At 39.9% G+C, this 144179-nt stretch overlaps 2 protein-coding genes and 4 pseudogenes across 2 annotated transcripts; 5 read left to right on the forward strand and 1 right to left on the reverse strand.

Moving 5' to 3' along the window:
* Window positions 1-37343: 37343 nt before the first annotated feature.
* LOC148027945 (uncharacterized) lies at window positions 37344-39001 on the forward strand (annotated as a pseudogene).
* A 4127-nt stretch (window positions 39002-43128) lies between these two features.
* Window positions 43129-44953, forward strand: LOC148027946 (uncharacterized; annotated as a pseudogene).
* Window positions 44954-45524: 571 nt separating this feature from the next.
* On the reverse strand, window positions 45525-46260 carry LOC148027947 (uncharacterized; annotated as a pseudogene).
* Window positions 46261-75686: 29426 nt separating this feature from the next.
* On the forward strand, window positions 75687-76788 carry LOC148027948 (uncharacterized). The gene has a single exon (XM_087689895.1). It carries the CDS (start codon window positions 75706-75708, stop codon window positions 76786-76788), a length of 1083 nt encoding a protein of 360 aa, XP_087546021.1. The 5' UTR covers window positions 75687-75705.
* Window positions 76789-77840: 1052 nt separating this feature from the next.
* Window positions 77841-78380, forward strand: LOC148027949 (uncharacterized; annotated as a pseudogene).
* A 747-nt stretch (window positions 78381-79127) lies between these two features.
* Window positions 79128-82398, forward strand: LOC148027950 (receptor-like protein kinase THESEUS 1). The gene has a single exon (XM_087689638.1). The coding sequence runs from the start codon at window positions 79295-79297 to the stop codon at window positions 81908-81910; it is 2616 nt and encodes an 871-aa protein (XP_087545764.1). The 5' UTR covers window positions 79128-79294; the 3' UTR covers window positions 81911-82398.
* Window positions 82399-144179: the final 61781 nt, after the last annotated feature.

Here is a 144179-nt window from a genome sequence, read left to right on the forward strand (position 1 = left end):
TAGGCAGGCTAAAAAGGCGTCCAAGCAAGAGGCTAAAAGGAGAAGAAGAGAAGAGCAGGAGGAAAAAGAAAAACTAGAGGAAGAATACAAAAAAGCCGAAGAGGAAAGGAAAAGAAGAGTCGCGGAGGAGGAAGAGGAGTTAAGAAGAAAAGAGGAGGAGGACCTGGCCGAAGCTACATGCCGGTCCATCGAACAACAGTGCAACGCGGATGACCCAGAAGCCTGGAATCAGCCAAGGGAAGAGAGGCCTAGCTCCAGCATGCAGGCACCAGAACCCGTGCCCCCTGCAGTTCCAGAAGGAAAAGGCAAAGCGCCCCTGCATTCTATCCCCACCCTCATGGCACCCCTCGTTGAACCCATTACTCTCACCCCTAGCATCCCCACCAGCTTGGAAGTGTCCAACCTGGTGGCTTGGATGCAATACTTCATCAGCAAGGAAATGGCCCAAGGGAAAAGCACGAAAACTATGACCACGGGACCAAAAAGGCCAGCTGCAGATGCAAAATCGAGGCAGGACCAAAAGCGTTCGCGTATGGAGGCCTCAACCACCCCCACCCACACAACAATGATGCCACCAGCCAGTTATGACGAATACGTCGCTGAGCTGCTCTCCCAATTGGAGAGAGCGAAGGAGGAAAAAAGAATGGCGGTTGGCCGAGTTGGTGACAGAAAAAGAGTCAGTGGCGGCTTTCCAACTGGAGAAGACCTGCATCATCGCCATGCAGCAATGCTAAATATTTGAACTCAAGCAGGAATTGAAAGCAAAAGAGGACAAGGAAGAAAGCTACAGATAGTGGCTGGAGGATGAGAATCAAGAACTTGTGCAGATGCAGCGAGAGTACAAGCTCCTCCTGATGCAATCTAAGGAACTAGAGTCAAAAACCGCCACCATTGGGCAGATGATGGAGGAGCTGAATGCCAAAGAAGAGGAGAGAAGACAAGAGAGGGAGCAACAAAAAAAGGAGATCGAGTCCATGACTGGATCAGCTACGCCTCAGGAAGAAAGAGGAAGACAACATGAGCAAAGAGCTCAGGGCCCAGGAGCAGAAGCTCATAACCCTAGCTCAAAAGCAAGGGGAGAGCATGGAGGGAATGAGCAAAAGGGCCAAGGAATGGGCTACGCAGAACGAGACACGGGTAAAGGCACTGGCGCAGCGCCTCGCCTTAGTGGAGAAGGAAAAAATCTTGGCAGAAAGCAAAGCGGACGCTGCCCAGGCAGCTTTCACCGCCCAGCAACAGGCCTTCCTCAATACACTACTGGATACAACTCAACCAGAGGGAAAGGAGCCGTTGGAGGTGGTGAAGAAGAAATTAAGCATCGCACGCAGAGCCCTGCATGCGGGGCTGCAGATGCCACTGCAACCCGCAGAGGTTAGGCTGGCAGTTACAGTACAGAGATAGAGCAGAGATAGAGCAGAGACAGAGTAGAGATAGAGTAGAGATAGAGGCTCTACAGAAGATCTACAAAAGGTTATCAGAACCTCATAACTCATACTCAAACTATTCCAAACTCTCAAAAACTATTCAATAAGCTTTCAAAAGATCTCAATCTTCATCAATCATCAATCCATGCTTCATACAGAAGACAATCAGAACAAAATAGAAGCTATACAGAAGGTATATAGAATCAATCAGAACCTATCAGAACATCACAGAACCTCATATTTCCACTAAGAATCATCATGAACTTCTAAAACATAATCAATATCATCCAAAAAACTCTCAAATACTTCCCTTACAAATCATACATCACTCTAAATCCATCAAAAATCAATCATTCAGTCCTCAAAAACAACAAAAATCAGTCATCAAAATTTCAGTCTTTTTCCACTCTCAACATATCCCCACACTTAGAAAGGAAGTGTCCTCGCGACCTAAGGAAAAGAAGAATATAAGTTCACTAATAAAGAGCTAAATTTTTATCTTCTATCAGATATTCAATAATCTTGCTAAAACACGACCCCAACTTATCACCTGTATCTGATAGAAAAAACTACTAAAGGAAAGCTTCCATTATTCAATAACTCATCTGATTATTCATTTAAAGCCATAACAAAATTTTAAAGGATATAAGAGATTCTCTTAAGCTTTCCACCATAGGCTTTCCATCCACCAGTAATCTTTTGAAAAGAGCTCTTGAATAAGTATTCGCAATCAACACGAACTCATCACATACAATTAAGACAACACATACACAAACACTAACACAACCATCTGAATGATACCTCCAAAAAGAGATATATCATTGAGAATCTTCCAAAATACATTGTAAAGGCATCAATGAAGATGATCCCTTTTAAAGGCTTGGTGGTTTCAGAAGCGATCCATGGAGAAGGATTCATTAACAAATGTCTTGGGAGGATTTTGAAAAAACTGCAAGTAGCACATCCTTTCTAGCAAGATAAGGTATCTGCTAGGGAGACATAAGGCATGAAAGTACAGGACATCCAACTGGTGGGAGTCAATGTTCACATTGACATTCATACAAAGTTTTGGAATGGCCTTTTGATCATTATGAGAATGCCTATGCATATATGCTAGATACAAAGCAAAATGAGCTGACAATCTCACCGAAGGATCCAGAGATTGTGAATATTGGTGAGCAAAATGAATATAATTCTGGTATGCTTGACTGGCAATTGTCCAATCTCCTGGAATTATTGACCAGTTTATCTGAGGTCCTATAAAATAATCACTCGAGCTCCATCCTTGTCTTCTTGGAATCTGCTAATCAAACCCTTCAAATCCACTAACCAACTGAGGGGGTTGAGAGATAGAAGTGGCAGGAGATGGAAGTGGAATAAGTAAAAGTGGATGAAGAGATGGGTCGGCAAAATCATAAAAGGAAGAATAGGTTAAAGAAGGAGTGGCTGAAAATTTTAGGAAATCAGTTAGAAAGGGTGTTAATTGATAAATAGGAAAGGTAGAAGGTACATGGATAGAGGGAGAAGGGAATGGTGGAGAAGGGGAAAATACTCTATCTTCAATAAAAGAGCAGTATATAAAGATGGGAATTTGAGGAAAAGTTTGAGCTTTTCATGTAAAAGGCCAACTTCTGTAATTGATAGTGGACAAATAAAGAATGGTCCAGAGGAACATATTCCTGGAATTGCTCAAATGTAGGCTATAGCAGATCCATCATGGACTGCAATCTTTCCACTTTATCTTGGAAGAGAGGACACAAGGTAGCCTGTCTTTGAAGAACTGCCAAGTCCTATTGTGAGAGAGAAGGGATCAAGGGAACATTAGGGCTTGGAGGAACAGATCGTGACTGTGCCAGCTGGTCTTGCAACTGCTTGATTTGGGAAGTTTGTGATTTCACTGTGTCATTAGCAGTCTATAAGGCTGAAAGTTTTACATCTAAGAGAGTTTGAAACTCTTACGCTTCTTTGGACATCCTCTCCTTCTCCTCTGAGATTCGAGTAACCTCTGATTGAGCCTCTGTTAAACTGAAACTTCAAAGAAGATATCTCATCTCGTTGGGTTTCAATCAGTTGGGTTTGTTGCTCCATCTGCTTAAACAGATCTACCAGGGTATCTTTAGCAGAGGCTAACTCGGATGTTGCCTTATGCAATTGGTCTTTAGATTGCATTAGTTCTTTATAAAAGGAAGCATACAGCTGTTGAACACAGGCTGCTCTCACTGATAGTTCAATGGAACTCTGAATGTCTTTACATAGGAAAGGAATGGCATCTCCCGATACTAGACTGTGTAGTGAGGGGACTGATATGTCCAAGGAACCTTCTCTATGTGCTCTGAACAGGTTGTTACATGTGAGATAAGCAAGGAGATCACTACCAGAGGTAGCAGGAATTGTCACTGAAGGAAGAACTGAAGGAGCTTTATCTGCTACCCGCTTCAAGCGTTTACGCTGTATGACCAGGGGAGGAGGATAATCCATATCCTCTATATCAATTGGTTCTGACTCATCTGAAGGTGGAGGAGGAGGTACTGGATCAGATGGAGGAGGCGGAGGTACACTCTTCTGTAAACCTGAGTAGGTCAAGAAGGCAGACAAGTAGGATCCATAGGTGACATTGGTAACATTGCCCCTGGTTACTTTAACGAAATGTTGATCCATCTTAGTGAGTAGGTAAGTGCTCCAATCAATAGCTACTCCTTTTAACACCATCCTTGAAGCTGTAAAGAGCTCTTTTGACAAGTAATGGGATGACGTTTTTGTAGGCATAAACTTGTCTTGGAGAAACTGACAGACCAACTTCCACACAGGTTCAATGATCATGGAAAAGGAAACTCCTGAAGTGTTGATCACCTTCTTGACATCCAAAATTTCATTGGTCTATTTTTGTAATAGCTTCAAAATCTCCTCGTTAGAGAAGAGCTGGCGAGTTGTAACAAAGGGTTCACCTTTGTAGGGAAGAGACATAGCCTTCCCTAACCCTCGAGGTGTCAAAGTCATGGAAGTACCCTGGACGAGTCCCGACTTCTTGCTGTATGAGGCCAGGAACTCATCACACATGGATGGATCTTCTGGAAGCAAGGGAAAGGAGGCAGCCACGAAAGTCGCAAGTCCCGCCTTCGTGAGAGGCTCAAAAGTGAGTAGGGAAGAGTAATCCCTACTGACCAGTGGGACATACTGGATAGGGGGAGGAGCGTGAGGCGCCATTCAGATGGTAAACACACACACCACAAACACAGACAGCCACAAAGAATGCTTGCAAAACAACCAAAGGGCTATAAAAAAAGAATCAATCCAAAAAGAAGGACACTCATACAAACATAGACGTAACTAACCCAAGGACCACCCCAGACAATACACAGCCTAGAAAAATTTCGGCATGACCTCTACACATATGCGACCGAAAGCTTCATGCGATGCAACATGCAAGCACCCAAATCTCCATATCAGGCAATAAAGGAAAAAACTACACATCGTACCCGTAATCGTAACACATGGACAAATCAGACTACCATAAAAATGATCATGAAGACGTGACCATAACTTGTCCATCAGTGTCAGCTAATAGACTTTTACGCACCCATCCCACGAAGTGAGTTTATTAAAAAGGGGGAAAAAAGTACAGTTAAGGGGAATTACGTTAATGAAGGGTTCATTTTAATAAATTATTAACAATGGGTGACATTGTATTAGCTTATAAACCTTAATAAGAAAACAACGGCTCCTTTTGAAAAGTTTAATTACAAATTATTAAGTTGAAACGGTGCTTTAGTGCAACCCGGACTACGATGCCCAGACTGGGTCTCTAAATGCAAATTCCTTAATTAAAAATTAAGAGTGATGTGGAGCGCTTTTTTGCCAGCGCGTGCTTTTGTGACGGCTGGTTCATTTTTATTACAAATTAAAGTGCCTCTTAAGCGCACATAGCGCATGCAAAGTGAACGGTTGGTTGAGTTTTATTATTATGAAATTGTGTGTTTAGCACGAATGCACGTGGAAAATGTGGGTGAATAAATAGTTTATTTTAGCAATTAATTTGTGATTAGGGGAGAAATGAAAATAAAGAAAGCAAATAAAATAAATACCTGGAAGGGGTGTGTATACAATGACCTGAAGGTGCACGGAAGAGTCTCCCAAAAGCAATGAATCCAGTAAAAGAAAAGTAAAGACCACTGACGGAACAACAAAGACAACACCTTAGTGGATGTGGCGATTATTATTATTATTTACTTTATTATGATTTATTAGTATTTTTTGAATTTTATATGTTATTGGGTGGGTATTTTAGGGGGTATTATGTGTGGGGGTTGGAGTTATGTGTGTTTTTTTGGATTTGATTTTTAAGAAATTGTATGTGGTTGTTTGTTTTTTTTTTGAAAAGGAAGAATAATGAAATATGGATATATGATGAAGGAAAAATAAAATGGCAGCCAGTTAGGAAATATCCACAATTTATGGTATGAAAATAAGATTTGGATTTTTATGTGTAATCTGTTATGTTTGTTTGTGGTTTGTTTATTTAGTAATTTTTGTTTGTTGTTTTTTTATTTTTGTTTTTTTTTTAAAATATGGGGGCCGTATATGAAAATATTTTAAACTGAAAAATGAATAGAAAAAGGTCAGGGGGTGGGTGGAATTGTTTAGATTTTTTTTTGTATTTTTTACTAATTTTAAATGAAATTTTTGTATTTTTGTAGATAATTTTGAATAAATTAGCAAATATTTAATTTTTTGTAAATTTGGGGGTGGAAATTTCCACCGAAAAAATTTCCAAAAATTGGTAGAAATCGAAGGGAATTTTTAAAAAATTTTCTGAGTGGAAATAAATTTATAAATTAATTAAATCAGGAAAAACAGCTTAGTTTGGTAAGTAGGGTCAAATCAAGTCAGATAAGTCCGGTTAGTCTAGATAAGTCATGTAAGTCAGACTAAGTCAAATCAGGTTAGTCAAAGGGAACTAAGGTTGTTTGGGTTAGTCAAAGTCAGGTAAGTAGGCTAAGTCAAGGCAGGTCAAGTTAGTCTAAGTTAGGTAGGTAGGCTAAGTCAAGTCTGTGGGGACTAACCTAAGGGGGGTTAGTTTAACTAGGCTAAAGTTAGTTTAACTACGGTAGGGTTAGTGTAACTGAACTAGGGTTAGTTTAACTAGGGTAGGGGTAAGTAACCTAAGTAGGGTTAGGTGAACCTAATTAGGGTTAGTTTAACCTAATTAGGGTTAGTTTAACCTAAGGAGGGTTAACCTAACTATGGAGGGGTTAGTTAACCTAGGGGGGATTAATGTAACTATAGGGGGGGGGGGGTTTTAGACTAACTAGGGGGGTTAGTGTAACTGGGGGGGGGTTAGTGTAACTAGGGGGATTAGACTAACTTAAGTAAGGTTAATTAAACTGAAGTAAAGTTAGTTAATTTAATTGTGGTTAGGTAAGTTAGGTGTGGTTAGGTGACTAATGTGTGGTTAGTGGGCTGACCTGTAGAGTTACAGGGAGGAGGAGGAGGAGGAGGAGGAGGAGATGGCGGCCGGTGGCGCAGGAGGGCAAGGTTGCAGAGCCGGGCGCGGGCAGAGCCGGCGGTGGGAGGCTGCAGACGGAGGGGAGAGGGCAGAAACGCCAAGCAAGGGAGGCGAAGTCGAGGCGGGCGGCGCTGAGCCGGGGCGTGTGGAGTTTGATGGCGGCGGCGGCTGGCACTGCACACGGCGACGGCTGGTCGTCAACGGCGGCGGGGGTCGTCAATGGCGGCGGGGGTGCCGCTAAGGGGCGCGCGGCCGGCGGCAAGGAGGGGAGGGAGGCTCTGTGGGCACGCGGGCGGCGGCAAGGAGGGGAGGGAGTGGGAGGAGGAGACGTCGAGGGGTGCCGCTGAGGGGCGCGTGGCCGGCGGTAAGGAGGGGAGGGAGGGGGAGGAGGGTGGAGGGAGGAGGGGAAGGAGGGAGGCAGAGGGGAAGGGAGGGGTAGGAAGAAGAGAGGGAGGGGAAGGGAGGGGCAGGAGAAGCAGAAGGTGGAGGAGATGGTGGGGGAGGGTCGGGGAGAGAGAAAGAGGGGAAGGAGAGAGAAAGAAGAAATAAGAAGAAGAAAGAGAGGGAGTTGGTTGGGACGAGGGGGGGTGCCCGTTGGGTGGTTTATTTAAAAATAAAAAAAATTATGAATTAATAAAAAAATGAATTAAGGGAGAAAGAAAAAAGAGGGAAAGGGGCCATGCGCCCGTCCCGCGTGTGTGCACGGGGCAGGGGTAAAAAAATTTGCATTGGGGGGACCCAATGGGGCGGGGACGTCGATACGCAAGTTGCGGATGAGAGGGAGCATCTCGAGACACGAAAAAACGAAAACGCATGCGTTCACGCGCAAGGCGAGGCACGCGAGAACACGAAAAAACAAAGCAAAATTAATAACTCATAACCCGTTCGTCGAAATGAAAATCCGTCAAAAGGAAAAAGGGGATGAGAGAGGAGGGGAAAATGATGGAAAAGTAAGACGGGGTGTCCGGAGGAAAATGAGGGCGTCACATGGGAAAAAAGCAAAAAAACAGGCCCGAAAACACATACGGGGATTAATATCGGAAAATCTGCTCGCCAGAATGCAGGGCGGAAAGAAGAAAAAAGTTGTAGAAGAATGTGACCAACAACCCTATCTCGTCAAAACACAGTTTTGACCGAGATAGGACGCGTTCACATGGGAAAAATGGAAAAATAGCACATGAAAACGAGGTCAGAAATTAATAACAAAAAATCGATTCACTAGAACAGAGGGTAGAAAAAAAGAAAAATGTGCGAGGGAAGGGGGGCACAAGGTTGTCACACCAAAACTGAGTTTCAGGGGATTAGGAGGGGTTCACAGGCAAAAAACACAAAAAATGCATTAAAAAACACTTGGAAAAATTAATAACTAAAACTTTGGCAGTCAGAAAAGGGGGGAGGAAAAAGGAAAAAGTGGGCGGAAGGCTGGTAGGACACGACTGCCAAATCAAACTGGAATTTCGGTGAAAATAGGGCAGGTTCACATGGAAAATTGTGAAAAATAAGCACGAAAAAGACGCGAAAACTCGCAAAAATTAATAACAGATGAACCGTATATCGAAATGACACAGAGTAAAAAGAAAAAATGTCAGGGAGAAGGTGTAGGTCAGGCCTAACTCAGCAGATCAGGGTTCCAAAGCAAGTAAGATGCATTCACATGGAAAACTGTCCAATTTACGTAAAATACTTCAAAAATTAATAACTTGAGAATCATTTGTCGGAACAGGGGTTGGTAAAAAGGAAAAATGGTCTATTCAAAGGGATGAATATGGCTATAAGTTTGGAGTGGAATTTTGGGTAATGTAGGATACGTTCACATGGAAGGACAACAAAATCAGGAAATGAAGGAAAACTACAAGGGAACGGCCCCAAGGGTGGGTTAAAAATGAACGGGTGGGTGGGGAAGGGACCCCATCAGGGTAAAAGCAGGGCAAGCATAGATGCATTATCAGGTTAAGACAAATGCAGAGGGGTATGCAATGTAGAAGCGTAGGGACGCGTCTCCACACTTAAAACCTTAACGGATAGGGTTGACCGAGCAACATGGACCTAGTACCACACAACAGACCAACCGCTAACGTCCCCACAATAGACCAACCGCTAACGTCCCCACACTTAAAACATGACTGTGACAACAGAAGGTATAGGGTTAGAAAAACTTGGCCCATATTGCCGAGAAGGAATGTCGACTATCGAGGTTGCATCTGGAGGCGTCGTTGGCTGTAGGAGGTAACAAGGTATCCTCACAGCACACATTCTTCGGCCTTCGTGGCAGGGATCACGCAGCAGCACCCAGGGAGGTAGCTGGTTGAAGGAATCGCAGGAAATTCGTCGATGGCGAGGGATACTGTGCTCAACTCACGGTCACTCATATGGAATGAAAGAGCAGGCACTCGCCCCATGACTAATATCACGCGAGGAAATGATGAGGAAACCCAGAGCTCACACTCGGTTTAGGACTCGACAAAAGAATTGTGCAGAGGGAGTATGCCAGGGTGCACAATTGATGGTGTATCAGTGCGTCCAACCCGTCTGGCATAGGTGCAATGAGAAAGGCCAGAGATCCTTGTAGTGCAGTGTATAGAATAGAATTATGTGTCATGTGTTGATGGCAGAAACCCAGTCCATGGGTGCATAGGGAAACTGGAACGTACCTGACTCCAAGGGTCGTAACATCCCTCAATCCTCACCTCTCGGTAATTGATTGAAGAAACTCCAGTCACACTCAGCCCACCCTCTGTCTCACGCTCTGTTGAAAGATACACAGGGCAGCCATGTCTTGAAACCCATTGATGTAATCCTCACAATCACTTGTGCAAAGGTTGTATGCCTTGTGCGCATTTGATGGTGCAACTGTGCATCCCGCCTAGTGCCGGCATACAGTGCAAGAAGGAAGGCCAGGGAGCCTTATAGTGTAGTGCACAAGAACAAATCGTGCTTTGTGCATTGAGAGGTCCTTCCCATACGTTTGCAACACTCCGTTCACACTTCTCACCTCTCATTTGATTTAAAGGGAAAGACTGGTCACTCACCCCACCCTCTGTTTCACGCTGTGTTAGATTCAGAGGGCAGCCCATACTCACATCCCCATCCTGTTAGGATGAAAGCTCACATCACTCAAGGGGTTGGTGATGAAGATCATGTCGACGGTTGGTGTCATCAGGATCTTGAAGCCGAGGCGTACCCACGGAGGCAGCCTACAAATCCCGTACTTCAATGATTGGTAAGAAGAGTCGTCTGTTAAGAAGGGCAGACGGACTGATATTGTAGAGATAGCGCACCAAGGGAGGTGGCTTCAAATTGATTGCTGAAGAGGTTCTGCTGGTGAGTCAGCTATCCTGAACTGCGGGGTGTTACCACCTTTTCCACAGTCAGCTTCTCGCCCAAGGGTGTTTCCACCTTTTCTTGGAACGAGGCCTGTTATGACAGGGAATTTCTTCCTTTTCTCCCATAACAGTTTCGTTTGTTTTTTTTTCTTTTGCTTTTTCTTTTCTCATTTTTTTTCTTTAAAAAAAACTTTTTTTTCCTCTTTTTTTTCTTTTTTATTTCTTAATAAAGGGCATGGTAGAAATACCATATATCAGGACCAACCCCGACACTGTTGTTGGATCAGATGAGAAGGGGTGAGATGGTTTTGCGAGAGGGTAGCAGAATGAGACCGCCTCATGAGGAGAATCATAAGGGCTATCAGAAGCACGACAAAAAAGACAGTGCGATGCCCAAAAGGAAAGGGGTAGGTTGACTGTGATTGTTAAGATCCCCAGGGAGGGAAATACTTCTTTAGGCGATATCCATTGATGAGGAAAGGATCATCAGAGGCATCAACGGTCTGCACCTGAATAGAGCCGTTAGAATTGATGGCTAGTACCTGGTACGGGCCCATCCACCGTTTTTGGAGCTTGCCAGAAAACTTGCTAAATCTCGAATCATAGGCTAGAATAAGATTACCTTCTTTGAACTCCTTGTGCTTGATGAAACTGTCATGATAGGCCTTGCGTCGTGCTTGAGTGGTTTCCATGCACTGTAGGGCCATCCGCCGTATTTCGTCCAAGCATTCCAAGTGTAGGAGACGACATTGCAGTGACTCACTATCTCCCAAGCGTTCTTTAACTGCCACTCGCAAGGAGGGCAATTCCAGCTCAACAGGGAAGACGGCTTCTGTACCATACACTATCTGGAAAGGGGTCTGTCCTGTAGCTGCCTTATGGGAGGTTCTGTATGCCCAGAGGGCCTCTGTAAGTCGATCGTCAAGGTCATGACGATGTGCGGCAATCGTTCTTGTCAAAATCGAGCAAAGGATGCGATTGGTGACTTCAACTTGGCCATTGGCTCTGGGGTAATAGGGAGTGGACTTACGATGGTGGTAGATCTTATACAGTTCCATCAGCTCCTCCATGATTTTGTTAAGGAAATGAGTCCCTTTATCACTTACCAGCTCGAGGGGACTACCAAAACGGGTGATAATATTCTCGTACATGAACAGTGCGACACTATTACCATCGTCCCGCTTTAGGGCTTTAGCTTCATACCACTTTGTGACATAATCCTTACATACTAGGATGTATCTGTTCTGCTTCCGTCTGGTGGGTGGATCAATGGGACCCACAAAATCAATCCCCCACTTCTCAAATGGCTTTAGGGGGAGAATGGGTTGCAGTGGCATGTCACTTGTTTTGGTGGGTTTTCCCATTCGCGCTGACAAGCATCATATCTCTTACAATAATCATATGCATCCTTGTGGAGGGTCGGCCACACCAGTATCCTGCTAATAGAGCTTTCCTGGCTGTCGCTTCTCCTGCGAAGTATCCACCACATGGTTCATCATGGCATGCTTTCAATACTATGCCGATTTCATCCCCTGCAACACATCTTCGCAGCACTTCATCTTTGCCTCTTTTGTACAGTGCATCGCCTAGCAAAGTGTAGGGGGCTGATTCTAAGAGAAGCTTCTGCCTCTCACGACTTGAGATGCCAGGAGGATACTATTGAGTTGCTAAGAGGTTGGCTATGTCTACATACCAGGGAGTAACTGTTTCCACTAGAAACAAAGAAGCATCAGGAAGGTCCGGATCATCTTGTTCCTCTTCTTCTGTTTGAGGGATCCATGATAGATGATCGGCTAGGACATGGGAATGGCCAAGCTTAGTGACTACTTCAAAATCAAAATCTTGGAATAGGAGCAACCATCTCATAAGTCATCCTTTAACATCTTCTTTGTTCATTAAGAAGGACAAGGCTTCATGATCCACACAGAACTTGAAATGTGTGGACAATAGATAGTGTCGAAACTTCTCCAGTGCAAACACCGTTGCCAAGCACTCAAGCTCTCCACTGTGTAGTTTCGTTCCCTATCAGTGACCTTTTGGCTTGCATAATATATCAGTTGATCTAATTTAGAAGGGCCCTTTTGACATAGGACAGCGCCTAGCCCTTCAATTGATGCATCTGTGTGCACATGGAACTCCTTCATCCAGTCAGGTGACTGTAAAATAGGTGCTTGGATCAAGCACTGTTTTAGGGTATTAAAGGCCTCTTCACAGTCATCCATCCAAAGGAAATCGGCTTCTTTTCTTAGGAGCTTGTGCAGAGGGGCTACCTTAGTTGCAAAATGTGCAATAAATCTTCTGTAATAGCTCACATGGCCAAGAAATCCTCTCAATTGCTTGAGGTTTGTTGGTGCTGTTAAGACGGCAATCTTTTCAATCTTTGTCGAGTCTGTTGCAATTCCTTGTGCAAAGACAATATGGCCCAAAAGCACTCCCGAAGAGATGCCAAAGACACATTTGTCGGGGTTGAGAGAGATCCCATACTCTTGGCATATGTCAAAACATTGCTCTAGGTGTCCCCAGTGCTCACGGATCAAACTATGGACACAGAAGTCATCAAGATACACCTCAATGAAATCATGGAGATGATTCTGGAAGGCAGCCATCATTACTCGTTGGAAGGTGGTAGGAGCATTACAGAGTCCGAATGGCATCACTCTGTAGGCATAGGTCCCCCATTCTATGGTGAAGGTTGTTTTAGATTGGTCCTCTTCTGCTATTTGGACCTGGATATATCCACTGAATCCATCCAAGAGGGAATACAGCTCATGGCTTGCCACTGTGTCTAACAGTTGGTTTGTAAAAGGGATTGGAAATGATCCTTCTTCGTCTTCGAATTGAGCTTTCGAAAGTCAACACATATTTGAAGTATCCCGTTCTTCTTGGGTACTACCACAATGGGCGAAACCCATTCACTGTTAGCCACGGGATAGATGAACTCTGCTTCAAGAAGTTTCAATAATTCGGCCTTCACCAGAGCAGAGTAATTAGGATTCATTCGTCTTTGTCTTTGCCTTACAAGTTTTGCATCAGGCTCTAGGTCAATGTGATGTTGGCATACTGTGGGATCAATCCCCTTTAGGTCTTTATATGACCAAGCAAACACATCTAAGTTCTCCTTGAGTAGATCTCGCAAGACCACTAGTTCTTTTTCTGGAAGATTGAGACCCACTTTTAGCTGATGTTCAGTACCCTCAGTATCCAGGAACGTTACTTGTCTTTCACCTTCCACTTTGTGGATAAATGTCCCACGGATTGCTTCTAGGTAGAGGTCTGACTCTTTCAAGAGAGTCGGATCCTCGTCTGATGTCCCACTAGAACTAGTGTCCTCCTTCTGAACAGATGACTCATTTGTCTGTTTAAGTTGTTGGAAGGTTATCAGAGCTTTGTTTGCTTTTGTGTAAGTGGTGATCTCTTCAGGACTCAAGGCTTCATCTTCAGAGGATGCGTCCATGAATGTCATATAGCACGGACCTGCTAGAGGCCTTGACTTTGAGGGCTTGGGATTCTATTGGCAGGGGGCATAATCATCATCTTTTCTTTGGACTGAACAGTCAGGACGACAGGAGCCACTGGTGAACTTAATTTTTATGCTTTTAATCCATTGCTTATACAAATTCTATATACTTTGTGGTCCATTGATCAACCCAAACAGAACCATGATCATTCCATCCAGTACCTTGATATATTCGGCCTCTGAGGTCTATGTAGGGGCATCAACAAGATCATCCTCTATCAGAGGAAATTCATCATCTGTACTTTCATAACTGCTTCATTTTCTTCCTCATCAATTTCATCCTCATCCTCTGGAGGCTCTGTCTCTGCTTCTGTAGAGGCTCTGTAAGAGAAGAACAGATCTTCTGCCTCTGCATCTGCTTCTGCTTTTGTCACCAGTTCTGACTCTGCTTCTGCCTTTGACTCTGGCTTTGTATCTGTTACTGTCTCTGTATCCGCTCTGTCTCTGTTCTGTAGCTGCTCTGTATCTGCTTTGTCTCTGTACTGACTCTATTCTGTAACTATACTGTCTCTGTACTGACTCTGCTCTGTCTCTACGACTGTCATGTAACAGGGGAAACAGTAAATCCATGTTTCTATTTCACTGTTAGAGGTGATTTCAGAAGTTAATTCTAGTTGAGGCAGGAGGTATTCTCCCATGGACAAGGATTTTACTTCCCTTGGCAGTTGGCTTACAGTGCCCACTATTAGGGACCGTGCCTCTGTTTTCTTAGGAAAGATTTGCTTAACAGCTTCTTCATCTCCTAATGTACCATTTGTTGCCTCATTAGAGGAGTCAGTTATGACTTCAATGGATGTGGATCCATTGCCTTTTTGCGATCCATACAGCTTTAACACCGCTTTGTTGGGTCCTCTGCCTAGGGTTAGGGTTCCTTTGAACCAGTCCGTCCTGGCTCTTGCTTCAAAAAGCTAAGGTCTTCCCAATAGCAGAGGGTATGAAGTCCCATAATTTCAGACAAATCACCCTGCATATTGATCTCTTCAGTAATCATGAGAGAGATCAGCTCATCAAAATCTAGAAATGGCTTCCGTACATATACTAAAGTAACAAATGATTTCCATGCCTTCTCACTGTTAAGGCCACTCAGAGTGGATGAAACCAAATCATCATCATTCGGCATTGCATCAATCGCTGCTAAAGCATCTGCAATGCTCCTCACCTTCAACACATACTCATTGACAGACATTTTCCCTTTTTTCAAGGCATTCAACTCTTGCTTGAGTTGAATCTTTCGTGCATTTGTATTTACTGAAAACATACTCTCAAAAATTGTCCAAGCTAAATGTGAAGTTTCTGCATTCTTGATGATATGTCCCAACATAGTATTATCAATGACTGCAGATAGCCAGTACATCACCTTTTTGTCTTTCGCATTCCACTCTTTCCATGCTTTTAACTCATCTGCAGTCGCAGGGATACCCAGCTATGGCTCCTTTTCTTCACCTGAAACAAATTCATAAAGGCCGTTTCCACTGAGGAAGTTCTTCACACGGAACTTCCACGAAGGGTAGTTGTTCTTGTCGAGCTTCTCAATAATGGGATTACCACTGTTCTCTGCCATTATCACAAACAAGGATATAACATAGCAAGCTAGTCTTCTGCAACCTTTCACAACATGTGCACAACACTACACGAAGCAACCTTTTTCACTGATTGCTCAATAGTACATGTAATCTGCAACTTGTTTGCAAACAAACCTTCTGTTTGCTTCCTACAAATACCTCAAAAATTACAGATTCAAAATCTGTAACCTGTGCACCCACTTTCGGTCAATACAACTGAAATCACAGTGTACCCTAAAACTGTTATCCGCAACCTTGCGGCTCTAAAACGTGACCTAAAATGGCCTCAAACGCCCAAAATAATTGTGGGCAAGCCCTAAAGGGTTTATTTGTAGAACATACAGTGATATGCTCGCACACCAAATCTCACAGCAATCTGAGATTTTTGCTCGACCCTGCTTCTAGTGCCTCCACAGGCACTATCCAAGAGAGAGAGTGGAAGAATGGGAGAGTTTCTTACCCGTTGCTTGCTTGCTCGAACCTTGCTTCTTCTCCTTCACTTCAGCCTTCAAAATCAGCCTCTCTCAGTGGCGCGGCTCTGATACCATGTCAAGAATCGCGTGATGGGAGAATTTGCTTGAGCTGCTGCGCCAAACACACAGTGTATACACAAGAGGAAGCTCACTCAAGAACACACGAAGAGAGATGGAAGCCAAAAATTTTTCTTGCTAGTTTTTTCTTCTTCTTTCACACACTATACAATGTACACAAAGTATAGATAAGATACAACGTAAAGGAAAGTCGCCTACTAAGTCACACAATGCATAACCGACTACACTAATTGACTGACGCTATGTCTTTGCGAGCTGTAGGTAGGTGTAACAAACTAAATATAATAAGTGATAAGTCAGTGGCCATGTGAGTATCATAATGACCACCAACGTGCTAAGTGTAGACGTGTGGACCCATCTAGCTAGGCGGTCTGTCATCAATGTCCGCACATGTTGAGCTTGCCATCTCAACAAAAATACCCAATGAGGAGATAAGTCACCTTTTCTAATGCTAAAATTTTCAAACATATATACATGAATTTTTAAACTCAAGGTAAGACAAATATGCCCAAAAACCCATTAGGGGAGGGGGATAAAAGCACCTCCCCTCCAAAATTAGTAGATAGACTACTTGTGTGTTCCTTCACTTTGCAAGCAGTGATTTTTTTGAATATGTATACATGGATTTTTTTTAAAATGTGGTATATATACATGCATGCTCATGTGCGAGAGAGAGAGAGAGAGAGAGAGAGAGAGAGAGAGAGAGAGAGAGAGAGAGAGAGAGAGAGAGAGAGAGAGAGAGAGAGAGAGAGAGAGAGAGAGAGAGAGAGAGAGAGGAGGCTCCATCCAAAAAGTAGCTAATACAGTGGAGGCAAGTGTCATAATGGTACATTTATGTTCATATTTTAAATTTATAAGTATGTTAAATTAAAAGATTAATTAATATCATGTGTGAATAGTTCCTCTATAGTTTAAAAGTTAGGGTTTAAAAGATAGAGCTAAACTCCATATTCGGGATTTTGGGAATTTCCCATCAATATGGGAAAACCAAATCAAAATGGATTTCATGAATTTTGGGAATTTCATTAATTTGGAACTTCGTGCAATTAAACATATTACTACTTATGGTTGTTTCCAAGAGATTGGAAAAAACTCAAAAAGGTGGTGTTAATAAACACCTTAGTTTTAATATCCTTGAAATATTCAAGGAAAATCTTCAATCGATGGATTTATGTAGACTTTCTTTAGCCTTCAATACAACCTTTGGGGGAATTTTGATTTTTTTGGGAGATTTTGTACCTTTCTTCATCCAAGAGAAGACAATCCTATCTATTGTTTCCCATCGTTCAGGATCTTTTTTGTTGCACATCCAATATTTATCCCAACAATTAAAATACACCTCTGCATCTGTAGCATTTTGATGACTACAAACTGGTGCCCAATATTGTATACGTACCTTGTTGAAGTTTTTGGAATGTCTATTTGTATCGACCTCAGTTTGTGCAACACCAAGCCATATTGGATATATTGGATCTGAAGGTCTAACAAGCACAAAGTCATCTTTCTTAACATCAAGCATTGGTTCAAATGCATGTTTGGGTCGTTTGCTCAGAGGACCACAATAGTGATCATTCAACTCTTCCAATCCAATGAAGTCATTTGCATTATCTACATCTATATTGGTTACATCACTTTGTGTTCTTGGCCAAAAATCTATGAAAAATAAATCTTCTTGGACATTTGGAGTTTGAAGAGCGTACATCATATGTTTCCAATAATCAATCACTGGTGTTATAAACTTTGTGAACTCTGCTTCAGGTCCTTGTACATTTGACCATCTTTCCCAATACTTCAAATAATATTTAACTCCACTTACTACTTCTTGATGATCCTTAACGTACTCAAACATGGGCAGCAACATTGGAACACCCTTTGGAAGAGTAGGCTTTCCTACAAGGTCTCTCTTCCATAATTCAATGCCATCTTCTCTTGGTAACCAGTCTGGGGACTTTGGATGCATCTTGTATTGCATGATAGGTGTATCTCCTTGTATATAAAACCGAAATTGAAGAGGTTTTGAGTGACCAACAAGTGTATCTTTCGAATCACACAAGTATCCCTCAATGTATCTCTTAAAGTCAGGCACATGTGTCAATAAGAAAGGTGTAGGACTAGTCATCTGGCATGATTGAAAATGTTGCATAAGATGAGGAAAAGTGAAGGTCATGATCGTCCTTAGCTTCTCTGAAAATTTGCTGAACATTGCATCGATGTCTTCATGTGTATGACCCACCATGAGAAACCCAAACTGGATCATCTTGAATGTTCCTCGTGCAACAAGCAATGATAGATATGCAAAGAGATAGCGATTTTTGTTTTCTGACCCACAATTATCAAGTTGTAGAAGTAAGTTCTCTGGCAATCGTTTGAAATGATGATGGTCATCTTGTGGTGTATTATCTTCCATGCATGATTTATTTTGTGCAACACCTTGATGGTGGTCTAGTGCTTTTTTGGAGTTGAGGGCATTTAGTAGCACAGAGGTTGATCTTGGCATTCCATCTACTTGTAGATCACCATTTGCATGCCTATGTAGTCGCTCCAAGTTCCTAAAGCATAATGACAATGATGCAATTGTGAAGTTAGGATCATGAGGCCATAGATCAAGTGAGAAATGTCCATATCTACCTTCTCCATGTCCATGTGTAATCATGCCTGTTAAAGAAACTGGTAGTTGAGTAGATCTTTCAGTCTCTTTTGATCGAAGCCTTAACCTAGGGATAGCTGTCTTTTGCTGGTCCATTTTATCATGTATGATGCACAAGTTTTTATCTGGATCTAATGCTGAGGCCAAGCGCCAACTGTAGTATATGTTCCGACAACTTTGTTGTTGTAGCATGTGACATTGATGCTTCTTTAGAAGCACATTTCACTCTTGAAGACACTTTGTTGCTGCAAGTTGCTCTTTGATCTCTGAGCAAATACTACATTTGGAGAACTCACTTGTCTTTGCTAAGGTTACATGCTTGAACTCTGTGTTCCAAATACGATTGAAGGTGGACAAGGACATTTGCTTACATCCAATACCACTCAATGTTGTATTTACTTCTGCCCATATATCTACCTGCTTATAAACATCTGGGATGACCAATTGTGTCTCCCTTGATCCATCTTGCATTATTCTACTCTTGTGTGGCATTTGCTCTGCATTCTTCTTAACAAAGTCTCTAAGGATGGCTCTTCCCATCTCTGTGTGATCCCAAGCTGCTCTTATTACCCCCTTGTTTCCATGCATTGCCCTCCTCACGCCATGCTCAAATTGTGTTTTGTACCTGTAAAAAGATGTCTTTGGGATTCCATGAATCTCATACCATGCCCTTCCACATACCACTTGTCCATTGAAGATAAAGCTGTACTTCCTTGTTCCCAAGTAATCAATCCTGCATGATGATTCAAACTTGTCATAAACATAGTTTGTGCGGTCTTCAAATTGCAATCCCCAAAAGTATTTACGTAATTGTTGCATTGCTTCTCTATCAGCAAACTGACAACACTTTTCTTGGCAACAATCAATCATGGAAACCTGTGAAATGGAGTCCATAGAAGTCCTCAAGTTTGCACCTTTAGGGGCAATAATTCGAGGCTTTCTATTGACCATACAATATGATCTCTTCTGAACAAAAATTGATTTTTTTGCAGAAACATAATCTTCATTGGTATCTTCCATGTTTTTGGCACAAGCATTTGTAGAGACAAATTTCATGTATGATTGTTGTTGTAGCAGTGATGTTCCATCATCAAAGGTGACTTGTTTAATAGGCCATCTTTCCAAAGTGACACAGTGGAGGTTGTCATCTATGTATGTTCCTGTGGTTTGATCAAGGGCTTTATCTACCACCACACCAACATCCTCTTCTCGTAGCAATTCAAAGTTTATCACATCATATGGAAAAGCCAATAATATAACCCCTGTCCCAACACACACAGTGTTGCCTTCTGTCCATAGCATCACTCTACGTTCTCTCCAACTTTCACGAATGCTAAGCACATCAATATCCTCAGAAGGTAGGACATGGTCCGATTCGTAATCATCTCCTCTGTCATGAATTGTTATTGAGTTTGAAACAACCACCACATCTTTCTTTCCCCATTTTGCAAAACCACCTACAGCTTCATGAACCTTCGTTGCATCAATTGTTGGGAATGGCAAATACGCTGCTACATTTGAACATTTATCAATAGCCACTGAAATATATCCATCTTCAAGTGTTTCTCCATGGCATGTCTCATTTGGATGTATTGCATGCACTCTACCAAGTGCAACAATCTCATGATCAACTAGCAAATTCACAGTTTCTCCAAAATAAAATTCGTTATTCATGATACCTGTACAAGTGAGAAAATGGAGTTTTTATCATTTGTATGTTTTCACCTCTCAGAAAGAAGAAAACAGTGATGAAATTGCTAAATACAATGAAGTATCAAATTTCATTGAAACAAAAAAAGTACTTAAACATTAGATAGAATGAGTCCAACTTCCATAATAGAAAGTATTAATGGAAACATCGTACAGAAAGAAGGGGATAGATTTGACCATATGGCCAAAAACAAACTTTCTCATGAACTGTGCCGCCCTAAAGTAAATAAGAAAAGTTTCTTCTATTATTTTTAGTTGCCTTGATTTTACTTTATTTTAGTAGCTACTCTTTGAGTAAGCAAAAACTTCATTGTGTGTTCTCATTGGGAAAAGATATAGCAGATGTTCAAAACTTGTACTATATCTATTCAACACGAGAACAATGATTAAAATTATTTATAATGTGTATAGGAAAAGATTTAGCCACGTGGTCAAAAATCTATTGTATGTATTCCATACCATAGCAAATATAAAAATTATTTGTGATCCCCATAGGGGAAAACATAGTCAAATGATTAAAACCTTTGTTGTATGTATTTCACATGACAAAAAGGATAAAAGCTCATTGTGGTTTCCATAGAAAAATATTTAGCCAAATGGTCAAAACTCAAGCCAAATACATATAACAAGGATAAAAGTTCATTGTGATCTTTATGGAAAAGGATTTAGCCAGATGGTCAAAACCTCTATTGCAACTATTTTACACAAGACTTAGGATTAAAATTCTTTGTGATATTCACAAGAAAAGATTTAGCCATATGGTCAAAACATGTATTTAACCTAGATGATAGCAAGAATAATAATTTTTTGTGATGCCCATAGAACAAGATTTAGCCAAATGTTCAAATCCTTTATTGTATGTCAACAAGAATAAATAATTTCTATGATCTCCATTGGAAAATATTTGATAAAATGATCAAAACCTTTATTTCATGTATTCCACATGACAACAAGGAAAAAGATATTTTTGAGAAACTTTGACCTTGTGCTTAAATGTTGAAACCACAATGACCTCTAAAGAATAGGAGATTTCATTTACTATGACACAAAGTTATAAATATTGAGAAAATTTTAGCATCAATTAGAAGCTATTTGAGAAGGAAAGATAATTTTTATCATGGTTAAATATTTATAAATCTTATACTACCTACTTGTTGATAATAGTAAAATGTATCATATGACATTTTATTTTTAAGTTATACTATTAGTCTAAATTGTGTTATATTAGTATATCGTACTATGTGCATATTATGGAATATATTATCAAAATATAATTTAAAAATATATATTAAATTAATTTATTAATAATTAATATATATAATTTAAATATATTAAATCATATTTTGTAAGATTATGTATATTATATGTATCTAATATGTAATGTGTAATATCATTGAGGATTTTGAACCCACCTTAGTGATAGTTCGAGAGTAGAATCTCTAGTAGGGTAGGATAGAGAGTATGTATGAAAAATCTCTAGCTGTGGAAATAGGGGCAATATCACAATGGTGGGTTCTTAAGGAGGGGCGAGGGGGAAAGAGCTGGTCTAGGAGAAATGCCCCTAGTAAGAGTTTGAGGGCAATGTCTTCCTCAGTGGAGGTTTGGGAGCAATGCCCCTAGTTGGGGTTTCAAGATAGCACTCGTTGTAGGGATTTGGGGGCAAAGCTCCCAATGGGGGATTTAAGTCGTAGGGCCCTTGGTGGGGGTATGCGGGCAACACCCCTAGTAGGGGTTGGGGGTAGTGTCCTTGATGGGGGTTTGGGGGCAACGCCCCTAGCGGGGGTCCGAGGGTAGTGCCCCTGGTGTGGGGGTTTGGGGGCAATGTCCTTGATGGGGGTTTGGGGGCAACGCCCCTAGCGGGGGTCCGAGGGTAGTGCCCCTGGTGTGGGGGTTTAGGGGCAATGTCCCCAACGAGGGGTCTAGGGGGCAGCGCCCCCTTGTGGGGGTCTGGGGGCAACGCCCCCAGCGGGGGTTTGGGGGCAGCGCCCCCGGTGGGGGTTTGGGGGAAGTGCTCCCCTGTGGGGGTCTGGGGGCAACGCCCCCAGCGGGGGTTCGGGGGCAGCACCCCTGGTGGGGGTTTGGGGGTGCCCCTAACGGGGGGTCCGGGGGGCAGCGCCCCCCTGTGGGGGTCTGGGGGCAATGCCCCCAGCGGGGGTTCGGGGGCAGCGCCCCCGGTGGGGGTTTGGGGGCAACGCCCCCAACGGCGGGGTCCGGGGGCTGTCGGTAGACCCCGGCGGCCTACGGTATAGCCATTACGTGATTTTTGAAAAAATCGCGACTTGAAATCTTTAATAAAATTAAAAAATAGACACAAAAATAAGATCTAAATCTACTCGTATTCCGTAACAAGTTATGGTTATTCGAATAGCGTGATACATTAAATGATTCGTTTCATGAGTCGGTCTTTACAACTAATCATGACGTTTTTCAAAATGAGTTTCTCTTCCCCTCCCTCTCTCTTGCACGTAACTCTCTAACCTGAGCGTTTTCTCTGTTGTGTTTTTACAGTTGCAGGTTTCGCATCTCTGATCCTCTGCGTTTTTATCTCTGCTCCCTGTCACCCCTCTCTTACTACAGGTGTTGCAACCCTAATCTTTGGCGGTTCTATCCCCCTCCTCTTCTTTGATTACTCTCCACTGTTTCATTTTCTCAAACTGAAACAGATTGTGCAGTGCAATTTCTGGTTTGAATCAGGGTATTTCTTTGACTACTCTCCACTGTTTCATTTTCTCAAACTGAAATAGATTGTGCAATTCAATTTCAGGTTTGAATCAGGATATTTCTTTGACTACTCTTCACTGTTTCATTTTCTCAAACTGAAACAGATTGTGCAGTGCAATTTCTGGTTTGAATCAGGGTATTATGACCAAAAGTACGTGCGTCTTCAAATAAAAAATCTTGCTCCAAGGCTTCAGCAATTCAACAAGCTAGTGAATGATCGCTAGTCCACACCGTGCCTGCTCCTACTTCACGCGTGATTTCTGTTACGTTGGCACACATTACTGACCTACTAAATACAACAGGTTTTCAACTTTTCCCTACTTCATTTCTAATTTTGAGTTAAACTACATTGATTATGACCATTTCAATCCATACAATTACTACAAATCACACTAGTACTCTTTTGTATGATTAGTATTGAATAATATTAAGATCAAACACCAAAAGCATTTTCTAAATAAGAATCATGTATGAAAACTAAATGTAATATGTATTTCTGTAGCAATGAGATTAGGCACTCACTCTTGAGAATTCAATGTCTTCTTCTTCTTCTCGATTGCTTGATTGATCTCCTGGAGTGCTTGTGTTTTTTGTTGTCCAACCACTACCTTGCAACTGATAGCTTCACTCTATGTCAATATTGAAAACATGACTTCTTGCACTGTTGAAAATACTCTTTTTGTTGTGAATATGAAGTATATGATTTGTGTAATGTTGAAAAAAGTCTCTTAGATGTGAATATGGAATAAATGGTTTGTGCAATGCTTTTATCAATGATGAGTGCTTTCAAAATACTAGCCTTTCTTTCTATTCTGTGATGCTATATACCTCAAGATTTTGCCTCAAGGCTAAACCTAGCCTTATATTTGTTGTATCATTCTGTAATATTAGAGCATTTTATCAAGTTCTTATACATTGTATTATACTTTACTATATAGAACTTTCTATTATACTGTATTTTCATAGTAAAAGCATTACCATCAGATTTTATGGTTACACTTTTTATAATTTTACAATAAGCATATGGCTATACAATACTTACAAATACTCAATATGATTTTGCCATAGGATGTAATTTGATTTTCTAACACATATCATGATCTTTCATCAATTTATAGATTAGACCATATGGTCAAAAAATTTCTTGCAATATAAGAAGTACTTTTTGTTATTTTATTCAATACAATCTGAGATTTGGCCATGAGGTCAAATCTTTTCTTATAATATAAGAAGTAATTTATGTTCTTTTTTCCAATATACTATGAGATTTTGCCATGTGGCCAAATCTTCTCCTTAAGCTATCTCTTGGCCAAAATAAGGACTCCTGTAGTATCACAATATCTTGCAACCAATCAAGCACTTTGTTCATTTTACTACAAGAATGACATTTTGCCATTTGGTCAAATGCTTTCTTATATTATCAACCCTTGCTTACTTCCAAAAGGAAAGGCTAGTTTCTACTTAGAATTCCTTACTTTCTATAATTTGGCCATGTGGTAAAATCTTGTCTTGCAACAAACGAACTACTTTTTTGGAATTTGATCCTAAAAAATTAAGACTAAATCTATGGTGGGTTCAATCACACAAATTTTGGGTATGCTAGATTTGGTTGTATGGAAAAATGTTCTAAGAAAAACATCTTCTATATTATCTCCAAAAAAGAAAGACCATGTTCTACTTGGAACTCCTTGATTATCTACTATATTTATCGGAAGTCTCGCCATGTGGTCAAAACTTGTTGTGCAACAAAAAAACCACTTTGTTTCCATTAACCATTTCTTTCATTTCAATTTTTCATTACTTCCTATAAATATCATATCATTTTGCCACAAATTAGCCACTTTTTCCATTCCACTACAAAATAAAAATTGGCCATATGGTCAAATCTTTCATTTTGTTATCAATGCTAGCATCCAAGAATCCCCCATTCTTGTTTTGTTCAGCCATATGATCAAATCTAATCTCATAAATCTTGCAAACCATGACACTACTTTTTCATTCCATTATAAAACAATATTTGGCTATATAGTCAAATCCAATTTCATAGCATGTTACAACAAATGAATCACTTTCTTCATATGGTTATGAAACTAGATTTGGCCATATAGTTAAAACTAGTTTATAGAAATCGTATTGTCTTGTAGGTTTTGCCATGAGGTCAAATCTCCACCTTTCAAGTGTTTTTTGCTTTATCTTATATTGATATCTATGGGATTTGCTACATAGCTATATTTGTTTATATGTGAATCTCATATCACAATAAACTGCATCCTCCCTTTAACTAGCCTTTAAGAACCCTATGGTAAAAAACCATGGCAAAGTTTCTAATTTGATAGATAAGTCTTATGACTAAATAGGATTTGACCACATGGCTAAAACCAATGACAATGTTTCTACAATATAGCTCATTTCAGGGGAAACTTACATGTGCAGTAATTAAAATGTTAACTTTGGGCGAAATGGAATTGTGAGATTGCTACATAACCACATTGATATATAGGTGGATCTCATATTGGACTAAATCTCATTCTTTGATTAAATAGGATTTGACCACATGGCCAAAAATCTTAGCAAAGTTTCTAGAGTATGATCCTTGCATAGGAAACTTACATGGAGAAGAAATCCAATATTAACTTAGGGACAAAATCATCCATGACATTTTCTACATAACCACAATGATTTTTCACTATATCTCATACCGCACTCACACTCAACATTTCATTATCACTTGACCATTTAGTTAAGCCCATGGTCAAGTCTCACTATTAATAGAATTTGATCTTCTCACCGAAGTCCATGGCAAAGTTTTTACTATATGATTCTTGCAAGAGAAACATAATTAATGCTAACTTAGGGCCAGGATAATCCATGAGATTTGATACATAAGCACACATATTTATGGTTGGATCTCATACCACACTTAATCTCAAATTTCAATATTTCATTTTATGGAAGAGTCCCTTTAGAGTACATTTGTCTTGTATTTCGTAAAATCTTGTGTTGTTGTATTTTCAATTTTCAACTTAGAAATCTTATACATTTATTTGGGTTTTGTGAATTTTGAATATTTCTAAATCCACTTTTGTCTAACAACTTTTTCTCTTTGTAGAACTATTCAATGGCAAAGAAAGATAGCACATCCAAAAAGGAGACCCAAACCATTGATGGAGTTAGTGGTGGTTTTGTGTATCCATGGTATGTGGATGTTTATGATAGTCAAGGAAAAAGAGCTGACAATGTTCTCTTATTCACTTTGAAGAGTGATATTGCATTTTTTCAACAAGATGGTGTCATAGAGAAGATAATAGATGGATGTGCTGGGAAAGAGGGAATACCATGTAATCTTGTTAAGATCAAGGGGAAAAATGTAGTATACAAACTTGATCCTTTGTCATTTCACTTTGCCAGTATTAAAGAGGATGAAGAATACTCTTTGAAAACAATGGGATGGACCTTATTTGAGGAGGTAAAGGGCACAGAAGACATTATATTAGCATTCCAAGCTGTTCAAAATAGTGAGCTACTTTCCCTATCAAGAAAAGGTGATCGCCCCAACAAAAGAATGAAGCTCCAAGATAAACAAATAGACTTGAGATCTTCATCTTCTCCTCAAGAAGAAAATAATTCATGGAATCCCACAAGCTCAAAGTCAAAATCACCTCAACAAAGTTCCTTGTCACAAGCTCTTGTTGTTAGTATGGGTGCTAACACTACTAAGAATGATACCACTTTACCTTCCATGTTAGAAGTTACACCTGCAAAGCCAATAATTTCTCTTGAGGTCAAGGGAGTAGAAAGAACATTTGATTTTCCTGAAATAGTTAAGAAGAAGGGAAAGAAGGAAGAATCAGGATTTCACATGTTTGAAAAATTCTTTCCATTTGGGCCAACAACACAATTTCCTATTCTCGTTGATAGGTGTTATGAGGCACCTCCTTTGTATGCTTATAGGTCACTATGTTGGGATTATGTAGAGAAGCTAACCACGTCTTTCATAAAGACTCCCATGAACCCAGCAACAGCAGCATATCTTATGCCTTTTGTACAAGACAACAATGAGAAGAGACCCATGCATCGTGATGAGGTGGATGCTAATAAGTTGGACACTTATAATTATTGGATTATATCAGGGCTTCACTCAATTCATGCAACAAAGATATATATTCAGAGTAATACTACACGTTGTCTAGCAACCAAGCATTTATACACCACAAGAAATGCTAGAATATTAGTTGATTGTCCTGCGAAAATGTGCATTGAGCTTTCACGAATGACAAATATGGAATCACATAATGTTATGAAGAATGCACCTTATGTTGAGCAACTTCAACAATTAAGAGATCAGTGGCTAGCATTTGGTTCTCCACCAAAACCCCAACAAGGGCTTTCTAAGACAAGCTCTCAAAGAGTACCATGGCAGGTAATCATATATAAGCTTACCTTCTTTTTTTGTGAAGATTAGTGTGATGCTCTTTCTTTTGTTCTATGCTCACTATTTTGATCTTTTTTTTTGCAGAGATTTGTGGCATACATTGGAGAAAATTGTGCATCTAGAGATTGCCATATGATTGTTAGCTCCCAAGAAATATTTGATAGTTGGATCAAAATCATGAAGAGATACTCTAGAGGTGAACTTATATCCCAAGAGGAGAGTTCGAGAAAAAAGGGAAGGCAACCTTCTCCTGCTGCATTTCGTTGCCTTATGGGTTTAAAGGATGGAGACATTCTTACACTACAAGAGGAGATCAATGAAGGTCATATCCTTTTTCTTAGAAACAAATGGGATAAGGAAGATATGATTGACATGGAAACAAGGGCTAAGCAAATCAAGCAAGATAGGGTCCTAAAGGAGGAATTAGTCACTCTTTTCAATGCTTCAGTTCCAGAAAGTAGCGCTGTGATGAAGATTTGGGAAGAGCTTGTTGATGATTATGATATCAATGATGAAGTCTACACAAAGATTTTAGGCATTTGCAATGATTGGGTATCAAAGAAGCTCACACGTGGAGCTGATGCAGGGTCCCTACCAAATGGAGCAAAAGATATTGTGAACTTCCTAATTGGAAAAAAGCAAAATCCTCTTCAATCCTCCACTACTTCCCCTTGGCGTGTATATGTTGTCGGATGCAATCTAGAAACCTTTGATCTTATACATAATGTTTACAGAGATCCAATTACCATTGGGGTCGTTGTTCTAGATGCAGCACATGGGGTTGAGGGAATGAAATGGGACTCTATAAAGTTTGGAAAGGGTGTATCCACTCTACTACAAATGACATGTGAACCTAAACAATTCATGTTGTTATCATTTCTTGATCGAAAGCAAATGGCAGCTTTGGAAAATGCTCTTGAAAGCATTTCTTGCAAGTATCGCATGCTAGTTGGTAGTGTTGATTTCCTACCAATGGATAGAACGTTTGCTTTTGGATCTATAGATTCTTTTGTGGTTTTGACATTAGTGACCATGGAGAAAAGCTTCATCAAATTTGAGCGATATATAAACAATGTCAACAAGCCTTCCATTTTGGACTTTGAAGGCTTGGACAAGGAGTGCAATGATGAAGATCTTGAAGAAGAACAAAGGATTGCAAAGGCCGTTTTGAGAAAGAAAATGAAAGTTATGGAAACTACAATCAAAGCATTCAATGATGCTCATGAGGTTGTATTTGATGTATATGCAAGTGGACTTGCATCTAAGGTGGCATTGATAAATCATATGAAGACTATTGCAGTGGTTTGCAACATTCAAGAGCAAAGAGAGGTTGAAGCACAATTGTGGAGGGTCCATGAGAGTGCCAAAAAAATTTCAAACTCCCAAGAGGTTCCTCCTACTGAAGTTCAAGTTCTTGAAGTACCACCCGAGGGCATAGAAGAATCAAGCCAAGATATAGCAAGTCTAATTATGAAAGAGAAATTAATGGCTACTTCAGGTGTTTAAACTCCGTTCCTTCTCCTTTCATCAAGGAAGACACATTGATGTAATTTTGATTTTTTTCTTGAGAAGTTACTTCCATTAGCATTTGCAATATTTTCTTTCTTTGATGATATTAATTAAAGAAACTATGTCTTTGGTTTTTTAATTTTTTATAAAAGGTACCAAGCATGTTTGGTTTAAAAATTTTATTTAAGTAAATATTTTACCAAATCGGTATTAAAGAGCTCATTAATATTGATCATCCTTTGTAAGGATAACTATTTAATTGTAATCTAGTGTGTAAGAATACTTATCATAATGAAAAGTTTGAGCTATCTATGCAAAATTTACTTAAGTCTATTTTAGATCTTATTTCAATTAAACTCTTATATGTGTTGTGTTATGATCTTGTCATGTTAGTTTTGGTTAGATTTGTCCACATGGTCAAATCTCTTATCTCTTATAGCCTCTTTTACTACAATCACTAGTGTATGTCTATGCATGTACCTTAGGATAAGAAAGCTAACAATATATTGCACACCCCAAAAAAGATTCATTGCACCTCCCAAATGAGTTTTACCTCAGTTATAAATATTGCAACAAAAATTTCTCTCCAATGTATCTTTTGAGATGTGTATATGGAATATTAAGGTAAAATCCTTGTTACAATTCGTGAGTTTAAATATTTATGGGATATAACTAGTTCAAAAATAGAATGGTTAGTCCTTAAGAAGAAACTATGAAAACTTATTCAAATAAAGTATAACTTATCTCAATTAAATTGTCATGTGTCACTTATATGTGACATAGTTTTGGTCACATGGTCAAAAGTATCATGTTTAAATTTTCTTTTAATAATTAGGACTAATAAACATCTTCTTTGTACATGCCATTTTGAAGGTCTTTTTAAAAATTGAGTATGTTAAATATTATAATGATAATATAATTTGTGCAACTAATTACAAGAATCTATTGTTAGTATCTCAAGTATACTTATAACTAGCAATAAAAAGTAGATATGGAAAAATGACTTTATTAGAATAGATTTTACTTCAAAAAATTTATCATATATATTTTTTTCACCTCATGATATTACTTTTGATTAGATTTGACCACATGGTCAACTGTCTCTTTTCTTAAGACATCATTTTTTAAGTAGTACCTATTTATGTATTTATCAATGTGAAGTTAAATTGCTTTAGTGTTCTATGCCAGTTTATAGCTCAAAAATTAGGTAGAATGATGAGGAAGTAAATGAATCTAATGTGCTTCTTTTTCTTCTTTGTAACTTCAACTAAGACATCTATGGTTGGATATCTAGCAGATTCAACAACAGTAGAGCACGATGATGTGATTGATGTTTCCTTGATAAGAAATGCAACACAATTATGTGTAATACTTGATCTCAATGGTCTTCTTTTACAACGATGCTTTGCTAAGTCTAAAAGGTTTCAAAGCTTTCAAATGGGAAAGCAATGGCTTGTTCTTCGACTAGGATGTATGGAGTTTCTTGAAGCCTTATTTGCAAGATTCCAAGTGGGAGTTTGGTCAACAGCTTTACATAAGAATGTCATGGCAGTTATTAAGTGCTTGGAGATCCATGCAAAAAGGAAGTATCCTTTCTTCACGATTTGGGGCCAAGAACAATGTCATAGACATCGACTCAAAATCATATATAGGCCAGATAAGATGGGAGTAGAAGCAATGTTCAAGCCTTTGAAGTATGTATGGGATCAATATGGAGATGTTTATCAGCATACCAAGACTATTCTCATAGATGATAGTCCTTACAAAGGATGTCCAAATCCTATTGAGAATTGCATTTATCCAAAAACATTTGATATTTATTGTGAAGACTCTATCTTGATCAAAGAACTTCTACCATACTTGACTCGCTTAAGCAAATACCATGATGCACGTGAAGTCATCAAGTTTGATCGATATGGACAGGATCCAGTTCAATATGGACATGAATTGTATGCTCAATTCAAGGTTGTCATTGATGAATGGACTAGAGCAGAGAATGATGGTATTTCATCTTCATCATCAGCACCGCACGAGACCATGATTGATAAAGATGGTATATATGTTCAATCTTCAATTACTTCTTGCTTCAAGAGACCATCTATTATACAAACATCCTCAACAAATGCTTCACGTTATCCGTCTCTTACATTGAACAGCTCACAATTATCCATGTTACTCCTTTAGTCTCTACTTTGAAAGATACGGAAGCAATGCAACTTGCTCATGAGTTAGGATATCACAAACATTTCATAAATGGTAGTGCAGCTAAACGTTTTATACAAAATCTACAAAATTTGTATTTTTCCAATATACATGATGTAACAAGAAGGCACTGACTCTATATGGATTAATTTTGACTTTCATAATAGATATATCCCTTACATTAAGGGCTTTTGCATGGCTATGAAATATATGCTTGTTAGAAATTTAAAGTGTTTTATGTAATTACCTTGGTGTTTCTAAACACCACAATATCAATGAGAGAATCTACTTGATGTTTCTTATTGTTTCAATAACATTAGTTAATTGTATTGAAATTTCTTATAAAGTGGTTTAAATCCTATTTTGTACTTTATGATAGTCTACTATACAAACATACTCAACAAATGCCTCGCATCTTCTATCACTTACATTGAACAACTCACAATTATCCATGTTGAAGCAAACTCCTTTAGTCTCTACTTTGAAAGATATGGAAGCAATGCAACTTGCTCATGAGTTAGGATATTACAAACATTTCATAAATGGTAGTGTAGCTAAATGTTTTATACAAAATCTACAAAATTTGTATTTTTCCAATATACATGATTAACAAGAAGGCCCTGACTCTATATGGACTAATTTTGACTTTCATAATAAATATATCCCTTACATTAAAGTATTTTATATGGCTATGAAATATATGCTTGTTAGAAATTTAAAGTGTTTTATGGACTTACCTTTGTGTTTCTAAACACCATCAATATCAATGAGAGAATCTACTTGATGTTTTTTATTCTTTCAATAACATTAGTTAATTGTGTTGAAATTTTTTATAAAGTGGTTTAAATCCTATTTTGTACTTTATAACCATCTACTATACAAGCATACTCAACAAATGCCTCACATCTTCTATCACTTACATTGAACAACTCACAATTATCCATGTTGAAGTAGACTCCTTTAGTCTCTACTTTGAAAGATATGGAAGCAATGCAACTTGCTCATGAGTTAAGATATCACAAACATTTCATAAATGGTAGTGCAGCTATCTACAAAAGTTGTATTTTTCCAATATACATGATGCAACAAGACAGTGACTCTATATGGACTAATTTTGACTTCCATAGTAAATATATCCCTTACATTAAGGGCTTTTGCATGGCTATAAAATATATGCTTGTTAAAAATTTAAAGTGTTTTGTGTAGCTACCTTAGTGTTTTTAAACGCCACTAATATCAATGAGGAGAATCTACTTAATGTTTTTTATTCTTTCAATAACATTAGTTAATTGTGTTGAAATTTCTTATAAAGTGGTTTAAGTCCAATTTTGTACTTTATGTCTTAGCTAACAAATAAATCTTGATTGATTATAAAATTTATGTCTATTTCTTTGGAAACACAAACCATTGGTCAAAGGTTAAATCTTTAGTCTTAGAAAAATCATAAACTTCTAGCTTGGTATATAAATCTTTATTTTATGATATGAAAATTCATTTAGCTAGTCAAAGTGTGAAACTCGTTAATTTTGGCCAAAGTCAATATCCATCTTGTCCATATATTGTCAAGATAGATAGAAATTTTGAATAAAAGATATTTATATATCATGCATATACATACAAAAAATGTAAATGGAGTGAGCAATTATTTGATATACTTGTGTCTATTGGTTTACACAAAAAAAGAACCATCACATCATAGGTTATCCAAACTTATTACGATATGGTATTAGATCAAGTTATTAGACCACACCTAGTTAGTGGTGACTCTTTTAAGGTCCTAGTTCATGAAACTTATACATGTCACTTTAAATGATGCTATATCTAAAAGAAAAAACTCGTATTATAATATCTTCAAATCCATAACATTATAAATTTTGGCCATGATAATATATTTTCATACAATGTTTAAGGCTCTTGTATTCTAAATTCTCTCTCTACTCCATCAAACCCTTGTATTCTTACATTAAACTTGGAAATTTCCTAGGTATATACTAGTTAAGCCTCCTTGATGTTTCCACCACCATACAACATCATATTTTGTTAGTATACTAGAAAAGATAGAGGTGAAATCCAAATCTCGTAACAGCCACATAGCTTACATTCATCATTTAAGCTCTCAAGATGTCTGATCTCATATTTGTAACATACAAAGTGCCCTTTAAAGATAAACATAAACATAGTGCTCTCTTTCATTCCCAAAAGTAAGACATTCATTCAAAGTGGGACTTGGGAAATTCCCAAAATCTCTAATATGGTGTTGCTAGTTTACTTTTTGTTTCATTGTTTCATTTTGCAAGTTCTCTCTTCATCTCTTCACATCTAATACATCCCTCCTCCTTACTATACTGGATGCTTGTGCACACTTTGACAAAGTGGATCCACAACATGTAATTTGATATTTGTCAATATAAAGAGATCTTTGAGGTAATCTCGAAGGTCTTCAATCTAAAACATGTTCTCTTAGTACTAGATCTTGATCTTCAAGTCATGGAAGACTTCATTAGAATCGTCACCACTCATTCATACTCCATCAATGGATTTGAAATATCTTGGGTGCCTTCAAACGTGAGCTGATGGGCATGCAACTTAGGAAGAGCTAGAAAAAAGTGGGCAATAGATGCTTGGTCATCGTGACTCCATGGCACATAGCATACACTATACCTATGAGCAATACACTAAGTACGACACTCTTTGAGCTTCAAGAGCATGACACTACCTTAACCATCTACCTATTTGCGAGCTATTTGCATTGGATGTACCCATAGAGGAGAAGATTAATGAATATGTGAGTTCAATGGCTTCTATTTTCATTGGGAAGAAGAGCCTATCGACCTTGGAAATGAGTATTGGATGGTGATAGAGAAAGGGTTGGTTTTGACAGTACCATCATCTTCAAAAGAGTCCAAACCCAATCACCTCCTTAACACGTATAGAGATAGAGGGAATACAATACATAGTATTACTCGATGTGCTAGAATGCTTAGAGATGGAGGAAGAGCTCTTCTCAAATCATCTCATTAGAGATTCAATATGGCTAATATTCTTGACTAGATTACATGGACATGTATCCAATAGTGGTAGAGTTTGGATGGTATGAGGGCATAAGCTTGGACATGGTGAGTGCAATCATAGTTACCTAGGAGGAAATTGTTGCATTTGAGGCAGAAATGCATTTTAAGTTTTGAGAAAAGATGCATGCATCAAAATACCCAGTGTAGGGAGACAAGACAACTTTGCAACATACATACATGCATTTTTAAATCCAGGTAAGACACAGACACCCAAACATCCACTAGGCAAGGGGGAGAAAAGCTCCTCCCTTCCAAAATCAGTTGATAGACTACTTGTGTATTCTTTCACTTTGTAATGAATTTTTTGAACATGCATGCTTATGTGCTAAGAGGGGATAGAGAGAGGGGGAGGCTCCATAAAAAAATTAGCCGATACAGTGTGGAGGCAAGTGTCACAATGGTACATTTATATTTGTTGTCAAGCGTTTTTATGAAAACTGAAAACCCCTAGTCAAACTGTAGTTAGGTTTGATTTCTGCTAGCTTAGTTGTCTGCGTGACAATTTGTTTTGACGTTTCGTAATTGGATTTCTTGTGATTGTCTAGCTTAGATTTGTTTTTGTCATTTTGTTTGATTTGTTAAGTGTGAAACTTGATAGCCTTGGTCAAGCTTGGTATTTTTTTGGATAGCTTGAAGCTGGAGTTTGCTAGTAGTTGCCGAACATTGTGGAATAGGTTTGTTTTCTTGATGAGATTCTTGCACATCACGAGGATTATAGGTTCACGAGCACTTCACGTTGCACTTGTTGATACACTACACTTGGGGGTTAAACTCCTGCATTTTTTAAATACTTCCATGCTATGGGTTGGGTTTATGCACATTTTTCACCATCGTTGAGCACTTGCACAGCATGAGGCCTGTTGCAGTTATATGTAGTAAATCTTAGTTGCATGCGTACACGAGAGAGCACATGTCATTGAGCACTCACATTTCCTGCATGCACAATATTTGGTATATTCCTCACAAAGTTAGGAACCTCCGGTTGAGTGTGTAAGGTGGTTGGGAGAGTCAAAGAGTCGTGAAGGATGCCGTCAATTGCGAGATGGGTTGTTCTTATTTGGTTAACATCTTGAGGACCATTTCCAGAGAGATTGTGAGATTTTGGATGGGTGGAGTGGAGCATGACATATTTTCTTGCTAAGAGTTGAGAGGTGAGGTTAAGGATTTAAATAATCAAGGAATTTTGTCTGCATTATGCATGACGCACAAGCACATTTAGATAGGCTAGGCACATTTTCTTCAATGCATACATTAGTGTGTAGCATCGATTGATTGGTTGCGTACCACGATCCAAAAGTGCATATTTTTTCAAATCATGAATGATTGGGCACAGAGTTCATTTCAAAAAACCATATTTTGCTAGGGCATATTGCATAAAAACAGGTTCATATCTAGAGAATGTTTATTTTGAAGACTCAAGGATCGAAGGAAAAAGTCGTAAGTTTTACATCGTCAATGAGTATTTCTTGAAGAAAAAGAGGACATGTGTGCTGAAAGTGTGTGTAATTACAAGAACAATAGGCCAAGGAAGGGAATAAGATCTCCAAGATAATAGATGGAGAAAAATGATGCGATTTACGAAAATCAATATTTTTGCCCATTTTTGATGGATTTTCATAATTCTACCTACGTTGACTTGACCAGCTATATTCCGATTGTTTTGAGTACCCAAACGACTATATTCGGAATTCACGTGATGAAGTTATGATCCAAACAAGTTGCAAACATGCATAGGGCAGAAAAAATGAAAATAGTGAAAAGTAGTAGAAAAGCAAAAGCCAAAAGCTGAAAGTAAAAATCCTAATGTATGTGAGAGAATTTGCGAAAACTATATAAGGATGAGGAAGAGAAGAGCAAGGGGCCTTCCCCCTCAAATACAATTGTATCATGTGAGAGGAGAGTGGAGGGTCGCATGATGTGGGAGTGTGAACTCTTGTCGTGTAAGTTGTGAAGTTAGAGAATTTGGATGTCGAAGCACTGAGTGTTGGCCCAAGGTTATCAAGGTATGAAATTTCTGTGATGTTGGATTTTTCTTCAAAGTTTGTTTTTGACCTCTTGTGCAAAATGTTGGTGTTTTTGAAATTGTTGACATATTGTGTGATGCTCTACCCGATGTTTTTTGAAGTTCGTGGGTGATTGAGTGTGATGCTCTACTCGAATTTGGGTTTTAGTTGTTTGAGTTACAAGAGGCATTGTTTGGCGTTTGGTATCGTGTTTGGTTTGTGTGGTGGTTGTTGAAACATTGATTTTTTTTGTGTTGTGTTGTACATTCGACAAAGTCAATTTCCCCAAATGGCACTCCTTAACGTCTCATTATCGGGTTGTGAGTGAGACTTGTTCTTGATCAGTGCTCGCATAACATTGTATTCTAAATTTTTTAAAGATAACTTAAAACATAAACTAATATCATATGTGAATAGTTTCTTGATGGTTTAAAAGTTAGAGTTAGTTTACTTTTTGTTTTATTGTTTCATTTCACAAACTCTATCTTCTTCACATCCAACACATCCCTCCTCCTTACTACAATGGATGCTCATGCACACTTCGATAGAGGGGATCCGCAACATGTAATTTGCTAGTAGTCAATGTAAAGAGATCTTTGAGGTATTCTTGAAGGTATTCAACCTAAAACATGTTCTCTTAGTACTAGATCTTGATCTTCAAATCATGGAAGACTTTCTTAGAACCATCTCCACTCATTCATACTCCATCAATGGATTTGACAAGTCTTGGGTGCCTTTAGACTAGCTAATGGGCATGCAACTTGGAAAGAGCTAGTAAAAGGTGGCCAATAGGTGCTTGGCCTATGTGACCCCATGGCACATAGTATACACTATACCTATATGCAATACACCAATTATGTCACTCTTTGAGCTTGTGAAGCATGACACTACCTTAACCATCTACCTATTTACATTGGACATACCCATAGAGGATAAGATTAATGAATATGTGACTTTAGTGGCTCCTATTGTCACTAATAAGGAGGAAGAGCCTATCAAAGAGCATATTGACCTTGAGAAGGAGTATTGGATGGTGATAGAGTGAGGGTTGGTCCTCACAGTGCCATCACGTTCAAAAGAGCCAATCAACCCAAGTAGGTCCTTAATTCCTATGGAGATAGAGGGCATACAATATATAGTAATAGTGATACTCACAAGTGGATCTGGCATGCCAGTAAGTGTCCCCTACAAAGTGCGGTAGCTGTAGTATGTGGTGTATTCCATCTCCTATGCCATAGGTGCACGACCATAGTCTTTGGTCTGTATCAAGACAAAACCAAACACTTATTGATTCCTTCATTCAATAATATTACCTTTGAAAGTTAAAATTTGAACGGTCTATACTCACAAATGTGGCCACAAATCCATCCTGTCCCATCTGGCCTAGTTTAGAGTGTGACCAGTTATCATTCTCTTTCATGCTGCCTTCTATGTAAATTTGATTTAAAAAAATAACATAGATTAGAGAATAGTTATAATCAATCTAGAAAAGTTCATATTAATTCTAATATATGTCAGAAAAGGCACACACATTTTGTAGAGGAAAACTGATGCATAGGCATCTCTCCTTGCGGAAGTATTTCCATGTCTCCATGCACATATTAGCCCTCCTCTTGTTTGTCTCCACCATACAGTAGCGTTTGTTTATTTTTCATATTACAATAAGCGTTAGAATATACCAAAATACTTGTTAGATTTCAATGTTTTGTTACTTTTATTGATTTTTTAACTTTGATCATTTGATAAATGTATCATGCTTTTATGGTACTTGAAAATCAAATTCAGACCAATCAGAGGGTACACCGCCACCTCCTATTGGTGGTGGTTGGGGTGCACAGAGTTCCAATATTGCACATGAACCCATTTACGATGATTTCTACTACGACGAGTCTATTATATGTTGGTGCGCTCGTTGTCGTGGCACATATCCGAGGCCACGACGGGAGTGCTTTTCACATGAGATGACTCATGGTACTTTTGAACGAGCACCACCACCTTAGGAGGTGAAATTGACCTATAATATGTGATTGTTCTCCCTTAGTTTTATTATTGGTTATTTTATAAATCAAAGGCTTATATATAATGCAACCATATTATATATGTAGGTATATTCACTTGATGATGAGGATGACTTCACCATCGGTGGTGCACATGTCCCTTGCACATGGCACAGATAGGTCATTTGTTAGTTGTTTGCAGCATGAGGTTTCTTGACATCCTCTACCTCTTGCTTTGGAGGTTAAGACGAGTGGAGATCATCCATTTCCTACTCGTTTGCATTCTCTAGTACAAACATATGATCGAAGACAATATGGAGGATGGCAGAGAAGATCAGTCCCTTTAGATGGAGTGGTTTTTAGCTTCTGGGGCAATTCGTCTACCATCAATGGAGCAGAACGAGGCCTCTTTATTGCACAGGATTTGCATGTGCCCCCTTATTCAGAGGCCACCGTTGTGTCTTTTTGTGGACCTATATATAGATGGGGTCCATGGCATCAACTAACTTGCTACATTTAGAGCATGAGTACATATGGTTTATGTCTCAATGCAGCCTCTCTTTTTGATAGAGGGATTACACATGTAGAAGGACAAAGACTCTATGTTGATGGAAGACCTTACTCTTAAGGAAACATAGCAAGTTTAATCAATAGTAGTCAAGGGATGAGTGCAAGAACCAATTGCACATTTGTGGAGTGTGAGAATAGCCATGAACCAGGGCATATGAGCAGGGATGTACAAAGATACATAGTTGTCAATGCTATTAGATCATTACGTGTTGGTGACGAATTGCTAGTCAATTATGGATGGCGTAGACCTCCATGTTAATAGATGAGGTTTGAGAGCTTCATTGTATACAATTCCTAATGTTATTTTGGCCTCTTGTACCCTAATTCTACACTTTAATTTGCACCACATTCTCTACTGTCTCTAATTTAATTTGATAATCATATTTTATTGTCTCTAAATGGTTTGTATCTGTGATAATTATTGAATCCCATGCACATCTCTCTTTCCTTTTATATAGAAGCATGTTATTGATACAATCTTCTTTACCTTCAAATATGTAGATTCTAGATTATGACATCGATAATGTCACAATTCAACATTCACATGATGTATCTCAGATGTTAATAGAGTGCATGAGGATCCTACGTAGGAGTGATCCTAATGCGTATGTAAGACTAAAGAAACAATATTCTAAGGACTTTAATGGGTGTGATGATATCTTTGATAACGATGATGGCATGTCTGATTTTATTGAGGATTGGTATCAAAATGATAGTGCGAGCGATATTCCTAACCACAACGAGAAGTATATTCGAGAAGAAGCTCTAAAGCGTATCTACGCAGGAAGCCGATTGACACGACTAAGTGCAATCTTACTTATTCTTAATCTTCAAAACTGTTTTGGATGGAGTAATCTATCCATTTCAGCACTTTTGAAGGCGTCGGCTCCGACCTAAAGGATACCCTTGTTAGGCGTGATGTCACATGTGACACCCAAAGTGCCAGTGCACATGCGCATTGGTACTACTAGTGGGGGCACTGGTGGTGTCTCGCCAAGGGCTGGTGGCGTGCTACTTTGCCGTTGACACCCACATGCAATACAAACATACCATATATTGAGATGCGAGTTCTTAAAAACTACTTGATATTTAATCCGTAGTCTCCATAAAAGATATACCTACGGGATTGACGGAGCCTGTGAACCTACGCATGAAGCCGATTGACACGACTAAGTGCAATCTTACTTATTCTTAATCTTCAAAACTGTTTTGGATGGAGTAATCTATCCATTTCAGCACTTTTGAAGTATGTAATAGTCTAACATATTTTATTGTTACATTCTAAACATGTTTGCTTGTTATTAATCATATTTTCAATGAATTTGCACGCAACTCTCTCAAAAGTTCTTGTCAACAAGCAATTCCCTTCCTGCATCACATGATGAGGTGAAGAAGATGATAAGTAGTCTTGGACTTGACTATTCTTCTATACATGCATGTCCCAATGATCGTTTTTTATATAGACGTCAATATGAGGACAATGTGATGTGTCCAAAATGTCAAATGCCTTGTTATAAAGAGGAGAAAGGTAAGGTCCCTAGAAAGGTATTGAAACAATTTCCCCTGGCTCCACGTATAAAACATATGTTCCAAAGTCCCGAATTAGCTAAGCTTATGACATGGGGAGCAGAGCACAAGAGCAAAGATGGAGTAATGTGAATTCCATTAGATAGTCCTACATTTGAGCATATTGATTTGCGATGGCCAAATTTTGCAAAAGAACTACACAATTTAAAGATGGGTGTAGCATTAGATGGTGTGAATCCATCTTCAATGAAATCAAGTAAATGGTCTACATGGCCAGTGGTAGTTATTAACTATAATCTACCCCCATATCTCAACATTAAGAAAGAGCATTTAATGCTCTCACTCTTAATTTTGAGAAAATGACAAGTTAAAGACCTGAATCTTTATTTGGCCCTTCTCATCAACGATCTTCAAGATTTGTGGAGAGGGATTGATGTCATGGATATGTCCAGAAGCATCACTCAAAGATAGTTCATTGTTTGTGGAATTTTAGAATGGACTATCCATTTCCAGAATATGGTTTTTGCTCAGGTAAATGGTTTATAATATATATAGTCTCATACATTTGTACAATGTTCATTGCGCTAATCACCTTTGTTATATTTTCCATGCAACAGGGATATGTACCAAGGGTTATAAAGCTCGTCCAATTTGTGGTGATTGGTTGAGATCTCGACTTATAGCAAAAACGTCAACAAAAATATATATCTTCAACATAGACAATTTTTATTTGAAGATCATTATCTATGAGACAAAATGCAAGACATACATTTTAATGGAAAGGTAGAAGAAGGGAGATGTCCAATACCAATGACACCGAAGGATTGGTATCTGAAGTGGACTGTTGGACCCACTATTGATCCAATGTTAGAGATCATAAGTGGTGATGATGATGACACTGTGAAGAAGCGAGTGAGAGGAAAATGTGCTCTAGCTCAAAGTCCTTTGATATGGTATACTTTGGAATATTGGAAGGATTTGAAGATATGCCATCTTCTTGATCCTATGCATATATTCAAGAATGTTGGTCATTCATTATGGCAACACCTCGTTGGCTTGAAAGACACAGCGGCAGCAAGAAATGACTTAAAGGATTGAAACTCAAAGCCCAATCTATGGCCACTTTATGATGAAACTCAATGTGAGATAACCTATGAGCTTGCCCCATGGGTGCTCACGATAGAAGAGCTAGAGACTATCAATAGGAAGGTTTAGTTGATTTGTACACCTACACGATATGGAGCATCTAGTTGCAACATGCTCGCTCTAGATGACAAGAGCTTGTCTCGTTTAAAAACACATGATTGGCACAATTTTGTGAAGGTAAATCTATCTAAATCTTTGTAAGTATTTATTTTCTTGCATGTTTTGTTGATCCAATTAATCATGTATGCAGCATGTTCTACCCCTTGTTATTGATGGATGTACTACAAGAGGAGTTCGTGATGTAATATATCGCCTTGGATCACTTGTAATATATTTATTGCTCGTTAACTTTTAGTATAAAATTTTATTTGATATCATCTTAATTCAAAAACATCTCTAGTATCTTCTTTCTTTCACTGATAGATGGATTACATCTAAAGAGATTGCCAAAGGGTCAATTCCACAAAAGAAGCGTGAATGTATAGAGCTTCTTTGTTTAATGGAAAAGGAACTTCCAACCTCCTTTTTTGATATCTAGCTTCATCTTCTAATCCATCTAGTGGACAAGATAGAGCTCGCTGGTGTTGTGAGCACTCAATGGATGTTTTGGGTCGAGAGATTTATGGGAGTATTGAAAGGTTATGTACGTCAAAAAGCAAGACTAGAGGGTTCTATGTCGGAGGGATGGATGCTTGAAGAATGCATGTATAACATTTGTGAATACCTTGAGAAAACCAATTTTGAAGCTCCATGTGGATGGACAAATGAGTCGACTTCTACCATGTCAAACGAGGTATTGTTCGGTAAAAGGGAGTCCCTTTTTTACTTAAGGTCCAAGATAAATTGGATATTTCTACTTTCATTGTCTATAATGACAAATGCATGCAACAATTGATTGATGAGTACGAGGAGGAACTTGCAAACAAACGAGTTGGCAGACGTAAAAAGAAGAGATCCAAACGTCAAACCAATGTAAATAATGACGGGGACGTACCTACTTTCATGGATTGGTACACTTATATGCAATGGGCGGTTAGTGATCATGAGCCAATCTCAACAAAACAGAGAGAGTTTATGATCGGGTGTGAAAGACATGTAACTTGTTGGGTTTTGAAAACTCTAAACTAAACAAGCGAATTTCATTTTTTTAAATAGTTTATTTATTGGTCTAGGCTCGAATGTATGCCAACATGTGGGCTTATGGACAACATCTTTGGATAAAAGCTATCGATGTCTAACTCAAGATTCTTGCATTGTTGCCTCTTTCAAGCAATTATCACGTGCAAGTTCAAGAGACACAAATCTTGTCGACAGTGAACTTGGTTATGTGGGAACCATAGTCGGCATTTATGAAGTATCGTATTGTATCTTTAAGTAGGTAAATGAAATCTCTCTTCATGCAACAATGACATGTAGATTTCTTGAAGCTATACATAATTCTAAAGTTTTTATTCGTGTATTTTGATAGGTGGATTAGTTTCATGCCGAGTATAAGGGCAATAATGCCACAATGAAAAGACAATCGTCTAGACCATTGACTCCTCGAAGTTATTGCGTACAACAAAAGAGCCTTACATTCTGCCAACTCATGTTGAACAAGCTTTCTTTTACAAGAATATAGATGCTCATCCATGGTGGCAAGTTGTGCATGTCCACCAACCTAGAGGTCGACACTTGTTTGATAGTGTTGACCTTGAGGAAGCGGATTTAACGATGGTGGAGGAAATGAACGCCAACACAGATTTAACGATTGTGGAGGAGTTCAAAGAAGTCAACAAGGATAATAAAGATGAAATTTTATTCCTGATTAATCTTAGAGATGACGATGAGGACTATTAGTCTTATGCGTCAACTCATGGATCTCGGTAAGATTTAATCTCAAAATAATTCATTGTGAAGTCATGATTTTTATTCTTTTGAAAACTTACTAACAAGGGTGGATGGTGGGGAGTCTCGTGGTGATAGCCTCATATGGCTAGTGTCGGCCAGGGTTCGATTCCCTTAAGACTCGTTTTTCTTTCTCTAGTTGTGTACAAGGTAATCTTAGGTTTGAGTTCACTAAAAGAAAGTTCGTATCAGGGTTCGATTCCCCTCCTCTACCAAGGCTTCTATATCGTGTTTCAACCCCATCATTAGCATCTCAACCTTCAGTACTACCCACAATTAAGCATTGTTTCCTAGATCGACTTGGCCTAGCAGTAGACCATCGAAGCCAACATTTTTCTATCGTTTCTTGGCAGCAGTTCTAGCAGCGCCCTCATGTGAGTACCCGGAGTACCCTTAGCCATAGTAGCCCCCCACGGTGCCCATTTGTTGCTCCTCTCCGTCTCTCTCTCTCTATGACACTATGGTCACCCCAGCTTTGATGTATGCGACAACAAACCCATGCTTGTCAATTGCCTCATAGATGCAGATTGAGAGACCACAAATATGTATGATTGTTCCGTAGTAAACCATCAGTATCGCTGTTTTACCTGACATTGGTGTTAGAGCTCTTTGGTCATAAATTTTTGGTCTCATAGGTCATTTTGGCCTTTTGAAGACATAAATATAGCATTTCGTTTTGTTTCATTTATCTCTTTCTCTCTCTCTCTCTATTTACCATGCATTATCGCATCGACGACTCATGAGTTTGCACATTTTCTTGAGCAACCACTTCTGACTCCATCTTGCCCCAAAATCAGTCTCCAATGTGTTGATGACATATTTCTTGTCATCCTCAAGCTGATCGCTGCATTGTGATTGTTCTCCCTTAGTTTTATTATTGGTTATTTTATAAATCAAAGGCTTATATATAATGCAGCCATATTATATATGTAGGTATATTCACTTGATGATGAGGATGACTTCACCATCGGTGGTGCACATGTCCCTTGCACATGGCACAGATAGGTCATTTGTTAGTTGTTTGCAGCATGAGGTTTCTTGACATCCTCTACCTCTTGCTTTGGAGGCTAAGACGAGTGGAGATCATCCATTTCCTACTCGTTTGCATTCTCTAGTACAAACATATGATCGAAGACAATATGGAGGATGGTAGAGAGGATCACTCCCTTTAGATGGAGTGGTTTTTAGCTTCTGGGGCAATTCGTCTACCATCAATGGAGCAGAACGAGGCCTCTTTATTGCACAGGATTTGCATGTGCCCCCTCATTCAAAGGCCACCCTTGTGTCTTTTTGTGGACCTATATATAGATGGGGTCCATGGCATCAACTAACTTGCTACATTTAGAGCATGAGTACATATGGTTTATGTCTCAATGCAGCCTCTCTTTTTGATAGAGGGATTACACATGTAGAAGGACAAAGACTCTATGTTGATGGAAGACCTTACTCTCAAGGAAACATAGCAAGTTTAATCAATAGTAGTCAAGGGATGAGTGCAAGAACCAATTGCACGTTTGTGTGTGAGAATAGCCATGAACCAGGGCATATGAGCAGGGATGTACAAAGATACATAGTTGTCAATGCTATTAGATCATTACGTGTTGGTGACGAATTGCTAGTCAATTATGGATGGCGTAGACCTCCATGTTAATAGATGAGGTTTGAGAGCTTCATTGTATACAATTCCTAATGTTATTTTGGCCTCTTGTACCCTAATTCTACACTTTAATTTGCACCACATTCTCTACTGTCTCTAATTTAATTTGATAATCATATTTTATTGTCTCTAAATGGTTTGTATCTGTGATAATTATTGAATCCCATGCACATCTCTCTTTCCTTTTATATAGAAGCATGTTATTGATACAATCTTCTTTACCTTCAAATATGTAGATTCTAGATTATGTCATCGATAATGTCACAATTCAACATTCACATGATGTATCTCAGATGTTAATAGAGTGCATGAGGATCCTACGTAGGAGTGATCCTAATGCGTATGTAAGACTAAAGAAACAATATTCTAAGGACTTTAATGGGTGTGATGATATCTTTGATAACGATGATGGCATGTTTGATTTTATTGAGGATTGGTATCAAAATGATAGTGCGAGCGATATTCCTAACCACAACGAGAAGTATATTCGAGAAGAAGCTCTAAAGCGTATCTACGCAAGAAGCCGATTGACACGACTAAGTGCAATCTTACTTATTCTTAATCTTCAAAACTGTTTTGGATGGAGTAATCTATCCATTTCAACACTTTTGAAGGCGTCGGCTCCGACCTAAAGGATACCCTTGTTAGGCATGATGTCATATGTGACACCCAAAGTGCCAGTGCACATGCGCATTGGTACTACTAGTGGGGGCATTGGTGGTGTCTCGCCAAGGGCTGGTGGTGTGCTACTTTGCCGTTGACACCCACATGCAATACAAACATACGATATATTGAGATGCGAGTTCTTAAAAACTACTTGATATTTAATCCGTAATCTCCATAAAAGATATACCTACGGGATTGACGGAGCCTGTGAATCAGGTGTCACCTGAGTAGGAGGAGGTACATCAGGAGTAAGCCCATTAACTCTTGTGATGTGATGTACTTGGGATAGGAGTCCTAAGCAAACAAATACATCAAAAGTATATATATAGTAAGAATTCTATATGTAAAAAAAGGATGACATTATTATTTTATCAATTGAGAAGCTTACTGATGTGCTGTAGTATGTGCATGAGAAAAAGTCTTCACTCCTGCATGTGGCTGGGAGTATGTACCCTCTCCAAGGTGTACGTGCATACTAAATCTCCCAAGAATCTCAATGGCACTGTCTAAACCGGCATCATCCATCTCCACATAATCTTCCATGGCCTTTGATAATGTATGTCCAGAAAGTCCGGTGCCTCTCGTAGCAAAGTCTTGATGATCGCCAACTTCGCTTTACGGGCGTGGTCACTCATCGTATCTATATATTTAAGACAACTATATGTCAAACTAGAGATACATTGTTAGAGGAGAGCTCAATCTATCTAATCAGAAACGTTGACGAAATAACTCCAAGAACACCATATTGGGGAATATGGGAATTTCCCATAAGTTTGGGACACGTGGTCAAATCTTTAGATTTGTCATAACTTGAACAATATGACTCCAAATCGAGCACTCTATAGCGCAATAGATTCCATTTTTCAAGCGCTTTCCAATGATAGGTCACATCATATGGTTTTGAGAAACTTATGGGCATGTTATCCGGGTGTCACCTTTTTAGTATTCAAAAAATGGGAATTGGGAGATTCCCAAACTCACTAATATTGTGTTCAAGTAAGATGCATCCACATCTCCAAGCTGCTTTTAGCAAACGTAAAGCTTTGTATTTCGACTGAGTATTCCATAACAATTCCATTGCTTGTGACATGAAGGTAGAGATGGCCATATCAATGGAAAATAAAATTGTATGTAGGAAATCAATCAGTTGGGAGTGGAAAGCAAATTGCAAAGAATAAAGATTTTGTTCACATCATAGCAACAGTCTATGGGTTACCCACTACGTTTTTTGGCAAAGGAAGTCTTCTTAGTGGTGCAGTAGTGTCTCTTGGACATTCTATCCATGCTACAGGAGTTTGTATCATTACCAATCTCATCACATGTCTTGCCTTGAAGGACAGGAGGATTGGCATTGTTGCGATATGTAATGATGATGGGAAAGGCTCTTCATGCTAGAAAATATGAATTTTGGAATGAATATCAAAATTGTGGAAAAAGTGTATTTGATTATTTCCATGCAAGAAGAAATAGAAGATGCGTTTGGTGCTTGGGATTAGCAAATTGGGAAGTGGGTGTCTCTTGCTGTGGTACAGAGTTAGAAGGAATTATGTCCCAAGGGAGCAGGGGTGAGCGTGCATGCAAGAAAATGAGAAAACTCACATTGTCGAGAGCATTTCCGAAGGCAAACGAATTTCAAAAGGAACTCCCTTGATTACCCTTGATTAACCTTCCTAATTTAATATTCCTATCAATCGCACCCATTCACGACATAACATAGACCAATCATGAGGATGACATTCCACACCATGATAGCAACTTATACGTCCTTATTTGATTTAAATTATTTGCATGCACCCCATATGGGATGTCTTAACAGTACAGATTTTCTTTCCTAGTTGCAAGACATTCTTGTTTCGATATGGGCATGGCACGCCTTGATCCCATAGAGGATGATTGTAAGCCATACTGTGCTCAACAGGAAGCCAATCATATTTTCCTCTACCTCGAGAACAAAAGTTGCAGATGTTGCAGTTTTACTGAGGCTACATATCCTGATCGCCATGTGGCGGGATATTTTAACTACTTTCCAATTTGCAGCCAATCTCTCATCTCACTTCCATAACAATCATTCTTATTACAATCATCGCATCCACTACACATCATCTCTCTCGATCGATCATCCTATTAATACATTTACTATTCTTTCCACCATAATATCGCTTCCATAATACATTTACGATTCTTTCCACTGTAACATTTTTGTCGTTGTTTTGTCTAAAAAATACTGACCTTTTATATCACCTAGATCAGGTTTGTTGTAATTCTGACGATACTTTTATGATCATCTAGTCCTGTCAAGAGCTGGGTTGCGCAAGGTGTTCTAGAGTTAATGTGAGGATTTCCACGATACTTCGGATCGCTCGTTGGGGTGAGGGAGCAGGAATCCCAAGGCAATAACAAAATGAGAAAGAGAGAGAGAGAGAGAATTGTGGATGCTGACCTGCTTGTTTGCATAGTTGGAAAAAGAAGCAACTCCCTCATCATCGTATAAGCGACACTTGAATATTTTAACCCCCTTGCATAGCCCCCTAATGGCTAGTAATGGTTGAAAGTCTCAGGGGCCATAGTGATGCACTTTGCATATACACATAATATAGAGCATGCAACCTCTTATGTCTAGTTCATATTACTTTTGCATGCAAAGAAGGCAGCACTAATACAAATATTTCAACACCCCCTTTGGTGCCTTATTCGACTATTCCAAGGTAGTTAGGTGGCTACATTTATTAATTGTCTTCCCCTCACTAGGTGCATTCTATAGCTATTGCTAGTGGGTGAACATGATCTTTGTCTTAAAGCCTTCAGAAAAGGTGCCCTTCAGGATTTTTGTCTCGGCTGTTTTCCTCCATGAAGTTTGATTATATTTTGAACCTACATGCCTCTTCATAATGTCCAATCTTCTTATAGTGATTGTATTTAGGTAGGTGTTTCAATTTACATTATGTGCTGATGTGTCCTTTCCTTTTGGAGTGGTAGCATTCCTTAGGATCCTTCTTTTTGAAAAACATGGTGTCCTTGCTTGTTGATAAGTCAACCTACCCTTTAAGTCCCTTTTCTTTCAAAAGAGGAAGATATACACCCTTCAAGGTTAAATGTTCCACATGTAAGGAGTGAGTCTTTCAAGGATGCATATTCCTTAGGTAGGCTTACAAGTAGCATTGCTATACGTGAAGATGTATAATATTGAGATGAACCGATTCGAGATAGTAAATACTATGAAGACTTTGATTGAAACTAGTTTTAGAATGTAGGTATGAATGGGACTCAAGGGTTAATCAATTTGCAATTGATTAAGTGTCAAAGGGGTTTTTTTGGAGGTTAAGGTTAATGATCTTAGGTTAGAGATAATAAGAAAAAAAAAGAAGTAATCATAGACAACAAGGTGGCTTGAAATGGTATGAATCTTGGACGATGGTAGCATGTACTAAAGATGATGAATCAATCTATCTTATCCTCTCATCTAGCTACGACTAAATTTAGGAGCCAAGACCCATAAGAAACCACCACTTCTCTTTCTTCTCTATCTTTGTTTCTATTCTATCAAAAGCATGGCCTTTAAGCATTCTGCTTGTACAATCATGCCCCTTAAGAAGAGCCATTAAGTAGCCCCCTTAGGCCAACCCACTTAGACTAGGGTTAAGTCCCTTGCTTGACAAACAACACAAGAAGCTTGACAATTAGACCTTGTAAAGATGCCTCAATGACTACCCTTCTTCCTCCTTTTGATGATGGAAGCCTTCAATTCAATCTAGAAAATGCACACAATGGAAAGCTATATCTCAATAGATAATGATGCCTTGTTGGTTTGTTTGAATGAGGCTCCTCTTCCTACCTTTGATATTCAATTATATGCTTAGATGATGGATGCACAACCTCATGGCCATCAGGATAGTGTCTATGATACCAAATGAAAGAAGAAGAGATTCATGGAGGTACATAAACGAGATAGGCCATAGGTTTAAGAGAACAAAGAGAACCACACACCTCATTGCATAGAGCTTGCCTCTTTAAATATGCACATGAGTACATTGGATGCATTATCTTGGGTCCAGTTTGACTTGCTATCTCGAATCCTTATCCTTCTAACTCATCATCCTCATCTCTCCACGCATTAAGGTCTAGTTCATATTACATTTTCATACAAAGAAGGCACCACTAATACAAACATTTCAGCACATCTCATCATCTCCATCCAAGACCACATACATTTTTTAATCATCTAGTAGCATCTTTGCAATCTCTTTAACGGAGAGTTTCATTTTATCTTGACTTTGGCCACACTATTTTGACTCATTGGCATGTTCTCCTCATCTTTCCTTCATGGTTTGCTTTTGGTTGGTTGTCGAGACTTTCTTGCATGTAGGTTGTTAGGTGTAGCCTTCTCAAAGTATTTTTTAGCCACCATTTTTCTCTTTTCTAGTGCTTCTTTTTGAGTTTGGTTTCCCTTTATCTTCTGTTCCTCCTTTTGTGTGCAATGCATGTCTACTTTTTGATCTGATTTCACTATCCTCAATAAATAGTCCTTTGTGAAATGTCCTATCTCATGGCAATGGTAGCATATATCTAGGAAGAATGCAACAAAGTAAACATTGATAGAGATATGTAGGCCATGAGAGTCAAAAACCTCCAAAAACTCTAGGGTGTTGTGTCTTTTGTCCCAAAGTACACATGCTTTTCTCTCCACTTTGATGATATCATGTGATTTAGTAGTTATATACATCACTTTGCTAAGTGAGTCAACAAGCATTCCAATCTCACCATTCATCCAATTAGGTAGCCTACAAAAAGATATCCATACTAAGCTCTCATGCTAGATCATCAACATGAGAGAAATGAGGGGACTAGGGGAGTATGTGTATGAATTTACCTATGAGCCCATTAAAAATCTAGGGATTCAATTCCTTTCCTACCTTGAACCCATTAAAGCAAAGAAGAAACCGTGCCCAATGAACCGATGCTATTGTAGAGTAGCTATACTGAGTAAGTAGATACGAAAAATATTTTAAAATCATATTTTGAGGGTATTCTCTCCATGAAGATGAAGAAGTCACCTATGGACATGAACTTTGCATACGTTTTCTTGAGTTTTTGCAAGGAAAAGACATAAGCACCTAGAACACTTTTGCTTGATCTTGAATATGAGTCCTCCTCATCTTAGAGAATAGATTGAGCTCTCCATGGGCCTCATGTGCTTGATGACTTCCATGTTAACTCCATCATTCTTAAATGTTGGAAAGTAGTCAAGTTCTATAGAATCCTCATTCCTTCTAGCATTTGCACCTATTTAGAAGGAGCACCACCCTCAACACCATGCTTGCCATTGCTAAATGCTTGCATGATAGGGCTTGGCACGTGGTAATCTTCCCTAGTCATAGATGATAAATGCAATAAATGCCCTAAATGGGCTTTAATTCCACTTGTCACAACCATCACTTCTAGTCCCACTGATCATTCATGTTCTCAGTTAGCTAGTGATATTTCTTTTTAGCTTTTTACATTTGAACCTTAATGCATGTGCTTGAAAGATAATCCTATTATCTTTAGCTATTTGAGTCGGAAAATGATGATCTTAAGTTATTTGATATTGCCAAAGACTCTCTCACTTTGCTATATTATTTGAACTTTTTAGGGGCCCATATAATTATGACAATAAATTATCAAGGATATTGAATGTTTTCTCAAATCGTACTTAAGCTTGCACATGCACCTCTGTGTGTGTGTGTGTCCAAATCATCCATAAGCTTGAGCAACCATGAAATCTGCCTCTGTGCTAGATAATGCAACCGTTGGCTGCTTCTTTCTACTCCAACTGATCATTCCACTTCCAAAGCCAATGGCATAACCACTTGTAGACCCACGATCATATGAGCATCCTGCCCAATCTGCATCCGTGTATCCAACCAGTTTCAGGGCCTTATCTTTATCATAGAACATCCCATAATCTATAGTGGGATTTACATATCTCATAATCCGTCTAACAACATCCAAATGTGGCTTTCTGGGCTTCTGCATGAACTAACTTATGAGCCCAACAACATAACTCAAATCAATCTAACTATAGGCAAATAGCCAAGAAAGCAAGCTTCCACTACTAGGGATATCCAAATAGCAACCAAGATATAAAGCTTTGTTGTCCATCACATCATATCTCCCCCTCGTTGACATAGTGGTGTCAATGGACGATGAGCCAGAACTACACAATCTCCCTGTCTATGGAGATACAGAGGAAGATACATCCATCACACTAGGACCTGTCAATGCATTTCTTTGTTGCAAATCAACTATAGAAGCATGTGCAGAATGCATATCAGAAGATACTACAGTAAGTGATGCATACCAAGTAGCCATCTCATCAAATATAGCATCCCTGTTCACAAGTGTCTCCCATGTAGAGGTATCATAAAATTTATATGCCTTCTTTTCCTGCATATAACCAATAAATACACACTTATGTGCTTTCGAAGCCAGCTTCTTTCACTTCTCATTAAGAATATGCCCATAAGCAATACACCCAAATACTTTCATGTGACTGACATCAGCTTTGTAACCATAGAACCTCTGAAAGGGTGTCACATCATGAATGCATGTAGTGGGAGTCCTATTCAAGATATACATGGTTGTCATAACAGCCTCAGCCCAATAATAGAGTAGCATATTCTTCTCATTCATCATTGCACAAGAAACTTCCACATCAATACCCTGTTCTTTCTTTCAGCTACTCCATTCTGCTGTGGAGTGTAGCTGCATGTAAGCTGACTACGTATGCCATTTTCACCCAAAAAATTGTCAAACTCATGTGATACATACTCCCCACTACTATCCGATCTCAAACAAGAGATGTAGCAATCAAATTCTTTCTCAACTTGCTTCTTAAAGTGCTTAAAAATGACCAACACTTCATCTTTTGTTTTCAATATGTGCACCCAAGTATAGTGGCTAAAGTCATCAATGAATGTCACATAGTATTTGGAACCTCCCATAGATGCATTATGGGCTGGCCCCCACACATCAAAGTGAATCAACTACAATGGTCGCGTACTATTCTGTGTACATGCTTGACAAAAGGAAACCTTGACTATTTACCAAATTGACAAGCATCACAAACATGACCAATATTAGTGTATGCAAACGTGGGTAGACCTATCACAAGTTTTTTCTTCTGCATCATTTGCAGCCGCTGAAGATTAACATGTCCTACTCTCTTATGCCATATTTCTAAGTCTCTAACTGTGCTTGAGCCATGAGCAAACATGGCTCATTTCAGTTGTGGTAAAGTGGCATCCAAAGTGAACATCTTGCCTTGTCTATGACCACGAGCAATCAATTTGCAGCCATTACCAAACTCTTCAATGAAGCATCCATGCTTATTAAAACAAACCTGCAGATTTTGCTAAGTTATCTGACACCCATAGACATAAATTTTTTAGTAATAGATGGGACATGCAATACACCATGTAGATTCTTCTTTCTGCCATCTTGAATCACTAAAGGTACTTTGCCTTTATGCTCAATGCTATGCTGCGTGCCATCTCTTGTGCATACATAGTCATTCCTGTCACGCACCGTGTCAGTAAACCAGCCACCATGAGGCGTCATACGATTCAATGCTCCTGAATCACTATACCAAACTGCATCCTTAGTAGAATTCTCAACAGCCCTACCTTTCACACATGTCATGGCAAACACTCTATCCTCAGATGCATCTTCTATTTGACTAGACGATGCATAATGTCCATGGTGCTTGCCTTGCTTCTTCCAGAAGTCCTTGTTAATGTGACTGTACTTACTGTAAGTATACCTGTCAACAGGTCGTCTGACCCTCTCTGATCTCCTGAGCTGTGGCTCACTGTGAGCTTGCCTCTCATGAGGCGGCACATAATGGCTCTGTCTAGCACCTGGCGTCATAACAGACGGAATCCCCAATTTACTATCTAAGCTGTCACTGCTAGATGAATCATAACCTGCAGTGAGTGGACCTGTTACATCTTCAAAAACCTTTTCTTTTCCCTTATCTGTTCTCCCCCTCACTGACATATCCGTGTCAGTGGATGCAGTAGTGCGACTCCGTAATCGTCCTGTCCAAGGACTCACTGTAGATGATACATCACCTGTCTGACCAGTCATGGAAGTACTCTCTGCAGGAGTATTTTCAGCATGACTCATACTAGGTGAGCCATCAGTAGGCACTGCAACAGGATTCCCATACCAAGATGCTAACTCATCAAATACCACATCTCTGCTTATGAGTGTCTCATGCGTAGAAGGTACATAACACTTATAAGCTTTCCGTTCCTGTGCATATCCAATAAACACACTTTTCACTGCCTTAGGATCCAATTTCTTCCTCTTCTCATCCGGTATATGCACATATGCAATGCTGCCAAATACCTTCAAGTGTGAAATATCAGGTTTATGACCATACAGCCGTTCATACGGAGTGACATCATGAATCCCTGCTATAGGGGTTCGATTCAGCACATATACAGTAGCCACCACTGCTTCAGCCCAATAACCATTTGGCAGACATTTTTCATTCAGCATAGCTCTAGCTGACTCCATCAAAACCCTGTTTTTCCTCTCTGCAACACCGTTTTGCTGCGGTGTATAAGTGCATGTGAGCTGCCTTCTGATCCCATGTTTAGCAAGATACCTATCAAAGTAGTTTGAGACATATTCACCTCCTCCATCTGATCTCAAACATGATATGTAACAGCCCAATTCATTTTCAGCATGTTTCTTGAAGTCTTTGAATGCATCAAACACATCATCCTTATCTTTCAAGATATAAAGCCAAGTGTACCTGCTGAAATCATCAATAAATGAGACATAATATTGTGTACCGCCAAAGGAAGCATTATGTGAAGGACCCCAGACATCAGAGTGTACCAACTGTAAAGGCCTAGTGCTGTTTTTTACATGTCTCATGAAAGGAAACCGTGCCTGCTTCCCAAACTGACATGCAGGGCATACATGACCAAAATCATTATACTTGAATTTAGGTAATCCAAGTACTACTTCTTTCTGCTGCATAGATTTCAGCTTTTGTACATTGACATGTCCGATTCTCTTGTGCCAGATCTCTACATCTCTGATGGCACTCTCATCATGAGATAGCTGCTTTAAGTTCAGGAATGGTCGCTTCCAAAGTAAACATCCTGCCATCCCTTCTACCCTTGGCAATTAGCTTGCAACCATTTCCATACTCCTCAATGAAACATCCATCCTTGTTAAACCTCACTTGCAGATTCTGTTCTGCCATTTGACCCACAGACAACAAATTCTTTGTTATGGTCGGTACATGTAAGACATCATGCAGGCCTTTCTTCTTGCCATCAGGCATCATCAATGGAACAATCCCTTTATGCTTTATATCATGTTGGGTATCATCCCCAGTACATACATGACCATGTGTACCTGCAACCATCTCATCAAACCACTCTCCATGCGGGGTCATGTGGTTTGACGCTCCAGAGTCAATGTACCATCTGTCATCTCTATCATGTCTCAATGCATTTTTAGATACATGCTGCATGGCAAAGAGTCTATCAACTGACTCATCATGAGCACCACTGGAAGATGCATAGTGCCCATGCTGTTTGCCCTTTGCCTTCATATCTCCTTGCTTCTTGTAACATTCCTTCGCTATGTGCCCATACTTACCACAATAATGACATTCCTTATCCTTGTTGGACTGATCAGTAGACTGCCAAGATCTAGATCCACCTCCTCTTCCTCGAGGTGATCTCCCCCTGCCTCTAAACCCACCAGATCCACGCTGGCCTTGTGTATTTGCACCATGCCAATTACTCTGCTGCTGCTGCTGTCCATAAGTATTACGAGTGTCACCACGACCTCGAAATGAACCACGACCTCTAGATCCTCTGCCACGCTGGCTAGAGTACAACACAGTGTCTCTACTCTGAGATGCACTAGAACCTGTATTCAAACCAAGTTTGACTTCCTCATGCAGCAACAAAGCAACTTGCTCTTCCCAGCTAGGGGGCTCTTCTCTGACAAAAATGGAAGTGTCAAAAGCTTTGTACTCTTTGCCTAAACCATTCAAAGCAATAGCAATCATATCATCTTCTAATACACTTGAGCCAATAGTAGCAAGTTGATCAGCTATGGTCTTAATCTCCGTGGTATACGTCTGGATGCTCTTGCCATTCCTAGACATGTTGTTGAACTGCTGTTTCAACTGGATCTTTCTTGCATGTATCATGGTTCCATTATTTTTCATCAGTATGTCCCAAGCATCCTTCGGAGTCTCACATCCAGTGATTTGAATTACCATAGCATCAGATATACATAAGGAAAACCAATGCAGCACCTTGCATGCTCTTTCATTCCATAGCCTGTAGGCTCTTTTCTGTTCATTTGTTGGATTGTGTGCAGGCAACTCAGGAGCAACTTCATCTCCTGTACATAAATCCCAATAACCTCTGCCAACCAGAAAGTTTTTCATTCTAAATTTCCATAATGTAAAGTTCTTATTATCCAACTTCTCTCCAACTATCTGAGTGATATTGTCAGTCCCATGTGCATTAGCCATGATGCAATAGACTGTCTATCAAGTGCCTGACTCCCTGCAGTCCAATAAGTATGACTGACTAAGTTCAGTCCGTAACAGTTTATGACAGTTTTCTGCACTAAATTGCAGAAAAAAACCAGGGTATTTCAGCCCACTGACACCCCAAAACAACTCAAAACAAGTGGTCTCAACTGTAGATATAACTGTCAATACATAAGCTATGTGTTTGCTTCAGCTTAAGCTTATGTAACCTCACTGCCAGGGTACATACATGCAGTCTGAAAACTGTAAACTGTGAGTAACCAGCAGCAATTTCAAGTCCAAAACTGAGTGTGTCAACAAATTCAGTTTCAGGTTGCAGTCAACCAGAATTTAGCATACCAAGCTCCAAGTAGCTCCAAAATGTCTTTTGACCATGTCATACATTTACTTTGTAGTGGCAAGTTCAATACATGAGCATCTGAGTAGGCATAGACAACCTGTCTTCATTGACCAATGGCATAAACCTCATGAGCTGTTTGTAATTAACCAGGACAGTGTAACTGCATTTATTTCAGCTTCAAAATTCAGTTTTCAATGATGCTCATTGCTTGCTTCAATTCTCCATGCATTCAGCATGCATAGGCCAGTTTATATAGATGATGGAACCCCCAAGATGACCTGTATTGCTTCAGTAATGCACAGTACTTGTCATTGACTGTATATGACAGTTTTCAGCCTGTCATTGATTTTTAGATCTGAGTAGTCTGAGCAATTGTGTATGACAGTTTTCAGCCTGTCATTGATTTTCAAATCTGAGTATTCTGAGCAACTGTGCATGATAGTTTTCAGCCTGTCATTGATTTTCAGATCTGAGTATTCTGAGCAACTGTGTATGGCAGTTTTCAGCCTATCATTGATTTTTAGATCTGAGTATTCTGAGCAAGAGATCTCAGCTTCAAGACATTTGATCCAATGTATACATGCTTTGACACATTCTTGTGCTCAAAGATGCCTTCTGAGTGTAGTACAAGGCTCCTATGTGTCAGTAATGACTGAATGCATGCTGTCCATTCATGTTTACAGCAGTTCAGAAATGATTACAGGTCTGTGTCTGTCACTCCAGCTCATAACAGAGCTCCCACACAAGCATTTACTCCTTGCACACTTCAAATACCATCAATAGTGAGCATACATGCTCTATGAACCTTGTCCAGGTGCCCCACTGAAGATTGACAGGTTGCTGTCCACTCAGATCAGCAGGCATAGATTTTCAGATACAGGTTGCTGTCCATTCAGATCAGCAGGCGCAGATTTTCAGATACAGGTTGCTGATTTTCAGGAGGCAATTCACGATTTTTAGACACAGGTTGTTGATTTTCAGGAGGCAGTCCACGATTTTCAGAAGGCACTCCACGCTGATTCCTTCCTTTGACTATGGCTTCATTTGCAAGTTGTCATGACCAAGATAAAATATTATAATAAATATAATTTCATAACATTTCTTGGGTGTTAAAAAAAATAATCCCTAGTTGATAACACAGAGAAATGTAAGGGTGGCCAACCTCATGTTAATGCGGCCTCCTAGAGCAGCAAATCTACACCTTAGACTAGTGCTACCTCGGGCAAAAAAACTGCTTTTTCTATGGAGTAAAGATTTTGCATGAAATATGGCCTCATATTGTGAATTCATGGAACATTTAATGTGACTGTGAGTGATATGCATTTATTAGATTATGATATGTTAAAATTAGCACTAATTTTTGAATCCATTGATATTCTTCCACATATTGACTTCTATATGTAATGAAGGGACTTAAGAAGAGAGAGAACACTAGAGATGAGACTGAAAGAGAGTGCAGAGGAGAGATAAAGACTAAACAAGGAGAGAGAAAGATTAGTGTTGGGGTTAAATGTACCTATACGTAACTGCTTGTGTATTACTACATTGATAGCACCCAGACCTGTGCACTACAGGTGGCAAGCACCCATCACGATTTTCAGAAGGCAGTCCACGCTGATTCCTTCCTTTGACTATGGCTTCATTTGCAAGTTGTCATGACCAAGATAAAATATTATAATAAATATAATTTCATAACATTTCTTGGGTGTTAAAAAAAATAATCCCTAGTTGATAACACAGAGAAATGTAAGGGTGGCCAACCTCATGTTAATGCGGCCTCCTAGAGCAGCAAATCTACACCTTAGACTAGTGCTACCTCGGGCAAAAAAACTGCTTTTTCTATGGAGTAAAGATTTTGCATGAAATATGGCCTCATATTGTGAATTCATGGAACATTTAATGTGACTGTGAGTGATATGCATTTATTAGATTATGATATGTTAAAATTAGCACTAATTTTTGAATCCATTGATATTCTTCCACATATTGACTTCTATATGTAATGAAGGGACTTAAGAAGAGAGAGAACACTAGAGATGAGACTGAAAGAGAGTGCAGAGGAGAGATAAAGACTAAACAAGGAGAGAGAAAGATTAGTGTTGGGGTTAAATGTACCTATACGTAACTGCTTGTGTATTACTACATTGATAGCACCCAGACCTGTGCACTACAGGTGGCAAGCACCCATCACGATTTTCAGAAGGCAGTCCACGCTGATTCCTTCCTTTGACTATGGCTTCATTTGCAAGTTGTCATGACCAAGATAAAATATTATAATAAATATAATTTCATAACATTTCTTGGGTGTTAAAAAAAATAATCCCTAGTTGATAACACAGAGAAATGTAAGGGTGGCCAACCTCATGTTAATGCGGCCTCCTAGAGCAGCAAATCTACACCTTAGACTAGTGCTACCTCGGGCAAAAAAACTGCTTTTTCTATGGAGTAAAGATTTTGCATGAAATATGGCCTCATATTGTGAATTCATGGAACATTTAATGTGACTGTGAGTGATATGCATTTATTAGATTATGATATGTTAAAATTAGCACTAATTTTTGAATCCATTGATATTCTTCCACATATTGACTTCTATATGTAATGAAGGGACTTAAGAAGAGAGAGAACACTAGAGATGAGACTGAAAGAGAGTGCAGAGGAGAGATAAAGACTAAACAAGGAGAGAGAAAGATTAGTGTTGGGGTTAAATGTACCTATACGTAACTGCTTGTGTATTACTACATTGATAGCACCCAGACCTGTGCACTACAGGTGGCAAGCACCCATCACGATTTTCAGAAGGCAGTCCACGCTGATTCCTTCCTTTGACTATGGCTTCATTTGCAAGTTGTCATGACCAAGATAAAATATTATAATAAATATAATTTCATAACATTTCTTGGGTGTTAAAAAAAATAATCCCTAGTTGATAACACAGAGAAATGTAAGGGTGGCCAACCTCATGTTAATGCGGCCTCCTAGAGCAGCAAATCTACACCTTAGACTAGTGCTACCTCGGGCAAAAAAACTGCTTTTTCTATGGAGTAAAGATTTTGCATGAAATATGGCCTCATATTGTGAATTCATGGAACATTTAATGTGACTGTGAGTGATATGCATTTATTAGATTATGATATGTTAAAATTAGCACTAATTTTTGAATCCATTGATATTCTTCCACATATTGACTTCTATATGTAAGAAAGGGACTTAAGAAGAGAGAGAACACTAGAGATGAGACTGAAAGAGAGTGCAGAGGAGAGATAAAGACTAAACAAGGAGAGAGAAAGATTAGTGTTGGGGTTAAATGTACCTATACGTAACTGCTTGTGTATTACTACATTGATAGCACCCAGACCTGTGCACTACAGGTGGCAAGCACCCATCACTATCACTTCATTCTTTATTCTTTTAGTGACATTTGAATAAGGGAGGGTTGGTCACACATTGTGATTGTTGGAGTTCCCACATCTTCTCTCTCTCTCTCTCTCTCTCTCTCTCTCTCTCTCTCTCTCTCTCTCTCTCTCTCTCTCTCTCTCTCTCTCTCTCTCTCTCTCTCTCTCTCTCTCTCTCTCTCTCTCTCTCTCTCTCTCTCTCTCTCTCTCTCTTGCTCCTTCTATCATAGCTCTTGCTTCCGCTTGTTTGCTTTCACTTTGGGATCACTCCCTTCAACTAGTATTAGAATCATTGAACCAACATTGAAGAGCTCAACCTGCAGCTTGTGGAGAATACCTACAATGCACAGGTTTCATGGCAGCCATGTTCTCAGCTTGAAGTGGTATGTATTGTTATTCACTTGCTTCCCAAATTGTTGCAGCATGTTTTAGGGCTTCATGTGGCTTGCTTGAGAATCTTAGAGTGCTTCTAAGGCCTCATTATTACCAGCATAAGCAATGTAGTAAGAGGGATTGTAGGCAATGTATTTGCGCTTGTTGTCTCTACTCGTATTCCTAGCCCATTCAACCTCCTTCTTGGCTCTCGAACACTCCTTTGAAGGCTCCCCATCAATCCTGACCACCGTTGGCAGTAATACTCGATATTGAGCATTGGTTTTGAGCCATTTAGATTCATTATGCAAACAAGGTAGCATGCTATAATACAATTCAGGACATCACTTACCTCATTGTTTAGAGGTCGCTTATGCTTCCTGATATGTATATTTGATGCAGAATCACTTGGCGATGCTATGTCAACATTATGAGATGCTTTTGAGCATCCCAATGTGCCAAATTTTAGTATAGAAATTATAGATTAGACCACTCAAAAATGGCCGAGGATTGGATAACCTATGCAAGTCCACAATCATTTTATCACTCTTTAAGTAGGTTCATACAATATTGTCTAACTGCATATGAGCTTTGGACATAGATTAAAAATCTTTATGATAAGTAAAGTCCTACATCTCAAATGTATTGGCTGAACCTTCACATGCAAAAAGGGACTTCTATGTCTACATACTTGAATTAGTTTCACACCATCATCAACCATTTAGCTTCGCAAGAGATTGAGTTCAAGGATACTTTTCATCCTTTATTTCTATTGGGTACTCTACCTAAGTCATGGGATACTTTTCGTATGGCTCTATGTGCTAAGAATGGGCTGAAATTGAAGGATGTTGAGAGTGCCCTCTTGTTAGAAGAGATGAACAAAGGGAATGTAGATGCTTCCCATACATCACATGCATTGACTATGGAGGCCAGTAGGATGAAAATGGTCATGATAGAAACTCTCAAAGGTCTTAGTCTAGGACACATAGGCAGCCTCGCAATAAGTGCTATGGCCATAAGTCCAATCTGACTTGTCATTATTGTGGAAAAGTAGGTCATATTCGGCCATAGTGCCATAAAGTATGCAAATGCAAGCTTAAGGAAAAGGGAAAGGATAAAGTGCAGAACAAGAATGATGATTGCAACATGGTGCCTAGCAAGTCCATCAAGATTGAGGAGATCAATGTAGTACATGATGATGTATTTGATGATCTTATATTGACAACCTCTTCCTTGGATGCTTCATAACTAACTGATGTTCTATTAGGTTATACTTAGTGTTGGCCGATAGACTCGGGGACTTCCTTTTATGTGATCCCTCATGGAGAGTGGTTTCACTCTTATCGTAGTATGACTAGATCTGTCTATTCGAGTAATGACTTGGCATTAGATATAGTAAGTATTGGTGACATCCAATTGCATTTTGGTTCAAGTAGCAAATTCACGCTTCATGATGTCATCATGTAGGCTCTAATGAAGAGCCTTATCTTTGCTAGTATCTTAGACAATGTAGGTTATGTTGTCTCTTTTGGTGATTCTTCAGTGCTTAGTCTAGTAACCTATACCCCTTGCTTGTATCTAGATCAGTTGACCATGTTTTGACTGTGTTTGTAGTTCCACATGTATCTCTTTGGCATCATCGCCTTGGGTATATGTCTTTGAAATGAATAGAAATGCTTACCAGCTTGCAATATCTTCCACCCCTAGACTATAAGTCTCTTGAGTCTTATGATCATTGTTTATATGGTAGGAAGATACGTAGTACACATAAGAAGTCTAGGATGAAGTGTATGGGTTAGCTCTTGTTCATTTGGATGTATGTGGCTCCATGGCCTATCAGTCACTAGGTGGTGTGAAGTACTTTGTCACCTTCATCGACGATTACTCACATCAAGTTTGGGCTTATCCTATTAAGCAAAAATCAGATATTTTATTTACCTTTCAACATTGGCTTGCTCTTATTGAGAACCAATCTAGGTATAGTCTGAAATACCTACAGTTCGATAATGGGGATGAGTATTTCTTGAAAGCTTTTGAGCAATTTTGCAAAGAGTGCGGCACTAAACATTAGTTGACCGCTCCTTACACCCCTCCGTAGAATCATATTGCCGAAACATGAACAGATTGATTCAAGAGAGAGTCTGCAATATGCTTACCATAACACTTTTGGACTAAGGCAGTTACTACTATTGTATACTTGATTAATAGGTCTCCTTGCATTGCTCTTGATTGCCAGGTGTTGCAGAGGAGGTATGGATTGGAAACCTCTATCATATGCTCATTTGCACATCTTTAGTTGTAAGATATTCTGCCATGTTCCCAAGGACAAGCGTAATAAACTAGATCCTAAGTCCATGAAATGCATCTTTCTTAGTTATGGGGATGCAGTTGAACTGGCCTATTGCCTATGGGATCTGCAGGATCGTAAAGTTATCTACAACCATGATGTCATTTTCTATGAGAAAAAGATGCATAGGTAGCTTTCTTGCACATCTAGTTAAGGTGTGCAGGGTGACCTTTTAGGAGGAGCCTCATACTCCTGTCCAACTAGCTAAATAACATGTCATAGATGATATTCCAGTGGCCTAGGATCTGCCGCCTGTTATGCAGGATCAACTTGTTTTGAGACACTTTACTAAAGCTAGTTAAGCACTTTATGCCCTCCATGGATTATGTTATGGTGACAAATGTAGGTGAGCCTCTCCCTTATGATGAGGCCATGTACAAATATGATAGTCACTCATGGGACAGGACTATGTAGTCAGAGTTTGACTCCTTACAGATAAATCATATATGGAATTTGGTTCCTTTGCCTAGTGGCAAGAAGGCACTACCATGCAAGTGGGTATACAAGTTAAAAAGTATCCTTGGATGCCCCAAGCCCACTTATGAGGCTTGATTGATAGCTAAGGATTTCAAGCAAGAACATGGTGTTGACTTCAATGGCTTTGAGGAAAAAGATAGGGAATACCTAGTGTACAAGTGGAGAAAGAGCCTTTATAGCCTTAAGCAGGCACCTAGGGAATTGCACCATAAGTTTGATACTTTTATGCACTCATAGAGATATAGCCATAGTGCTATGGATCCATGTTTATACAAAAGAGGGCTCATGATGGTAGCCTTATGATTTTGGTACTCTGTGTGGATGATATGCTTATTGTTGCTAGGAGAGCTTATGATGAGCTAGATGCCTTGAAAACTCAGCTCAAGAAGAGCTTTGAGATGAAGGACATGGGACAAGCCTTGCATATTGTTAGGCCTCAGATTCCATCATTTATTTAGTATTTTTATAGCTTAGTATTTATATGCATGTAAGCTTTTAGAATCAACATGTATAAAGTGACTTTATATTTCATATGATGTTCATCTAAAATTCAAGTATTTGTCTTGTGATTCAAGAAGTTGTAACCTTTCACATTGTGCGTGTTCAAGAATGTGAAATCTTTCAGGGTAGTGCCAGAATATGGTCACTGATTTTTTTAAATCTACCTATGTTGATCTCTTGAATATTAATGATGTCTACTTCAAGTTATTCAATCAAGAATGGTCATGATGACACTAAATTGTGTGATATTTCTTAGGATAGCAATTTCGCATTAATAAATATAATATGTATTTCATATTTTCATATTGTTCTTGAATATTAAATGCCTAAAAGGATCATGAATTGATTTACGAAGTTATCTACAACAACACAGTAATTTTAGGCAATCTGATGTTTTCTCTGTGTTCTTGTTGTGGACTTGAGAGCCCATAATACTTTGGTAATCTTGTTGGTTTCATGCATGCCAGAATACGGTCATTGATGTTTTTTTATCTACTTATGTTGGTCTCCTGAATATTGATGATGTCTACTTCAAGTTATTTAATCAAGAATAGTCATGATGACAATAAACTACGTGATATTTTTAAGGATAGCAAATTTATATTAATGAATATAATATGTATTTCATTTTTATATTGTTCTTGAATATTAAATGCCTAAAAGGGTCATAAATTGATTCAGAAAGTTATCTGCATCAATAGGGTAATTTCAAGTAGTCTAATGTTTTTTATGTATTCTTGTTGTGGTCTTGAGAGGGCATAACACTTTGGTGATCATGCTAGTTTCATGGGCATAATTCTCATGATTTAGGCATTGGACCTAGAAATGTTACAATGCTACAAGATATGTCACAGGCAAGGATCACATAGCCAAAAGGGAGCAGAGAAAGACCGAGGAAGCCCAAGTCAAAAAATGAATGAAGAAGCTCATTCTGCACAGGTAGGAAAAGTGGAGGAGAAGGCAAGCTCGGAAAAAACGTGGGAGACTACTGAATATTCTAGCAAGGTGCTCTCAAGGATGAAGGAGAGCACCAAATATTCTAGCAAGGTTCTCTCAAGGATGAAGGACATCCTGTCAAGAATGAAGGAAGTCCTATCAAAGATGAAGGATATTCTTTCTCAAGGATAAGGGAGAACCTCGAAGGGCTCTCGCAAGGAAAGTGCAGGGCGCAATGTAATTCATTTTATAAGAGGGCTAGGCTCCCTCCTGTGCAAGTTGTAAAGTCTAAATGGACATGGGTGAAGGGATAAGGCAACTAGAAGGGAATGGAGAAAGATGACCTTGGCAAGATGTCCGGTCATGTAAAAAAGGGGATGGGTGCCCAAGGGATTTCGAGTTTTGTATATAAACTCAAAAAAGTGAATGAAAAGCTCATTCTTTGGTGTGTGGCAAAAGTGATCTCTTCTTCTCTCCTTCTTGCTTGTTTGTGTGTGCTTGAGAGAGGGAGTGTGAGGGAGTGAGGGAATGAGTGTGTGAGGGTGAGGGATTGTGGAAAATAAGCTCTCAATCATCTCCTATCTTCTTCTTCTTTTCTCTTCTCTCTCTTATCTTGCACGCGGCTATGGAGGATGGAGCTCAAAGGAGGAGGCCTGAGGTTGCTTAAGCTTACATCATGAATCGTGGAGCTATCGACTTGCTTGAGGGAGGAGGCTACTTATTCGGGCATCAAGGTAAGCTCACTACACCCCCATAGGATATCGAAGGCGTGTTGGCTAGGTGAGAGATAGCCATTTGCACTTGCTTGAAATGCTTGAAGCAATAAGCGGTCCATGGGTCTTGATGGTTGAGCATGAGCTCGTGCTACATTTTGGTTCCATTGCCAGGACCAACGGATTCAAGCTTGAACACTTGCACGCCTCAAATCGAGCGTCAAAGTAGGGTTGCATCCCCGAACCGGTGCCTGAGACATGTAGGAGATTTGGGCTTTTTTTAATATTCAAAACAAGTAAGTATTTTGGGTTTTTGATGAGTAGACAAGTAGGATGAAATCATTTCAGTAATTGTATTTTGATTTTTATTGCATTTAGAGTAGGATAGGAGCAAGAAATAGAAGCAAAAAGCTATAGGGTTTTTGTTGTAAAACAAGCAAAAACAGGGAAAAATCAAGGGAAAAATGGGTTGCACTCCATTGACAAGGCTTGAGCACTAACAGGATATCACTAGGGCATTAGGACGAGGGTTTAAGATCCAAGGAAGGGTGATGGAAGGCTCATTGTCACTTTTTGCGGTGGCAGAGAGAGAGAGAGAGAGAGAGCTTGAGACTGAGAGAGAGACTTGAAGCTTAGGGAGAATCAATTGGCTGCACATGAGTTTTTCATACATATCAGGTATATAGAACCCTCCCTATGTATGCATTCTTGCATTCTGGAGCTCCTTGCTTGTGGGCATGGCCAAATTTATGGCCACAATTTGATTTTTTGTTGCCGATGTTTGCGTGCCGATGAAATCAAACACATTCCACAAGGGTTTGATTCCCAGAATCAGACACTCCGGCGTCTGATTCCTGGAATTCAAACATTCAAACTAACTTGACTTGTCTGTCCGATCCTGAAAATCGGACTATCCCTTGCCTATCCGATCGGACATTCAACCCTCCTGACTAGGATGATCGGACTCATTAGAATCATATTTGAACACTTGGCCATTGGCCACTCGGATGACAGATGAAAATCAGACTTAGTCAAAATCAAACACTTGGCACTCGAATGCGCCAACATCGGATACTCCGAAATCAGACAACTAAAATCGAATGTCCGACTTTGAGAATCGAACACTGTCAAATTGGACCAAAATTCTGACAGGAGAAACTAACAAATCTAGTGCACCCCGCGGGAGAGGTAGAACACCTCCTGCAATCAGGGAAGCTCCGAAAGCCTTACAGACAGAATTGGCCCTAGAAATCACAGTCAGACAATTAGACACGACCGTTGACAATCACGCCAGCTTTTACTCCCTATTAGAGCTGTGAGATTGACCCCCAGACCCCCATTTGACCTTGATCAAGCTTAAGAACCTCGATCTAGGAGATTTCCTGGTCGAAATCCAACAAATGGTGAATGCATACGACATAAAAACTAGGGTAGACCACCATGGCAGGCCATCAGAAGACATCATAGCAGACCTTGAAGAGGAATGAAAACCTGCATAGAAAGTCTTGCAAAGCATATCAGCATACAACAGGCAACAACATGCTAGGAGATTGCAGCATGACCTAGAAATGTGAGAAGTTGTGTGCTAGCCCCAACAAATAGAAACCAAACAGGACCGAATGCAGAAAGAGAGAGAGCACTAGAGGTAGACTTAACACTGAGTGAACTTCTCACGAAGTGACTAAATAGATAACACGTCGATAGAGCAAAGTGCTACAGTGCTAGCAACATCGTTGTTGGTAGGATTAGGAGTTAACCAGGGCTCCAAGAACCAATCGAGAATCCCAATAGTTGCAAAACAACTAGACAAGTACCGGCCGAGCAACAACCCGCATAGTTTTGTAGAGTAGTTCAAGGAGGTCTGCGAGGCTAAGGCCTCACAGATCTTGCCCTATGCTTGCAAGCTTTCGGCCTTTACTTAGGCAACAAAGGACAAATGTGGTGCACCAATTTGGATAATGCCAAACACAATGAATTTAACACCCTTAAGAGTCTCTTCATCAAGAGATTCTCTGAGGCAGGATACTTTGACAACCTCATAGTTAAATTGACGAATGTCAAACAGAAGGACAAGGAGGATATCTGAGACTACATCACCCATGTGCAAAGTCTTTTCAAGAGAATCCTAGCCACATAGAGACCTAGCAAATGAGCAGTCTCCACTATGTTCATAAGTGGAATCCGAAGTGAAGAGCTTTACAAGGCCTTAGTGAGCAACTCAACCCTAAAAAGGGACGTGCTAGCTAGCGTCTTCGAAGAAGCAATATGAGTGGATGATCTGGTCAAAGAGAGGAGCTCAAGACCCACAACCCGAGACATCACTGCTCCTGGAACCTAAGGAAGAAATATAATCGCTAGTGGCGGATCCAGCCAAGGCACCCAAGACAAAGGAAAGAATGTCAATCAAAGCCAAGATTTGGCAAACGTGAAGCCAGAGTTGGCTAAGCTACAGGAGGAGATGATGAGAAGGCCTATGTGGTCCCATGTCCAATGTGTGTATTGCACTGGGGGAACCACCTTTTAGTTGAGTGTCAGGACCCAAGATCTCGACCTTACGCCAACTGCAGTAGGTTTGGCCATGACATCATGCAATGTAGAGACTACCGCGGAGACTCCCATATTCTCAGTCGCCTTACAACCAACCTTACCTAGGGAATAGGCCTCCGAATCTCTTCGAAGGCCTATGGAAGAGGAGCCCCATTGGCCCTTCCAACATCTAACGATACAAGGCCAGCCATCCCTAGGATAGAGATCAATCCCACATGCATACCTAGGCCACTTGGACCCTACATAACTCATCCACCGAGCGACGTTCTAGTTCACTACATGGAGAACCCTAATGATGAGGAGTCCTATGTGAACCCTTACGTCTCATACAATGAAGAGGGCAATCCAATCCTCATGGACTATAGACCATTGCCAATGATGGCATTAGGAAGAGAGAGAGGCAGAGGCTTAGGAGGGCAAACACAAGAGCCGATTTCTTGTTGGACTTGTGGTCACCCAAGACACATCTCTTTGCGATGTCCCGAGAGAGGGAGCAAGAAAATTGAGATAAGGCTGATGATCTCTGATGCGTTGTGTGGAATCACTCACCTTTTTGCCAATTGCCCTACATGGGAGCCGTCCTCTAGTTCGGCAATTGTGCCATTAGTACCCTTCTGCATGATAGCCAGGAACTCTAGTAATTGACCAACACCAATGCACCTACCACAAGTGCCTCCAATGCTAGAACCCCCTGCAAATGTAAGAGTAGCCACCATCATTGAGATTGAGGAAGAGGGTGAGGAAGTGGTGGCACCTGCCTACCTATTCATATCAGTGATTGCCAATAGTAATACGAAACACCCGGGAAGCACACGTGACCAATAGGCAAAGCATAAAGTGACTAAATAGGCTTCAACCCTTGAGTGTACAACAGTGATTTACTATGTAAAAGTGAGTATTTCAGACCACTAAATCAGCTCCAAATGATGGCCAATCAATAGGCATACATTCCCCTAACATTCGGGACCAACCGGGCATCAAATGTCAATGCCAACCAAGCATGAACATCAAGTGTTGATGTAACACTATTTGTGGCTGCCTGTGGACTATGGAAAATAATCCTAGACTGAGATAAATCAATCCACAAATCAATGCCAATGATAAACCACCAATGCCAAGCATCAAGGGGGTGCTCCCAAGTGCCAAATGAAGTGTTTTCAAGCTAGTAATGATTGCTAAGGGAGGGTTGAAGTAAAAATCAAATTTTGCATGTCATCAAGCTGGTCCAAATAGGGCTAATGTTGTTGGGTATGCTACTAGTCCATGTGGCATTAATGTGGTGGAAGGGGGGCTCAAGTAGGGCCTACACAAAGCCTTGTCAAGCCTAATCAGGCAAGAGCCAAGATATGAAATGGGGGAGCTCCAATGGTTGGAGCTATGGTTGCCCCTTCCTGCTATACCCTACAAACTGGAATAAATACTCAAAAGAATGCTACAATACCTCTGAAGGAATGCCTTGAGGGTGCCCAAATGGGCTGGGTAGGTGCTCCGAAGTTGAAGCTCAAAGGAATCAGATATGGCTGCCAAGAGTGAGAACCAATGGTGTAGGGATTTGAATGAATGTTGACAAAGTCACGGACCAAGCTCAAACGCTCAAGAAACCTTGCTCTGATACCAGTTGAAAGGTGAGAAGGATCGAAGCTTGCACGGGAGAGCTATGGTGGGGAGAATAACAATGTGGGAACTCCAACAGTCACAATGTGTGGGTAATCAGTCTTCCCTTTATTCATCTTTCACCAAAAGAATAAAGAATAAAGTGACGGTGATGGGCACCCGCCGCTTGTAGTGTGTAGGCACAGGTACTGTGAGTATAGTAATACACGGGCGGCTAGGCGGAGGCACCTTTACCCCCAACAGTTTGTTGCATGGGACCTAAGAGGGCATCTAAGGGGGATCTCATTAGTTTCTTGTATTCAATCTTCAAGACATACCGACACCAGTACATGCACCATCATTGTTGCTCCTTTTATATTTTCCCACTGGGCCTATTATCACTTTGTATTTGGATGGTAAATTTTGACCACAAATTCCTTAGGGAAGGCATGTTTTGTAGGGAGCTAGATGTTTTCCTAGGGCCTTCAAGGGGACTAAGACTTGGATCTAGATCCATATTAGGGATAATTTACTATATAAATGGTTCCAATGCACTTAAGACACTATTATTTATTGTGTTTGGTACTTTATAGGCTGGGTTTCTCTATGGGAGTTAGTTAAATGGAGCTATAAGCATTGGGCTTGTGTGGAAGTAGGGTAAAAATTAAGGGACCCCCATGATTCTTGATTGCAAATAAAATGCAAATGTTTGATCAAACACCAAGAATGTAGAGAACCTGTGTTAAGTTGTGCTAATTAACCTTGATTTGGAGTGTCTTAGGAACACTTTTTGGCTAGCTTTCCCTCATGTTTTCCTTGCATGGGAACCAACCCACATCCTTTCCAGAATGGTTTATTTATGTCTCTAATATTTGATGCTTTCAAGGAGAATCATGCATGGAATAACTCTATTCTGGTTGAGCTTAGTTGTACATTCAAGCAACAACAATTTATACCACATTCACATGTGTAGAAGGTGCATATTGAATACATGCATTTTAGAGTTCTGTTTTCTTCTCCTCCTTTCAAGAAATCTTCTTCAAATCCTAGCACCTAAATAGTGGTGGTATGCTTACTCATAAGAATGAATATCAATGTCTTCTCTTATAAGCTAGTAGAACCAATAGTTTATTTTATTGAGTCAACAATGTTCGTGTATTGATGTTTTTTTCCCTCTTTATCAAGCATCTTAAAATTTATTTCCTTACTCAACAAGTTTTCTTTTGATATACATCATTACCAGTTAAAAAATAATGTTTTATTCTTTGTACACATTTTAGATTAGTAACATATATATTAAATACTTATAAGCATAACATAAGACTAGATAGATTTCAAGCTCATATACCAAAGCTAGACAATATTCAAACTTCAACCTTGGTTAATCTAGGAACCACCATGCTTAGGCTTGAGTATGGCTACGGACTTCAAAACTTTTAAGAAATCATTTAAAATATAAAAATTTTTAATATGGTCATTTGAATTAGACTATTTCTAAATCATTTAAAATATAAAAATTTTTAATATGGTCATTTGAATTAGACTATTTCTAACACTTCAAGTTCGAAAATATTGAACTTGAGTTATTTGATATTGCCAAAGACTCTCACTTTATTAAACTTTTTGGATTTTCTATGGACCCAAAAAATCATGCCACTAAATTATCAACAATTTTGCATATTTTCTCAAATCTTACCTATAAGGTTGCACATGTGCATGCATGCATGCACATGCACACATGCACATGCACGCACGCATGTGCATGCACACGCGCGCGCGCACACACACACACACACACACACACACACACCCACACCCTCTCCCTCTCCACCACTTTGGCAAGTGGGTGTGGTTCATAATAAAATTGTATAAAATCCATGCATTTGTGACTGCTTTTGCACATTACTCCATAATTGATTTATGTCAATTCTTTTATTGGATGCATTGAATTTTTGTACTAGGAAAAAAGTATGCCTAAGAAACTAAAGTTGCTTATTGCTATCTCCTTCATGGCTATGCGACATCTTCTCCCACATGTCTCAAGTTTATTCATAAATACAACTACACAAAGTCATACAAATCAATTGCACTATACACCTAGAGACATGTATGCACACACACACACACACACACACACACACACACACACACACACACACACACACACACACACACACACACACACACACACACACACACACACACACACACACACACACACACACACTCACTCACTCACTCACTCACTCACTCACTCACACACACACACACACACACTCTCTCTCTCTCTAAATTGGATGGTTGAAATCAATGAGAAAGTGCATGAGTCAAACTCAATGATTCTTTTTTTACACAAAGGTGGCATATACCTTGCTCAACAAATCAAATCCACTTCTTGCTAGTGTAGCTTTAATGAGCTCTTGCATACTTATTGGATGTGGTGTTGAATATCTCAAAAAATAAGAGTCATGCAACGTAGATACATAGATCTTTTTATTGAAACTTAGTACATGATTATCTTTACCTTGGCATTTCTATACTTAGGCCAAATTTAGAGCATAAGAAAGTCTCCTTGTGTAGTGGAGATAAAGTTGTGTGTTAGTTGCATGGAAAAATGTGCAAATAGGGGCCAGGTTGAAAGATACTTATTAAAAATAGATAAACAAGCAAGGTGATGGCATGTTGATCATGAAGAAAAATCGCAACATAGAATGTGTGCAAAGACTTTCATTGTATGAATATCTTAATAATAAGATCAAACTCTCACATACTTCTATCTAATGAAATTCCTTGAAATATCCATCCTAAGCCACTCAACCATGAAGCACGCAAATGTCATAATTGATGGATGCTTAGCTTTCATGTAACTTTTCCTCACCGCCAAATGGGTGACAACAGGGTTGTACAAAGTAACTTTTGGCCCAACTTGTATGTGATAAAATGCTATAAAGTCCATGGTAGAAGAGTACAACAAGCAGTGTATGCATATTGTAAAAACAACTTTAATAATGAAAGGAAGATGAGAGTACAAGTATTACAATTGTCCATACATGGCCTAAGCACAATGCACCACTCCTTTTTTGAATGGCATGTGATGGTATGTTAAGAAGGGTTTAGTCAACTTGTCCAGAAAAGTCACAAAAAAAAGGGAGCTTGTGTACTTATGTGTGGTGTTTTCTCTAATATTAAAAATGATGAGCTATAGTTTTTTGAATTGGAGGCACTTCTAAAGCTCATCATATCAAAGATACTATGAAGTTTGAGAAATTGTTAAGGTTGTTTTCTTGCTAAAAAAGGGCAAAATCTCCAAAAATAGGGACACAATAAAGTTTGACTGGCTTCTCCATCTATTTTGGAGTTTTGCTTAGCTTTTTTTGGTAGATAGTTGCTTGATCTTTCGTCTCAAAAAACCAAAAACTCAACCATTTGTATAATATGAATTGGAGTCCCTCATAGACATGTTGTTCATGGTTTCTTGAGATGAGGTCAAATATATAATGCTTTATACACAAAGTATGAAATAAATGACAAATTGGTATGATGTATTACATGGTTGGTGGTTGGTGTGGTAGGTAGGGTTTAGAACTCCATTTGTAATGAAAGGGTAATAGATGAGCATGGAGTTGGGTTATGATTATGATTGGACAAGTTTTCCTCTATATACATTGTGCACAAGACTCCTTGGAAAGCCATGTGTTTCACAAGTCCATCCCTTATGGAGATATGAGTGGTTTGTAAGGGCCCTAAGAGGCTTAAGATGAAGTTAAGTAGGTTTGCTTTACCCTTTCTACCTTTTGGGAGACTCTACTTGCACATGTTAGTTACACAAAACTATGCCCTCTTCACCATAGTTGAGGAAAGTGTGGCATAATGTATGAAAGTAGTGTGTGACAAAGGCCTTAGTGTGTGCACCTGGGTTGATATGTCAAAAAGTGGTTGCTAGCAACAAAGGTCATGTGAAGGGCATTGATAGTGGCCATTTTTGTGCCTACGGGAGGGGTTTGGGGGGAGGGGGGGGGGGGGGGGGGGGAAGGGGGGGGATAATCCAAAATCAAGATTTGTATAGGACTGCGAGATCGCTTTTTTTCTTTGAATTTTCTTTAAGGGTATGTTACTTGAATGTTAAGGAAATCTTGCTTGTTCTTGAGGGGAAATCACCCCTCGTTAACTAGCACTTTGTAGGTTGTTTCTTCTCTCTTATTTTTTTAAAAGGATTTGATATTTTTCCTTACTAACCCTCGAAATTAGTATGAAAAACTAGCACGTGTAGTGCAAGCTTAATGAGTAATAATCAAGGGTGGTGCATGTGTTGTGGGGGTGAGCTATTAAGGTAAGGGGGTAGAATTTATGATAGCTATTAGCCCTTGCCTAGATCTCAAGCGAGAGATAGCATATCACATTTTTGCCTTTAAATTCACTCTCGTGAGCTTGAATAAGTATTGTAAACTTTTTAAAGATTTTTGGATTGCATTGTGATCTCGTGATGGATGCCAAATGAGTTTTTCTGTGTTGTGGAAAAAGCCCACAGCTTTGGGACATGAAGAGGCCTTGAATAAAAAAAGCAGACGAGCCAGTAATATGACGATTTTAACACATTTCCTTCCAATGAATGCAAGACACGTCAGCCTTTTTTTTCATAGTTAGAAGAGTCTCCTTATGTGCTTAAACTGGCCTCTCCTATAACAAAGAAATGTTGCTAATTAGGGGGACTGTCATTTTTTTGGCCTCCTCATCGTAGGCCACCCTCACACCCGGCCTAGCTAGTATGGCATTGGGGTGACCCGATGATGCCTTTCCAAAGACAACGTTAGGCTCGGTTCAGATGGAGACGGCAGATCGTGTGTTGCCGTCTCCCACCCAACTAGCAATCGCCATGTGTAACAGAGTGTTCAGACGACGCGGCAGGTAGAGGAGATCACGTGTCCACGTCACGCCCGAAACTATCTCAATTTCTTTCGACCCCCCACCCCACACGAAAGTTGAGAATCTGATAGGCCAGCATTTGCCAGCCTATTAACAATAATGGTTTTACATAAACGGCTTGATCTTTAACGTTTGAGAGATCCCAACGTTAAAAAATCCTAACGTTTGAATATTGTAACGTCCTTTGTAGCACTATAAAGGAAACCCTTTCCTTTGTTGTCACACATTTGTTCTTCTTTCTCTTGAAGTTTCCCTTGGAGTTTACTCACTTGAAGGTAAGGCGTGTCACCCTATGTGTATCATTTTCAAAGCTTTTTTTCCTTTACCTTCTTGAAAGTATCTGGTGTAGAGATTGGTCGCCGTATGTGCGCGTAGTGAGTGTCAGAAGGTCCCCAAGAACAAAAGAACTCTACTTTTTACACAAAAACCAATGAAGAAAGCTTGCACGACATGAACAAGAGACCAATTGGGTGCAATCTCTCCCCATGCCTTGTGTGAGCACTCCACAAAGCATGTATTTTATATATTATTCATCTTCAAGCTCAAGAAATAGCCCAATTTACAAAATAGCACGCTTTTGCTTTTGAGTTTGCTTTTGTGCCACTAAAGAATTAAAGCTATTGGGCGCCCAAGAAGTCAGGCAGTATCCAAATACAATGTCCAATACAAATATTTAAATCGTGCGTCCATGCGCATACAAAAATAATAAATAAATATCAAGCGCTTTAATAAATAAGCGCGACAAAATATAGGCGCCATGCCTAAGATACGCGCCCATCAAAAATTGATGATAATTTGAATACACGCTATCCTCCAATGCTTCCCAATGCCACTGTTGCTTGCTCTACACATCAACTGAAGCACTCATAATTGTTAGAAAAATAATATAATTAAACCGACAAAAGTGAATACCTAGCAGTCTTCAGCTACAAAAATAAATTGGTTAGAAATCAATCCTAACCTTAATTTATTACGAGTACGCACTCTAAACTCATAAACGTTTATTAATTTAAATATGTATTTTGCGGAATCATCTGCTATGGAATCACCCACGTACACATAAAATTAACAAAGCGCCCGAAAAGGATAGACGTCCCCATCGACTTTTCGCAAAAAGAATCCACTTTGTGTATGAGCCCCGGTAATAATAAAATTTTACGGAATCCACCGCAAAACCTCACGGAATCCACTGTGGAATATGTCTCCTAGCATCAGTATCTTCTTATGTTTATAAGTACAAGCGCAAGTGCACTTATGACACGAAGGTACTTTTACTTTTCAAGCCCATATATCAAAGCGTATAAGTGGATATTTATTACCTCTTTGTTAATTGGCTCCCTTTTTTCTTTTATTTTTAGGTAATATGGACAAATGCCAATTCGATTCCCATGTTGATGGTGAAGAGAATGCTATCTCTCAACCCATGTTCTCTCAATCCACTTACTATCCCTTCTCAACCTCTCCTTTCTTCATATCCCCCAATGGCTTCACCACCATGTTAACATCCCCCTCACTTACCTCCCCCTTCTTCTTTAGAACACCCCCCCCTCCCCCCCAACACTTGGCTCCTAAACCACCAAGCTCTTCTCCTCAAGCACCTCCTAAACCACGGAGCCCTTCTCCTCAAGCATCTTTGTCTACTTCACAAACCATGGAGAATGGTCCTAGTCCGAACCCAATGGCTTCTCAACCCTCCAAACCTCGTGCTAAACCTTCAACGAAGAAGGCCCTAGAGCTCGATAATGAAGTAACAAAATGTGCTTCATCAAAGAAGCAACGTACCACAAAGAAGAAAGGTGTAGTGAACCTTATCGATGATGATGACAATGACACCAAGGGGAAAGGCAAGTGGAAGGATTTTTGGGTCGACCAACTCATTCATGTTCGAGGCGGCATGAATGAGGAATTTGGAAACCCCCAAAAACAAGGTGTGAACCTTTGGGCCAAAGTAGCATACAAATTGTCTTCTACTTACCATGACTTTGACAAAGACACTGAAGCATGTCAGAAAAAGTGGGTTGCAATATTAGGTCAATACATGATTGATAAGGCTCATAATTCAGTGTCTGGAAACGACAGGCGTCACACTTGCAAGTGGTATGATGTGGTGGATGAATACTATCATAGCAGGGCATCCGTCAATTGTGTCTCCCATGCGGCATCTACCACCTCTAACCATAATATGGGTGCTATGGGGGAGGAGACAATTATTGAGGGAGACTCTCAAGCAAACCAAAGTAAAGTTCAACCATCTTTGTCTTCATCTCGTTGTACCACTCCTAAATGTGAAGATTCTTTGGCTAACATGGCCGAAATTGGTCGAGCACTTCTTGATCATCTCAAGGAGACTTCACTTCAACAAGAGGCTATAGAGAATAAGTGCCTAGATATCCTTGCACAATTCCAAGCTACGATGGCTGGATTTCTTGATCAAGCTAATAAATAAGTCAAAATAACTTGTAATGATTGAATCTTTATTAACGTATTAACTTGTCAATAGTTAGCTTGTGCTATCAATGCTTGCTATAAAAAATAACATAAGGGAATATTTAATCTCACTAATATATATGTGTGTATTGAAGACCTAATACAAGGGAATAATTCTTCTCACTAACATAGATGTGTGCATGCAGGTTAAAATGGTAATCTCCAAAAAGATGGCCTTATTTTGTGCATGGTTGTGCTCCTTGGCAATCACAGAACTTCTTGTACCTAGCCATTTGCACATTGATGAGGCCGTGCTACAAATGTGGTTGCATCTAATTCAGTGTATGGGCCGTTCAAGAAATGTTGCAAAGACAATTAATCGTATGAAGGGCCATGAGCATAGAAAGGCTTGGGCTTATGCACGCCCACAACATTTTCTTGAACATTACTTGCTAGGTTCTTACTCGGCAAGTATGTTTAAGCAACGACTTCGCATTAGTAGAGAGACTTTTCATTACTTGTGTGGTAAGCTTGCTCCACAAATGGAAAAGAAAACTACTAATATGTGAGCCACTTTAAGTATTGGTACACGTGTTTGTCTTGCTCTTCATAGATTGGCCTCTGGCACATCATTAGAGGTCTTAGTAGATTTGCATGGGTGTGCAAAGAGCACTACTTGTGGCATAGTCATAGACTTTTGTAAGGCCATCCTCAAATCGGGCTTAAGGGATGCATATATCAAGTGGCCATTTTAAGCTCGATTTGAGAAGTTAGCCAGGGAATTTGAGAGGTATCCCTTATGTCATTGGAGCAATTGATGACTCACATATTCCTATCATTGCTCCAAAGGAGAACCATGAGGATTACTTTAACCGTAAAGGATTCCATTCTATTCTCTTGCAATTAACAGTTGTAGCAAACTACTCTATATGGAACTATGATATGGGGTGGGCTGGGTCAATCCATGACTCCTTAAACTTCACAAGAAGTGAGCTAGGTCAAAGATGCACTAGGGGTGAGTTGGGTAACGATTGTTTGGTAGGAGATTGTGCTTACCCAACCCGATCATACATGTTAGTGCCCTTCAAAGGATGCAAACAAGGCTTATCACACATGAAGTATCATTGGAATTTCATTCAATCTAGCACTAGAATGCCAATGGAGCGAGCTTTTGGTATGTTAAAGGCAAGGTTTCGCATATTATTGAAGCGATGTGACATGGATCTACACCATGTGCCAGAGCTCGTAGCTGCTTGTCTTGTGTTACATAATATTTGCATATGCCATGGTGACTCTTTTGACATGGAGTGGGTACACGAGGTTGAGGCAAGCTTATAACTTGGTAGCTCAATGAAAGAGGATCAAAGGACAACAGCAAGCTCAATGGTTGAGATACAAGCAATTCATCCTGTCCAAGCAAAAGATGCAATGGAGCGAGCACAAAGAGATGACGAAGGTGGTGGTGGAGCTATACCAAATGACTTTGGTTCTGGGGCTGATCAGCGCAACAACATTGCAAGATCAATGTATAGAGAATATGCAAGGAAAAAAGTACATCAAGCATTTGGTGACAACATTTCGAAAAGCCAGACATCATCATCTTCCACCTAAAAAAAACAGTGTTGCTTCATGTATTGTCCACTATGTTATTTGGCAGCAACTGATGCACCCTCTCTTTCTAGATCAATGTCATGATTAATCTTGCTTTTCAAACATGTTTGTAATTTGAAGTCTATAACGTGAGATAATATTAACTTTTCAATTCTTCACACATTGCACACTTATGTCAAGTGAAAAAATCTTGAATCTTCCGCCGCCGTCATGTGAACACAAGGGCGGCGGAACATTAAAAAAAATCTTTTCCACGTATGTCGTGTGAACTTAAGGCCAGCTGTAAGGATACTTTTGGATCTTTTTCCACCTGGAAATGCACAACCCAACCCTCAACTTACACCGGCCCCATCTGAACCCACCCTTAGTAAACTTCGTAGATTGATACGGACCTAAGCGGCAAATTGCAAAGAAAAGTAAAGCACGATGTGCACGGAAGCCAGAAGCAAGCCACCAGTGGGAGAGTGCCACGTGGGCAAGAGCCAGGCGGGCAAACTCCACGTAAGCCGAGGCAGGCAGGGGTGCCACGTTGGCAAAAGACGGGGGCCAAAGTCCAGGTAAGCGGGCGGCGGGGGTGCCACGCGCGCGCCACGATGTGGGAGGTGGGTGCGGCGGCAAAGGCAGCGGCGGGCCTGCAGGGAAGTCCCGACTCCCCCCTTTCTCTCTCTCTCTCTGTGACTGACAGCCGCAGTCCAGTCATGATAGATCGAGCTGGAGGTTAGTAAGGTGAAAAAAGAGAAGGGAAAAACAGAAAAAGTCAGTATTTTATCACAATCATCTCCTCTCTCTCTCTCTCTCTCTCTCTCTCTCTATCACAGATACACACTCTCTCTCAGACATTCTCTCAGCCAGTTTCCGGAGCACTAACGGAACGGGCCCGGCAGCGCGCGCCCGACGTCAGTAGACGGACCGTCATGACGGCGCCGCTTGCCTCCGTCTCCCACTTCCTCTTCTTCGGCCTCCTGCTGTGGCGCGCCCTCACGTTGACCGTCGTCCGGGCCCAGGGCAACTTCGCCCCGTCCGCCGCTTACCTGCTGGACTGCGGCTCCCCGACCAACACCACTGCCGATGGCCGGACTTGGCTCTCCGACACCTCCCCCTCCGTCACTGCCGCTCTCGTCTCGTCGCCGTCCGGCTCCGTCGCCGCCGCGGCGCCTTCCGTGCCCCCGTCCCTTACCACCCCCTACGCCCCGCTCCTATCGACGGCCACGATCTTCCCCAACGCCTCATCGTACCGCTTCCCGGTGCCCACGTCGCCCTCCCGCTTCTGGGTCCGCCTCTATCTCTACCCCTTCTTGTACCGCGCCTACGACCTGAATTCCGCCGTCTTCTCCGTCGCCGCCGACGGATTCACCCTCCTTTCCGACGTCCACGTCGCCTCCTCCATCCAATCCTCCAGTGCACAATTCCTCTTCAAGGAATATTCCGTCAACTGCACCTCCGACACCCTTACCCTTTCCTTCCTGCCCCGCCCGGGGTCGTACGCCTTCATCAACGCGATCGAGGTCGTCGCCATGCCGGCCGACATCATCCTCGACGACTCGAGCCCCCTCGGGCTCAACACGCCGGTGCCGCTCGGGATGCCGTACACAGCCGTCGAATGCGTCTACAGGGTCAATGTCGGAGGCCCCTTCATCTCTCCCACGAATGACTCTGTGGGTCTGTTTCGGACATGGCAGGCTAATGAGAGCTTCCTATTCTCCACCGCCGGCGTCATGAATGTCTCCACCAGCAGGTCCTCTATCGTCTACACACCCCCGATCCCCTCCTACTTCGCCCCCGCCGTCGTCTACAGCACCGCGCTGCAGATGCAGGACTCCGGCTCCGTCGAAAACTCCTTCAACATTTCCTGGGTCTTCCCCATCGATCCCGAGTTCCTGTATGTCGTACGTCTCCACTTCTGCGAGATCGTGTACAGCTCGAGCGGCGCCCGCATCTTCGACATCTACCTCCAGAACCAGACGGCCTACCGCTCCCTCGACCTTGTCAACATCAAGACCCAGGATCATGTCTACTTCAGGGACTTCACTGTCAACTCCACAGGGGGCATCACCACGCTGTGGGTGCAGGTCGGCCCGACACCAAATGCTGCTGCATCCGACAACAATGCCATCCTCAATGGCATTGAGATCTGGAAGCTCAACAACACTGCTGGAAGCCTTGATGGGGCCCTTCCCATGGAGCCCCCCACTCCAGACTCTGGGAGTGCTGAAAACATGGGAGCTATGGTGGGAGGTGTTGTGGCCGGGGTTACTGTCATGGGGATCATCATCCTAACAATCTGCATTTTCTGCAGAAAGAAACCAAGGGCTTACAAGAAAGCTCCTCCTGCCTGGCGTCCTCTTCCTATGCATGCTGGGAATTCTACTAGCATGGCTAGCAAGATCTCCATGGTGTCACACAAAAGTGCCACAGGGAGCTATGTTTCCACTGCCACCACAAGCTTGGGCCGCTACTTCTCGTTTGCAGAGATACAAGAAGCCGTTAACAACTTTGATGAGTCTCAAGTGCTCGGCGTCGGTGGGTTTGGAAAGGTCTACAAAGGGACTTTGGATGATGGCACAAAGGTGGCAGTTAAGAGAGGAAATCCCAGATCAGAGCAAGGCATAACCGAGTTTCAGACAGAGATAGAGATGCTTTCCAAGCTGAGGCATAGGCATCTGGTCTCTTTGATAGGATACTGCGAAGAGCAAGGTGAAATGATACTGGTTTACGAGTACATGGCCAATGGGCCTTTGAGAAGCCATTTATATGGCACAGATCTGCCTCCTTTATCTTGGAGGCAGAGGCTAGACATATGCATTGGAGCTGCCAGGGGTCTTCACTACCTTCATACAGGAGCAGCTCATGGTATCATCCACCGTGATGTGAAGACAACCAACATTCTGCTTGATGAGAACTTGGTTGCCAAAGTATCAGACTTCGGCCTCTCTAAGACTGGACCGACCCTCGACCGCACCCATGTCAGTACAGCCGTGAAAGGCAGCTTTGGGTATCTCGATCCGGAGTATTTCCGGAGACAGCAGCTCACAGAGAAGTCCGATGTGTATTCCTTTGGAGTGGTGCTAATGGAGGTTCTATGCGCCCGCCCTGCCATCAATCCTGCTCTCCCTAGGGACCAGGTGAACATTGCAGAGTGGGCAATGCACTGGCAGAAGCTCAAGAGGCTCCATGAGATTGTTGATCCACACATTGCTGGCACTGTCAACGAGAAATCTCTGATGAAGTTTGGGGAGACTGCTGAAAAATGCTTAGCAGAGCAAGGGATAGACAGGCCTTCCATGGGTGATGTGCTGTGGAACTTGGAGTATGCGCTGCAGCTGCAAGAGACAGCCATGGCAGCCGAAGCAGCAGACCCAGCAAGTCGGAATCAAATCTTGGAGATCCCTGTGAGGATTCCTCCACAAGAGCAGTGGGATACAAGTGGGGTGGATGGTAACAGCATGAACAGCCTGCCAAGTGAAGAGGAGTCCGAGGACGTGAGTGCAAGCGCGGTCTTCTCACAGCTAGTGAATCCCCAAGGCAGGTAAAGCAACAATAGGGATATGGCAGCACGAGCTAGAAAGAGAAGGGGCTCATCACAGGAGGCAAGCTAGCAACATAATTAGCTGCAATGCAGGTCAGCAGGGCCTTTCTTGCAATGCAAGACTCACTTGTCCCAGCCATGGCAAGCTTCGTCAGAAACATGGAAACACAGTCACTTTGCAGGGGACACTCGATTCTTTTCCAGGTTTAGTGATTCTTTTAATTCCTCCAATTGACATTGGCTGTAGTAAAGCTTAGTGTATTGTTTGCAAGTCACAGTTCCCAAACAGAATAAAGTTTACAGGTCTAGAGACTCTCAGCATTGTCTTTGCCTTAGCCTTCTAGGCGGGTGTGCAAGGTTGCCATTACCTTGCCAACCTGTGTAAACACAAACAGGAAAAACCCTAACCCATTCTGTGGTGATGGGGCCATTCTTTTAAGAACAATTGGTCACCATAACCTTTCTGTCTATGATTATTATTGGAATGATTGGCCTTATTTAACTTTTTCCAATCTTTTTTCTTCTTCTTTTTTTGGTTTAAAAGGTTGGGCAATACATTTATCTATTTATATGTTCAAACTCTTTTAGATGCAAATAAATATTCGCACTATCGCAGAAGCACAACCCCGGGTATGAATTCATGCACCCACGAAACTCAACCCACACTCATACCAACTAGGCTAACCTACCCCCTTGGCATGATCAGACTTTTTTATATAATGCACATTGTCATATCGGCGTAAACAAGATAAAAGAGAATAAACAATAGAGTAAAAGGGACAATAGAGTGACATTTAATGGTCACATATTGGATCTTTTATATCAAGATGATCTATATAAGATTTTTCAACAATTAAACTATATGCATCATAGAACTCTCAAATAGAAGAATATACAGTATTTTGACATTATTACATAGAGTGCCATTCCAGCAAGCACTTTGAGGTTTTGTAAAATCTAAAATATAAAAATTTTTAAATGGTTCAATTAAACACGTGTTTAATGTATAGGAATGTTTTCGATATAGCTTCAAGTAGCTAAAAATGATGCATCCTTTGTGCGAACACGAAATTGTGGTGGGGGTGTGCCTTGCTTTTGGGGGGGCTTAAACTCTATTAACCCCTTTACCATAGAGAGTATTGTGAACTCATAGCAAACCTCAAGAGTCATCTCATAGAAATTGGGCCATAAAAATCAAGAGAAGCAAGAAAAGTACACTCATTAGTTCACAAGACAAGAGTATAGCTTGTTTCCTTTCCCTTCATCCCATTTATGCAATGAACTCATTCTAGATAAGAATTACACAAGTGCATGAGGCTTTGTAGGATCTTCTATAAGCTCTTGTGACAAAACTATACTAATAGAATATTTTCATTGGAGGTACGGTGAAACATGGAATCTCCAAATTCATCCCAAGCCTTGGGAGGGGGGGGGGGGTGTGATAAACCTGCACTCGTTACGCACTCAACACGGCACAGAAAGGTAACACGATATGAGCTCAAGGTATACTCTTGTATTATTCAATCCAAAAGCGGGACAACATAGACACATCCCAGGACTACACCCTCGTGACGCCGCACATAAGAGGGTTCACCACTGGGCATAGGGAATCACACGTAGAGTGGAAACAAGGCAGGGCTTTGAGTCACTACTACTCCCTATATAGGTGCAATCGGTAGCAACGGCATGGTATAGCTACAAAGCCCTTACACTCACCCCCGCTACTGGATTGCTGACCTCAGCAATCATAGGGTAGCGTTTGTTATTTGACTCATCCGGGGTCTTAACGCAGCTTTTCCTAGCAAGCTGGTCAGTGTCTGCCGGTCTAAAGGGACCGCGGGGTCTTAACACAGTCTATACTATCAGACTGGCCAGTGTCTGCCGCACTAAGACATTGGGGCTTTTTGTGATGATTGCTACCGTGTGAGTCCACCCTCGACTCGATTACATTTGAGGAGTGGAGGCACATTTGAGATCTATGATTGAGAACCGCATTATTTGTTGGAGTATTGGGGCGGCTCAAGGGTCGGTAGAAGGAGCAGGGGGGTTCTCCTCGAGCCAAAGGGCGAAGGCATCCTTTCCGTGTTCACGGGCCTCCGCTTCTGAGATCCAAGTGGCCTCCTTGAGTGGACGTCCGCGCCACTTGGTGAGGTATTCGGGGAAGCCTCTTTGTTCCCGGCGTCGGAGGAATGCTTCTACTTCGAAGGGACCATTGGAATGGAGCATTGGTACGCGCCGTCCCCATTGGTTGTCGGGATAGAACCTGCGCAGAAGACGAGCATGAAATGCATTATGAACACAAACACTGTCTGGCAGGTCCAGCTTGTAAGTGACTTCGTGACGCCGCACATAAGAGGGACAACATAGACACATCCCAGGACTACACCCTCGTGACACCGCACATAAGAGGGTTCACCACTGGGCATAGGGAATCACACGTAGAGTGGAAACAAGGCAGGGCTTTGAGTCACTACTACTCCCTATATAGGTGCAATCGGTAGCAACGACATGGTATAGCTACAAAGCCCTTACACTCACTCCCGCTTACTGGATTGCTGACCTCAGCAATCATAGGGTAGCGTTTGTTATTTGACTCATCCGGGGTCTTAACGCAGCTTTTCCTAGCAAGCTGGTCAGTGTCTGCCGGTCTAAAGGGACCGCGGGGTCTTAACACAGTCTATACTATCTAGGAAGTCTAGCCATCGGGCTTGCTTTGCTGATAACTTGGGTTGGGATTGGAAGTATTTGAGGGAGATATTGTCGGTGAAGACTATTGTGTGCTTGTCTTGAACATAGTGCTTCCATTTTCTAAGGCAGTGGATGACTGCCAACATTTCCTTCTCATGTGTGCTCCACCTTGTTTCAGCATCAGTAAATTTCTTTGACTCATACGCAATGGGGTGCCCCTCTTGGACCAGTACACCCCCTATGCCATAGTCAGATGCATCTGTAGAGATTTCAAAGGGTTTGGTGAAGTTCGGCACCCTTAGGACGGGAGTTTGGCTCATGCACTTCTTCATCTGCTCAAAGGCTTCATGTTGCGCATTCCCCCATGTAAATGAGTGGTCTTCTTTGGTGAGGTGGGAGAGGGGGGCAGTGATGAGGCTGTAATCTTTGATGAATCTTCGACAAAATACTGTGAAGCCTAGGAACTCCCGCACTTCTCTTACAGTTTTCAGTACAGGCCATTTTTGGACAGCTTCCACTTTCTTAGGGTCCACTTTGATTCCATCTGCTCCTACAATAAAGCCTAGGAACTCCAATTCTTTCACTGCGAATTCACATTTTTCCGGCTTTGCGTATAATTGATGTTGCCGCAGTTTCTCAAAAACTTGGCGTAAGTGTTGCTTATGCTCTTCTAAGGTCTTGCTGTAGACTAGGAGGTCATCTATGTAGATAATGACAAAGATATCTATCTCTGGTCTAAAAATTCCATCCATGAGGCCACAAAATGTGCCTGGCCCATTGCTTAGGCCAAACCCTAATACTAACCACTCAAAACTACCATATCGGGTGCGGAAGGCTGTTTTTGGGATATCTTTTTCGGCTATGCAGATTTGGTGGTATCCTGATCTAAGGTCAATCCGACTGAAGTGCTTGGCCCCATGCAGTCTATCTAAGAGGTCTTCCACTAGGGGCATAGGGTATTTGTTCTTTATGGTGATTTTGTTAAGAGCCCTATAATCTACATAGAGTCTAAGTCCCCCATCCTTCTTCCTTACAAACAACACTGGAGCACCAAAGGGGGATTTGCTAGGGCGGATAAATCCTTGTTCTTCTAGTTCATGTAGTTGCTTCTTCAATTCCATGAGCTCAGTGTGGTTCATGCGATAGGGAGCTCGGGCCGGTGGAGAAGACCCTAGAATCAACTCAATCTTGTGATCCACATCTCGTCTGGGTGGTAGACCCTTGGGTAGTTCGGCTGGCATTACATCTTTGAATTCTTCGAGTATTTCTGCCACTTATGTGTTCCTCTTCTGTTGTTTTGGTTTCTTGCCATCTTCTTCTTCTTCTATTGGTCGGATCATACACAGATAGACCATATCTCCTTGTTTGACTGATTTCTCGACTTGCTTTGCACTGCATGTCATGATACATGGCCTGATGACGGTCCCTTGGACCGGTGCTTTTTGGGGCTGGCCCTTTGGTTGGTTTGCAGCTGGTTTTACTGTTTGGCATGATACTCCTGGCTTGTTCTCCTTCATTTGCACCTTGATTGGGGTCCTACCAGGTAGTTGCATTCTTTCGCATGGTACTCTGACGCCTTCTCCTTGCATATCTAGCATCATTTCATTCACACCCTTACCAAACATTGCAATGACATACTTGTCATAGAATTCTAAGCCTAATATCACTTCAAAATCATCCATGGGGATTACTAAGAAGTTGAGTTTTGCTTTCCACTTGTCGGCTTCCACTTGGACTGCAAAGACTTGTTTTACTTCCTTGGCTTCTCCTTGTGCTAATGTTACTGTTAATCCTTCTGGGGCTTTGGATAGTTTCAATCCATGCTTTGCTGCACACTGTGGTGTCATGAAGTTGTGGGTTGCTCCTGTGTCCACCATGATAGGTTGGTTTCCTTCGCCCACTCGACCTTTGATGTATAGATGGTGGACTGCCGCTACTCTGGCTGCCATGCATTGGGGTCGGGCACTAACTGTCCCTACCCTTGGGTGGTCCATGCTCTCTTCACTCCCATTTGGAATTTTCTGGATACGCGGTGGTTGTGGTTCTTCTCCTCCATATGCACAAGCTGCATTCACCCTTGATCCACTCGATGAAGCTGTGTCTTCTATTGGGCATCGGTTTTGGTAGTGTGGACCCCCGCATTTGAAGCATCTGATGCCGGTGGAAGGGCCTGGGGGTCTCCACCATGATGTGTTTGATCCTGCGGGCCCATATGATGTGCTAGGGGTAGGCCTGTAGTGATTGTTTCCCCATCTCCCTGCTGCTCCTCTTGGTACTAATGCGGTTTGGGATACGGCTGTGGTGTTAGTGGTGTTTTGACTCCTTGTATCTGTGAATGCCCCTCTAGGAGCATTGGGCCTTTGGTTCCAGGAGTTGCTGTTGTTGAAGGTGTTGTTGAAGTTGTTGTTGAACCTGTTTTGATTCCCTTGTGCTGTTCTTCTGCCTTCCAGGTCCACCAGTCGTTCGGCCATTCTCATGGCTTCTGCTAAGCTTGTTGGCTCCTGTCTCTCCACATCTCTTCTAGCCCATTCTTGCATTCCAAACAAAAATCCATGTAGCTTAGTGTCGGTATCCATGTTTGGTAGCTGCAGCATGATTTGCCTATATTTGCTGACATATTCTTTCATCTTTCCCTGTGCTTGCTTGAGGTTCCTCCATTCATCTCTCACTTTGAATTTCTCCAGCTTTGGAATAAAGTAGTCCTTCAGCTCTTCCTGGAGTTCTTCCCACGAATAGATTGTGTGGCCCTGCTCCTGTTCTAACAGGTACCAACTGGCAGCGTCCTCCTCCAAGTAAATGGCCGCCACTTCCGCCTTCCTGTCTTCGGTGATTCTTGAATATTTTAAGTACCTATCCACCTCTGCAATCCATTTCTTCAGAACCAACCCATCTCTCTCTCCCTTGTACTTGGCGGGTTGGGGCATCTTGAATTTTCCATAATCATCTTCTGAACTACTGCTATCTTCCTCTTCTTTGCGGTGGTGTTTCTTCTTCTTCTTCTTGTCTTTCTTTTTGCTTCCTAATTCTACTACTTTCTCCTTCTCCTTCCTTGTATCTTGCGCTCTCCTAGATGACTCCTCTCTACCCGTTCTATCCATCTCCTCTTGCATTCGGTGTCTCCTCTCCTCTTCTTGTTGTTGACTCACCCATTCTCTATAGCCCTGCTCTACTTCTAGTTTTTTTCTCCTTTCTTCTTCTTCCTCTTTCATCTGCATGTTCCTCCATATTGACTCTAGCATGCCTGACATACCATCTAATTGTCTTTCTAGTTCGGCCACCTTCTCCTCTTGGGCCACTCTCCATTCTTGTCCCCTACTCTTCTTCCTCTCCTCCAATGTCGGGAGGGTGATGTTCTCCCTTTCTTCCTCCATGTGGTTGGTGGTGGTGTCGACGCGGGGAAGCCGCGATTCGCCTGTGGTGGTGTGGGTCATGCCGCGGGGAAGCCGCATCACGTCTTCAGACGGTGGGATGTCGAGGTTGGGGCGTCACGCCAGGGCGACGCGTCGGGGGGGCGACGCGACGTGGGGCGTCGTGACGTGGGGCGACACGACGTGGGGCGTCGCGCTGTGGGTCGTTACGACTTCGATCTCTTCGGGGCACTGGATCTTTCCTCCTGCTTCCGTGAGCACTCCTTCACTCCGAGCAAGAGTTGCTCTGATACCAAGTGTGATAAACCTGCACTCGTTACGCACTCAACACGGCACAGAAAGGTAACACGATATGAGCTCAAGGTATACTCTTGTATTATTCAATCCAAAAGCGGGACAACATAGACACATCCCAGGACTACACCCTCGTGACGCCGCACATAAGAGGGTTCACCACTGGGCATAGGGAATCACACGTAGAGTGGAAACAAGGCAGGGCTTTGAGTCACTACTATCCCTATATAGGTGCAATCGGTAGCAACGGCATGGTATAGCTACAAAGCCCTTACAGGGGGGGGGGGGGGGGCGGGGGGCGGGGCGGGTTCCAAGTCTCTTAGCACGCTTTTTTAAAATTTTAAAATTTAAACGTGATTAGTTTGGAATTATGATGAGGGTGTAATTAATGACCCACTCCTATATATATATGTGTGTGTGTGTGTGTGTGTGTGTGTGTGTGTGTGTGTGTGTATAGTATGGTGCAAACCAGGGGGCAGGAGGATACAATGGTGGCACCGCATGTAAGCGCTTTGTCTTAGCATTCTTGCACATGGACATTTGCATTCTTGCACATGAACATAGAGAGAAAGCAAGAGAGGAGTTTAAACTTCTCTCTCTCTCTCTCTCTCTCTCTCTCTCTCTATGCCATGGGGGGCCGATGGCCTCCTTCCCTCTATGTCGTGTGGCTCCTAGCTTGCCACCTACAACTAGGCAAAGGAAGCGAGTACACACCCCACACATTGTTGCCATATTTTTGAATCAATATAATACATATGCATTGTAGTTGTTGTCTTCGAAGATACGTTGATGTAGTTATTGCCTTTGAAGATACGTTGATGTAGTCTAGAAAAAGGAAAAATTTAATACATGTGCATTGTAGTTGTTGTCTTTGAAGATATGTTGATGTAGTCTAGAAAAAGGAAAAAATTTGGTTTGAAGGAGTTTTCGTATGAGAAAAGAGTGAACTTAGAGTCAAAATATAGTAGATCTCCTTAGATAGTAAAATACTAGAGCCATTGCCAAAGGAAAATAGTATACATATCAAAAGTAAAATGTTGGGAATATCATTACATAGACTTGCCAAACATAAAGCAATGCTTTGATATAGTTTCAACGCTTAGAGAGCTAGTGAGTTGATTTGTTATCTAGTTTTTCTTTCGAGTCAAGTTAGTTCAATTTAGTTTTTAGTCTAACTTAGTTTTGTGTTTATATTGATGTTGGAGAGAGAGAGAGAGAGAGAGAGAGAGAGAGAGAGAGAGAGAGAGAGAGAGAGAGAGAGAGAGAGAGAGCTTAGTTTATTTGTTAGTTTTCTTTTAAGTTAGTTAATTCCATTTAGCTTTTAGTTTAACTTAGTTTTGTGCTTATGTTGATGTTTAAGTGATAATGTTATTACTTAATTATCAATTTGTCGGGTTGCTTATAATTTGATGTGTGGTGTGGTGTAATGTTTGTTGGTTTGTTGGAGAGAGAGAGAGAGAGAGAGAGAGAGAGAGAGAGAGAGAAAATATATATATATATATATATATATATATATATATATATATATATATATATATATATATATTCAACGATGTGATGTGTGACGTGGTGTAATGTGGGGGGAGAGAGAAAGAGAGACATAGAGAGAGAGAGAGATGTTCAACGATGTGATGTGTGACATGGTGTAATGTGGGGAGAGAGAGAAAGAGACATAGAGAGAGAGAGAGAGAGAGAGAGAGAGAGAGAGAGAGAGTGTGTGTGTGTGTGTGTGTGTGTTGTGAGAGAGAGAGAGAGAGTGTGTGTGTATGTGTGTAATGAGAGAGAGAGAGAGAGAGAGAGAGAGAGAGAGAGAGAGTGTGTGTGTGTGTGTGTGTGTAATGAGAGAGAGAGAGAGAGAGAGAGAGAGTGTGTGTGTGTGTGTGTTGTGAGAGAGAGAGAGAGTGTGTGTGTATGTGTGTAATGAGAGAGAGAGAGAGAGAGAGAGAGAGAGAGAGAGAGTGTGTGTGTGTGTGTGTGTGTAATGAGAGAGAGAGAGAGAGAGAGAGAGAGAGAGAGAGAGAGAGATGTTCAATGATGTGATGTGTGACGTGGTGTAATGTGGGGAGAGAGAGAAAGAGAGACATAGAGAGAGAGATGTTCAATGATGTGATGTGTGACATGGTGTAATGTGGGGAGAGAGAGAAAGAGACAGAGAGAGAGAGTGTGTGTGTGTGTGTATGTGTGTAATGAGAGAAAGAGAGAGAGAGAGAGAGAGAGAGAGAGAGAGAGAGAGAGAGAGAGATGTGGTATAATGTTTGATTTGCTTATTTGTTGGCTCATTTATCTATTTATTAGTTTAGTTTACTTTGATTGAGCTTACCTCTATATTAGTTAGTTTGGTTTGGCTTGTTAGGTTGTCTATAATTGGATGTATGATGTGTTGTAATGTGGAGGTGGGGGGAGAGAGAGAGAGAGAGAGAGAGAGAGAGAGAGAGAGAGAGAGAGAGAGAGAGAGAGAGAGAGAGAGAGAGAGAGAGGGAGGGAGGGTTTTTAGGGGGCAAAGGGGAGGGAGGAATTGTAATGTTCAATATGATACGATGTGATATGTGATATGGTGTAATGTGTGTGTGTTGTGATTAGAGCTTTGATCATGTGATTATGAGTTGATAACAAAGTATTCTTTACACCTCTTGGTCAAGGTTGGTTCATCCCTCCCTTCCGTCTTTCATATGATATAAGATTAGTATTTTGTTAGTAGTTAAGTAATGTTAGGATAATATGTTTAATATATTTAATATCTCTTTTTCTTTCTCCTTGCCCCCCCCAAAACAATGTAAGATAAAAAGGTTTTCAAAGTTTTATATTGTAAAAATTAAAACATCCATATGTATCATTTTTTATCCCTATGATACTAAATTTGTGTCTAATGTTGGCAACATTTCCTCTTTTTAGCAATTTATATAACTAAATTTGCATCTAATGATAGAAGCATTTAGTTTGTTATTTGCATGCAAATGTTAGAGATATTTAGGATTTGCGTAGTTTACTATCTTAAGAGATATTTAGGATTTGGATAGTTTGCTATGTTAAGAGCTAAAAATTTGTCGATTTCTTCTCGATAGACATGATTGTTTTACTTTACATTGTGATGAGTATTGCATGGGAAAAGCGGACTTCTATCCACTTCCACGTATGAATACATTAGAAATTCACACATTAAATACTCAGTTGTTCCTTTTAACTAAGGAACCTAAACAATAGTGTTTCACTAAGTCAATCATGATGGATAGAACCATACAACCCTCATTGGTTCTCTCATGGTTGATTATCCAAGATATGCCATAAATGATTGTGTCATAATTGAAAACCTTAATTTTCATATCCAACTATACCTGCTTTTAAGATTTTATTTATTAATATTTCAATATTACATAAATGGAAAGGTTGAGTTCTCTCTTTTTCTCTCTCCCTCTGTTCCAAAATAATGTAAGATGGAAAGATTTTCAAAGCTCAATGTTTTAAAAAAGGGAACATCCATGTGTATGATTTTTTATCCTTATGGCACTAAATTTGTATCTAATGTTAGTAATAGTTTCTCTTATTGGAAATTTATGTAACTAAATTTGCATGCAATGTTAGAAACATTTAATTTTATATTCGCTTGTAAATGTTAGAGATGTTTAGGATTTGGGTAGTCTACTATGTTTACATCTGAAAATTTATCGATTTATTCTCAATAGACTCATGAGTTTGTAATGTTCCTAGTTTAAAAAACTTATAAAAATAAATATTTTTACTAAGTTAATCATGATGGATAGAACAATAGAACCCTCATAGGTCCTCTCACGATTGATTATCTATGTTACGTCATAGATGATTGTGTCATAATTGAAATCCTTAGCATTTTCATACCCATTTGGCACCTAACTGAAGGAAAAGTCAAAAGAAATGTATTGCTTGATCTTTTGGACTTTATGCATTGATTCTAAAAGGTTAAAGATCAAATTAAGATCACCTTTTTTATCAATGCATCTAAAAAGCTTTGGTGAAATTTTTTTATTAAGAGAAGATTTTTCATTATTTAAAGATGGGCAATACTTATCGATCCTTTCATCCAAACTTTAGACCTAGCTAGAAAATGAATCTTTATTGGTTCATGTTTCCACTAGATAATGAATATAAGTCTAGGATAATGAAGATAGCTATGGTGATCATGGACAAAGCTTAGTATGTTAGATAATATTTGCTTGGTGTTTGTATGCATGCAAATAAATGAATATCCATGTCTATGTAGACCATTAATATGCATCAAAAACATGTTTTGTATTTGTGGCACTAAATTTGTGAACCTAAACAATAGTATTTTGACTAAGGAACCTAAACAATAATATTTTAGAAATAGGTAATGATTTAGTTACCTATTTCTAGAATACTATTAGAGTTTCACTATGTCAATTATGATTGATAGAGCCATAGAGCCCTCATTGGTTCTCTCATGGTTGATTATTTGAGTTATGTCATGGATGATTGTGTTCTAATTGAAATCCTTGCTATTTTCATATCCAACTATACTTGCTTTTGATGCCAACAAATTCTCTATTTTTGCACCTAACTCAAAAAAGAGTAAAAAAACATTTTGCTTGATCTTTTGGATTTAATGCATTGATTCTAGAAGGTTAAAGATCAAAGTAAGGTCACCAATTTTTTCAATGCATCTAAAAGGACTTTTATCAAGTGCTTGATAACCTTCTTTCAACTCAGTAGGTGTATATAGTTATGCTAGAACTCTTTCACCTTTGGGCCAAAATGATGGAAATCTAATCAATGTCGAATATTCACATTGATTATACAATATTTTAGGCGAGATTATACAATGTTTCAAGTGATTGAAAACATATAATTTGATGTTAGTACAATACCAAAGACATTCATTATATGAGCTAAGTACAGTGCTTTGGAGTTTTGCTTGGAATATCACTTGAAAATCTAGCCCCTTAAGACTTCAAAACTTTTTTAAAATTAGATATTACGCATAAGAATGCTAATCCAATGCTATCTAGTATTTTTCACTATTTTTAAATTTTGAGAATAGTTTATATACACCTCAATGTTAACACATGCGTTTTGTGTAGTATAGAGGCTTCTATAGTAAACAAGAATGTATCTACAACAAAGGCTGTGTAGTGCACTCCTAACATGCAAGTGAATATACACAAAATAAAAGAGATCACAAGGAAGAAGGTAAATTGTCATGTGCTCAAGTGTGTTGGAGGGCATGATAGTTCTATTGGTTTCTTGAGATCATTCATCACTTTGATGGGATTGAAAAGCAAGTGAAGACATTGTTTTGGCATCAAACAACTTTGATTTGTCTAAGTGAGAATATTGGTGATTGTATATAGAGGATCCAAAGAATATTGGAAGAGAAATATGAAGGGAACCTTGTTGGAGTAACAATACAAGGCAAGTTAGAAGAAATCAGGGGTTATATAGGAGACATACAAGAACACATTTAGAAATATTGGTGGCCACGTGCTGGATCTTTAGATGATCATGAAGAGAATATCAAAGACCTTATTAACAGTACAAGTCGTCATATAGAGAATGAAGTATGAGAGTTATTTGCTCACAAGAATGAGAGCTTAGTTGCATTGGAGAACATTGCTCTTGATGTGCAACTTACTTCTTTAAAAGTTAATCTTAATAGGTTTTTAGCAATGTTAATATAGATGAATCATCGTGTAGCTGATCTTGTTTGCATTGGAGAATGTTGCCCTTAATTGTGCAACTTATTTCTTTGAAAGTTTATCATGATAGGTTTTGTCCAATGCAACTTATTTCTTTGAAAGTTTATCATGATAGGTTTTGTCCAATGTTAACCCAAGTGAATTGCCATGTAAACTCATCCATGAATCCATAGTTTACTTGATATACGTAATCTTTACAAGACTTCTTAAATGAGTTGTTTGATCAAAATCTCCATTTTAAAATATATTGTCTATCTCTTGCAAATTATAAAATTGTTTTTAAACCATTTTAATAGTGTCTTTTTCCATCTATCTTGAAAGTGAAGTTAAAGTTTATAGTTGAATTTGTTGTGACTTGCACCGCATCATTAAGAAAGTCATGTTCTTAAACTCTATCACTTCATTCTCAAATAATGGATTGATGTGTTACTCATACTCATTTCTTCTGTAAGGATAATAAAATGTTACAAAGAGAAATACAAAAATGACTTGATAATGTGTTTTATCGTAATCAAGTGAGACAAAAAATGAATGTTGCAAAGTCTCAGTTTAAGTTACCTCATGATTAGCTAGCATCCTATTTGTTACCAATATTAGCTAACATGTCAAGTACAACAAGATGATGATGGTGGAATCTCTCACCTTAAGCTACCTCACAATGATAGTATTTAGCTTTTACTTTCGAGTTGATGCTTTAGGACAGCACTGAGTTTAGAAGCAAGCGCCATATATGCATGTGCTCATGTGCTACGAGTCTTTTCCCTTTTGGTCTAGGATATGTTCAATTTTAGGAGTGGCATGTTGAAGTTTTTGCTATGGAGTATGTCATGGACAACCTTCAGTGGCTATTGAATCTTTTGTTTATTTTGTTTTGTTAGTTAGCTAGAGCTCTTTTAGATGGTGATGCTTTTACCATCTGAATGGTCCACATGTATAGCATGCTAGAATCTTGGTTCATTGAATAGTAAAACAACTAAGAGTATCATTAATAATAGCACCAAGAAGTGTTTGATGTGCTTTCATATCAAAATATAGTCCTATGGGATGTCCTTATTGCATGATATGCTCATCAATGGTACATTATGAGCCATTGAACTATTTATTAAGTGTTGAGTAACCTTCTTTCACCTTGGTGGGTGTGCATGGCTATGCTAGAACTAAAGCATCTCTCTTCTTTCACTTTTGAGTCCCAAACACCTTCGAATCTAGGACATCTTTGAGCCTTATATGAGTGATATGTGTAGATGTAGATGAATAATTATCCATTAGTAATGCCTTTGGAGAGAGAGAGAGAGAGAGAGAGAGAGAGAGAGAGAGAGAGAGAGAGAGAGAGAGAGAGAGAGAGAGAGAGAGAGAGAGAGAGAGAGATTAGACAATGCTTGGCTAACCTTTAGTGAGCGCCATGTATGGATGTGCTCATGCATGGTATATGCATTTGCTCATGCATGCTAGAACTAAAGCTTAGATTCTTTCACTTTCGGGTCTAGGACACCTTCGAGCCTAACATACCTTCGAGTTTAGGACACCTCCAAGTCTAGGAGTGATGCTTGGTAGGCCTTTAGTGAGAGTGCCACATGCACATGTAGACAAATGGGCATCTCCATGAGAGAGAGAGAGAGAGAGAGAGAGAGAGAGAGAGAGAGGGAGAGAGAGAGAGAGAGAGAGAGAGAGAGAGAGAGAGAGAGAGAGAGAGAGAGAGAGAGAGAGAAGACAATGCTTGGCTAGCATTTGGGGAGCACCATGTATGTATGCATGTGCTTATAAATGGCCATGTATGCATGTGCTAATGCATGCATGCTATTCCTTTGCCTTTGAGTTGAGGACATCTTTGACTTAGGGTTTGTGATTGCAAATGTGTTTATCACTTATATCTTGAATAGCTTTGAGACTTGTTTGTTGGAACTCTTATATTCTCTTGAAAGTTTCTTATAGTCATGGAACAAAGCAAAGCCATAGAAGATGTTTCAGACATGGTGCTTTCAACTCCATTGAATGCAACAAAACGACATTGACATGGAACAAAGCAAAGCCATAGAAGATGTTTCAGACATAGTGCTTTCAACTCCATTGAATGCAACAAAACGACATTGACATGGAACAAAGCAAAGCCATAGAAGATGTTTCAGACATAGTGCTTTCAACTCCATTGAATGCACTGGATTTTGTAGGATTAAAGAAAACAACAATGACATCATCTCTTTGATGCTCCCCTACTTGGAGCCGTTCCCATGTGTATGGAAGATAGTTCTTTTAGTTGTGCTTGCATCAAAGTGTTATATACTTTTTTGGAGATCATCATTTGTATATTTTATTGGAGCTAAAATCTGGACTCTAAAAGAATAAATGTCAAAAAATGAAAGAAGTGGCAAGGGGACAAGGAATGCATGTTGCTAAATGCATGAGTAGTGCAAGGGTTCGAAGAAATACAAGGATTGCTTCAAGTACTTCACACTTTAAATATCTTGAGACCAAGATGTATGAGTTGATGGAATTACAAATGGGTTTATGTGCACGTGTTGATCATGCACTTGCCATGTACTCAATGGAGTTACATGAACATGCTAAAGGTTTGTATGGTGTGGTGTGTGACAAAGCACACCCAAAGTGTCCTTCAACAAATCTCAATTGATCTAGGTAGTGAAGTAGAGGCATATTCGACAATTGTTTTTGAGACAAGTAGGTAAATGAATCTACTAGTGAATGATATGTGGGCATCGTTTTGGGGGTTTGGAGATGATCACGAGCTTGTGATTTGCAGAAGGGGTTGTTGAGTGTATTTCTTACAATTGCAAATGAATATTAGTAGGTTTAATGTCTTACTACAACAATTGAGTCATCAAATGAACATTTGCAACTAAGATGGAAGACTTGCTTAAGATGAAACTCATAAGGTTCTATTGTCTCGCATATTTTAAAGTGCTTGAGACAATACTTTTTTGTGATAATATATGCTTTTTTTTGTGAAGTTTGCATCAAATGTGCTAAGATTGCAACACTTTTGATGTAACAAAGCTAAATTGAGTAAAATGTATTGAGTACATATAATGCAATGTCTCTTTCTTGATGTCTGATCTATATAAGAATTATTATCTCTTGCAATCTAGAGAGAGAACTTTACTAATTTTTGCAATTTAATGTATATGATGGAGTAATTTTCTCTATAGAGTTTAGAGCAATTCCAATAATCAAGTGACTCTTAGTATATGGTTTAATATGTCTATATTTGATATTTGAATGTGCAATATTTTTAATGTACTTGTATCTGAATTTTGAAAATTAAACCATGCCTTATAAAATGTGTTGATAATAGGTTTAGTAGTCCTATGTTTACTTTGTTTTGTTTGTTAGTTTAGAACAAATCAATCATGCATGTGTATATAACTAAATTTTCTATCTCACCAAAACTTTCTCTCTCTCTCTCTCTCTCTCACTCTCTCTCATGGGCAACCTCAAAATCTTTATAATTGACATGATTGAGCTCCAATTATTGACTCAAATACATGGACTTAACAATTATTTATGTGGAGATTGCTAAAGTGATGAGGATGAGATGTTGCAAGTAGATGATGGGGCCATTATGACATGTAATTGATGACCTTTCTTATTTGGATTCGAATGGAATATTCATGGGTGAGACTTATGTGCAATTTCAAGATTTGGTAGATGGGGATGAACCATGATAAGAATTTTTGAGCTACCAACCCTAAGATGTAAATGTGTTCACAATGTGTGATCAAGATTTGCATTTAGGGTCTAATGCACATACTAAATACTTTTAAGAAATGATATGATTTCTTAGTCAATGCTATTGTCATCTAGGGGAGACACTTAGAGTTGCCTTGATTTTTGGGCTTTTAATGAATTGATTTTCATTGTTTTACACATATTGTGGGAGGGGGAAGAAAATAAGTTTATCATTGACCTTGGGGTTGCATTGCTGCAGTGTTGATGATCTTAAGGGTTTGCATTTTTTATCCTGGAGCATTATATACTCTCAACACTTACATACTTGCTATGCCAATTTCCTTAGCACTCACATGCTTGCATATACTTTGGTATTGTTTGGATTAGTCCATGCATCGAAGGTGGTACTATTTCAATGAGAGTGTTCATTTTGCTATGGTAGTATGTATAAGGCTTTGAGAAACACTTTGTGCTTGAGTAAGACATTAGTTGGCTATTAGAAGCCTTTTTTTTGTTAGATGTTTTATAGGAGATGGTGCTCAATTATTAATGATTTAGTTGGCTTGCATAGATACTAGCATTCATCCATAATTGTGGGTCGTAGTTGGATTGGTTTCTCATTTTTGGTTATTGTATTTGCATCTTTCAAACTTTTTGGCATGCACATGTTCCATGAGCACATAATGACTTCTTCTTCTTCTTCTTCTTCTTCTTCTTCTTCTTCTCTCTCTCTCTCTCTCTCTCTCTCTCTCTCTCTCTCTCTCTCTCTCTCTCTCTCTCTCTCTCTCTCTCTCTCTCTCTCTCTCTCTCTCTCTCTCTCTCTGTGTTGAGGCCAAGTAAGGGAACACAAATATGAACTACAGATCTTCATAATCAGCATGAATGAGCATTCATGTTCATTATGAATAGAACACAAATACATAGGTCCAAAACATCCCATTAGAATAGAACACAATCAATTGAATTGCAAAAGGAGTCTAAGCGGTCTGGTCAATCTTGGTAATAACTTAGGTGATATCCAACTATCTTTGTTGTGTAGGGGTGAAAAGGTGCTTTATAGACTATGATAAATGAAAAAATGGAAGCTTTTGTGTTACATTAATAAGTATTTTTGAGCCATGAAGATTTAGATATGTTGTGTGCATAATGCATAATCAAGATAATCTTATAGGGTTTAAAGCACATGTCAAATACTTTTTAAAAATTGACATTATGTATAAAAAATTAATACTATTTTCACCTAGGGGAATATATTTAGAGTTGCCTTGCTTTTTTAGGCTTTTACTAAATTGATTTGGGTTGCTCTCCACAAGTAGTGGATGGATGAGGAAACATCTACCAAGAAAAGGATAATTCAATAGTTGTGATTAGGTTTCTAGGGTCATCAAACAAGTACATTCATATTTCTTAAGTTGTGCTAAGATAAGTGTTCCTTTAGCCTTGGGGTTGCATTGATACTATGTTGATGATCCTATGGGTTTGTATTTTTTATCATGGAATATTATAAACTCACAACACTCACATACTTGTGCATAATTTGGTATTGTTTGGATTGACTCATTTGCATTGAAGGCATCACTATTTGAATGAGAATGTTCACTTTCTAGTGATATCATATACAATGCTATCACTATAATCTAGTCATAATAAAACCACCCATGATTATGCTTAATATATTGTGTAATTTTAATATTTACTATTTAATGTTTGAATACCATGATAAATTTAATGTCCATATACCTAAATATTAAAAATTAAAGCACGCCTTTGATAAAATGTGCTGATAATAAATTTCATGGATATCCAATCAATATGGGGTGTTTGCATTGAGCAACTGGCAAAGACTATGTGTTGCATGTTCATAGGGATATGCTAAGGTCTACAAGGTGTGAATGAAGACAAATTGCTAGGCTTAGGGCTCAAAGAGCGGTTTTAGGTCATGATAGATCCATTCATAGGGATGTTCAAAACTTTTCATTAAGAGATTCCAAATGGTCATATGGAGATTTCAAATGTCCAAGATCACATGGATGTAGAAAATCATGTGATTAATGTCACATGTTAATGGTCATCTGACATTTAATTGCCAAAGAGGAGTTTTAGGTCATGATAGATCCATTAGAGGAGGTCATCAAAGGATGCATGATGTTTGGAATTTACCTTTTCATATTGAGATTGCAAGTGGCGATAATGAACCACCTCAATGACAGTTTGGTATGGATTTGACTAATACTTTACCATCAATGAGTGGTTGCAATGGCCAAAAACACAAGAATGTGGAAAATCATGTGAATATCGAGTCACATATTAATAATGTTATGATGTTTAATTGCCAAAATGGTGGCAATGATAATGGATTGATTCATGAGAATGTGCCTCTTAGTGTTGAAATTGCAAATGGGGATAATGGAAAATCTAGTGGTTACTGAGTCACACATTAATAATATTCCAACTTTTGATCCCCAAAATGGTGGATTATGCTCCATTTTGCATACTTTGCTTGCAAAACAGATGTTCACCCTGCAACAACAATATTGGTATTTCAAGAGCCGAATATGCATTCCATGGGGAGTCTTTTTGAAATATGTGAGAGGTGTTTAGTTAAATTGGGGAGATGTGAGACTTAAGTACAAGGGCCAATTTTGTTTGGAAAGCATTGTTGTTAGAATGGAAAAGTAATATTATGGTTGTTGCAGTGTCCACCACAACCATTACATGGTTCGTTGCATGGTATGAACCCTCAAACATTTGAAATTAATATATGAGCATATAGTAGCGCTCTTACATTTGTATCACTCAGAGCTAATATTGATAAGCTACATGTTAACCTTCAAGAACTTGGCCAATTTGTCTATGGTGGCCAACTTCTCTGTGCATACCTTCCAACAAAATATGTTGAGCTTCATGGAGGGTGTTGCCTTCCATACCCTTATGAGCATGCATCTCCAATTCTTCCATTTTTCACAAGGGAAACTCTTCTTCCACTCCTCTTGAATATGATGATAGAAAGCATGTGATTTTTCCTCAAAATCTCTTCTACCTTTCATTGCCCAAGCCTTCTTGCCCTTCTTGGTTGTGAGAGTTTTGAGAGGGTGTTGAACCATGGGGATCATGGTTGTTGGCCAACAATATTTCTTGTATGGTATCATTTAGTGGAGCCACTTCACTTCAATATGCTTCAAATTGAATGCTCTAGCTACTACATCCACATCTAATAGCTCACCTTTTGGGTGTTCCATAGATCCTCCTACCTCTAAATTCCTTTTTTTGTTATGGCTTGGGACTTCCTCAAGTTCTTGTTTGCCAAGACGACATTGTTAGAGAATGCAAATGAGGTTAGTCAAATATGGCTTTTGAGAGACCAATCTCCCTCTCAATTCCTTTTCTCTGGCCAATCCATCTTTTTGACTTTGCCTTTTTGTTGCACAGATTGGATGTGAGACTATAGTGTAGCGAGCATAAGAAGCTCTCCCTCACTCTCTTTTACTCATAAAAATAATCTAGACACCTTTTGAAAGAGTTGCAGCACCACCCAAGAGACTTTAGTGGGCAACACTCAAGATAGTCTATATGTATATATGTGGCACTAACTTCGCCCATTCCACCCATCCCACATCCATTCATTTAGACGTTCTACCACTCTCTTTTTGTCTCTCCATTGTTGCTCACACCCCACCCGGAGGACATTGCAATTTGTGGTCTTCATCTCTCCCCATCTCCTTCACCTCCGAGGTTGCATTTTGGGTTGCAGATTCTCTTCCTCCGCCTGACAACCATCTCCACCTTCGAGAAGGCACCTGCATTTTTGTTGACCGATCACCTCTCTCTACCTAGCAAGAACGCTCTCCACCTGGCATTATCTCCCCCCATACATGGAGTGGGCATCTCTTGCATGCCGTATTTATAATATTAAAATGAATCTTGCTTTGCCCAAAGATAGGCCCTTTACAATCACTCTTTTTATAAAAGAGTTTGAGTTCACCGAATAAATGGTTGCAATCGATTGCACAACTCACAACTGCTTAGAGCCATAAAATATTTATAGAATGTCTTTAATATATATTCTAAAATCTCAAGTATTAATAAATATTTACAAAGAGAATATGTGCATACCTTAGAATAAACAATAGTGTGTTTATTTAAATAATTCAATGAAGAGATATTTGGAATGAATTGCATTTTTCGTGTGTATCCAATTTATCTTGATCTACACATTACTTGTCGAAAACTCAAAAAATAATGTTAGAAAAATAATTAATTGAATAAATGCAACTGCATATAATAAATTAAATAATTATTAGAATTCCATTAAATAATCAAATCACATAGATGTTAGCACTTGAGATATGAATATTGTGGCATGACCCATGTACAGCTTCACCCATGTTCACACCTGCAAGTCTCACACCCGGAAAGGATATGTATCCCCACCATCAACCTTCCACCCAAGACGAAAAGTAATTTGCTCTTAGGAACATGCCTTTCACTAATGGAAAACCATTCAAGGTACTCATCCCATCAATGTGCATACGAGGGAGAACAATTGAAGGCACTCATCCCCTTGTGTAGGTGCCACTTGGCAACATACTCTCGGTGTGGAATAGCAATTGGCCTCAATTGCTATTGGTTGGATGTGGAGTCAATAAATGTGGAGAACCATTCAAAGCATGTGTAGTCATCCATTGAGCTTCCTCAATAGGATAGTTTTGAAATTTTACAAGATAGTGAGGATAAGTATTGCCAATGTAGGTGGTCATATAATCAGTATCAATAATAGATTCAGGAATTAAACACTCATGATCATCTTCAAGCGGCGGTGGAGAATCATACATAGGATGGGTAGATAATGAGCCTTTAAATGGATGGAGAAGACTAATATGAAAGGTATTATGAATTTTCCAATATGTAAGCAATTCTAATCTAAAAGCATTAGGATCGATACAATGAAGAATTTTGAATGGTCCATAAAATCTAGGTGTAAGTTTAACATTAGGATTCTTCTCAACACTATGTAATCTATGCTTTTCAATGCGCAACCAAATATAATCATCTTCTTTAAAAAGCATAGCTTGGCGTTTCTTATTAGCTTGTTTAACATAGAATTGTTGGGCCTTAGTAATCAATTGTTTAACTTGTTCAAAATAGTGGAATGAGTATGTACCCAATCATAAGTAGAAAGCACTTTTTGACTTAAATGAAATGTTGGGATTTGTATTTTTTGAGGTGTATTATTGTAGGCAAATTATAAAAGATGTAAATGTTGATCCCATGTGCAAGGTGAAGAGATAGTATAAGCAAAAATCAAATCAAGAATGATGCTATTAGTAGCTTCATTTTCTTCATTAGTTTCAAGATGAAAGGCTAAACTAAAATTAATTTTAGTACGAAGGTTAGAGATTAGAGTTATCAAAAAATTATTGCAAAAATGAGGATCATGATCAGATACAATAATGTTTGACAGACCATGATGTACAAAGACATGCTTAAGAAAAAGATTAGCAACCTCTTGTGAAGTAGTTAGAGTTTTCTTGCATGGAATGGAATATGCTTGCTTACTAAAGCTATCGATAATAGTCCAAAGCATATTATTTTGTGAAGAAGTCATTGACAAACTAATAATAAAATCCATTGAGATTTGTTCCCAAGGTAAGTTAGGAATAGGTAAAGGCATTACCAAACTATACTGCTTACCATGATGTCTTTTAATTCTTTAGCAAACAAAACATTCAAAAACAAAGGCAGAAACATCTTGATTCATGTGAGGCAAAAAAAAATCTTCTTGCAAATTAGGAAGAGCAGAGATGATAGCACAATGACCCATATAAGGTGGATCTTGAATTTCTTGGAGAACAAAATGACGAAAGGGATGAGTAACACACAAACATTTCTCATAAGAGAGGAATCCATCAGAGATAAAAATTATAAATAGGAATCCATTGGTTTTGAGACAAATTCAACCAAGCATAATGAAAATCAAAGTCATGTAAATAAGTATTTTTCATAGCATCTAATGAAGTGATAACCCAAAATTTATGCAAGAAAAAGGCACAAAATGTGGTCTACATCGGCAAAAAGAAAATTTAAGCAGCTATCATTGATAATATTCTTTGTAATTTGCCATGGTATTTTATAGGGTCCACATTGTAAAGCCATGAGCATGAGAAGTAGTGTGTGTGTTTGCAAAAGTTGAAAGGTTTTAATGTTTCAATGTTCATAGACCTCCTTTCTAAGGTCTAAGAATGCTCATGTAAAACAAACCCTTAAAGGAATATGAAAAGGTGGAAATGAAGAGCCATGCAATTTGTGGAAAAAGGTGGTTTGGGGAGTTACAACTTCTCTTCCTCTCCTTTATCTAGCTACTTGCACGTATCTTCTTTTCTCTCTTGCATTGGCACAACTCTTGCTCTCTTTCCTTTCTTGTGCTTTCTTGCTTTATCTCTTCCATGGAAGAAGGAGAGAATGAGGATGAAGATGATGGTCATATTTCTTGTGTGCTAGATTCGTGTGTGCTTGAGCATGGTTTCTTGTTGAGAGGAAGGGTGTTTTTGCAGGTGTTTAAGGGCACAGGCATTGTAGATGCCACCATGAGGCCTGCTCTCTTGGTAGATTAGGTGTTGTCCTTGGGCTGTTCATTTTGGCGATCCTGCCAGGGGTCTACTCATGGATGCTCTCAAGCTTTGCAAGAAGAAAATGAGAAAAATGTATTGCAACCTATGGTGTGGAGAGAGACAGAGAGAGAGAGAGAGACGGGGAGTTGTGTTTCCTTGTTTCTCTGCATCTTCCCCCTTCTCACGGACGGTATCAACCGCGGGTTTTTCCGTCCATAGTCGTGACCTTGAAAGCTCCCTTAAGTCGAACCAGGGACGGGCATATTCTCCGTTTGTCTCCGCTATCTTGTGGTCTTGGATCGGCCATTTTCAAGAGCCTTAATGGCGGTTTGCCTCTTGCTCGTCTCATCAAGCTAGTGCTCACCGCTTGTCCGCTTATGTGGATTTTTTTTCCTTTAAAACCCTCATTCGGGAATCGGAAGCTTCTGCACAAAGAATGTCATGATCATATGAGCCACGAGTTCGATTGTTAAAAGACTATCTCCTTGCCGCTCCCTGACTTCTGTAGGCGTGGGTGCTAGATTGAAAGAGATTTGTGTGCTATTTGTGGAGTTGGCTGTGGAGCTGCAGAGTCATCAGGATTGAGAAGGGAGAATTCTTCCACGTCTTCTCGAAGGCCTTCTTGCAGCATTTTTCCAACACGCTTTCATCAAGGCACAACCTTTTCTCAACAGGCTTTCATCAAGGCGAAATTGCTGAGCATGCCTTTACCTCCCTGATGCTGCAGCACCCCCACCTCTGGGCCGAGCCCTATGCATGCATACACTCGGCTGCCAACGGGTGGAGCTCTTCATTGGAAAATCTTTTGTGCGGATGCACTTAAAGGAAGATTCTTTTGCGGGTTAAAGCTCCATGGTACTTTCCATGGAGACGTCTACAATGTGCTTCAAGATCAAGGTGGTTCTCTTTCCTTCTTTGCTAAAGATTGTGGGTAGATTTGTGTTCCTTTGGAGGGTGTTTTTCCTTGTGCTCTTTTTAAAGTGAAAGTGGAAGGTTTTACAAACGTTGGTGTGAAGAAAAAGTTAGAGATGAGATTTGAAGTGGAAGTATGTGAGGAAGCATGGTGTTTTTGGACGGGTACCGATTGAGGTGGTCCATTTTGAAGTGAAGTGAAAAGTGTTCGCGAGGATGCTCACAAGATTGGAAGAGGAGGAATGATAACCCAAAATTTATGCAAGAAAAAGGCACAAAATGTGGTCTACATCGGCAAAAAGAAAATTCAAGCAGCTATCATTGATAATATTCTTTGTAATTTGCCATGGTATTTTATAGGGTCCACATTGTAAAGCCATGAGCATGAGAAGTAGTGTGTGTGTTTGCAAAAGTTGAAAGGTTTTAATGTTTCAATGTTCATAGACCTCCTTTCTAAGGTCTAAGAATGCTCATGTAAAACAAACCCTTAAAGGAATATGAAAAGGTGGAAATGAAGAGCCATGCAATTTGTAGAAAAAGGTGGTTTGGGGAGTTACAACTTCTCTTCCTCTCCTTTATCTAGCTACTTGCACGTATCTTCTTTTCTCTCTTGCATTGGCACAACTCTTGCTCTCTTTCCTTTCTTGTGCTTTCTTGCTTTATCTCTTCCATGGAAGAAGGAGAGAGTGAGGATGAAGATGATGGTCATATTTCTTGTGTGTCAGATTCTTGTGTGTATTAGCATGGCTTCTTGTTGAGAGGAAGGGTGTTTCTTGCAGGTTTTTGAGGGCACGGGCATTGTAGATGCCACCATGAGGCCTGCTCTCTTGGTAGATTAGGTGCTGTCCTTGGGCTGTTCTTGCAAGTTTTTAAGGCCTCATGTTGGCATCTACAATGCCCGTGCCCTTAAAAACTTGCAAGAAACACCCTTCCTCTCAACAAGAAACCATGCTAAAAAAAACACGAATCTAGCACACAAGAAATATGACCATCATCTTCATCCTCACTCTCTCCTTCTTCCATGGAAGAGATAAAGCAAGAAAGCACAAGAAAGGAAAGAGAGCAAGAGTTGTGCCAATGCAAGAGAGAAAAGAAGATACGTGCAAGTAGCTAGATAAGGGAGAGGAAGAGAAGTTGAAACTCCCCAAACCACCTTTTTCCACAAATTGCATGGCTCTTCATTTCCACCTTTTCATATTCCTTTAAGGGTTTGTTTTACATGAGCATTCTTAGACCTTAGAAAGGAGGTCTATGAACATTGAAACATTAAAACCTTTCAACTTTTGCAAACACACACACTACTTCTCATGCTCATGGCTTTACAATGTGGACCCTATAAAATACCATGGCAAATTACAAAAAATATTATCAATGATAGCTGCTTGAATTTTCTTTTTGCCGATGTAGACCACATTTTGTGCCTTTTTCTTGCATAAATTTTGGGTTATCATTCCTCCTCTTCCAATCTTGTGAGCATCCTCGCGAACACTTTGGAAAAACACTTTGCCTTGGAATAAGCACCTTATGCTGATGAAGAATTTGCATCTCTTTACTTCACTTCACTTCAAAATGGACACCTCAATCGGTACCCGTCCAAAAACACCATGCTTCCTCACATACTTCCACTTCAAATCTCATCTCTAACTTTTTCTTCACACCAACATTTGTAAAACCTTCCACTTTCACTTTAAAAAGAGCACAAGGCAAAACACCCTCCAAAGGAACACAAATCTACCCACAATCTTTAGCAAAGAAGGAAAGGCCTATCAAAAGTTTGTGGTTGAGAAAGAAAGTGTTTGATACTTCTTGATTTGTCTTAATCATAAATTATGAGCCCGTTAAATGATATTTTCATATTCGTAATGCATATACTATAGCTAGAAGTTCCTTGTCATATGTACTATACTTAAGTTCAAAGGGTTTCAATTTACAGCTAAAGTATGCAATTGGATGGTCATCTTGCATCAATACAACACCAATGCCAGAACGACTAATGTCAATAATGACTAGAAAGAATGGTCTACTGAAATCAAGGAGTTGTAAAACAGGTATGTGAGTTAATGCATGCTTTAGTAAATCAAAGGATCATTGTTGATTGTCGCCCCAAACGAAATACAAAACATTTCTTTAATAACAAAGTTAATGGCAAAGCAAGTAATGAAAAGTTTCTAACAAATTTATGATAAAAACTAACTAGTCCTAAAAATGAGCAAACTTCATGCACATTTTTGGGTGTAGGCCATGTATTAGTACCCTCAATTTTGTGTGGGTCAACTTGTATTCCTTTAGCAAACACAATATAACCTAAATATTCAATCTTTGTTTGAAAGAATGTACTTTTTTTTTTGGATTAGCAAAAACATGATTTTGTTTAAGTAAACTAAAGAGAGAAAGATAAATGATGTTCATGTTCTCTTTTAGTTTTACTAAAAACAAGAATATCGTTGAAAAAGACAATAACACAATGTTAAAAATTTAGAAATATTCGATTCATCATCCTACTAAAAGTGACAAGTGCATTAGTAAGTTCGAAGGGCATTACCAAAATTTTATAGTGGTCAAATTGGATCTTAAAGGTAGTTTTATAAATGTCAGGTGTAACCATATAGACTTGATAATAGCAGGACTTAAGATCAATTTTGCTAAACATAGTAGCACCTTGCAATTCGTCTAATAGGTCATCCACACACAAGGAATTGGATATCAATTTTTAACATTAATTTTATTTAGAGCTCTGTAGTCTATACACATACAATAAGTCTGATTCATTTTCTTTACTAAAAGAATGAGAGCTTCAAAAGGTGAACTACTAGGTCAAACTAATTTTCTATTTAATAGTTCTTCAACTTGTTTTTGGATTTCTTTTTGTTCTACATGATTATGGCGATAGGGAGCTTTACAAGGAGGTTGAATAATAGGTAGAAGGTCAATTTGATGATATTTGGGTTGTGATGGAGAAAGTTGAAGAGGTAAGTCAGAAGAAAAATAATAAAAAAATTTATTAATAAAATATTACTATCTTATGGTTAACTTAGACTTGGCAACTTTGACTTCATTAATTAATACAAGAAAAGCTTTAGATTATTTTCGAATGGTACACTTTATCTAAGCATGAGTAATTAATGGGTATAACTTAGTGGTCTATTAGTCCTTCAAGAAAAACAATTTTATGTTCATGTTGAATATGCATTAAATGAATGTCATAATCAATGTTAGGATTAGATTGATGCCACCAAGGCATATCTGAAATTACATAGGTAGATTGTAACGGTGCTACTAAAAATTTTCATTTTTCTCTATAAGGTCCAATACAAATTTCTAATCCATATACTTTTTTAGTTCCATTATATCATTGCCCTAAAAATGCAACCTTAACTTTAGAGTAATTTTATAAGTGGATGGAACAATTTTAAGTTGCAATTTTCTGACTACCTTTTTTGAAACAAAGTCATGCATGTTGCCATCATCATATAAGATAGTCATTTCATTATTATGGATTTTACATCTCATTTTCAATAAAGCATGGATAGAAATTTTCTCCCATGAGCGTGGCTTCATCAAAATCAGTCATCTCTTCATGGTCTTAAGTTGCTTCATCAGCTTTAAGATAATTTAAATGTACAATAGGCTTTTTCCAATGACAAGCATTGCCCATAGAACAATGACTTGCAATATAGCCAAAGCGATTGCATTTATTACAAATTACATTCTTGGGATTGGTATTTGAAACACTTCGATTAACATTTTTAGGTTCAGATGACTTAATCAGATTAGAAGGCAGATACGAAATTGTGGAATTAGAATTTGAAGTAGGCTAGCCTACATTATTATAAAAATTTCTCATCTAAAGTCAACACAAATTACATTCTTGGGATTGGTATTTGAAACACTTGGATTAACATTTTTAGGTTCAAACGACTTAATCAAATTAGAAGAAAAATGAGAAATTGTGGGATTAGAATTTGAAGCAGGCTAGCCTACATTATTATAAAAATTTCTCATCCAAGGTCAATGATCAAGACTATTCTTTCCAAATTCAAAGTTAGAGGCACAAAAAGAATTAAAATGAGACTTGTTGTTACCCATATTATTTCCCATGAAAGTTGGAAGCTATTGGATGCAATCTCCCCCCCATACATGGAGTAAGCATCCCCTCTATGCCGTATTTATAATATTAAAATACATCTTGCTTTATCCAAAGATATGCCCTTTACAATCACTCTTTAATTTATAAAAGAGTTTGAGTCCGCTAAATAAATGGTTGCAATCGATTGCACAACTCACAAATGTTGAGGGCCATAAAATATTTCTAGAATATCTTCAATATATCTCCTAAAATCTCAAGCATTAATAAATATTTACAAAGAGGATGTGTGCATACCTTAGAATAAACGGTAGTATGTCTATCTAAATAATTCAATGAAGAAGTCTATGGAATAAATTGTGCCGCATGTATCCAATTCATCTTGCTCTACACATCAGCTGTCAACATTTTGAAAAATCATGTTAGAAAAATAATTAATTCAATAAATGCAGCTAGCTATAATAAATTAAATAATCATTGGAATTTCATTAAATAATCAAATCACGTAAACGTTAACACTTGAGATATGAATATTGTGGCATCACCCGTGTACAACTTCACTCGTGTTCACACCTGTAAGTCTCATGCTCGGAAAGGATAGGCATACCCATTAACCTTCTGTCCAAAATGAAAAGTAATTCACTCTTAGGAACATGCCCTGCACTAACAGAGAACCATTCAAGGCACTCATCCCGTTAACGTGCATACAAGGGAGGACCATTGAAGGCGCTCATCCCCTCGTACAGGTGTCACTTGCAACACTTTTTGGGCCAATGAAGAAGGTTAGATATTGGTCTTCAAGTTGGCCTTCCGACTTGACAATGAACTCCCATGGGCAATTTTGTATGAAATTGTAAAATCGAGGAGTCACACACGGCTAATGTCATACTAAACACATATTAATATTAAATTGCAACAATGTTCAATAAGCTAGGACAAAACTTCCAACATTTGGATGACTATTCAACTAGTTTCTTTACTTTAAAAGAAAATTTATATGTGAGATCTAACTTGTTAAAAGGGAAAGTTACTAGAAGAATTAAAACAATAACAATTCATGATGCTAAGAAGGTAGGCATTTTTTAGCTCAAGGCTAGGGCTTTATCGTGCACATTTTGAGTGCTACAAATGGGGACTTCTCCCTTATGTTCGAAACTTTCCTAATAAGGGTGAAAAGGTAACATACGCCACCATTAAAAACATGGGATATGAGGTCCATTGGGTCAAAATCATAGATGCATGCACATCTGAATCAAAGAGAGCACTATGGGGGAATTTTTTTAAGGTGAGCCCTTTGGGTATATATTGATTTTAGATGAGCATTTACTCAAATTTTGGATTTATGTTTAGTCTTTTAAGAACATAAATTGAGAAATCAACACATCTTTAGAATGATTACAATATTGGACATATGATTGAACACTTGAAGAGAATACATAATATCCTAAATTTGCATTATGATAGACTAGTTACACAAAAAATTAAGTAATTAGGGGTCCTTAAAAGTTCGATCATATTACTTTAAATGCATATTGATGTTCAAAAGCAAAGATATTAAGTACATGTACATGTAGGAGAAAACAAAAAGCTTGCTAGGATAGGGTCATGGCAATAGTCAAAAGCATCAAAATGTAGTTGAACATTATGAGTAAATAGTCTAGAATGGTGTATGAGTAGATCTTGGTTTTGATGATAGGCCAAGATGAAATGAAGATAAAGAAGACATGCTTTCATGGCAAGTAAGGCTTTCTAACACTCTTGTAACATGCCTATCAATGCTCCCTTAAAACGACACGATTTTAATAGCCCATCAAGAGACAAACTTAGGCGATGCCATCCAAAACTCCTTTAGAATATTGTGGACTTTCCTTACTAGGGTCACTTTTGAGTCTACCTCCTAGGGGAAGCTTTGCCCAAATTCCCACGGGAATCGACTTGAAAGTAAGATTTCTAAATAAAACTAAGGCCACCTAACAATTTATTTAGCATCGATCATAGGTAGTTGCTCATGCAAATCAACCCAAACCAGAGTGAACCTGTGTTGTACTTAGTTCAAAAGGGTGAGAAACAAGGGGGAGCTAATGTGTCAAGCGCTCTTCCCCTGTGGCAAAGTCATGCTTGGACTCCCTAAAATAACATGAACCCGCATTCTGAATTGTCACTTTGTTCACTGGCTAAAGATGCTGTATAAACTTGAGTGTCTCGTTCTTCTTAGGAACTGTGAACTACTGGTTAGAATATGGTGTAGATGAAGGCTCTAGAATACCCATTCTTATTCTTTTATTTAACAGATCTTGAGTTTGGGCAAGTTAGTAATAGGCACTAGTATAGATGGCAAGTTCTAGGTTATGTGTGATATGGTAAAAATCACCATACTCTTATACTATTTTCTTCAACTTAATACAAAGGCACTTGGATGTTGCTCGGAGACGGAAGGGTTCCCTTTGCTTGTACAACTTTGCAGCCTACTTTAGAGGTACTTCTCTTAGGTGCCATGCTATATGTACTTCTTTAAGTCTTCAATGTCCTAGTTCAGCTTGCTTGGAAGACACACAAGGGCTCCCTCTCTCCTCTTCTTGACAAAAGTAAAGGTAGGGCTAAGGGTAGAGGTTCTCTTTTTTTTTTCGTAAATGGTAGAGGTTTTCTCTCTCTCTCTCTCTCTCTACCCCGATGCAGTCCGTAAGCATTTCGTGCTTGGCGGCTCTTCTCATCATCTTCCTGGGACCCCACCTTCCTTCCACCTCACCGGCCGGCAGCCGGCTGCGTCCATTTCCCCTCGTTTGGTCCATAACGACGACAACGCTTTGTTCGAGAAAACAGCCGTTGTTTCCGTCCCCGTGTATTACTTTTTCCATGCTAAGGTTTTTTTTTTTTTCAAAAACATTTAAAAAATAAGGTAAAAATCCCCCCTCCCCAAGCATTAGTTATAATGTGTGGAATATCTATTCATATTAGCCGGAAATCTATATTCATCTACCACCATGGGCGGGTTTTCAAAACCATCTAGAAATTTTTTAAGGCCAACCCTTTTGGATAGAAAACACTCTCCTTCATGCTTTGTGTATTTCCAACCCTTTTGGATGCCTCTCTTGAAGCTCCATGATGCTACCACTTCTCTCTCTTGTACCTTCCTTTTTTTCCCTCTTATTTCTCATCTCTTCTTCTTCTTCTTCTTCTTTATAAAAATAATGTGTGGAATATCTATTAATATTAGATGGAAATCTATAGTCATCTACCACCATGGGTGGGTTTTCAAAACCATCTAGACATTTTTAAAGGCCACTGTAACGACTTTGAAGGACTTATCTTTGCTACAAAAGGATTTCAAATAAGCCAAAATATCATGTTTGAAGGACTTATCTTTGCTACAAAAGGATTTCAAATAAGCCAAAATATCACTACACATACTCTGCCAAAAATTAGCTGCTGTTGCCTGGTATCATCATTCTAGCCAAAGATCTGAAAATCCGATTGCTACTACATGACCAGATTGCCATGATGGTTGAAGAACAAATAACATTCCAAAGCTTCACAGTGTAGTTGTCTCTACCATTTTTTTTTACTAAAGAGGATCAGCTTGGGGTCAATCCTTTCATTAAAACTTGCTTTATAAACCCATTCTTAGAGCTTCCTCCCAAGTCTTTTGCTCTGCCTACACTCCCAAAAGAGGTGTCTTGCAAATTCTAGGTCCATAGAGGCTGTCGAGAGGGGACACTTGGAGAGCTCTATGCATGCATTTCTAGGTGGGATATTTATTCATCACAAGTCTCCAGAGGGAAAAATTGAGCTTCCTTGAAGGAGTAGACTTCTAGGTCCTCCTCACCCTCTTAACCCATGTGGCTTGCTTGATTCTAGGGTGCCACCTCCTCCAATAGGTAGCAGTTTTAATGATATGATCCTTGGAGGGCTTCTTGAGATCTCTTGTGCCCCTGCATTTCCGTAGGATCCTACCTTTAGCCAAGATGAGGAACTTGTAGGGATTTGAGTTATTAATGATAATGGATGTAGGTGAATCTATCGTGTAGTATTCCAGAAAAACAACAAATAAATATCTCAAATATCAAAATTTTCACGAACTTGTGCTAATAAATTTTCAAACTCAATAACAAATCATTTAATTTGATCTATACGAGATAACAAAGTGATCATAGATTTGGCTCCATTTTTTCAAAGCAAAGCATGCTAAATCACAGTTTATGTCATGATGCTTGCAAACAAGCTCAATTTTCTCTTCAAAAGAGACCATGCTCGAGAGATCTATATTATTATTTATTCTCTTCTTCTTCTATTCTTCTCACTCTCTACAATGAGTATCTCTAAAAGCCGATAGATATTCTTTTTACTTAAAGTCACTTTACACATAATGTTCCTTAGTTTAATGCACATATAGACTATGCCCATAACATAGGATATATTTCTCAACACTCTTCCTCAAGCTTAGAATGAACTTGCAAAAATAGTACTCCAGGTGCACTTGTAAAATACTTAAACTTATTTTTGTCTAATGCTTTGGTTAACATACCTATGACTTAGTCATCGGTTTTGAAATATACCAAGTCTATCTCTCCATCCGTGACTTTCTCTTTGATAAAGTGATAATGCACTTTAATGTGTTTTGTCCTAGCATGATAGGCTGGGTTCTTTGCAAGAATAATGCTATTGATGTTAGCGTAGTACATGATAAATCCTCTATCTATCTCAATCTCCATGTCACTGTAATGAACGGGGATCACGAGAATATGGCATGGGAACATACCAGTCACACTGACGGTATATAAGGTGTAAGAGGGTATTTTGAGGCATCACAGAAATTATCAAGAAAACTCTCTTTTCACCTTCTCAAGCTCCTATGGCTTCCTCTTCTTCTTCCTCTCTCCCTCTTTCTCTCTCTTCTTCTTGCCTTTCTCTCTTCTCTCCCTCTTCTTCTGCAGTCCTTCTCTCTCTCTTTCCCCTTAGTTAGGACAGTTAGGTCTCCTTCATTACAAGTGGTATCAGAGCTTTGTCCTTGATCCTTCTCTTTCCCCATAGATTTAGGGCTCTCACAGTTTTCCACAGTTAGAAAGCTCCAGCTACATCTCTTTCACAGGTACACAGGAGTACTCAGGCAGGCTGTCAGCCCTCTTGAAGACTATGGCAACCTTTCTTGGAGCTTTCCCAAGAACCATGGACAAATCTGGAGGCGGGCAGACAAATTTGACAGGTCCTCACTAATTTTCATGCAAGTTTTTTAGGGTTTTAGGCAAAAAGGAGGGTAGCACAGTTAGAGAAGGCCAAAAACTCAATTACTTTTCAAGAAGACCTTCTCTCTCCTCTTTTCCCCAAGCTGCCATGGAAGCTCCAGCCCAAGAAATTCAGAAATCCTGCTCCCCCTCCTCTTCCTTAGCAAGATTGGCTTGTTCTAAGGTCTCCCCCTCAGTTGGAGGAGCACATTGAGCAGTAGCACCCTTGGTCTTCCCTGCTTGTGGCCCCCCAGGAGCAGCCCGAAATTTGCGGTGCAAAAAATGGGCTGCTTCCTTGCCTGCAGGGCAGCCCTCCTAGCTCTCCCCTCCCTGGTTTTAGCCCTGGCCCTTGGCAACTCTTTTGGGCAGTATCAGGGACATCTTCCTCAGCCATTGGACTCTCCTTTTGCACTCAAGAAACTCTGGTCTGGTGCAGTCCATGGCAGCCATGGAACCTTGGCATCAAGCTCTGAAATCCTGAAGATTTTGGCCTCTCCTTGGTCCCCGGGAGTCCTTCTTCAACATTGCTCAAGATTTCAGACATTAAGAAGAACGGGAAGAAGATTACAAGCAAGATTTGAAGGCATGCACTTGTGGGCAGCCATGGCTATGGAGTAGGACCTCAATTTCAGCAAGAACTCTTCATGGGGAGGTCCTGAACCATCCTGCCCCAAGCTTGATTTCACCCTTTCTTGACGAAGCATACCCATTTTGGAGCCATGGAGCATTCGGGATCAAATGGAGCTCTCATGGAGGACTGAGGTGGCATCAGTGGGGCTGCCTTCTTCTCCAAAAGACTCAAGGTAACTGATTCTTGGCTCTCATTCTCTCCGTTTAAGCCTCTCGTTGAATCCTATCCATTTGTTTGAGAGAATGTATGAGTCCAAGTAGATAATAGGAGACCCAGACCTTGAATGCATGCTGATTAATTGTCCCAGTCATTTCTCTTTGATCTTATAGTGCTGAAATGGATTTTACTCATGCTGAAGCTTCATTGTGATTATATTTTGCTTACCCATAACCCGTTTGGCTTCTTGTGAATTGGCTGAGCCAAGAAGTGATAAAAAAATCCATTGTATAAGGGTGAGTAGGCAGTGAGTCACTGCTGGTAAGCTCCCTATCCCTATTTCCCATTCCAATTCCATGCACTTCATGAAAAGCCCAAAATTTTGATTTCAGAAATGCATCTCATGTTGGTTGTTTAATTAATAAATGTCTGCTATGTATATTCCAGGTGAGAAAAAGCCCGATGCCAGGCGAGGTGGCAAGACAAAAGAGGGGTGACCTCCCCTTGCCATCAAAGACCCTGAAGGGGTGCACAACCCGGACCGGGGGAAACTTTGCCCACCTCCCGATGATCCGGAGCCCAAAGAATTATTGCAGGTGCACGTACATTTGATGGAATAGCCTGAACCCTAACCACTTGAGCCTACAAACCCCTACATGCATTGGTAATGTCATGAACCGCTTGGTAATGTATGGTGGATGCAATGCAAGAAGGGCAGGGTATGCAGTGTGGAACTGGTCTCAGCAATGAGCCATGGATGCAAGGAATGTATGACTTTATGGGGCATTGAGAGCCACCATTGAGGCCTTGGATGTCTGGGATAAGACCCTCACCATTGGGATAAAGTATGCTCCTTGAGGGAGCCTTTGCAGGATATTGCAGACAGCCAGTCCTACACAGTCAGCCCGCAAGAATTGATTACAGAAAAGCCTTTTTGTGTGAATGAGCACGAGCTCTATAGCTTGATTCAAAGAGGGCATCTTCCCCTTCGATCTGAGCTAAAAATCTCCCCATTCCGCCCTGTGGTTTGGGAGATACACTCAGTTTTGTGCTCAGAGGTACTGTGGGACAGGCAGCAGTCCTACACAGTTAGCCCGCAAGAATTGATTATAGAAAAGCCTTCTTGTGTGACTGAGCACGAGCTCTATAGCTTGATTCGAAGAGGGCATCTTCCCCTTCTATCTGAGCTAAAAATCTCCCCGTTCCGCCCTACGGTATGGGAGATACACTCAGTTTTGTGCCCAAAGGTACTGTGGGACAGGCAGCAGTCCTACACAGTTTGTCCACAAAAAGTGATTACAGTAAAGTCCTGATCATTTATTGTTGGAGATATTTTTACATGCCTCGTAGAGGGGATCAAGGGCTTTCATTTGAATCAGAAAGTTTGGCAATCGGAGTTCCCTAGCTCAAGTTATCATCATTTCTGTAACAAGGGATTTGGTAGATTGCACTTGGGATGGCAGGCCACAAGGGTAAAGCAAAGGCCCAGGAGGAATTTCAGCGTGAAATAAGGGACTCCCATGCCTCAATGAACAATCCTAGCTCAGCCCAGGAGGATCGTGAAGACTTGTTTGAAGAAGGTGCCCCCGAGATAGATCGCTTGTCTCTGCTCAACCAAACCCTATGCCAACATGAGACCCGTCATGCTGAACGACATCGAGAGATGGAGCAACGCCATAGGGAGATGGAAACTCGCCAAGATCAGCGTCATTCCGAGATGATGGCCAAGATGGACTTACTCATAGAGCACATGGGCGCCCTCATTCCCGCCATTGCCCCCTCTCGGATCGATCCAAGGAGTATGTCCCTCCCCGTGAGGCTAACCGCCCTCCCCCCTGGAGACCGGGCGTAGCCCACAAGGTCTTGGTGGTACCCATGGCATCCCCCATAGCACTTATGAGACGGATGAGCCCTCCACTCGACATGATGAGCCCCTCCTTCCCTCCCCCGTTACGAATCCTTCCAGCCCATCATTGGCACCCCAACTCCCCCGTAACAGAAGCTACTTGCACACTCAAGGGAATGGCTCCAATGCAAACCTTGGGTAGCATAGAATGCACGGAGTGCATGGGCAGCATGCACATGGCAATGGGCAGCATGCATATGGCAATGGGCAGCATGCATATGGCAATGGGCAGCATATATATGGTAATGGGCAGCATGGACATTTTGGACAGCAAGGTCCTAATGGGCAATTTGGTCCTCATGTAATGCACGGGCAGCATGGCCCCCATGGGAATTTTGGACAGCAAGACATGTATGGGCAGCATGTAGCACATGGCATTCATGGGCAGCCATGCCCAAATGAGCTGCATGACAAGATCGTGTTTACAAAATTCAATGGGCAATCCTCATCCCTAACTGAACTAGAAGAATGGACCTCTAAATTGGAAGCCTATTTTCTCATCTACCCCCGTACCGATGAAGCAAAGATCATTTTTGCCTCCCTTCACTTAGAAGGTTTTGTCCACACATGGTGGAGATTTGTTCAACGAGAAAACTAGCAGTTTCGTGATTGGGAAGAGTTCAAAATACACATGATCCAAGTTTTTGTCTCCCCGGTGGAAAAAGAACGCTTGGCTAGGCAATGGTATCAGTTTGATCAGCGAAATCTCATCATGAGGGAGTACACCAACCAGTTTATGAACCTATCCATGTATGTTGAGGCAGTTAGTGATGAGGCCAAATTGCATAAATACATTTATGGGCTGGATGCGCATCTCTCAGCTGATGTAATGGCTCAAAAGCCAGCCACCCTGTTTGCAGCCATAGAATTGGCCGAACGCTATGGTCGAAAGTACCGCCGCAATGAGAGCATGCAGCCCATTGCCGGACAGCAAAGATACCCTATTAGGCAACCCCCATATGCTAATAATTATCGCAGTAATAATGCAGGGAATGGCAGCCCCAAAATTCCTACTTACCCCACTTTTAATGCTGAAAGGAAATATGGCAGTTTTGGGACAGCACCACCCTCCAAAAGTGACCCAAAGTATGCTGAAAATAAGGCCAGGAATGGCTTCGGTCCCAACGGTCAAAAATTCATTCCTCCTGAACTTGTCAAGGATAGAAAAGCCAAAGGCTTGTGTTTTAAATGCGGGGATAAGTACACGACTGATCATGCATCCAAATGCCCCTTTAAGAACGCCACTGTCAAGTTTAATAGCATGTATGTGCTGGAAGATAGTGACAAGCTGGAAGAGGACATGCATGACAACTCTCAAATAATGACACTCGCTGAAAATGTTGAATATGAGGAGGATATTGATCCTGATCAGTTTTATGACTCACTGGACGGGTTCCCTTTTGACCCCGATGGCTGCCCCGTTGATGACATGCTTGGGAATGACCCTTGGCACCCCTCATTCACCGCTATATCAGCCTGCTCAATCTCCATGGATGCATGGACCGGCTCTAGGAGTCCGAACACCTTACGGGTGCATGGTAACATTGATGGCAAGAGTGTATACATCCTCATAGATAGTGACAACACACACAGCTTTGTAAATAAATCAACTCTTAGCCGTTTGACATGTGTTCCCACTGAATTACTGCAACCCCTTGGGGTTCAAGTGGCCAATGGAAATGAGGAAGTGAGCTCCCATGTATGCACACAAGTGTCTCTCATGCTGGCTGAAAATTACACAGCAAAGGTGGACTTGATTACCCTTGATATGGGCCCCGTGGATGTTGTATTGGGATGTGATTGGCTTCAGCAGTTGGGAAAAATCTCTATGGACTTCTCTCAGCTGTAAATGGAGTTTGTAATGCATGGGCAGCTTGTACACTTGGAGGGAATCAAAGAAAATGCTCAGCTTATAATAGCAAGACAACTCAAAAAGGAATTCAAGAAGCGCTCCCAAATCTTTGTCTTGCATTTGCATAAGGATAATGATGACCAACACACCTTGGGGAAGCAAAATGCAGCACTAAAAGCACTTTTGGCTGAGTATGAGGACCTATTTCAGCCTCCCACTACCCTTCCCCCTAAAAGATTGGTGGATCACCCGATTGACTTGGAGCCCCATGCCAAGCCCATCAATAAACCCCCATATAGACTCTCTAAATGTGAGAGAGAGGAAGTAGCAAAGCAAGTCAAGGAGCTCACTGAGATGGGATTCATAGAGCCTAGCTCTTCCCCTTATGCCTCCCTGGTCCTATTGGTTAAGAAAAAGGACGGATCTTTCCAGTTGTGCATTGACTACCGTGATCTCAATAAGATCACCGTAAAAAATAGATACCCCATCCCTCAAATTGATGACTTGCTTGATGAACTCAAGGGTGCACGCTACTTCACTAAGATTGATTTGCGATCCGGTTACCACCAAATCAGAATGCAGGCGGGTGATGAAGTCAAAACAGCCTTTCAGACTGACCGTGGCTTGTACCATTTCCTTGTCATGCCATTTGGGCTCAGAAATGCCCCCGCCACATTTCAGAGCTTAATGAACAAGCTATTGCAGCCATGGCTTTTCCAGTTTGTGTTGGTATTCTTTGATGATATACTCATTTACAGCAAGTCAATGCATGAGCACTTGAAGCATGTCAGACAAATTTTTGATGTACTGAGAGAGCACCGCCTCTTTGCCAAAGAAAGCAAGTGTGTCTTTATGCAAACGGAGGTTGAGTACTTAGGACACATCGTTAGTGAAAAAGGCATCCAAGCTGATCCTAAAAAAGTACAATGTGTCCGGGAGTGGCCCACCCCCACTACCACTACCTCCTTGCATAGTTTTCTTGGTCTCTCCTCCTTTTATAGGAGATTTATTCGCCATTATGCCACAATTGCAGCCCCGTTAACAGACCAACTGAAAAAAGAGGCTTTTCTATGGGATGAATTGGCTACCCGCAGTTTTCAGCAGTTGAAAGACTTGCTCACTTCAGCCCCCATCCTCGTATGCCCCGATTTTTCAAAGGATTTTACCATCCAATGTGATGCTAGTGGACGGGGTATTGGTGCAGTTTTGCTGCAGGAACATGGGGTAATAGCATTTGAGAGCCGAAAATTGGATGATAAAGAGAGAGAGTTGCATGTCTATAATCAGGAGATGTTGGCAGTCATTCATGCTATCAAAAAGTGGCATCACTACTTGTATGGCAGCAGATTTAAGGTAAAAAGTGACCACTGTGTGCTCAAATATTTCTTGACTCAGCCCAACCTCACTCCCAAACAACGTAGATGGGTGGCGACACTACAAAACTATGACTTTGAGATTATCCACACCCGTGGAAAGGACAATGTAGTGGCCGATGCACTCTCTCGTATGTGGGCATGCAAGGTCTCATCTATCACTGAACTCCACCATGATTGGATTGAAGAGCTCCAAGAGGCATACTTGCTTGATACTGAATTCAGCCCTCTTTTCCAAAAATTACAGCAAGGTGTCCTGGATGAGAATTCCCAATATCAGCTCCATAATGGCCTCATTTGGATCCATGGACATATTGTGATTCCCCATGCCTCTCCCTTCACCCAAAGGATCCTTGAAGAGATGCATTCTTCCCCGATTGCTGGCCACTTAGGGGTCTTCAAAACATATGATCGAGTTTCAAAAAGCTTCCATTGGAAAGGCCTATGGCGGGATGTAAAAGACTTTGTGTCTAGATGTGTGCCTTGCCAACAAAATAAAGATAGCTCTCTTAAATCGGGTGGTTTGTTGCAGCCTTTACCTATTCCCGAAGGAAAATGGACCCACATTACCATGGATTTCATCACTGGTTTACCTACAACCAAGAAGGGTTGGGATAGCATTTACGTGGTAGTTGACCGACTCACTAAAGGAGCCAATTTCATCCCTACAAAATCCTAGTTTACAGCATTCCAAGTTGCCACTCAGTTTATGGAGCATGTTTTTAAGTTGTATGGCTTGCCCCAAGTCATAGTACATGACCGGGACACCAAATTTATGAGTCAGTTTTGGCAAACCATTTTTAGCTCCATGGGGACCAAATTGGCTCCGTCTACAGCCTATCATCCCCAAACGGATGGGCAGACCGAAAGAGTCAATAAGTGGCTTGAAACTTATTTGCGACATTTTTTTCATGATGTGCAGAATTCTTGGGATGTATGGCTGCACTTGGCTGAATTTTCTTACAACAACTCCACTCATTCAAGCATTGGAGTCTCTCCCTTCGAAGCATTGTATGGTTATCGGGTGCCCCTTCCTACCGTGATCTTCAATGAAAAGCTCAACCCCTTGGGAAAAGAAGAGCTGGACCGCATACAAGCTCTACTTCAACAATGCAAGGTAAACCTCAAAAGGGCTCAAGAGCACATGAAGCTCCATGCTGATGCAAAAAGAAGACCCCTTGACTTTCAAGAGGGTGAAATGGTACTCCTCAAGGTCCCCAAATCCCGTTATGCCACACTAAAGGACGGCTCTTGCAACAAGTTGGCACACCGTTACTATGGGCCCTACAAGATCATTAAGAAGGTCGGGGACTTGACTTACCGCCTCCAACTCCCTTCCACCACTAAGATCCATGATGTCTTCCACATGAGCCAATTGAAACCTTTCATTGGCACTCCCAAAGATCATGTAGAGGAGCTCCCACCCATAGATGAGGAAGGCCTTATTAAGTACATTCCGAAAGCAGTCATTGGGCAATGTGAAAAGAAACTCTGCACCCATTCCATACATGAATACTTGATCAAATGGCATGGCCTACCAATAGAGGAAGCCTCTTGGCGCCCATCATCTATATTGGATGAATTTCCACACCTCAAGGAGGCTGTGTTGGCTGGCACATCACCATGACCCCTGTTTTGGGCTACAGTCTGCATCTGGACAGCCACCTATTTTGTACCAGATTTGGTCCTGATCCACTCTCAGCCCCATCCTCCATACATGGCCAGAAAGTATACCTCGAGGGCTCCGTTCCGACACCTTACTTGCCCCGATCGGAGTTCCCTAGTGGAAGTTATGGCTGTTTTTCTCCAGCCATACCATCTGGGACTGCACACTAGAAATTCCTGGACAGCCCTTTCTTTTGTACCAGTTTTGGTCCTGACCTGATTGCAGCCCCGCCTCAACCACATGGGCTGAAAGTACATCTCATGGGCTTCGTAACGACACCTCAATTGTCCCATTCGGAGTTGCCCACACAAAGTTATGGCTGATTTCCTACAGCACACTCTTACAGTCCATGACTACATCCCTTATTTTTTAGGATAAAAACTTTATGAGATGGGATGGTTTGTAATGAACGGGGATCATGGGAATATAGCATGGAAACATACCAGTCACACTGACGGTATATAAGGTGTAAGAGGGTATTTTGAGGCATCACAGAAAGTATCAAGAAAACTCTCTTTTCACCTTCTCAAGCTCCTATGGCTTCCTCTTCTTCTTCCTCTCTCCCTCTTTCTCTCTCTTCTTCTTGCCTTTCTCTCTTCTCTCCCTCTTCTTTTGCAGTCCTTCTCTCTCTCTTTCCCCTTAGTTAGGACAATTAGGTCTCCTTCATTACAGTCACATAAAAGAAGTCTTAGTCAATTTTGCTCGCAAATTGTCAATGCCACTCCTCTATACTCTAGTTTAATGCTTGACAAGGCTACCGTAGGTTGTATCTTGTTACTCCAACTTACCATGGCTAAATCAAATGAGAGAGCATATCCACTAATATATCTCCTATCCATAGTACGCCTAGCCCAACCTTCATCCATATATCCAAACAAGGTAGGCTCGATTCCTTTCTCATTGAACAAGCTATAACTCACTGTCTTAGCACCCTTCTTAACAAAGGCTGTCCAACATAACAATACATAAACTTGCATCCAAGTGTGATTTGCATGAAGTTACTCATCACTCCTATTGTATAGCCCATATTAGACTATCTACCATCTTTCTCAATATAATAATGTCTCCAACATAATTCCCATCTTCACACACACATTTTAGTCCAATGGTGCATCAATTGGTTTATATGAAATCATCCCACACTTTTCCAACATTTCCAAGGAGTATTGTCTTTGGAGCAACCAAATTCCATGTGGTATATCTTTACTTCTATGTCTAGAAAGTATCTTAGCAATCTAAGATCCTTAATATAAGTTATCCCTTACTTTTCCAACATTTCCAAGGAGTATTGTCTTTGGAGCAACCAAATTCCATGTGCCATTTCTATCACTTCTATGCCTAGAAAGTATCTTAGTAGTCCAAGAGCCTTAATATCAAATTCCTTATGTAAGCCATCTTTACCTCTACAATCTCTTTCTTAATAATACATGGTATGATGAGATCATCAACATAGATGACCACAACAACCAAACCATCCTTAGAATGTTTGCCATAGAGAGAATAATCAACCATCCTTTGTTGAAATCCCATGCTATATAAAAACTTACTAATCTCATCACACCAAGCTCTAGGTGCTTGGTTCTAACTACCCTAGGAATGCTAGCCCCCCAAATTTCCCAAAAAGTCCACCTCTGCCCCACGAGCCTCTTCGACAAACTTGCCCTTCTCAAGTCCAAGGGTCAAAAGCGCCAGTGGGAGGAGGAGCCTCAAGAAGACAATATGCACCTCAACCCCATTTTGATGACCCTCACAAGACCAAACGACACCATCATGTGCTTCCACACCCCTCCTTGCCAATGTATCCCAACAACTTGTTCTTATTCCACCAGAGTTCTTGGTCTTTAGGGCACTACTCCACTAGGTCTTGGTGAGGATTGGCACTGGACTCATGTAAGGTTCTAGTTTTAGGTTGAGACTGTGTGATATTTGTCATAGGTGTTCAGAGCTGATGAGATGAGGTAAGGACATCAAGCGAGGAAAATAGCACAGTAGTGTTGTCAGTATATCATCTTCCTAGTTTTGATGTTGGACGGCCAGTGGGCTAGACATCTCACCTCGACAAAGAGGCGGTCATGGAAGACATGGGCCTAGGAAATGGGAGAAGAAAAATGAGAGAAGAAGAGAGATGCTATCTTTTTAGAGACATTGAATGCCTTGGCTTGTAGATACAAGGCTTCAATAAGAGACTTCAGGGTGTTGTGCTTGGATTTGTTAAGAATCGCATGGTGGAGAGACTTGCTTGAGTTGCTATGCCATACACACAAGAGGAAGCTCACTCAAAAACACAAGAAGAGAGATGGAGGCCAAATTATTTATTTGTCAATTTCTTCTTCTTCTTATTTCAAACAATACAATGTACATAAATTATAGATAAGATACAACATAAAGAAAAGTGGCTTACTAAGTCAAACAATGCATAACTAAATATACAAATCAATTGGCACTATAAATATGCCAGTTGTAGGTAGATGTAATAAATTAAATATAATAAGTGATAAGTCAGTGGCCATGTGAGGATCATAATGACCATTGACATGCTAAGCATAAATGTATGGATCCATCTAACTAGGCAGTGTCGGAGGGGTTTTTGTCGAAAGGTTGTATCCACGGGGGATTAGAGATAAAAGGAAGTAGAGAATAGGAGAAAGAAGAGAATAAAAAGAATAGACAAGAGATACATAAGATAAAGACAAAGCACTATGAATCAAAGTACTATGTATTGATAGAACCTGAGAAGATTAACAAGTTCCTTGTCTGGCACTACTCAGAAGAAATCTCCAAGAATTAGATCTCATGGAGCTTCCTTGTAGACCAAAAATGTGCATCAAACACTAGCTTTTTCTTTGCTACTTAGACCACAAATCTGATGGTTCTGTTGGCTCCAAAAGGGGGGTAAAACATGAGGAGACCTGCTCAGAATTCTTCATGATCACTCCTTCTTCTTCTCCCAATTCAGAGTGTTGTTTGTTGCCTCTAAATTGCGATCGCGCACTGCACGATTTTGCTAGTCCTTGTTTGCATGAGATCTCCCAAACTGGTTGAAAAAGCAACTTGGTTTTTGCATGCCACCCTATTCTAGAAATTTTCTACAGCTTTTTAGGATATTTACAAGAAATAGGCTAAACTTGTCTAAAAATCCCGTATTTTGAAACTAACCATACTATGGACACTAGCACTAATGACTATGATGATATTGACTTTCTAGATTAATAAGAAAGATGGATGATGATGATGCACTCCAGGTTTTTTCACACTGTGCCCGGTAGCAACACGACATCCACCCCCTTTGAATTTGCACATCTTTCGATATGTGCCAATGATGCATCCACTTAGGTCAAACACCCATAGTGTCAACTTGTCGTTCATCATGCACATAAGAAGGCATCCCCCTGGATCATAGATCAAAATGATTAGCATTTGCACAACTCTAACACCATATCAAGCATATATTCCAAGGTCATTAGGCTGCCTTGGGCATGCATAATATACTAGAGGCTGTTGAATCTCCATATATAGGCTATCAATGCATCCATCAATAAATACATAGCAATATGCTTGCTCTTTCAAAATCCATTGCATGAAAAGTTGCTTCTGATAACCTTTTTGGTTCACATCCAACATAATCAATGCATCCAACACACTGAGCTTATCTCTTGAAGCTTAGGATCTAGTGCTTGTAGAAACAATTCGATTTTCTGAATTGCAAGAGCTTGCTGTTCTCCAAGATCCAACTACTCAAACTAACTTTCAAATTCTCTTAATAACTCTATAGCCACAAGACCCTTATTGGGTTGTGGAACCCATTCTTGGAAAGTCTTGTGGGTAATCAAACTGGTGTCTTCAATGTAAAATTCTTCCCTAAGTGTCTTCTTGAAAGCTACCCAGTTAGCAACTTGCATATATAATTCAGTAACTCGGGCTTTCAAATCATGTACAGTGACCTGTACAAAATACTGGCTCCATGCAAGTTGAGCCATCCCAAAGAAGTCCATCTTTTGAGCATAGGTAAGCAAATATGTGAATACATTCCTGCCATTAAACAACTTCATCTCATGCTCTATTGCTAGTAGAGCATTTAGCACAACAGTTTTTGTTTGAGTAGAAGCCTGCATCACCTATTGCTAGTAGAGCATTTAGCACAACAGTTTTTGTTTGAGTAGAAGCCTGCGTCACCTATTGTTGTTGTTGTATTTGCATAAGCATATTCATATTCAGCACTAACTACTGCAAAACATCACTAGAAATTGTTCTTGAAGGTTCTCCCATCATGTCTTTCCTTCTGGGGACAACCTTTCACGTCGAGTTCACAATGTTGAAGGGGTTTTAGTCGAAAGGTCGTATCGATCGGGGATTAGAGATAGAAGGAAGTAGAGAATAGGAGATAGAAGAGAAGAAAAAGAATAGATAAGAGATACACAAGATAAAGGCAAAGTATAATAAATCAAATCACTATGTATTGATAGAACCTGAAACTCCTTGTCTAGCACTACTCAGAAGCAATCTCCAAGCATTAGATCTCTTGGAGCTCCCTTGTAGACAAAAAACATGCATCAAAATAGTAGCTTCTTCTTTGCTACTCAAACCGCCAATCTAATGATTTTGTTTGCTCCGAAAGGGGGTAAAACTTCAAGCCACCTGCTCAAAAATCTACCAGATCACTCCTTTTTCCAGTTTAGAGTGCTGTTTACTGCTTGTAAACCACGATCGTGATGCACATGATTTCGCCAGTCCTTCTTTTCGCATGAGCTTTCCCCAAAATTGTCTAAAAAAGTAACTTGCTTTTTGCATGTCACCCTATTCTAGAAGTTTCCATACATTTTTAGAATATTTATAAAAAATAATATTCAAAATATAAAAAATAGGCTAAAGTTGTCTAAAAATCTAGTATTTTTGAACCATCCACACTATGGACACTAATAGTAATGACTAAGATGACATTGACTCTCTAGATCAATATAAGAAAGTCGGATAATGATACACTCTAGAGTTTTTCACACTATGTCTGCGTAGCAATACGACATCCACCCAGCCACCTCCTCTATCCCTCGAGACCAACAAGGGATAGCATGGGAATATTCACTTGTTGTCCATTGACTATAACTTTTGGTCTATTGACTATATCTTTAAGGGTTCCTCCGATATGTGCCATCGATGCACCACCCGGGTCAAACACCAATAACATCAACTTGTCGTTCATCTTGTATATAAGAAGGCATCCCCCTAGATCATAGATCAAAATACTCAGTATCTGCATAACTCTTGAACCATACCTAGTATCCCCTCCAGGGTCATAAGGCCTTGGGTGCGCATCATATACTAGAGGCTGTTGAATTTCCACATACATGCTATCAATGCACCCATTAATAAGTACATAGCAACATGTCTGCTCTTTCAAAGTTCAGTGCACAAAAATCTGCTTATACTGACAATTTTGTACCACATCAAACATAAGCTAAGTCTCACTTACATCCAACACATGTTGACCATTACCAAAAATAGTGAGGTAGTCCATATCTTAAAGCATCTTAGAATTGCCTATCAAGGCCTATAACAAAGCATCCAAAACATTTCCCACTTGTGAAGCATTACATCTAACATCCTCTAAAGGCATATCCTCGAGCTCATGAACTGTCTCATAAATGATAACTTTATCCTACAAATCATATGCATCCAACACTTCACTAATCTTCCTCTGAGTCCCTGCATCAAGTAAAACATGATCTTTGTAAACCTCTTTAAATGCATTAAGAAAATCTATAGATGCAATGAATGACTCTTCCACTATAGGATCTTCCAAGGCATCCATGGTTGTCTCAATATCAGAATGTAGCTTATATCCCAACTGCTTGCTCTCTTGCTTGCTATTATGTTTCCGCTCTTGCATAACATGCTCGAGAGGTGGCTGATTTGTAGCTTTAGGTTGATCTACACTTCTTGTTGTCACTCTCTTAGATGTCCTTGTATTATCTTCATCTCTCTTTCATTTCTCTTCCATAAGTACATCCGTGTTTTGCACCTTTGTTAAATATGCATCCATTGAATATACATGTATGGGTGATTCCCAGTTGGTTATGTCACGAATGTTTTGCCCTGCATGAGACATTTCACTATCAATAACTTTTCTCTTTTCAATTGTATATAAATCATGTGCCCATATTGTAGCCTTCGAACCAACCATCACTTGGCCATGCATTCTATCGAATTGCAGACCAAAAGTAGAAGCATGTACGATCGCATAACTATTTCGAACAACTAAGTCTTCCAACAACTTTTGGATACCTCTCTTTCCAAAATTCAAAGAAAAAGACAATCCCATTTCTTATGCATGGATCTTGCCACCTTTCCAAAAAATGAGCTATCATACCAAGGCCTTCTGTGATAAGCAACACAAACCTTCATTTCATGATGTATACTATCACACCACATACATATTTTTTCTAGTTTAGGGAATGCTACCCATTCCTTTTCCTTTTGTCCTTTCTCATCCAATTTTGCGACCTTCGACTGAAGATCTCGCATGCCTTTGACTAATTCATCTAATACATCTTTCTCCCCAACATTGGGAACAACAGGTGCAACCATAGGATTAGCCACAAAAGTGGATGGCTTACTGGATACATCAACTATTTTTCCCGTAATAGTGGGCAAGCTAGATACATGTAATCTATTGATGTTTCTAGTCCACAAAGGCTCCATGATTCTTGCCTTTCTTTTTACACATAATTATCATCATCATCCAATGCATCACCACTAGATGCATACCAATTGCTCATCTCATAAAAAATAACATCCTTGCTCATTTTGAACTCATATGTGATAGGGTTATAGAAATGATACCATTTTTTATGTAAAGAGCATTCTATAAAAATAAAATTTTCAACCTATGGATCAAGCTTCTTTTGCAAGTCATTTGGCATATGAATATATGCAATACAACCAAATACTTTCAAGTGTGATACATCTATGGCTTCTTATCTATAAGCATTCTTTAGGGATAATTCCCCATGAACTACAGCTGTGGAAATTCTATTTATAATGTAGATAGTAGTATGAAAAGCTTTAGACCAAAAATATTTTGGCATATTCTTTTTAGCCATCAATACCAGTGCAACTTTTGTAATATGCTTATTTTTTCTTTTTGCAACCCTGTTTTACTATGGGATACACATGCAAGTAAATTATTTCTTTATCCCATGAGACCCTAAAAAGTCATACAACTCATTAGAGAGGGACTCTTTCCCTCCGTTTGATCTTAAACACTTGAATTTCAAGCTTGTTTTTGTTTCAATAATAGTCTTGAGAGTTTTGAAGTGCTCAGACATATCACTCTTTTCCTTCATGAAATACATCCACATATTTCTTGAACAATCATCTATATACATGACAAAATATTTGTTGCTACCAAGAGATATATTTTGTGTAGGATCCCAAACATTTGAATGCATAATATCAAGTATATTCTTACTCATATCTCTATCATGTAAAAAAGATTATATTGCCTGCTTACCAAATTGGCATGCCTCACACACTTCATGAAATTCTACAACTCTAAAAGTAGATAACCCTATAACCCATCCTTTGGACTGCATTAATTTCAACATTTTCACATTTGCATGTCTGATACATTTGCATCATATTTCAATGGTTGTAACTACTCCTTTGCCTTTAGCATACATAATAGTATTCATAATATGAATTTTAGTATCTAAAGCGAACATGTGGCCAACTCTACGTCCTTTTGTGAGACCAACTTGTACTTATCATTAAAGCCTTCCACAAAATAATCTTAAATCGAACCTATAACCCTTGCTCTACCACATGATTAACAACCATTAAACTATTTGTGATGGATAGCACATGCAATACATTTGATAGACCATTATGCGAGGACAAATGAACTTTTTCAATGTGTGAGATTGGGTAGTATAAATCATCACTTGTCGGCACATAACCTAGATTCTATAAATTCTGCATCTCTCCAAACCATTTAGCATGGCTAGTCATATGATTAAATGCACTTGAGTCGGTATACCATACATCATCATGTGTCCCCTTTCCTATAATAGCATTCATCATATGTTACATAACAAATAGATACTCATTTTTGTCTCCATTCCATCATGAAGACAATGCATAGTTTCCTTGCTTCAATTTACCATTGCAGATATCATCCTTTTTAGCATGACATTGGGTTGCAATATGACATGTTTTGCCACAATAATGGCAAATAATACCAAAATTGCAAGAACCTCTATTTTGTCATCCACCTCTTCCTCTAGAGCTTCCCCTATCTCTAAAGTTTCCACGGCCTCTTGAAATCTGTATTGCACCAAACTATTTATTTACATAATTTGTTGGTCAGCATTAGCACATCTCATACCATAGTATCTTAAAGAGGATCTGCCATATCCCCTTCCTAAACTGAAGTAAAATGCTTGGACCTACTTACCACTTCTTTCAAATGATTCACCCTATATATTGATCTCTTCAGCGATCATGAGAGAAACCAACTCATCAAAAAATAAAAATGACTTCCATACATACACAAAAGCAACAAATAATTTCTAGGCCTTCTTATTTTAAGACCTTCTAAGGTAGATGAAACTCTTACTTGAGTTGAGTCTTCTGTGCCTTTGTGTTTATTGAAAACATATTCTCAAAGATTTTCTAAGTTGCATGTGAAGTTTCTGCATTTCTGATATGCTCCAACATAGTGTTGTCAATGATTGCATATAGCCAATATATAACATTTTTGTCCTTTGTATTTCATTCTATCTATGCTTTTAATTCTTTTACAATCATCGCACGATTACTTAGCTATGGCTCCTTTTGTTCACCTAAAACAAACTCGTAAAGGCCTTTTCTAATAAGAAAGCTCGTCACACAAAATTTCCATGATGGATAATTGTTCTCGACTAGCTTCTCAATGATGGGCTTTCCACTGTTCTCTACCATTTTCACAAAATTGATACAAAACAACATGCAAGTCTTTGGCAGTCTCTTACAACAAGTGCACAAAAACACACCAAACGATCTCTTTTGCTAACTACTCAACAATACATATAATCTGCAACTTGTTTGTGCTAATAAAAGTTGTGTTTGCTTCTTGGCAAATACCTCAGAACTTATAGATTCAAAATTTGTAACTTATGTGCCCATTTTTGGTTGACATAGTTGAAATCACAATTTACCCTAAAACCATTGTCCACAACCTTGCAGGTCTAAAACTAGGCCCGAAACGGCCTCAAATGACCGAAAAAGTTACAAGAAATCCCAAAAGGGTCTATGTATAGAACATACCGTGCTCTATTCCATACTAAATATCATAGCAACACAAGTTTTTACTCTGCCCTATTTCCAATGCCTCCAGTGCTCTATCCAATAGAAAGAGTGGAAGAATGTGAGAGCTTCTTACCCATTGCTTACTTGCTCGAATCTTTACTTCTTCTCCTTTACTTTAGCCTTCAAACTAGCCTCTCTTAGTGGCATTTCTTTGATACCATATCAATAATCATGTGGTGCAGGAACTTGCTTGAGTTGTTGTGCTATATACATATCATATGCATAAGAGGAAGCTCACTCAAACACACAAAAAGAGAGATGGAGGCCAAAACATTTTCTTTCTAGTTTCTTCTTCTTCTTTTTTTACACAATTCAATGTAGATAAAGTATATATAAGATACAATATAAAGAAAAGTGTCCTACTAAGACAAACAGTGCATAATGAACCATACTAATCCACTAGCACTATAACTATGCCAATTGTAGGTAGGTATAACAAAATAAATATAATAAGTGATAAGTTAGTGGCCATGTGAGGATCATAATGACCACTGACATGGTAAGTGTAGACATGGGGACCCATCTAATTGGGTGGTCTATCATGGGGATTTTATTTTTACGGGCTTTCATTTTCGTTCTTTTCTAATCAATCTCTTTTTTTCGAGCTTTTTCGTGCAACATATCCATTCTGCATATAAATAGTCTTACTTAAGGAGTACGACACGTTGCATTTACATGAATACACATCAAGAAAACAAAACCAATGGAAAACTAGTAAAATATATTCGTGTCAAATAGTCGCAAGGTACACTCTTCCTAAAAACAAATCAAAGATCCCAATGCATGTAATCTCTTAGACAAAATCAGGCATAGTCACATGACGAAGTGTATAATAAACATATAAAAGTAGTAACAAAATGAAATGTCTAGAGTCTCTCGAAAAAAAAAACACACTCTCTCTCAGCATGGTACCGGTCCACACACTATGGTGGACAAACACTCCCCATAGAGCACATCATCTATTTCTAGACACATGCAATGTCTTATCTCCTCTGCACTGGCCCGCGCCAAACCACCACACCCCGCAAACACATCCAAAACATAGTCGTAGCGTTTCGTAGATGTAGCTAGTAACCACCTAACCATATCACCAATCACATATCACCAATCAAGATACAGAATCTTTGCGGCCATGCAAGTAGAAACAATGAAAATACCATACAAGGTAACCTGAGAGCAAAAACATGCAAGACTACTTACCGATAGAAAAGATGAGACCTCTCTGCTCCGCCTCTGACAATGACACCATCAACGTCCATGGGAAAGACACAATCATCCATCATGTAGCTACGATACGCTGGAAACAATCTCTCTGAAATCTTCTCCCCAGCCTCTCTGTCGTAGCAAGGTACAACATGACCAGCACGATGCCAAAGACACACAGTAAGATCAAGTACCTATTCACGAGTGGAAATAGAATAAGTGATCCATGTTTTTATTTAAAGCATGTAACACAAACTTTATTTAGAACATACAACCATACGTTCAACGTATCCAACTTTGTTATCTTAATGCCTCTCTAGTAATGGGATGTGGATAAGCCTTGGAGTCACACATGAGTGTCCAATTGCGGTGAAGCACAAGCCCCACTTTTGCCGCATCCATAATAAACTCACCTATATGCTCTGCTAAGCACATAGTGACTAAGAATCCCTGGTCGGCCAAATACTCGCTAGCAAGGTCCATACAACCCATAACTAGACCCTTTGAGAACGTGTTCCACTTGGGAATAGTCATGCCCTCTACAAACAACATTGGCATTATGATATATGAGAAGTGAGTTTGATGTAAACCTTGTGTGATAGAAAGCATAACTTACCCAATGGGATGGGACCTAGAGCATCCACAAGCAAGCTCGTAGGAAAATCCGCAAATATCAATCGAGCCACCTCTTGACATGGAACTCCATCTTTGCTATAAAGATGCATCTTTTGTGTTGCAAAAAACTTGTTGATGCTATACACAAAACAACATAGCCATTAATGCAAAGTAAACGATGATGCAATGCTATATGCAACATGTAAATTGATGTTCTTGCAATATGTAGTTATCATGTCTACCTATCAAGGGAAAATCTATCAATTTGGGTCACATCCACTAATAGAGCATCGACATATGTTTGATACTGGAACCCTGCAACAATTATTTCAAAGTAATTTATTTTTAATAATCATACACGACTATCTTCATGGGCGACCAATAAAGCACATGAATTTCAAGTTAATATAAGACTTCTCACCTACTAAACGGGTCATAGGTCACCTCTCCCAATTCTCTCGACCAAGAGATGAATCTGCAACAAAGGAGGTGCTGGGCGCCATAGAGGACTCTGGCACATTTTTTCTCCCTGGATTACCTTGAGTACCTTGGGTGGCACCTTTGGTAGCCTTGGTTGCTTGCTCCTCTACAGTGGTGGGTGCGGTAAGCGGTTCATGATTATCAACTTCCTCCTTGAATCCTACATAGTATCATTCACCCTTAGATTCCCATGCATGAGCACAAAAACTATTGCTACAAAAGCGACGAGATGTTTACATAGATTGAAGTACTTACTCTCATGCAGATCTTTCTCTTGCTTAGGGATAACCCCCACAGGGTAATCCAGCCACCACCAAGGGCAAACACTTGCCTCCCATGCCGTCAATTTTCTCTCACATAATGATGGAGAATACATAGTGTTCTCGTCACGAACATCAATCCACTCTCTTGTGAATTGCGGAGCTGCATCCAACCTCTTCTCTTCTACACATTGTAGTATCCACCTGCAACATTCTTGCCAATTACGCAAGCAAATGCATGCAATCTAATATGAAAATCAGACACACAATCTCCTTTATATAAGACAATAGTTTTATAATAATAAATAAACCACCCAACCTCGAGCTTTCACGTGGATCTTAGAATAGAAAAATCAATAACATAAATAGGCTTTCAAGTACCATTATATCTACTACATTTAAGACGAAGAGTTTGCAAAAAAATAGTTTTGATGCTAACCTATAAATCACACGTTTGGCTGAAAACGTAAGCTCTGGCATCTTCTCTGCAACATCTGAAGATTTCACTCCATCCAAGAGGTGTACAAAAGCCTACACAAGTTTCACAAGCGCTTAACATTAGCACATATACATTTTAAGAAAGAACTTAAGAAAGCAATATGAATGCACTGCATTGAGTCAACCTGCATGACATGATTCTTCATGTTAAGATTAAAGAACTCCTCAAATGAATCTGGTAGCTGTGGACCTTCTACTTGTATCCTATCAATCTGAAGTAGTGCCTCCGAATGCAAGTGAGCCCAATATGTCTCTTTCTTCATGTAAACCCGAAAGAGCTTATAATCACCAAAATGCGGGTATTGGGGGTCTTTGGCCTTTGTGAGACTCATAAGATGCAACAATATTTTTTTCCTGTGATGCACAACAATATACGCAAATAGAAAGCATTGAAGAAAAAAGCATCACATACACACACCTTGCGTTATATATACAAATTACCTTTTCGCAGGGATTTTTGAGCTTGTGAGACAATACAGCTTGTCTCTTGTGATCTTGAGCATGCTTGCATCATCCCACTTTAGCCCAAATAACAACTTAAAGAACTCATCACCATTTTGGGGATTAGCAATGGATAGGTACTTGTAACCCCTATCCTTAAGGCGCTCCTCTTCCACCCTTGTAGCCTTCTCCAAACGTTTCTTCCTCTCTACCTCATCTAGACCAAGAGCCTCAAGCTTCGCAGTTTCTTTTGAGATGAAGACATGAAATTCATCCTATCATTCCAAAAAAAAAACTAAATTAGAGATAGAAAAGCACATCTCATACAAGTGAGCCATAGATAGAAAATCACCTTCCATACAAGCTGAGATATTAAACTGCAAGGAGAATTATACCATGGAGCAACACCATGATAATACCTTGCCTCTATACTCATCTCAACCTCAGCCCACTTCCTCATGGCCAGACTCAATCTATCTAGAATGGAGTCTTTGTTTGCAATACCAAACTTTTGAAACATATACACCTCATGCGCAATATTTGGAGTAACATGAGCTTTGGAAATACTATTGAAAACAAACAAAAGCATAATATGAGAATGTAAGTGTAACATATTACTAAGAGGAGCATAGTTAAAGGAAGAAGACTTACGCGTTGGTGGTGTCTAGTGCAAGTAGTAGCTCTGCTTCCTTCGCCTTTGGCACCTCAATGAATTGGCACCGTACACTAACATGGTAGTGAGCACAGTCAGATTACTCTGTAATTAAAAACCAACAAACATAAGAATGGGATACAAACATTCAATACTTGCATGTATAGTGGAAAACTTACTTTCTTTGATGCGTTTCCACCACGTTTTAAGCCTATGGTTTCCATCCCAAACCAAGAACTTTTTACCCTTAAGGTCTTTCCACTCTCTTCCAAGAGCCCTCTCAAAATCCTCATTTCTTTGATGCCATATTGGACCCCATTCATCTAGATTGCTGGCTGTCACAGACATGGTCTCCCCTCTCGGACCTTCAACTGACACAAGGAAGTGTCCCATAGTCTCAAGATAACCAGTGGAATCAAAGGAAGGAATCAACCACTGGGCATCATCCGTAGCAAATCTGACTGCCTCATGAGCCACTAATCTACAAAGAGGCACAAGAGGAGGCAGCGTCCCTTTTTTTATATAAAATTGACTCAGTACATTCTTCATCAGTCCTAGAGAGACTTGCTTGCCTAAGTTCCTTGAGTGCTTCTTTTCTTTTTCATCATCATTCTCCCCTTGATCACTATCACCACTCACCTCTTCTTTGTCATCTAGACTATCATGCTGCACATTAGTCTCTGTAGGAGCAGATATTAATAAGTAACAATAAAAAACAGTAGCATTAAACCAATCATATATAATACATAACACTGAACAAAGAGTCATATGTAAATGAAATGGACACATAAGTGACTACCTGTGTGCTCCGCAACCCCGTCAATTGTATTGGAGTCCCCATCCACTTGTGGTTCGTCATCAATGTAGACACATCTTTTTGGACCACATCCTTTCTTTGTTGGAGTATCCCCACTGATCTCAAACACGATGATGCTTCTTGCTCTAAGATCCGCCCAGGAACACATCCTAAACGTAGCTTCATACAGACTTCACGGCTACTATGAGGTGACGCACATTTCTTTCTCTTTCTAAGCACTCTTTTAGGTGCCATAACTTTCTCTACACACTTCCAAATAGATACACAATCAACCTCTTTAAGATTAACAACACAATCAATCTCTTTAAGATTAGCAACACAATCAATCTCTTTAAGGTTAAAGATTAACAACACAATCAATCTCTTTAAGGTTAATAACACAATCAACCTCTTTAATTTAGAAAATTCAATGAAAATAGGCTTGTGCATAAGCCCACCCACCGTCCGCGCGGACACGCACGATTGGGGGGCTTGTGCATAAGCCCACCCATCGTCGTGCATAAGCCACACGGGAGAGCTGAGGTCACGGACGAAGCCACACGGGAGAGATGACGCCACGCTAACACGGGAGAGATGATGCCACACGGGAGAGATGATGCCACACAGGAGAGACGACGCCTGTGCATAAGCCCACCCATCATCCGCGTGAACGCGGACGATTGGGGGGCTTCAATCTCAATGTTTGGAGCCTGTGTGTCAACGGTTGCGTGGACGCGAGCATAAGCCCACCCATCGTCCACGCGGACGCGGACGATTGGGGGGCTTCAATCTCTTGCCTTGGAGGCTCTCTGTCAACGGTTGCGCGGACGCGGAGCTGCACGAAGCCGCTTGGAGCACGCTAACGGACACAATGGAGCTTCAGAGAGGCGTACCTCAACGTTAGGAGTCTCTCTGTCAACGGGCAGGAGTTGTGGGGCAGGAGTTGTGTGTCGCGAGAGAGAGAGAGACGGAGAGAGGGAGAGAAGGGAGAAGGGAGAAAGAGAGAAGGGAGAAAGAGAAGGGAGAAGGGAGAAAGAGAGTTATTGTGTGTGTGTGTCGCGAGAGAGAGAGACGGAGAGAGGGAGAGAAGGGAGAAGGGAGAAAGAGAAGGGAGAAAGAGAGAAGGGAGAGAAGGGAGAGAGAGAAAGAGAGGGAGAGAAGAGAGAGAGAGAGAGAGAGCAAAGAGAGTGGAGAGAGTTGAGGAAGAGAGTTTCGCCATACTTAATAACCCTAATAAAGAAGAGAGGCACTTTACTCGCGCACTGAATTTGCCAGCGTTTAAGCACCGAGCACATAGTTCGCGAATCTGACGCACCCAACGATATTCATCTGAATCTTCCAAAGCCTCGAACGTTGACAGTAGGTCAAGATACATAGTCAATTGTCATGGTCCATATCATGAGCACAATCAGAGTGCTCAGGACAAAGCTAATGTTCTCGTCATCGCTCCTAGAATTATTATAATTAATAAGCTAGTTAGTCTCTCTCTCGTAAGTTAGTTAGCCGTTAAATAATTAAATAATTAGGTAATTAGTTAGCCGTTAAATAATTAAATAATTAATACAACATAAATAAATTTTAAAAATATTAATTTAATCTAATTTACAACATTATTTTGACAAAATCATGGGGCGAGAGCTCTTAATTATGAGTGCATAAAGGTGAAGGATGGTGGGTGATTGAGTCGTAAATTTTTCTTTTGATTTCTGATGATTATGCTTATTTATTATTACTCTTAAATGTTGATGAATGACTGTGGCTCTTAAATTTTGATGAGTGTGCATATTCATTATTTAGTCATCTCTTGTAATGAAAGCAATCAACCATGGAATGAAATCTAACTGAAATTGAAAATTAACTAAGCTACAACAAAGAATTAACAAATCTCTTGCACCAAGACATCCTCATCATGTATTAATGGTTGGGAATTCAAGAATACATGACGGCCATGGCTGAGTGCTTCATAGGCTAGAAGAATACAACATTAATATTTGCACCTTGGATTAATTCCAGCCTTTGTAAATTTAGCTTTAACCTATGTGTACATGTGTGAACAGCCCTTAAGTTTGGAAGAGGGTTAGAATAAAAGGGACTAGAGGCCAAAGGCAAGACATCTTTTGATCATTCAATAATCTTGGCTTTACCATTTGCTTGGAGTTAGCTTCTTCTAGCCTATGAAGCACTCAGCCATGGCCGTCATGTATTCTTGAATTCCCAACCATTAATACATGATGAGGATATCTTGGTGCAAGAGATTTGTTAATTCTTTGTTGTAGCTTAGTTAATTTTCAATTTCAGTTAGATTTCATTCCATGGTCGATTTTTCCTTCATGACAAACCATCCCTTCCTGAAGATGGTTTTGTCCTCAAAACCAAGAAGTAATGGCCTATATCCAAGTCAAGAATGATAGTAATCATGCCCATTCATCTTCCAACTGATAAGAAAGCACTGTCCATGAAAAGAAGACCTTTTTGCATGCCAAACTGTGAGAAAACTGGCTGCTGTCCAAACAGGGCTAATTCACTAAAACTGCCATAACTTTTGATATATTGGTCCAAATAAGGCGTATGAGGTGTGGAAACGAAGTATACACTCCCAAGCATCACCCCATAACATCAGAATCAAATTTTGATGAATTCAGGACAGTTTTATTGTCTTCAGAAATTTCATACAGCAAGCTGTCACTGCATACTGCATCATATATCATCCTGTAATAACCAAGGAAAGTTACTGACATAAGTGGATGGTTGCCAAGAAGACTCTTCAATGGGAAAATTCTTCCACTTAATGAGATACTCAATGAGAGTACGATTTCTGAGAACTTTCTCTCTCTTTCCAATAATGCTTTCAGGTTCATATATGATCAGTCCTGCCTCATCCAATGGTGGTAACTCTTCCAATACTTGTACATCGGGCCCAACATACTTCTTCATCTGTGAAATATGGAATACATCATGTATTCTAGTGGAGGATGGTAGCTGAAGTTTATAAGCAAGCTCTCCAATTTTGTCCAAAATCAAATATGGCCCATAAAACCTATGAGCAAGCTTGTTATTCCCACCCTTTAATGAAGCATAATGCGTCTTGGGCACTTTGAGAAATACCCAATCTCCAACCTTGAAGTCTAAATGTCTTCTTTTCTCATCAGCATAGACCTTCATTACGTCTTGTGCTTTCCTTAAGCTGTCCTTGCATTGCCTCATGAGCAACTCCATTCTTTCCAACTCTTCCTTTGCTTGTGGATTGATGTCTTCATGGAATAAAACTAATGGAAGTTGGACTTTATACCCATAAAGAGCTTCAAACGGAGACATCCCAATGCTCATGCGATGCGTGTTATTATAGCAAAATTCAGCAAGGTGGATCCAACGATCCCATGAAGCTTGTGTGTCATGACAATAATGCCTAAGGTACACTTCCACCCAATGATTGACTCTCTCCGTTTGCCCATCAGTCTGAGGGTGATAGGCCGTGCTAGGAGTGAGGAAAGTACCCATAGAGGAGAATAGACTTTTCCAAAAGTTGCCCATAAACTTCGAATCACGGTCTGATACTATTCTCATAGGCATACCATGTAGTTTGAACACACCTTCCATAAATTGCTCGGCGACTTCTCTTGCTGAATATTGGACTTTAGTTGGGATAAAGTGGGCTGATTTGGTCAATCTATCAACTACCACATAGATACTATTCCATCCATGACTGGTAGTAGGCAATCCCGTTATGAAATCCATGGAAATATCTGTCCATTTGCCCGTAGGTATAAGTAAAGGCTGAAGTAAACCAGCTGGTAATAGAGTGGAATCCTTATTTTGCTGACACTCCAAGCACTGAGATACATACTCTTTAACATCTTTCCATAGACCTTTCCAATAGAAGCTTTGATGAACTCTATCAAACGTCTTGAAAAGGCCCAAGTGACCAGCCATTGGCGATGAATGCATCTCTTGAAGCACCTTCAGCTTGAATTTACTGCTGGGAATCAAGTACACTTTACCCTTAAACCATAAGAGGCCATTATGCACTTTAAAATTAGGAAATTCAGCATCACACCCTTGCTGTAAGTTCTGTAAAATATGGGCAGCATGTTCATCAAGCACATATTCCTCTTGAATGTCTTCAATCCAATCCTTATAGATGGTGGACACAGTAGATAGACTGCATGCCCACATTCTTGATAACGCATCAACCACCACATTATCCTTGCCAGCCATGTATGATATTTCAAAATCATATGATTGCAAAGTAGCCAACCATCTCTTTTGCTTGGGAGAAAGATTGGGCTGCGAGAGAAAATATCTCAAGACCCTATGATCGCTTTTGACTTTGAAGTGTGTCCCATAGAGGTAGTGGTGCCATTTCTTGATTGCATGTAAAATAGCAAGCATCTCCTGCTCATAAACATGCATCTCTCTCTCTTTGTCATCAAATTTTCTGCTCTCAAATGCAATGACACCATGCTCCTGTACCAGAACTGCTCCCAAACCTCTACCACTGGCATCTGCATAAATGGTAAAAGTCTTGGAGAAGTCAGGGCAAACTAGTATGGGTGCTGAAACAAGCAATTCTTTCAGCTCATTAAAGCTCTTGTCAGCGATCTCATCCCAAAAGAAGGCCTCCTTTTTCAGCCGATCGGTAAGAGGAGCTGCAACATGAGCATAGTTCTTCATAAACCGTCGGTAAAAGGATGACAAACCAAGGAACCCTCTTAATGAAGTGGCATTGGTTGGTGTAGGCCATTCTTTGACGCACTGAACCTTCTTAGGATCCACTTTGATTCCATCTTCTCCCACTATATGACCCAAGTACTCCACTTCCTTTGTCATAAAAGAGCATTTAGTGGCCTTGGCAAACAGTTTGTGTATCCTCAATATGTCAAAGACCTCTTTTACATGCTGCAAATGGTCTTCTTTATTCTTGCTATAGATCAAAATGTCATCAAAGAATACCAAAACTGTTTTAAAGAGCAATGGCTGAAGTATCTTATTCATGAGAGACTGGAATGTGGCTGGAGCATTTGATAACCCAAAAGGCATAACCATAAACTGATAAAGACCCCTCTCCGTCCTGAAGGCTGTTTTGAATTCATCCCCTTCCTTCATGCGTATTTGATGATATCCCGATCTCAAGTCAATTTTTGAAAACACCTTGGCATCCTTCAATTCATCTAAGAGATCATCTATTCTAGGTATGGGATACCTATTCTTGATAGTGACCTTGTTGAGATCGCGGTAATCAATGCACATTCGAAAGGAGCCATCCTTCTTCTTCACAAGAAGGACTGGAGAAGCAAAAGGTGATTGGCTTGCCTTAATGAGACCCATTTCCAAAAGCTCTTTGACTTGGCGTTCTACCTCTTCTCTTTCCACTTTGGAGAGGCGATATGGTGGTTTGTTGATGGGCTTTGTATTGGGCAGCAAGTCAATGGGATGATCCACTTCTCTTTTGGGAGGAAGAGAGGTAGGTGGCTGGAAAATATCATCATATTCTTTCAGCAATTTACAAAGACATGGGTCCATATTGTTGGTAGAAGAAGAGGGCTGATCCTCTTCAATCTTGGAAAGAAGAATGGTGAACATACATGCCTTTGCATTTATCTCTTTCTTAACCTTCTTGGGACTGATCATCTCCATTCTTTTCTTTTCAGCTCCATGTAGTGTTACTTGTTGTCCACACCATTTAAACTCCATTTCCATGTTGTTGAGATCCATGGTAAATCTGCCCAAAGATTTCAGCCAGTTGCAGCCAAGTATTATATCAATGGGACCCATTTCTAATGCAATTAGGCTCACTGATGTAGTGCACAATGGGGAAAGGGTGATAGGTACATTTGGACAGCATTGATTGCTCATCTCAAAATTTCCATTTGCCACTTGGATTTTGAGTGATGTAGGCATTTCATGTGTATTCAATTTCAGCCCATTGAGTGACTTAGCATTAATGAAGCTATGTGTACTTCCCGTATCTATGAGTATATGAGCGGTCCTTCCTTTGATTTGACCTTTAAGGCGTAGGGTATTATCCCCTCTTGAACCACTCCATGCATCACTTGATATGGCACATAGTGATGGATGTAAATCAGTCCATGAATCATCCAAATAATGACCACCCGGGTCGAAAGGAAACCCATCCATCGGATCATAGAACTCATCATGGCCATTCTCTTCATTTTCATGCGCCTCTTCTTGAGTTGTTGTGACATCAAGCTGAGCCAAGCTTCCTTCAATAGATTCAACATCGGAATCATCCTCGATGATCATGCTAATCTTCATATTTTTGGCCTTGCATTTGGACTTATGATCGGGTGACCATTTCTCTCCACATTTGTAGCATAGACCTTTAGCATACATATCTTTGAGCTTGTCATTCGATACATGTTTGCCTTGAGTAGGGACTGAAGTTTTGGCATTTATATCAGTCCTCTTTCCATCAAATCTATTTTCAGCATTAGGTCTGAAATTATGCTTTGTTTTGACCCAAACACAGTAGGAAAAGTGGGTATCTTGCTGTAGGTATTGCTGAAAGTATTTGATGGCTTCCCAATATACTGAAAATCAATTTTAGCATGCCCATAATGGCCTGATGTCCTTGAGAACTGCGTAGGCTGAAAAGAATGCCCTGTTTTTGGCTGAAAACCCTTGTATTTCTGCCCATAACGTTCAGCCAATTGAATGGCAGCTTGTAGGGATGTAGGATTCATGGCTCCAACTTCAGAAGAAAGAATAGGTTCCAAACCAAATATGTATTTATTCAACTTGGCACTATCGGAGACCCCATGAACATACATCGAGAGGTTCAAAAACTGATTTGAGTACTCTCTAACCGAGAGACCACGTTGCTCAAGTGCATACCACTTTTTCTCTAACCGCTCTTTTTCAATAGGGGAAACAAAGACTTCAATCATAGCATTTTTCAATGCATCCCAAGACAAGAAGTCATGTCCCATCCTCGCCATATATCTCCACCAAGTGTGAGCATAGCCTTCTAGATGAAGGGTTGCAAATTTTACTTTGGCATTCTCGGGTCTTGGGTAAAGGGAAAAATACATCTCTAACTTATCAAACCACTCCTCCAACTCCGTGGGTGAAGGGTTCTCTCCCTTGAAGTTTGAGATAATTATTTTCTCCTTGTACTCTCTCTCGTATTGAGGAGGTTGTCCATTAGGGTGCTGCTGCCCACTATGGTTTTGTGGCCCAAAAGAATTGCCAAAAGGTCCTTGCCTAGGATATTCATTATTTCCATGCCCTTGTGCATAAGGAGTTTGCTGTCCATAATGCATACCATGACTTTGTGGCTGGAAACAATGTCCTTGAGGATGAAAGTATGTGTTGCTCACATTGGGAGGTTGTCCATGCATCGGTGAATTGAAAGGTGGTTGCTGCCCATTATTTTGCTGATTCCAACCATGATTTGACATGGGACTTGGCCTATTGGCCTGCACTTGAGAAGAGAAATTATGTTGTGGCTGTCCAAAAGCATTTGGGGCTGAATTCACATGTCCATGTGGCTGCCCATAAGAGTTTGGGGCTGAATTAATATGGACTTGCTCATAGCCACCAACATTTGCTTGAGGGTAAAATTGCTTGTAGAAAGAGTTGCACCCATGGATGTCTTCATCATGCTTTGAGTTTGTTTGCACTCTTTCTTGAAGATCCTGCCCATGTGGCTGAAAGTGACCCTTTTGTTGATGGAATTGTCGCTGAAGTGAAGTGGGATGAACAAAATCCTTAGCTTTAGATGATTCTCCAACTTCAAATTGACCTACCACCTTAGAAGTAAGTGGTTTAGGTGGTTCTTCAGCCCTATGCGGGTGTGGGATATTAAGACCAGCTGTAGGCAATATTTTCTCACCAAGAA

The sequence above is a fragment of the Lygodium microphyllum genome, chromosome 12, assembly GCF_053477565.2.
Source record: "Lygodium microphyllum isolate KBCC chromosome 12, Lygodium_microphyllum_v1.1.10, whole genome shotgun sequence".
Lineage (NCBI taxonomy): Eukaryota > Viridiplantae > Streptophyta > Polypodiopsida > Schizaeales > Lygodiaceae > Lygodium > Lygodium microphyllum.

Bases quoted from the DNA above. Each gene is read 5' to 3' on its own strand.
- LOC148027948 (XM_087689895.1), top strand. From the start codon at position 75,706: ATGGACAAATGCCAATTCGATTCCCATGTTGATGGTGAAGAGAATGCT.
- LOC148027950 (XM_087689638.1), top strand. From the start codon at position 79,295: ATGACGGCGCCGCTTGCCTCCGTCTCCCACTTCCTCTTCTTCGGCCTC.